Here is a 128,126-nt window from a genome sequence, read left to right on the forward strand (position 1 = left end):
CTCTTTTAGTTTTGAAAAAAGTTTATATAAAGTTGCACCTCTAAAGCCCTAAAAAAGAGAGTATTATGATATTAAAGAACCTTCCAATTGATCATCTCGAGCTCAATATATATGAATATGAATAAAATAAGAATTTTATATCTAAAATAGTGCATCTTATAACAATCTATCGAGACTATCTATTATCAATATTTTTAAAGTATTTACATATATATTTGATCGCTATTCTTTTTGAAATTATAAATTTTATAACTAGGAATAAAAATAGATTTTTAAACCATCTGTAAGTTGTCGACACGAAAACTACATCTTTAAGCAAAGTTTAGAGGTGCACCTTGGTTCTTTAAACAAAGTTTAGAGGTGCACCTTGCTTCTATGAGGGCACCTTATACAAACCTAACCAATTTTTTTCTTTTTTTTTCTTTTTTTTTTCTTCTTGTTTTAACTATTTTTATAATTATTTTCTTTTATTTTATTTTTGAAATAAAACGCTAAGTTGGGCTTTCCTCCCTTTTCCTGCACATCCATCCTTTTTCATCCAACAAAAAGGACAAATTCCGGCTTCCTCTCTGCACTGTATATATATACCTCCAATTGATAAACCCAAAATTCCCATTCCTCCATTACATACATGCGCTTTCTTAGGCCATACTTCTCTCTCCTCAACGAAAATTTACTACACAGAGCCCCTCAAAAACACTGCCACCAAGCTTTCTCTCTCTACAACAAAACCCACATATTTAAAACTTCACATGATCCTTGTCATCTTGTCGAAACTCTGAAATTATGTTCCAGTCTCAGGTCCCCAAAGCAAGCAATTTCTCTCCATGGTCTTGTTATAAAAACTGGGTCTTTTTCAGAAAACTCAGTGGCCAATTCATTGATGGGATGCTACAGTAAATGCGGTCTAATGGACTCTGCTTTCTCTCTCTTCAATTGCATAGAAAACAGGGACTCAGTGTCATGGAACATAGTGATTCAAGGTTGCATCAATCACGATTCTTTCATGAAAGCTGTTTTCATGTTTTCGGTGATGAGAGCCTCTGGTTTGAGCTCCACTGTCCCCACTATGGTGCTTTTATTTCAAGCTTATGGACATTTGGGCGCTATCCAAGAAGCTACGGGTGCTCATTCCCTTATGATTCGAACTGGGTTTTCAGATATTGTATCGATCCAGAATTCTCTGTTAAATGTATATGCAAGAGCTGGGGAGCTTCAACTTGCTCTGCGACTATTCGATGAAATGGATCAAAGAGATGTGATCACATGGAGCATCATTATAAACGGACATGCACGTAACCATCATCCTGGCATTGCCTTATGTTTCTTCAAAGAAATGCATAATTGGGGCGGTATCAAACCCGATGGGCTCACCATTGTAACCGTTCTTCAAGCTTGTGCAGCCATGGAGGACACTTATCCGTTACTGGTTTTACACAGTTATATCATAAAGTTGGGTTTCAGGACTGATGTTTTTGTGAACAATACCCTCATAGACTTATATTCAAGATGTGGGGATACCCAATCAGCAAGAAGAGTCCTGGACTATATGCCAGAAAGGAATAATGTAACATGGAATTCGATTATAACTGGTTTGGTTCAGAATGAACATTATATCGAGGCCTTGCTGTTCTTTAATCATATGCAAAAGGATGGAATTGAAGCTGATGAGGTGACAATGGTGAACTTGCTTCAAGTTATCAAGCGATTTGGAGACTCAAAGAAGTGCAAATCTATACATTCTGTGATAATTCGTAGAGGGCTCGAGGTGAACATGCTTTTATCAAATTCTGTAATGGATGCTTATGCCAAATGTGGATCCTTAGAGCTAGCCTGGAGGCTGTTTACCAAAACTAATGATAGGGATTTGGTCTCATGGAGTACAATAATCGCTAATTTTTCAGATTGTGGGAGGCACAAAGAGGCCCTCTCTCTATTCCGAGAGATGTATATCTCACAAGAGAAGCCCAATTCAGTAACCATGTTAAGCATATTAGACTCTTGTGCTAGCTTAGCCGCACTTCTTGGAGGAAAGTGGGCACATGGGCTAGTTATCAGAAACAGGCTTGAGAGAGAAGTAACAGTATCCACGTCTCTCGTGAATATGTACGCCAAGTGTGGGGACACAGTAATGGCTCGAAGAGTGTTCGATTCCTCCCCAAATAAGAATGTGGTAACTTGGAGTTCCATGATTGGAGCCTATGGAATGAATGGCCATGCAAGAGCTGCTCTTGAGTTATTCAAAGAAATGGAATCATACAATATGAAACCAAATGAAATCACATATCTTTCAGTTTTGTCGGCCTGCAGTCATGGTGGCTTAGTAGAAGAAGGTCGAGCTTGTTTCGAGAGAATGGGTCAAGATCCTCGAGTGAAGCCAAGCGTAGAGCACTATGCTTGCATGGTGGATTTGTTAGGAAGGGCTGGGCACCTTGAAGCTGCCCAAAGGGTTATTGGGAAGATGCACAATGAAATCAAGGCAGGGCCCAGCGCTTGGGGTGCTCTTCTTAGTGCTTGTAGGATTCATGGAAATACCGAATTGGGAGGAGAGGTTGTTCAAAAAGTTATTGAGTTGGAGCCTTCGAGTTCGGGGGGTTACTTGTTGGCTTCAAGCATGTATGCAGCTGCAAATATGTGGTCTGATGTTGCAAAGATGAGGTCGGTGGTGAATGAGAAGGGGCTTAGAGTGATGGGTGGTTATAGCTTGATACAGGTAAATTTACAGAGCCATAGGTTCATTGCATGGGATTGGTCTCATCCACAATCCCAACTTATACATGAAACCTTGGAGCACTTGATGGGTGAGATGAAGTGGGGAGTAGATGTTGAATTCATGTGAATTCATGTTTTGCCATGGATTAGATTCCTAGGTTTCTGATGAAGAGGGAAGAGGATGATGAATTCAAGGAAAAGTATATCGTGCATCCCCAAATAGATGTGTCCACCCTGATTTACTCCATGGATTTTAGGTCCATAAGCCCTCATAAATCATTGAAAATACATTTCCACATTAAGTCCATGAATTTGCTGCTAATAAAATAGTGATCTGATGATTTGCAAAGAGTTGAAAGGAGAAGTCAGAAAAAAAATCAAAATAGACCTTCAAGGTCTAAAATTCATTTTTTTGCCCATATTAACGATCACGGTGGTCGAGATTATCAACTTGTGAAATTTTGGATCCGAGAGTCATCTCCAAGATAGATTTGTGAAGGAGGTTGCCCAAGAATATGGTGCATTGGCTGACGCAGCAAAACCATATCCATTTTGTCATGGATCTGGACACTGAACTCTTGCAATAAGAAAGACAACAGTCGAGGCAAATTCTAACTGAAATTCAAAATGGGCATGTCATGAAACCCTATCCATTTAAAATTTTAAAATGAGGCTGAGATGTGAAAATGTCTTTGTTCATCACTACTTTATTCTTGTTGTGATCGGACATGGATGTGGGTGCTTTATTCCCTGATTATTAACACAATATTGAAAACTTTGTTGAACATATTATTCCCTTAAAATTATATTCAGAAATTTGACCAATACTGTTATGTAAATTATTAAAAAAACTGGGCATCTCAAATTGCAATGATCCTAACATGGTATCAAAGCCAGGCCTCCATTCTCCATTCAATGTCCGTGTATATATACTTTCATGAATTCTAACATGGTATGAGAGCAAGGCCGATCTATCAGTAATGGTTCATTGCTCAATGGGGGTACTACATCTCTCTAGATCGTAATCCATATCATGTTGATTCGTCAACGAGTTGAAGCTAAGGGTTCAATGGCCATCGTTACCTTCATTTTTTTTAAAGACCCTTTCGAAATTTAAAATACAACAGGCAATGAATCTTGTTGCATCAAGGTCACAGTGCAAGGCCGCGATGCATGTTCCGTGAGTTTTTGCTTTCGTCGTGAGTTTTTATTTTGGCCCATGGAGGTTTTGTAAACTGATGCACGGGATTTCTCTTGAATGGTGCAAAAGATTTTTGCAATTTTGAGGCCACGTTTTCTCTTGTATGGTGCAAAAGGTTTTTGCAATTTGGAGGACACAATTTCTATTGAAATAGGTCTTGCAAAAGGATTTGAGAAGGAAACTATTATTGGATCGTGAGGCACCAATTTTGTCGTGAGGCACTGAAGCTGTTGGCGTGTGATGCGAGGGTTCGAATAAGAGGATCGAAACTATGTAGAGAGAGACCTAAGATGATTGAATTATCGAAACTATGAAGAGAGAGACCTAAGATGATCGAATTTCTCGATCCTGGTCGATAGTCATGTTTTTTGTTATGTGATCCTGTTTGATAATCATGTTTTCCATTACGTGATTTTGTTTGATGATCGAATTTCCAGATCTTAGTTGATGATTGAATTCTCGATCTTAGTTGATAATCATGTTTTCCGTTACGTGATCCCTTTTGAAGATGAAGTTTTTCGTTACTCCATCCTGTATGATGATCAAGTTTACTCGATCTTCTCTGCTTTAGATGCCTATGTTTCAATGATTGAGTGTTCTGTTACTCAATTTTGTTGAATGATGATTGAGTTTTCCATTACTTAATCTTGTTTGATGATAGAGTTTTTCATTGCTCTATCTTGTGAGATGATCGAATTTCTTTCCATTATTCGATCATGCATATTGATCGAGTTTTTTGTTACTCGATCCCGGATGTTTCAAAGAAAAGAGAAAGAAAGATCTTCTTCTTTTAGAGAGAGAAAACCTCTAGAAAGAAAATAAGCATCTGAGAGAGAAGATCTTTAGAGAATAAAACCTTAGAGAGAGAAGATCTTTAGAGAATAAAACTTTAGAGAGAGAGTCTCTGGAAAAGTAGAGAGCCCAAGAAATATTGTTTTTTGGAAGACCATTGTAACCCATGAAATTTATTATAGATTTAATAGTTACTCGTTTTTGTAGAGAGCCCAAGAAATGTTGTTTTTTGGAAGACCGTCGTAACCCATGAAATTTATCATAAATTTGATCGTTACTCGTTTTTGTAGAGAGCCCAAGAAATGTTGTTTCTTGGAATACCATCGTAACCCATGAAATTTATCATAGATTTGATCGTTACTCGTTTTTTTTGGCAACTTAGTATTATTCAAATTCCAGTTTGAGCTTTGCATCCATGAACGTAAGGCTTCGACATGAACTACATAAATGTTTCTCCCTCTATTCTTCATTCAATGTCCCTCTATTCTCTATTCATTGTCTGTGCATGTATACTCCCACCAATTTAACACTTCTCCTCCCTCTCCCCCTTTCGGCTCCCAGCAATTTTAACACTTCTCCTCCCTCTCCCCCTTTCGGCTCCCAGCAATTTTAACACTTCTCCTCCCTCTCCCCCTTTTTCCTCTCTCTCCCCTCTTCCCCTTCTTCTCTTTCTTTTCTGTTTTGTTAATGTCTTTGTAGTACTATGTAACAAAGTCTTAGTTAACGCGAAAAAAAACGAATGGGATATTTGCTAGCGCTTTTTGCAGAGGGGCAGCCACCCAAAACGGCACTGTGTTTTATGATAAGAGTAAAATGACTTGGTAAAATCTTTTTGAACATATTGTATAGTTATAAAAGTTTAGTTAACCAAATTTTAAAAAAAAATAAAAAATAAAATAAAATAGATTGGATACTATCTTAAAAGACGTGTTATATATTAATATTGTTTTAAAATATGTGTCCAATCTATATCATCCAAATAAAATAGACGATATAGAGTATTACACCTTTTAAAAATATGAGCACAATTTATTCATGGAAGCCTTTATTCCAAAATATATGCAGTACCCTTATATATATGGAAATAGTTAGCCTATAGGTAAACATTCGGGGTGGCAATGGAACCAGACCCGACCCGAGACATGACCTGACTCGACCTGGGTCTAAAAATTAGACCCGGCAGGTCCAATCCGGGTCTAAATATTGGACACAAACACTATTCGGTTATGGGTCTAGGTCTGGGTCCATGTGGACCCGACCCAAACTGAATAGTATTATTATTTAGATTAAAATATTTTAATAATATTTGATTGATATTTAAATAAATATAACTATATATTTTAGCTATAATATGTAAATAATTACATGAATATATTTAACATATTACTTAAATTTATTTAATTGTTTTTTTGGTCAGGTCCAATTGGGTTCGGTCTGGTCCTAATCCAGGTCCCATTATTTTTTTTGGGTCCGATTCTAGGTCCAGCTGGACCCGACCCAACCCGACCCAACACAACACATTGCCACCCCTGGTAAACATTGTCCTCTATCCTTCATTTTAGATGTTAGGTGTACTTTGTAGCGCGAGAGGGCTGCTTTCTCAAACATATTTCTGCTATCTGCTCCCATATTTTGGGCGGGAGGGTGGACTAATTTTGCCATCTATTTTTTTGGGTGAGAAAATAAAAATTAGAGGCCAGAATAGCAATCCACTTCATAGAATTATAAATTTGTTGACATAAGTAAACTCTTATATACAAATAAAAGAAGAATCTATCAATTCAACCTAAAATTTGAACCATTTAACATTTTATTATGGTGTGAGTTGATCAATTTCAAAACCCATGATGATGCGTCATTTGATGGGCTATTTAGATTTTGATGAAGATTGATGGTCTATTTGAACTTAGATAAAAAATATTGTTGTTAAATAGTTCAACCCTTATATGTGATTTGATTAATCTACCTAAATAAAATTAATGTAGATTGGCATGGTTTAAATCCTAGACTTAATCCACCCAAACAATGTATAAAAAACGTAGATTTAGACTAATTTGGCTCAATTACAGTGGATCCTTTGGTTTTGAAAGGCTCATAAACATATAAAATGTATTTCAGCTCTAACAGGAAATTCAACAAACAATTGACATGCAAACTTTCTTTTAATATATATAAAAAAATAGTCACTATAGGTTACTGTAATTTCTTTAACACTCTTAAAAATGGTGCATTAGGATCACAACTTTGTCATGCATAAAACATCCAAAATAAATTATGAGTGTTGTGAGCCACATCTAAACAACCTAAAGCAATTTCCAACAAGCATATCCAAATCAAAACTCTTCGTAAATATGATGCATGATGTAAAATTGCGTACGTCACGCTACGTAATTTTATATTTTGCATAGGGTAATATGTCAACCTTATGTAAATGATGCCTTATTTTTTTAAAAAAATGATATGTTTTGAAAAATAATTCTTGACCATTGTTGGTGTCCTTTGCGGGGAGTAACGCCTTTTGCATGTCATTAAGCTGGATGCTTGGTGCAAAAGGATGCAAATGTAAACTTGCGTCCCCCCCCTCCCCCCATGCAATACATTTTTTCATTATTTTATTCATTTAATGTGTAGCTATTAATTAGTTTTGTTTATATTAATATTTATAACTATATGTAAATAATTATTTTTAATATATTATATTTATATTATTTATATATGAGAGGGCAATAACTCCGCTATGGTCAGTCCCAAGCCTGGAGAAAAAAAAAGCGTGGTAATATGTGAGCAGCCAACGTAAAACTTTGTCACATCTTTTCATAAATCCTAAATCAATATCATATTTTCATGCTAAGGCGTTCTTTGAAGTCCATATCTTTGTGTAGTAAGAAGAAATATAGTAACTTATTGACTGACTAAATATATAAATCTTAATACAGCATAATGACAGGACAAACCCCAAATAATTGACATGAGGCTCAAATTATGATAATAATGATAATGATTATATATAGGAGAACATTACCCCCTTCTCTAAACTTGGGGATCCTTTATTTTCTTTTACGCATGACTCTCAAATTAGTTTGTGTCCCTTCCATGTGCCCCTTGCCAAAATTTAGTGTCCACCTCTTCAACTCAATACCCTAGAATTAATTGATGCTAGGGCGTAAAACTTTGTCACATCTTTTCATAAATCCTAAATCAATATCATATTTTCATGCTATGGCGTTCTTTGAAGTCCATATCTTTGTGTAGTAAGAAGAAATATAGTAACTTATTGACTGACTAAATATATAACTCTTAATACAGCATAATGACAGGACAAACCCCAAATAATTGACATGCGGCTCAAATTATGATAATAATGATAATGATTATATACGGGAGAACATTACCCCCTTCTCTAAACTTGGGGATCCTTTATTTTCTTTTACGCATGACCCTCAAATTAGTTCGTGTCCCTTGCCAAAATTTAGTGTCCACTTCTTCAACTCAATACCCTAGAATTAATTGATGCACCTTCCATGTGCCCCTTCTAAAATTCAGAGTGCACCTCTTCCATGTGCATTTTTTACCTTTAGGAAAGAAATGAAAGGAGGGAAATGCTCAAAATTTTAGTTGCATCACCATTTTAATGGAATACTACATATTTGAATGAGAGGTTATAAGTTTGTAACACATAAATGTGATGAATTGTATGTGTTGGAAGAAAGTTTTAAGGGGTCACGTCCTTCAAGTTTATTTATTACTTATGAGTAATACCCCATTCCATATGCTCCTATTAGAAATTCATGGTTTTTTTTAAGGTGTTAGCGGGGTAGTGTTGGAATCAGTGTTCAAAAAATCACCTCGGCCAAGGTGTTTGGACGTTGGCCGAGGCAAGTTATTGGCCCGAGTCCGAGTAACTCGGATGAGTTTACGTCACGTTAAAAAAAAGGGAATAACAAAAAAAATAAGTTATATCGATAAGAGAAATGATTCTATAGGACCCTCTCGCACCCATGTGTGTAGGACCCTAAAGGATCACCATTAAATTTGGTACGGATCTCTAAAAAAGTCAAGTCTCACATCCATGTGATAACTTTTTTAAAAATCGGTGTCAAATTTAATAATGATCATTTGGAGTCCTACACACATGGATGAGAGAGGGTCATATAGGATCATTACTCTATCGATAATAAGATACTTATTCTTATCACAAATGCTTAGGTAGCGTAGTGGGAATATGGTATACTACCTCGATGTGTTCAAACGCATTTATCTTTTAATAAAATAAGAAACATCTGTTTTTAATTAAAAAATAGGATCACTCTTATCTTTTAATAAAATAAGAAACATCTATTTTTAAATAAAAAAATAGGATCATGTTTGGCAAGACTCAAACCTTTGACGTGAGGATGCTGAGGCATGCCTAATAGCCAAAAAGCCAATTCGACGCCGTATGATTATAAAAAGGGATATATAAAATCTATATATATAATTGGTACATGATAGCCGGCCTCGCCTACAGGCCAAGTAACTCAGCCAAGTCCGAGTCTTCTCCTCCCCCCCCCCTCCTCCTTGAAATTATTCTTTAAAGGTGATTTACTCTATAGGGAAAATATTTTCGTACCCCTCATTTTTAAGTTTTATGTGTCCATAGACCTAATGTTTCAAAACATATATTGGGTCAAAAAAATTATGTTTTATGTATTTTAACCCCATAAGCTAACTTTATCCCATTTAAACCTATTTTTTTATCTCAAACAAATATAAGAAAAACATATCATTTTTAAACATCATCCTTTCTCTCTCTTCACGTGGTTTTTTCCAAAATCTCTCTCTACCTATTTTCCTACTCTCTCTCCCCCGTGTCTCTCACTTTCAGTCTCCCCCGTTAGAGAGATAAAGAGGGTGAATGTTAGAGAGAGAGAAATTTGGGGGGAACATATCACGTAAAGAGATAAAGGGTTTAGAATAAACATATTTTTTTTATATTTGTTAGGACTAAAAAAATAGTTAAAAGTGAGTAAAATTATTCAAGGAGGGTCAGGAGAAATATTTTAAATTTTTTAATCTATTGAGGTAAGAAAACAAAAAAAATAAAAGATATAAAGATATTTCCCCTATTTTTTTTGTATCCTCTCTAGAGATAGAACCTGATTTATTCTTACGACACACGCCTACTCTTTGACTATGGCTTATGATATATTACAGATAAGAGTGAATCAAATGGCACTCATTAAAACTTGTTGCTCTCTCGATTGATAGAGATTATTCTATGCATAATAAAATCCACATTAATCCGAACTTTTTTGCAGAATATATATATATATATATAAAGCCAAAATTCAGATAGTGCCTAAAAAATTACTTGCAAAGGCATGCCATGATTTACAATATAATAACATGTGAAAGCTCACATCATTGCAACTAATCACTGTAGCCATGCATGAAGTGCAATAATTTTCACGCATGCGGTCTCTCTCTCTCTCATCATCGTCATCTTAAGCCCATGCCCCTTGAGGATTTATGCCTGTGTTCCTCAAGTTGTATTTATTTATTTTTTGTCTGAATTAATTGAGATTCCTTTGGGGGAGATGATAAGTGATTGTTGGAAATGTGGGCCCGAGTTAGAATAATTGTCAAATTAAGGCATAATTAGGCTATATATCATTTAATTAGAATAATTTGCAAATTAAAAAAAAAGAATAATTTGCAAATTGGTGATTATTTATTAAATATAAATTTATCAAAATATATTTATAATTTTAAACTATTTAATGTTTTACCCTTTTTAGGCATCCCAAGTTTCCGACTTATGATCGTGCCTCTTTTGATGGTCTTGTAAAATTAAATTTAAAAATTGCTGAAAAATGAGTAAAATGACTTGAGTGTATTTTGATAAATTTCCTATAAGAGATCAGCTATTTAATATTTTATCCATATTTTTTTAATTAATTTCAAAATACACAACTATAAGTTGAAATAACTGAAAAATGATAACTGTTAAATTGTTAGAAAGTTAATTTTGATATTTTCCCTTTATTTTATTTATTCTCGGTTATATGAGATCGTTATAGCAATTCATACCATATAATGTGACTTAACACGTCATTCTTTTCTGTTTATCCATTTGGATATTTTGTAATGTTTCATTTTCTTTCTTAATTAAAAAAAAAATGAATATCACTCCAAGATCTTCCTTTGGGATTAACCAAGCATTGAACTCCAACTCATCGCCATTTTGAGTCCTAGGACTCATATGTACATGTGAGTCCGCTTTTCAAAGTCCACTTTGGAGATGGATTTTGGACCTGATCATTCCGGCATAAAGAGATCATGAACATATGTAAATAAATAAATTTTAAAAATTAAAAATAACAATTTTTGAAAAAAATTATAAACCATTGATTTTTATCTTTTTTTTAGAGCGACTACCACTTAACATCCATCTTTAATATAAATAATTTATACCTCGGGGGATGCAAATTTAGGTATACTTCCCCACGCATAAAGAACTTTCCTTAAAAAAAGGCTTTTTGAAAAGTAAAAAAAAATACAAGAAAAGAGGCAGACTATGGCCCTCTCACAATGTGATTAAATGCTGCATAATGTTTTTTAACCATAGCATACAATGTAATTAATGCTGCATAATGTTTTTTAACCATACTTTCATGATTGAGAAGGCATGGATGGGGTCCAAAGGAATAAGTCAAACCAGCTCTTTGAGGTCATGCTTAATTTCAGACTTTTTGTGTTCATATTCAATTGGTAGTTGTGCCCATTCTCCAAACCTTTACACTTATTCAATTTTATTGATGTTCATGGGATAGGCTAGGCCAAAGCAATTGGGCTTCACTTCATATATTATTGGGGAGTATAATTATTATAAGGTATCATAAAAATTGCAAAGTGATGATAATGAGCGGAGTCATCACCATCAACGTGTGCCAGGAGGTCCTCTATCAGTATTGTAATCTTAGTGTTGCAAATGTCTCTTGCCCCATGGAATCATATTGAAGGACCAACATGCTATAATCCATGGAATCATATTGAAGGACCAACATGCTATAATCATAGTGAACGTCTCCCTCCCTCTCTCTCTCTCTCTCTCTCTCTCTCCTCTCACTCTCTCTTCGACCCCCTCTCTCTCCTCTCTCTCCTCTCTCTCCTCTCTCTCTCTTCGATCCCCTCTCTCTCTCCTCTCTTTCTCTCACAATGAACATTGGACACTCTCACGATGCATGCACACACGTCCATGTGGCATACCTGTAAGTAAATTTGAGTAAAATATTTGTTGCCTGATCGAGCATTTGCTCTAGCGGGAGCATATGTTAATTTACTCCCTCGAGTAAATTAAATTATTTTGAGATGATCTAGAGGCCAAACTTGGAAAGGAGGAAGGAAAAAAGATAAATAAATATATAACCATATTTCTTTCTAGGTGTTCGGAAATATAATATCCTGAATAAAGGCCCTGGCCAATTTTTTAACACGAACAAAAAGAAATATTATCCAAGTATTTGACGGTTAGATCTAAGTATTTAGAATCTCCAAGTAGGCTTTGTTTTTAGAAAAGTTCCCATCTAATCCAAAATTTAAGATGGAGAAACTTTCTTCTTAAAAAAAATGGTCTTTTACTAAAGAGAATAAGCATACAGTATGTTCCCACAAAATTAATTCACAACTTACAAGCCCTCGTAATCTTTTAGTAATAAGCATAACGCCTTTTCTTTTATAGACAACACGCTCCATGTAAGTGTGTTTTGGTTGCACAATAGTCATTGTAGCCGTTAATTTTTGGCTCCCTACCTTCTTTTGCTTCTCTTTTTCTAGAAAGAAATCAAAGCCACGGTTTGTGCCACTTTCTCTCTTTATATCTCAATTTTTTTTTTAGGTTCGGTCAACTGGAATTTGTATTATCTTTTTTTTAACAGAAAGGATGAAGCTTTCATCCCTTTCTGCAATATTTGAAGACTAGGCTCCCTAACTTGCAATCATTTTCTCATTTCGCGCATGAGACAGAGAAAGTGACCATACATTAGAGTGAGAGATTTTCTTATATCAATCAAGTGATCAATTTCCTCATGATGCACTCTAAATCAAGCTAAGCAGAGGATTAAGTAAGATTGTTAGTGTTCTCAAAGCTAGACCAGCCACCAAACTAGTGAAGGTTTAGTCCGGTCAAACTAGTTCAATTACCAGCCAAACCTGTTGTAAATCGACAATAAGAATATAATATATTAAAAAAAAGGTGACCAACCTTGTTTTGCTAAAATTGTCAGTCAGTACAATCAGTCAAAACCAAATAAACCTTAGTTTTAACCAGTTTTCAACCAACTATAATATTTGAATGATCGGGCCGAGGCGATCTAACTGATTCGAACTGTCCAACCCTCACAACTTTGCAAATTATGATAGTGCCTAGTGTATTCCCTAATGTTGGTTCTACGGATCCCGTTCGTTGGATTAATTAATCTAAGGCATATTTTAAGTATTGCTGGTTACCGTACCTTGAGTATGCCCTCAAGAGAAAATTACAGTGATTGGAATAATGCTCCACTATATTTATACCTATTATTGATGTAAAGATGATGCAATAAAGAGAGTCACATCTCAGTGCGAATAAGCTCAAGTTTATTGGTCGCAATTATCTTTTCGTGCTCAAAATTTGGCTGATGAGGACTTAAATGTAAAATATTAACATTGATATGCACTTCCAATTAAGGATTTAGTGGGTATCATTTGATTATGACAAATTTTTAACTAATAAAAACTAACCAATCATTCTCAATTTTGAGGTTGAAATTGTTTAGTGTATTCCTATGGGACCACTCTGTCTATGGGCAAAAGACCTACACCAGAGAATTTTTTTTTATTTGAAAATTCGGAATCCATTTCGGAAATCACCAGATGAGTATTCTCATTAAAAGAAAGTTGGATTTGAGTTCTCGAACTCTTAGATTTGACTATCCAAAAAATTGATGGTCATTGTGCAATCTTAGAACATTATTGTTTTGTTTTTTTTTTTGACACATGAAATTTTCTTCTTTTTTTGAGGTTGGTTGATGATTTGAGAAAGTTACATTCCAAAAATTTAAAATTCCAATAATACTTCATAGTAGGGTTCTACTGAGTGAGTGAATCTAGGACCATATGATCTTTTGCTTTCCTTTTTTTTTTTTTTTTTGAAAAAAATCTTTTGCTTTCTTAGGAAGCAAATATTCCTCACCCCACTTAGTGCATGGTACTAGGGGGTTATCTACCGCATGTTTTTTGTGATGGATTTACTAACCAATATTTGAAATCCTTACATTCACATTACTCAAAAATATTGCCAACTGAGCTATGATGAAAAGGAACATAAACCATATAAGGAGGTCATAAAAATTATGGACATGGTTACTATGCCGGCATGCTCACAATAACTGCCTACCTGTCAAATTAGTTGGATGTGGTGATTGAATTTCAATCATAACTTAAGTTCAAATGTAAGAATGCCTGCATATAAACCTTTTGTATAATCATTATTGACCATTAAATGTGAAATCTTGTGGTTGAGGATATATGTTTTTGAATGGGAATAAAATCCAAAATATTTTTTTTTTAATGTTGTGACAGACTTCAATATGTCATATTTCACATCCAATGATAAGAGTAATTGTGATTACTTTATACAAAAAATAAATGGTCATATAATATACAACCCCATTATTTATAGATGACCGATCAAAAGCATGCGAATATTGGTCACTACCACCCACCAAACAAATCTGACTAAAGATTGACCCAGGTAGAGAATTTACTAGGAAATGGCACATGCATTGCACATTGTACTCTTCTCAAGAGTTTAGGTTGTAAAATGTGAACTTAAAGAACTGCATTTTATTTGGATTTTTTTCTTTCCTTCAATATCGATTCTATAATTGTTTAATTTCTATTGAAGATTTATTTTTCTTTTTCAGAGTTTTTTGGATAATTTAAATGCTATTATAGAAAATCTTATTATAGATATGCAAGTCTAAGAAGGGTGATGACCTAAAATTTTCTCTTAACCTATCCCAAGCCCAAGTAAAAGAGGTGGTTGTGTTAAGTAGGCAGTCCACGTAAAACTTTGCCAATAATTTTTATGATAGATGACCCCAAATGGTTGGAAAAAGACTATGATGTTGTGATGGATTAGCATATAAATGCCCCTTTTATTTTTGTTAACTCATATTTCTTCTTCATAAAATATTTTATTTCAAAACAATATTTGGATAAAACTAAAAGATTTTTAACTAAAGATGGATATGATTTTTTAAAAAAATCTAAACAAATTTAAGCAAATAGAAATCAAGGATGTAGATTTATATATTTGCGTAGCAAATTTGAACAAATAGAATTTAAGGATGAGAGTTTATATATATATATATATATATATATATATATATATATATATATATATATATATATATATAGCCGCAGCTCTAAACAATCAATTTAGAGCATACTTCAAAAAGTTCACTATAAGAGGTTGTTTTGATGTCCAAATATCCTCAAATTGATCATCTTGACATTAAGATGCGTGGATATGAGAAAAAAAATGGATTTCGCGTTTTGGAAATAATGCATCTTGTAATGCATTTTTTGACAGTCAATTTTAAGGATTTTAAGTTTTCATAAATCTTATTGATCTACTCTGTTTTTAAGCTTTAAATTTGAAAATATATTTTAAGGCTATCACAAATATTACAAATATTGAAATCACATTTCTCAATACTATTTGAAGGTGCGCTCTACTTTAATTATTTAGAGCCTCGACTCTATACAAACTGATCACCAAATGTGTTTAGGACCCAAATGATCACCATTAAATTTGGCACATATATCTAGAAAAGTAAAGTCCCACACATGTGATAACTTTTATAGATATTTGTGTCAAATTTAATATCAAATATATATATAAGATTTTAAAAATCATGAACGTCACAATAATTCTTTTGAATGTCTACCTCTTTCAAAATAATTGATGGAAAACTTTAGCATTCAATTGGTTTCGTATCTCAAAAGTTCAATCCAAAATTCATGCGTAGTTCGGGGGTAGTTGAAATGGTTGAATAAGGTCAACCCTAACCAACAAACAACTTGAGAAGATATTGAAGGGTTGCATCAAGTCATTATTCCAACTTCATGAAGGGGAATTTGTGTAGATATCTCTTGTATTTTATGGAAATTAAATTTTTTCAATATTTTATATTTTACGCTCATGTTATATTTCTTAAAGTATGTATGATATTTTTTTTCTACAAATCCGACTAATCACGAGTCCACTTTATTCATCAATGAATTTAGGATATGAAATGTGACACAGTAAATGCATTTCCCTCTCAGATCCATACATTTGTAGCCCTGAAAATAGTGTAGATTTCATGATCGGCAAATAGCTAAAATGAGTGGGAAAAAAAGGTACAACTCTATTTTTCAGCCCATATTTTTGTGTATTATTTAGATTTATTATTTATAATTATTTTTGTAATTCTCAATTGTGATGGCCAAGATCATCCACTTGTTAAATTTTGGATTTAGCACTTATCTCTAATTTATGAAATGCCGATAAACAAACATATGACTCGAAATTCCTTGCCAATTAAATATGGAAAATTGTTTCATGTGACGTTGATCGCATTTCTACATTTGCGGTCCCGAGTAGCATTTCTACGCTTCGCATTTGCAGTTGACCGCATTTCTACATTAAGAAAACATTTGAGCCGTTAGTTGCAATTGTGTATTTGCATCGATATTTCAAATAACTGTTTTTTATTTCTTGACTGCATATTGTAAAAAGGCAAGCTTTATATGTTTTTCCTACAATATAAAACTTATATACTTCCCTTTATCCAACCGTCATTTTTTAATGGATGGCTTAGATGGCCCCAGTCACAATGTCATATCTCTACACTATTTTATTTTAAATTTATTTTTATAAAATATTTTCACACCAAAATTTTGGCATCCAATCTTCTATTAAACTCGCACACGTAAAAATATATATATAAAAAAAATCAATCAAATACAATGACCAAACAACCTTTGGAAGTTTCAAGAGGTATTTTGGTCATTATATTTTATTGAAAAAATAATAATATTTTTTTAAATGCGCCCTAATAAGAAGAGAGCATGAACCAAATTTCATATTCGTACAATTTATATAAAAAAAAAAAAAAAAAATACCCTAAAACGTCGAATTTTATATCAAACAGTAAATGACTCACTTGAACAAAATTGGATGACTAGATGGTAGGACAAACATAGATCTTATTTGCTGCACTGAAGTATACAACCCGTTCCCATTGTACTAATGCGGTCCGGTCATATGAACAAATTGTTCTTTTCATAATCCTCACCCCTCCAAAAAGGCCCTTCCGAGGTATATGGAAACCTCACTTCTATAGTCATCATCCGTTGAGACTATGAAAGTGACACTTTTCTTTAGTCTTTCACCATTTAAGTTTCTCCACCAAAACTCATAAATGTCTCTTTTTGTTTTGTCACATCAACAATGAAAAAACCCTAAAAACATTTTTTCTCAAAACTAGGACACTGTCATTTAACGTCAACACCAATGTATGTATTTATTGGCAAAATTACAAAACCCCCGACACCACACTCTCTATTTAAGTTATTCCTAACTTAATTTTTTTTCTCATTTTTTTTTTAAAATATATTTTATATGCACATAACCTTAAATTAAATAAAAAATAAAAAAAAATACTTAAACTGCCCTCTTTTACGTTTACCATGCCCATGCCCCTCCCTCTCTATCTCATCAAAATAAGAGCTCCAATACTGTGTAAGTATCGTCCGACGGTATGGCTAGGAGCTCCAACACTATCTAAGTATGGTCCGGTAGTATGGCTACAACACTGTGTAAAGTATGGTCGGTAGTTGCAAAGGACAGTCCACCAGTAGATGTTATTGGATTTCAGGGCTTCGATACTATGTAAAGGGCGGTCCAACAGTAGATATCACTGGATTCCAGGATAAAAGGTGGTCCGGCAGTACTTAGTTTCTGTCTGATAGTTGTGTTAAGGCGGTTCGGTAGTTGCCTTAGGGCGGTCCGGCACTTATGCGCTCCAGCAATGTGCTATTGGATCTAAAACTCAACCTCAAATCTGATTAAAATGATTTTTGTGTACCAGAAGGCATTTCTATCTAAACATTTAACTTTTATCTTTAAGGGTATTTGTATAGAAGGTTTGTTTTGGAAAAAAAATGAGAGATATAGTTAGCTTGGGGGTTCATTGTATAGAAAGTACGGTCTTAAGGGTATTTTATAATTCTCCCTAGTTGTTGTTTGTGTACTAGACTCACCAAAAAGAGCAACACGTGTAGGATACTTTAGAAAACAGCAACGCATGTATGATACTTTAAAAATCCCTTAAATGCTGTTATAAACATGTCACGTCTGAATTGTCAAATTTTAAATTATCATTTCTAATACTCATATTTAATAAGAGACAAATCGAAGTATTCGTGTCCATTAAAAATAGCCATTCTCTCTCCCGCAAATTAAAAATTATAAAAGTGATAAATATACCCCTTTGACGAAGGTTCTATTCCCTCTCAACATCATGTTTGAGCGTGCCAGGGCAATTGAGCCGTATGGACAAGGTTGGATTTTGGGTTCGGTAATTATTATTTGGCTAAAGGGCAAAAGTACATATATATATATATATATACATATTTATTACTATTACTTTTTTTTTTAGATCAATTGGGTTAGATATGGTTTCGGTTCCACACTATATTTTTAGATCAAAGTCTGAGTCCAGTAAATTTGGGTTCTGTCGGGTCCAGGTTCCTCGACTCAACTGGTTGCCACCACTAGGGCAAAGATGTGGAATCGCCTAGACCCGTAGAATAAATAAAGGGGTTTGTCTCATCCAATTTTGATAGATAGTTTTGGTATGTAAACTTTCGGTATGTGAACTTAGAGAGGGTTTACGATTCTCAAAACAGAGAGTGATATTTGGGTTTGGCATAGAGACGGTGATGGGTTTAGGCAAGAGAGGTGTGTTTTTTGCGAAATACTATTATATGGATATGTTTGTGAGACAATTAAAATTGTCATATGCGATAATTCGAAGGAAAAAGGTTATATAAGGTTGCAACTTTAAAATGTAGAATTACACATGCAACTCAAAAATCTATTGGAAAATGTTGTTTTAATGTTGAAAAAAAACCCTGATAGATCATTTCGACATCAATATGTATGAATATGAAAAAAAAAAAAAAAGATTTTGAGTCCAAAACATATTGCTATCGTACAATATATTATCTAGACCGTTCATTTTCAAGATTTTGATATACTTGTAAATCTACTTGATTTTAACCATTATTTGGAGTTTAAACTTTTATAATTAGATATGAAAATAAATTTTGAGGTAATCCTAAGTTTATTTTTCATCAAAATTACGTCTTATGATAAAATTTGAAAATACGCCTTAATTGGATTGTTTAAGGTTGCAACCTTATAAAAACCACACTCTAGTTTAAAAAGTAAATTTTAGACACATCGTATATTTGCATCATTTCAAAAAAGTAAAGTGGGATGTTAGGTGACATCAAATATTTTAATGTGAGATTTTGAAAGAAAAAATATGTACGTAGTTGCAATGTTGAAGTGGAATTTTGGCATGGCTATCAAAATATGATAGAAAAGGAATTGTTAGTGCATCTTGCAACATCTATTTTTATCGAGGACCCGGTTTCTATGCGGTTAAGCCGCATACGTAGAAGTACAGGCCTCTTAAAAAATATATTTTTGAGATGAATTTCAGTACATAATTTTTAAAGACATGTAATATCTAACATGGAGATCATGAATATGAAAAAATAAATAAATAAATTTAAAAAACTAAAAATAATAATGTTAGTGCTAAAACATCTTGAGTGTTGATTTCCATTGTTTTTAGATAGAATACCTACTTGCATCCTTCCTTAAGATGGATGTTTTACACTTTTTGGACTGTATATGTTTCTTGCGGTCCAGCCCGCACGAAACAATTTTCCTTTTATCGATGGTAGAAAATGTGATAGCTGTGTGAAAACATTTCCCTTAAAAACAAATCAAGCGAGTAAAATCGAAGGAGTCTTTAGTTATACTATTACAGTTCATGTCTTGTATATATTTTTCTTTTTGAAAATTTTTCCAATATACGTTAGAACGAGTGGATCCATTAGTTCCACTGATGTCATATGTCATTGCAATATTTTTATTTATTTTCAGGACATTTATGAAAACACACCTTAATTTTCAGCTATTTAATATTTTACTCCCTTTTACTAGTTTTCTGAAATTATGTATTTTGTTATGGGGATTTTGAAATTAAATTAAAATAATTTGGTAAAAGAAAAAATTATATAATGTTCGAAACTTATTTGTAAAAACAAAGTTGCAATAATATATATTGTTCATTTTATTTAGATGGTGTAGGTTCAAAATTATCTTAAAAGACGTTCCTTTTACAACATTGTCTTGAAATACATATTAGATCTACAACCTCCAAATAAAAAAAGCATGTATACCATCATAACCTTACAAATAAGATTGAGAAAAAAGTTTATAAAAGATTGCAACCTTATACTATATTCAATATAAAAGAGTGTTCTCGAGTCGGAAAACCATCCAATTGATCTTCTCTACCTCAAGATGCATGGATGTAAAGAAATAAATAAAGTCATACAAATAGTACATCTTGTAAGAAGTTATCCAGACCATCTATTTTTCAGGATTTTTCAAGTGTTTATAGATCTGCTCGATCTTCATAATTTTTTGAGTTTTAAATAATATAATTAGAGTCGAAAATGGATTTTCAAGCATCATAAAGTTTCCAACACAATAACTACATCTTCTAGAGAAATTTAGACGTGCGCCTTACTTGTATAGAACTCACCCAATGTAAAATGTAAAATGATGGAGTTTTTTCATAAGCCCAAAGCCTTATGCAAAAAAATAATAAAGATAAACATGACTCTAAAAAATATATTTTCACCACAAATGTGAAATTTGTACCTCAAAAAATGGTATAGGCATTGTGGATCTATAAACACTTAAAAAATAATATTTTAGATAATATATTATAATATACATTATATTTAAGATTTAAAATTCTATATTTTTTTTCACAACCACCATAATCAGATAATCGGAATTAAATATTATTCGACAACTATAATTATCGAGTATTGAGGCGAGGCTTTTCATATTAAATAAGGGCGTAGTTTCTATAAGGTTGCAACCTTACACAATCTAATTCAGGCCCACCTCCAAAATTTATCATAACATGTAATTTTGATAAAAAAAATTCTTAGGATTATCTCAAAATCGATTTTCATATCTAATTATAACTCAAAAAATGGTCAAAGTCAAGTACATCTATAAATATATGAAAATTGACAGTCTAGATAATGTATTGAAAAATACACTATTTGTGGGACTCAAAATATTTATTTATTTTCTTCGTACATCTCAATGTCGAGATGATCAATTAGAGGTTTTTTAAACATAAAGACAACATTTTTCAATAGATTTTTGAGATGCATGGGTATAATTCTACATTTTAAGGTTGTAACCTTATGTAAACTTTTTTCATTAAATAATTAAATTGGATTTTCAAATCATCCTTATCATTGAAGGCTGTATAGCTGGTGTGTCTAGTGGATCACAAAAGCAATTTTACAGCATTTGTCGGAGTTTGAATGCCATGATGGCATCGATCAGACTAGCGGTCCTTATGAGTAATATTCAATAAAGTTAATGGCATGCAACTTATACAACGTGGCACTCAACGAGAAAAAGAAATAAACATCCCGAAGTTTCCACCTTAAAATATAGAAGTGTAACTACTTAGAAAGAGTCAAAAGTTTAGGTGCTCCTGAGGGAGCATATCTTCCACACTTGATGAAGTGGTCACCTCTCCAGCTTATCTACTACGGAAGTCTAGTACACGCGATTGCACTTTATTAGATCATTCATATTTAATACAAAAACAGTATCCTTGTATGTAGTAATTAGATAAGTCTGACAACTTTAGATATTTCATAGAATTTGATAAAAAATGTGTAAATTTTTACATTAAATCATGGGTGTGCTTTCTATAAGGTTGTAATTTTAAACAATTCAATTAAGGTGCACGTCCAAATGTTATCATAACATGTAATTTTGTTAGAAAAAATTCTTAGGATTATCTTAAAATTTAATTTCATATCTAATTACAAATTTTAAATTCAAAAAATGGATAAAATCAAGTAGATCTATAACTATATGAAAATCTTGAAAATAGACGGTCTAGATAATGTGTTGCAAGATGTACTATTTATGAGTATCGAAAACTCTGTTTTTTTCATATTCATACATCTCAATGTCGAGATGATCTATTAGAGGGTTTTTAAACATTAAAACAATATATTCCAATAGATTTTTTAGGTGCATGTGTAATTCTACATTTTAAGTTTGCAACCTTATATAAACTTTTTCCTAAATTATGTGTCAGTGTATAACATCTCAACCTTGATAAAATCGTTATACCCGTATAACATACTCAAACTCAAACTCAGAAAAATATTATCAATATTCAAATAAGACCATCAAATTTCTCAATTATCTGAAAATCTGGTGATTCGAGAGTGAATTGCAAAGTGTCATATCAAATAAATCCTCCTAAGGGGGGTCATTTGAACGAGGAAGCAAATACTCAATTTGATCTCGTAGGAGCACATTTGCGCAGTAAAAATAAAAGTCTCGCTCCAAAATCCTGGCGTAGTAGTCAGCGGAAAATGGGGACCATCAACAAGGCCGTTTATGTCCTCCTAACGATTAAGCCTGAATTTCGGAGAGAGACAACTAATTAATTGATATATTTAGAAATTTGTTTACAAGCTTTTAGAGAGAAAAAGAGAGAGTGAGACTGAGGACAATTATACACGGTGCTTTTGGCGATACATACCATTTCTATTTTTGAATGAGGTTGGAATCTTCCCTTTTAAATTTAAAGTATTTTGTTTTTGTAAAAAAAATATTTCCATTATCCAATATTCTCTACCCCACCACAATTTTTTTTTTAAAAAAACCACCACAATAACCAAAAAAAAATTTGTTTTCAATGCAACCATTTGAAGCTTCAATATGAGGAGAAATATTGTTTTGTTTTCAATGCAATCAATTTGGAGCTTCAACATCAGAAAAAAGGACCCGTATCTTTTCTATTATCATCATCATAATTTTTTTTTCTAATTAATTAGGATCAGCCACATGAATCTTCATCGGTCATTTTGCTCCAATAAGAGTCGTATCTTCAATAAAGCCATAAATCCAATCAATTTCTATCAATCCGATACAATCCGATGCTTATAGGCCGATCCCTCCATTATTTTAACGTTTCTGACACCAAAGCCCATTCTTTAGCTGATAATATCACTTTGAGCTCACGCCATACTCAAGGAGAATGTGAACCATACAAATGTTTCAAAATTTTTAAACTCAAGATAGTACATAACTATCAAAATTTTAAAATTATATCCGTATTATTGTCATGTACTAACGAAAACGAAGTGATTCATGGGTCCTACTTTTCTATATCCACTTGAGCTGGGATTTTGTGAGCTGAGGGTCAAAAACCCCTTCTTACAAAATAAGGTCAAATGAACTAGATTAATGCCAGAGGTCATAGTTTTATGTCACTTGCCCAATTTTTTGTTTAAATATGTCTACTGCCTCAAGACAAGATTGAGAATCTTATAGGGCATTCAGTATCCTAAGAGTTCCGAACTAAATGATGAGAGTGCCTCATATAATTAGTTTGGGTTATTAAATGCTGTCAATTGTTCAAAATTTTTATTTTTTGACAAGGATATATTTGTTGATGAGGTATCTGAATAAAATAAAAATTTTGAAATAAATATTATAATATTAATAGAAATATTTTAACCCTACTAGGGCATGTGTTTGTTTCGTGGAAGCTTATGCTTCCACAATTATGGCACTTCCGAGGTTGATTTGCCAGAAGTGTAATTTTTTTTTTTTTTAAAGTGTTAACTATGTGCGATATAATTTCGGTGTATTTGCAATATTGTACATTACATGCGTTTTGTATGATACGCTACTTTTATCCCAACCCAGTCGAGCGGTTACTTCCATAGTGAGTGGAAGAGGGAATAAACATGGCCTTAATGATTTTGTAAGGGATTTACCCTTTAAACGATATTTTTATTTGAACTTTTGAATAGGATAAAATGTAATGTATGAATTGAAGACATATTTCTTAAGATCAGACTACGCATTAGAGTAGTGAAGGGTTTGGTTAAGTCAAAACTAATTCGATTATTTGTTGGACCATATTAAAAAATAAATAAAAAAAAATAATGAATGTTTAAAACAAAATATATTATAAAATAGTTTCTAAAATTTGTTTAACCATTCCAGATGATTACAAAATATATTAGAAAATAGTTTCTAAAATTTGTTTAACCATTCCAGATGATTATATCTACTAAGATTAATGAAACTTAGATTTTGACAAATTACTTGTTTAACCATTCCAGACGATCGCATCTACTAATACGATTATATCTACTAAGATCAATGAAACATAAATTTTGACAAATTTTCAACTAAATAAGTTTTTGTTTTGAACAGGATAAGCCAAAGTACGGTTTAGGTATTCCACGGCTACGTGATTGAAGATGCATGGTCTCAGAGCATTCCTATTTTTGTCGCTACCACAACTGAGCTGAGTTTGGTGACTTTGGTCGCATTAACTTCGCATAAAGAGTCACGCGCTTCCTTCACAGGGCAAAATTCCATTTTCTATTTCAATACAAAAGGAATGAATATTTTCTTCCCACGATATTCCATTTTCCAATGTATTCCAAAATCTCCCCATTACCAATTATCCCTTCACCTGACCTTCAAAAAAAAAAAAAAAAAACCACTTATTACTTTAATTTTTTAAGTTTTTTAGATCGCTAATCCGCTTAATCAGATCGAAAATCCCGAAAGGCAATCCCAATCACCATCACCATCACCAATCTGTTCTGTAAAACTTTGGTTTTGATACAAAAATGTCATGTAGCTAGAGCCCTTTCAAAAGATAAAATAATAATAAATATTCCCATTGTCACAATTTTAAATTTAACTGTGTTTCTATCCCTTAATTTTTTATTTTAAAAAAAAGGAAAAAGAGAAAAGCACCTTCACCAAAAAGATCCACGCGTGTGAATCCCAAAGCCCACACCTGTGAATCTACAGTCACACGTGTAGAGAAAGAGGAAAGAGAGAACGATGGTGGGTGGGTTGGTTAGATTTGGGAAAGGTCCATCATTAACTCCACCCCCGTTCCTCCATAATTAATTTTCTTCAAATTTTTTTCCCTTTTCCCTTTTGTTTTCCTTTTCTCTAACAATTTGTTTTATTTATTTGAACCTACCAATTAATTACAGCAACTAATCTATAATTTGTGTAATATAGATACTTTCCCTTAGATATATTAGCTCCTCATTTCTGCTCTCTCTGTCTCTCTCTCACACGAGAAATGGAGCTTCTGAGTGTGAGAACGCTGATCGTGGAGCTTTTGCTCGGATTAATGTTCCTATGGAGCTTGCAGGCAAGTGCTCGAATGGCATTTATTTATCAGAATCGATTTTGCATTTTTTTTTGTTTTTATTTTCAAGTGTTTCACTTGTATTATACTCTCTCTCTCTCTCCCTCTCTCTCTCGCTCTCGCCGTGGTTGTGTAAGTATGTTACTAGTTTGAGTGCTGTGAAGTTGTGATTTTAATGGCGGAACGAGAGGAATAGGTTTGAATTCTGTTTGTTTTGTTTTTTGTTTTTGGACTAAGTTTCTCTGGAAGTGCTCGTGAGTTGACCTACCTTTTTGGACTTACCGTTTTTGATTGGTTTAAGTTTGATGTAGTCTTTGACCAGGAATGATTCAATCTGTTTGAATTGCGTCAGGAGATGTTTCCTGATGTCTGTTATCTGGGACTTAGGAAGAAGAAATCTCATGCTTAATCCTTTCGCTGTCTTTATGTGTGATGCTTTTTTTTTTTTTGAGGAAATGGTTAACTATGTGTGATGCATTTTTCTCGTGCTACTTTTTTCGGTTTCTAAGAAATTCTGGAATATTAACCGTGACACAGTGACACTTACTGTTGCATTGAAATGATTGAAGCTCGCGAGATCATAAACATTGTTGTGATGATGTTCCCTTTGTATGTTTTTCCTCAAACAAAGAAAAGAGATGTTACCTTTTAATGTTCTCCACTATATGGCGGGAAATATGGTTTAGATGTTCCATTCGTTTATTTATGTTAGGATTATTATGATTTCTCTTGCTATTACCTAAACTAAAAATGGTGGGAAGTGTAGTTTAGGAGTTCTAACTTTTGGTTCTTTTTTTATTGGGGTAGGGTTGATTTCTATTATTATGTGGCCTGAGATTGTCTCAACCGTGGTTTCATCGTAGTATTGCCTTTTACCATATGCAGGTCTTTGTTATTTCTTCAGTGAATGGAGAGAGATCAGATTCACGGTTTCTTTTGACATCCAATTCTTCATCAATGTACGAGCACTTTGTTCTATTGTCTAAAGTTTTAAATAGCTATTGAGCATGTCTTTCGTTCTAGATTGTTAAGTCTCCCGGACTTTACAGATTGTAAACTATTTTTTTGTTGGCATAGTTTTACAGATTTTAATCAATAGTGTGAATCTTATTTTTCTTTTGACTGGAGGAATATGTCTTGTAAAATATTTTTCCTTCTATTGGGCTTTTCATTGTTTTCAGACATGCCAAAGATTATTGTGCCATGTACGGTATCTGTGGGCAGCGCAAAGATGGGAAGGTTTTGAACTGTCCCTATGGTTCTCCTGCAGTGAAGGTACTTTTCCTCATGTTCTAACTAATTTTCTTTTCTTTTTTGTCTATTGAGTGGGTTTTATTCTCTTTTATGTCAAATGGAAATGAAAATTGTATTGCCTGCCATCTATGTAAGTGAGATTCTCAATGGGTTTATACATTTGGTTTAGTATGTTTCCATAATACTGAGAGAAAGATATGCCTGCTTCATTTTCGGCCCAAGAATTACAATGTTCATCAACATTCTGAATCTCTGAATTATGCAAATGGTGAAATAGAATGGAGAGGATGCAATGGCCACATGAAGGCCTTTGAGCGGCAGTACAATGTTGACAGTCTTGATGCATTCTATAACTTTGTTTTCAGAATGTGTCGCCATTTTAGCTCAACATAGTAACTGTGCATTATATGATCTTGAAACCACTGTATGCACAAAGTGATCTATAGTGGGTTTGTTCTAACATAGTCAGTTAATCTTATTTTATTCATTTTGGGAGGAATAGCATACATGCAAATGTACATCGCATCGATACCGTTTGATTTTATTAGTTCCATATGTTTAGTCCAGATTAGAGGGAAATCACTCATGAATTGAATGGGTACTCCTGCTGGAGCCACCCTTATATTGTGTATGAGCCACCCATCCTGCATAAGCATCCGTCTTACATTGCTTGATTCCCACATTTGCCTTTGACCAATGGTTCTTCCTAGTCTATCTCTACATCTGCAAAACATAATAATGTCTGAGTCATGCAACTGATCTGAACTAAAAAGAAGAGTCATATTTCCTCGAAAGAAAATAACATATTTGGGACTGTATACAATAAGGCCATGTACATGTGGTACAAAAGCCCATCATATTTGAAGTCTGATGGGCTGGGGTCTGTACAAAGTCCCAAGAAATTTTTTTGTGGACTTTGAGTGCTATCAGTAATAGGCTGCTAGACATCTGATTTCACGTCTGATACTTTGGGGTGCTTTTACCTTTTTGTATGGAAGGTAATTTGTTCCCAACAAAAATTTCTAAATTGGCAAGAAAAAAAAAGGTTCCTACATGGGGGTTTCACTGTATCAATATTCTCTGAACTTCACTTAGACCTCTGATTCAGTACCTTTGGAACACCCCTAATGCACTATTAGTTTTTTGCTGTGGCTTGTCTCAAACATTCATCAAGCACGTCATCTCAAGGTCCAGGTTCATGCTTTCCTACATGCTTCCTCAGAGACATTCTGAGATTGATTGCAATCAAGACTTTTGTAAATGATTCGCAATTATTTTCTATACTCAGGTTCTTCTTCTTTTTTTTTTTTTTTGTGTTTTTTTCTTTTTTTCTATATGAGCCATTGTGGCTTTATGAGAACTGTTAAGAGTGCAATATGCAATGTTATTTTCTGAACTCAAGTGATACTCGATAAAGGCGTTCCTTGTTTTTTTACGGGCAATCTTAAGCTCATGCATTGGATCCTTGTTCTCAAAGGAGCGAGTGCCACTTCTTTTCTCTGTGAATGCATAAGGTTGCTGTGTTACTTCTTGTTGCTGTTTTTGAAATCATGAGTGCATTTTCTTATTGGGGAATTTGAAGAAATGTCATACTAGTGCTTGATTATTTGTTCCCAGCCAGATGAGTTGTTTTCTTCCAAGATCCAAAGTTTGTGCTCGACTATCACTGGAAATGTTTGCTGCACAGAAGATCAATTTGAGACTTTACGTGGTCAAGTCCAACAAGTATGGCTACCTAATGGATCCGTTTTCTTATGGTTTCAACACTTTCTATGCTTCTCTCTATTTCATTTGTTACTTGATTATGTCAGATGGTCAGAGCATTTTACATCTTTTGATTGCTATTGATTGGACAATTCTATAACAGTGCTTTTTATCAGTTCTTTACCTGAATGCTTTCAGATTATCAGTTCATATTGATAATCTTTCATACAAATGCTATACTCAAATAAGCTTTCATTGCTTAAAAACAATTATGCTCCTGAATCACCATAATCCAATTGAATTTTCAGTGTTTCATATTACTTGCCTCAAGAAAAAAAAACATCACTAAACAAGTTAACTTTACTCATAAAAAAGAAAAGAAAAGAACATCACTAAACAAATGGAAAACGACAAAAATTAGTTGATACTCTAAAACAATCAGAGATGCTCATCTCATGTTTTTCTTGCACTACATCACCTATTTTATAAACATTTTATGGTTCCACTCCACTTTTTGTCTGTTCTGCAAACTATATATGCTAATATTTGAAATTGGATTCTGTTAGCTGTAGAATAATGGTTCTTTTAATGGGGTTTTCTTCATATATTTATCACAGACCAGGATGTGCATTACTGACAAATACTACTGAATTCTACACATTTGATGTCAATACAATATAGTGATTACTAGAAACAAGTAGGGCACATAGTTATTTTTATATCTTATTCTTCGCTTGCTAGTTTTATTCATATTATTCTTCACATTTTCATTCATTTGATGATTTCACATCTACATTATTTTGTGATGATCTATAATTTTATTCAAAGATTACATGATGTTCAAGGTTTCAGACCTGCCTTTATCCCCTTGAGGACACATCTAAGATATCTAGGCTATCTCTAACAATATTTTCAACCCTCATCGCATGTTCTGACTGGTTACACTAAATTGGAAATCTTGGCATGCACCAACATAATCACCATGGACATGGAATATAGTGTATATATATGTCACCCCTTATATATGTAACCCCAGTCACACATATTTTTATTTGCATCATATATTCATATTATGCTTGTGTATATGTTTGTATCCGTGGGTATTTTTAACCTTGGACACATGAGTGGGTTATATAATTTACACAAAGAACAGGAATAAGAAAAGGCGGGCTTGTTTGGGAGCACTTTTTCTTCTGATCATTATCTTTTCCCATGGTAGCCAGGCGTAAACTCTTGGTTTATGTTTGTAGGGCTATTTATGACTAATTCGTCTTTTTAGTGTTCCATCACACTTGGATGTTTTTTCTGTTTCTTTTTGGTTCCTTTCAAAGTTTGCCTGACTCTGCTAATATTCTCTGTGTGAGTGTAAATTTTCTTTGCAGGCAGTTCCTTTTCTAGTCGGCTGCCCAGCATGCCTCAGGAATTTTTTGAATCTGTTTTGTGAGCTTTCTTGTTCACCCAATCAAAGTCTATTCATCAATGTAACTTCTATTTCTAAGGTATGTATAAGATACTGTTTCTATCAAAGCCACCAGCAGCAGCTGTTTGTATAGTTACTCGTCTTGCTTCATATTCAACATTTGCACTGATTTGCTCATATACACTGTGATCTTATTTATGAGCTAGCTGCAAAATTTGGTTGCTGAGTTTTTATGGATTTAATTTTATTCTAATTCATGTGCTGTCCTGCCAATTAAATGGGAATGCATATGAGCTTGGCCTAAATTAGACTTTTGATGCTTGGCCATTCTAGATTTCTCTGATGAAGGAACTCCTTAGCTGTGTTAGCCTTGGTTTTCCCTCTCTATAGTCAAGTCAAATGATATATTGAATCTGAATAGAGCTAGAATTTTTCTTTTATCAAATTTGTTGTATGCCCTATTTTCTGACTTCTGTGACTGTTGTGTACATTGAATGGTTCTCTTCCAAGTCTATAATAGGTGAATTCCCCACGTGTATGTGTACCTATATGGTCCACAGCATATGGAACACGAGAAATAATCAATGAAATATTATGCAATTTTTGAATCGCTTATTTAAACTGACAAAGATTGATTATAAATAATAAACTGTGATAAAAATAGGGAAATTTACAAATAAATCCCCTCATAAGATCTATATTTAGAAAAGGATCACGTATTTTACATTATGCGCAAAGGTTTCACTTTTTTGTTGTTTTGTACTATCCCCAAATTGTTCTTGGTTTGGACACCTAATATCGAACACTCTCCTCTTTATTCTTTTTGTAAGTGAGAGATGTGTTTGGGCATTGGGTATTCGAACTAGGCTAATTCGGGGATAAAAAACGACGAAAAAGCGGGACCTTTACATAAAATGTAAAATAGATATCCTTGTTTGTTAAAATATAGATTTTATTAGGGGATTTACCTATGAGTAAAAAATAAAAAGTTCAATAATCATTTTTAATGGGAAAAAGAAAAAGAGAAATGAAAAATCTAAATATATGTGAACAAACCTTATTTATCAGGACTCTTTTGTGTAATAATTGAATATTTTGTTGATCCCTTATTTTAAGCATTACATACATCATACATTTTTTAAGTAAACCAAAGTATTTGTCTATAGAAAATACTTAGAAAAGTTCTCCTTTGATTTGGAATCACACAACTAGAGCATCTCAAAAGAGGAACAAACAATGCTCCAAATTTCCTAGAGTATTAAAAAAATAGACTGTATCCACCTTTATAGATGTGGATTTTAACTCCCTCAAGATCTGTTTCTAATTGGAAAAAGATGAAGATAAGTTTTCAGTCCTGTATTTTAATTGACATATATATCAATTATTTCTCAAATCTCATATTGTAAATTGGCATAAGCGATTTTATAATGATAAAGCTGTACTTGAAAAAGTTCAAAAAGTTTCAAAGTCCTTTTTGAAAGTAGCTTAAATGTTGAAATAATAATTGTGTACTCAAACAATAAAAAACTTTGGTAGGTGGTATATTTCTTAGACTCAAATATCTAATTTGAAAGTTTCTTATTAAAGAAAACATCCAATCCTTTTCAAATTGGGAAACTAGAAAGAAAGGAAAGTTTAAATCCTTTATTTTAAATTGATGTAATTGTAGATTAGTTTTAGATCTATGTATTAAATTGGCAGGAATTATTTTTGGATATTACAGTTTTGTAAAAATAAGGCATTCCATTGCTCATTTTCAAATCCATTGTTTTAAATTTCATGAAATATTTTTTATGATTGTAAATTCGTTATTAAAAAATATAAAATGTTTGGAAGGCATTACCCTACTTTTCAAAAGAAGGCGTTACACTAATTTTCAAAAATCTCTGTTTTAGATCAATACAAGTATTTTTAAATAAAAAATGGGTAAAAATTTAAGATGATTGGGAAGGTGATGTACTACTCATTTCTAGGAATTCCATGAAGACTTTATCTTAGTCCATATATCTAAGGAAATTAGGACACCATAATTGTAGACAGGAAAATCAATGCCTGTATTGCATCATACAAAACCAAGGGGCCTCATATATGTGTGGAAACATTATTTCTTAGGGGATCTATGGTGGATAGAAAAATCTAAATGCTATTACTAAATGAAAGAATATCAAGGACCATTATTGCATAATGATGACATAAAGGGCAAATACAATAAACAATATATATAGTATAGATAAACATTAAAATGCCAATAAAATTTTTGGTGTATTGCTGCTTGGCGTGATCTTCTTGTGCCTATGTGCTCCCTACTGGTTTTTATATATACGGTGAATGCCATTGAAATTAGCACTTTTTGACGATTGGGACTGGTTCCTGTTGGCATCAATATCATGGTAGTGGGAATTTGTTCATCGCTATCTTGAAAGTTTATTTATTTTTCGTTTATATTTCTTCACTATATTGCTTATTATCAACAGCCCCCTCCCCCCCCCCCCCTTCTTATCTCCTGTTTTTTCTATTCCATTTATTTTGTGTCGATTTGTTTTTTCATATTTAATCCAAAATTTATGAGAAAATTGCTCTAAAAGTTGCATTTACTTAGATGTTCTGTGTACCTATTAACTTACCTTGACTTTCATCCATGCTTTATTGTTTATTGACAACTGTAAGAAAAGGTTAGTTCCTATCCTCTCTTCCAAGAGTGGGTTACATAACATTTTCACATGAAAAGTGCATGGGGCATATCCATGAAGAGTAAACAAGTGATGCATGTTTTCTAATATATAACATAAGATCATACATGCATGGCTAGTTACATGCTTTAATGATAAAAGATTAGTGTGATTCATAGAAACACAATTCCTCAGTAGTCATGACTGGGACGGATTACTTACAAAATTGTGGCTGGATGCACCCTCTTTTACTAGGGCATCCACTACTACAATGGCCTCAAGTCACATATGCTTAAGGAAACTCGCAATGGTCTGCATATCTAAAAAATTTGGTCAAAGATTGGTTCCTTTCTCAAACTTTGGGAGTCCCCTTGTTCTTCAAGTTCCTAGTATGACCTGATTTTTCATTTTCCAGTAAATAAGATAGACTTTTTTGATAGAAAGAGTAAACCGAATGATGTGATTCAGAAAACACAATTCCTGTGTTAGGAACTGCAAGAAATAACCGGTGTCATGGTTAGGACTAAATGCATTGAAAGTTGCACCCAAGCATGCGGAAAACTACAATGGACCAATGAAAGACCTTGAACTAGAGAGAAAAGCTAAAGAATAGGAGTCAGGTGAAATATAAATTAAATAACAATTTATCTGCTACCATTAGAGGATGAGTTCAGTGCCTATTACCTCTCTTAATCTTCTGCAGAAGCCTGGAAATTCAACCTTAAATCATTTTTTGTAGCAGAAATTGTTAAAGGTTTAATGCATCAGAAACAAGGGACACCTTGAACCAGTGAGTGTGATCTACTGCTATTCAACAAAGTAGTAGTTTCACACTGGCTCTGTAATGTAGAACAGAGAGAAAAGAGAGAGAAATAGCTCAAAATCAGGTAAAATTAAGGGATTTCAGCTGTGATTCAAAGGCAATGGGTTAAAGCTAACAAAGGCTAGCTTCAATGGTTTGTATGAGGTTCCAAATACACCCCAAAATGGGAGCTAAGTTCCTGATTCTGGAATTTTATGGCAAAAACATTGATTCCAGCTGGGTCAAAGTCTACCTCTTTTAATAGATTTGGCTTAGCTCCTAGACTGAAGCTCTATTAACTTTCCTAGGAGCATTAATAGACTCTATCCCTTCCCAAGTTACACATAATACCTTTTCCCAAGCCATGCATAATGGAAATTTCTAGGAGTATTAATGGACACTATCCCCATGCACAACATGTCTTTGTAAGCAAATTTTAAATGCAAATTGTGACATTTTCACTCCTGATTTTGCCACGCTCAAAATTTAAATGGAACCCCTTAACTTTTCTGTACATTCCATGAGAAAAATACGCAAGCTACCCCTGCTTACCAAAAAAGCTAAACGGGAAAATGCAGTCTCCACAAAATGTTAACAGAACGTTTGTTTATTTTCTTCATCAATCTCTCTGGGTTAAAGAGAGCTTGTCCTCAAGTTCGAGCTGGCAATGAACTTCTAATGGGCTTTAGGATCAATCTTCGTCCAATCTTCTTTAGAAATCTATGATCTCTCGGCATCGGTTGGGCCCTTCCACTATACCAAATACTGACTGTAATCTCCACGGCGTGTAGGGATGCTGCGGCTGTCCAAGATCCTCTTTACCTTGTCCCCCTTTTGCTTAGGCAGATGTGCTCCCCGGGGGGTTCTCCTCAACCCGTGGAGAATGATTGTGATCAGAGCACATTGAGTAGCCACAAGTATCTTCTTTGGGAGCGACCGATTCCTCTTAATTCTCGCACATATTTGGAGGGTGAAAACCCTAGGAGGGCTTCCAAGAAGAACAAGAAGAGCAAGAAATAGTTTGAATAGTTTTTTTAGTTATTTTTGGGCTATTTCTAATATTTATTTATTTATTTCATTGTTGGACTAGTTAGGGACTTTTCAGACATTTTAATTAAAGTTGGGGAGTTAAATTATACTTAAATTCCCTTTTAGTAGAGTAGGCAAAGTTTAATAGGAGCGAGCTTTCTTTCCTAAAACTCAAAATAGTAGCTCATGTAGCAACAGGACTGAACTCGTTGCGTTGGGGTTGATCTCTTTCCGCCATCAATTGTGGCCTATGGTTGTGTAAGTTAAGACCCTCCACTTGCTCTTATCACGAACTCTTAAGTGGGGTGTGGATGGATGGAGGGGAATCAAGTCACTTTTTTTTAGAGAAAAACAAACTTCTATTTAAAAAGAAAGAAAAGAAGTCTAAGGATTGAGCTTACGTGGGGAGGATGCCTTAGGGTTTTCTCAAAATTGCATGCGTTTGACTGAGGTTTCATTCTGATTTCTTGCTATTTTACTGTTTATCAAGCTCTCTACATCAAACTTGTTAAACTTTGTAAATTTACTACTATGCAATTTAACCACAATATTTATAATTTCACGATATTTATAATTTACAACTATATATGTGAACAACATATAATTATTTGGTTGTAGAGGCACAACAGTTATGGTATTATAAATGAGCTGGGACCAATTGAAATTCAGTACAAAATCATATTTATATTGAGAATTTTATATATAAAAAAATATATTTATATGGGAAATCTTAGAAATAAAGTCTGAAGGAACATGGGCCAAAGAAGAAAATAAGATAATTGTTGTGGCCAAACATTTAGATGCTTGGTGCAATCCAATATATTTCCAGAAATGATAGATTATATATATTTATACTTCGTGTATTGAATCCATCATAATTGTTATAAAGCACCTTCATCCTATGATGACCAATTTCTTGCTATAATGTTTGGAATGTAATTCTAGCTGCTGTGTTAGGAGGGTTTTGCAATACACCTCTCACTTGACAAGGAATGCTTTAAAAAATAATTGCAGATTGCCTGCTTTGTTTTATTTTGGTCTTATGCTACATGTAGTTGTTCCATATGTGGAAGGAACCCTAAATGTATCTTCTTGTTTAGGTTAATAATACTCTAACTGTAGACGGCATTGACTTCTACGTTACTGGTTCCTATGGTGAAGAGTTATATAACTCTTGCAAGGATGTGAAGTTTGGTACAATGAATACGCGAGCAATGGATTTCATTGGTGCTGGGGCAAAATCATATAAAGGTATGGTGCATGTTGATTTTTAACTGGTCATAGTCTAGGTTATTTAGTGGTATGGTGTCAGAATGCTTAATGTAGTACATCCATATGTTTTTGATCTTTGATAATAGGAAAACCAAAGTCGATCTATTCAACTGTGTACACTTGCATTTTTTGATGGTAGGTTTGTTGATAATGATAAACTGAAAGATCTATATTTCTATTCTGAATAAGAAAGATTTGTGCTAATGAGAATTATATCGTACTTTTGTGCATCTGCTATACAGTTGTGGATCCTAGGTTTGCTAAATTAGTTTCTTTATGAACTGTTGTGGAGCACGGCCACATTCTTTGTCCATCCTCTTTTTGTCTTACACTTCTAGCAACATGTTGAAAATTTGAACTGCTACTTTCTCAGATGGCTTTTTTTCATGTCCTTAAACTTTTGGCAATATGTTGAAATGTTGAACTTTTGCTTTCTTGGATGGCTTATTCGCGTGTTCTTGAAATTGTCTCGAAAACTACTTTATGAAAAAAGGTATCCATGTAAGCAACTTTAGCGCATGGACTTGGGTGTTTATTTTTAATGATGTTTAGGAATTAAAGATCCATTAGTGAAACAAATGTTTCCTACCTATAAGTGGAATGCAGGCAGTCATGCACATGGGTATGTGTAAACTTATGAAAAAAAGGAGTTTCCCAGCACACTGAAGAGCTTCTTTGATGCAAATTCCTTCCAAAGAAAAATACTAAGATTTTGATGCAAATAAAAATCGAAGTTTTTTAATTTTGTTATTATATATATATTTTGTTTTTAGAAAAGGTGTTATTTGAGTTTTTTAGTTTTCTTTAGGGTTATTATTATCTTCTCTAGTTGTAGAGATTTAGGGGGTAGAATAGTAAATTCTCTATGGGAGTTGGTTTGGATAGATTTTTATGAAGATATAGTTTCTATTTTTGTGGGGGTTGAGGTTGTTGTCTCTTAATGAGAGAGAGAGAGTGTTTTTGCTTGTTTGTGGATTTTATCTATTTATTTATTTTTCAACTAAGTGTATTTAAACGGAGGATGTCCCTTCTTTGTAAAAGATTATTGGTGATTGAGTAAAGAGTTTGATCTTGTGAAATTTTTTTGGGGTGGACTTCCTTGCAGACTCGAAGATGGTATAATATCTCAAAATCTTTTTATTTTATTTTCATTTTCCTGTTATTTTTACTCTGCATCAGTTGGTATCATAGCAAAAAAAGATCCAGTATTAGAGCCTTGCGATCCATGGTGATCACAAATAACTGATGATCTAGTTATACGGAGCATATAGATTAAATATTTGGGCGATTGAATCAAAAATTTGAGATTCTCGAAGAAGACCTAATAGAACGTATTAGCAAAGTAATAGAACAAGGTTTACGTGATCTATTTAGTAGATTGTAGCATGAGGAAGAAGAATATGAAGAGGTAGACCTTGATGCAAAGACGATGTTGATGGCCCAAACATGCAAGAAATTTCGAAAATCAATTTTGAAGATAAGCTACGTGTGTGGCAGCTTATGAAATACCACCATGTGAGCCCAAAGGAGAAATCAAGATTCAGTTTAGTATTCCAAAACTCGGTGTCTCAGAATTCCACTGCAAATTGTGCTGGCTCAATTTTTTATTTGAAGAAGAAAGAGTATCTAGAAGAATGTTGGGATTGCATCACCAACTTTTGAGAAGGTCTTTAAAATATTTGAGTTCTATAAGCTCGAGGTCAAGCTTCTCTCAACCTGGGGAGAATGATGCAAATAAAAAAGGGGGAAGGGGGGGGGGGGGGGGGGGGGTTAAATTTTTATTTCATATATATATTTTTAAATATTTAAAAAAAGTGTTATTTGAGTTTTTAGTTTTCTTTAAGGTTCTTGTCTTCTTTAGTTGTAGAGATTTAAAGGGTACAATAATAAAACCTGTATGGGAGTTGATTAGGATTGATTATTGTGAGGATATAGTTTCTATTTTGGTGGGAGTTGAGGTTGTTATCTCTTAATGAGATGATACATATCATGAAAGGAGAAAAAAAGAAAGAGACAAGGGAGAGTTGGAAAAGATATCAAATTTCCTTTTTACAATATATGAAGTTAGAGAGAGATAAGGGTGGGTTGAAGAAGTGGTACGTAGAGAAGAGAGAGAGAGGGGGTTATTTTTCGTTTGTGGGTTTTATTTATTTATTTATTTTTTCTACTGAGTGTATTTTAAAGGGAAGATGTCCCTTATTTGTAAAAGATTATTGATGATTGAGTAAAGAGTTTGATTGTGTGAAAAGATCTTAGGGTGGACCCCCTTGTGGACCCAGAGAGAGTATAATCTCTCAAAATCCTTTTTATTTTATTTTTACTCTCTAGGTTATTACTTTCTCCCTACATCAGATTTCTAAAATAGAAACTAATGATTTGATTCGAAATTGAAGGAAGCTAACGAGCTTAGCTTCATTGGCTTTGCAGAATTCACAAGAATTCCAGGAAGCATTGTTTTTAAACAACTCAAATATCCATTCTAAAGCTTTTACATACCCCTATTTATAATAAAACCTTCATTTAGAGCCCAAGAAATCCTAATTTTAATTGAATTAAAAGTCCTAATTATAGCAAAATTCATAATAATATTTTTTCTCTCGATAAAATAAATAATACCGTTTGCACTTTAACTACTTTTCTAAACAACTCCTGAAATCCAAAAGTACAAAAAACCTAGAATCCCTAAAAAAACCAAAAAGCACTAAATAAAAACCATAAAATTAAAAATAAATAAATATCTATCCTTTGAAATATAAAAATTTAAAAATAAAAATAATTTTGTCTTGCATCGGACTCCCTTGGGTGGAGAAAACTCATTCTCGTTTTGAAGTAGGTTAAGATGAAATTTACATTGGTCTCACAATCTTCTTTAACCCAAACATTATGCTTTGAAACCTTGGACCTGTGGATTATTGGCCCAATCAAAACAAAACAATTGTGCATTGAGATTGGGGCTTTAAAATCAACACAAGCACATAAACTCTTTTGAGAACAACTCTAGGATAGGTCACTGTATATCGATAGAGTATGTTCAGCCGCATAAGCTTGCTGAAATTGCCGAAGGTCAGCCCTAGAACAATCAAGGGAACATCTTCGAGATGAGTACCATATTCGATGGCCGAACCAACAAATTCCCTTGGAGTGCTGCATCGTTTTTTCGTCATAGAGAGGTTCAACCACGAATTCTTGTTCATGATCGTGGATCGTATCTCCTACAAGTTATGTTTCTTCATCTGAGCATGATTCAAAGATTGGTGGTGAATCCTAATCTACAACTTGCTGATTTTGGAAACTTACTTGATGGAAATAAGGATTCTCCGTGGTTGGCCTAAATGTCATGAACCAAATTGTAATCACAAGTAGTGAGATTACCTCTCCCTTTGTTATGAGGCAAATTATGCTCATTAAATCATGAATCGATACCTTAAAATTGAAAACCCTAAAGTGATGTCCCCCATATTTAGGTCTTGTAATCACTTTCCTCATCACTCAACGACCCACGTGGAGCATTGCGATGGAAAGGGTTGTACTTTTACTTGACATCTTCTTGGATGGAGAGATCACCTTCTTGCCTTTAAGTGATGCCCATGAATTGTTGTGTAAGCTGCTGAACTTACCTCCTCAGATCTTTAATCTCTTCATCTCTGGCATCGCGAAGGATATCCATCGTATAAAAGAAAATACTAAGATTTCTTAAAAAATATAAAAAATGATGAATTGATTCAAAATTAAAAGAAGCCAACAAGCCTAGTTTATTCCTAATTCTATTTGAATCAAAAGTCCTAATTAAAACAAGATTTGTAATGACATTTATACCTCTGATAAAACAAATAATGCCATAAGCACTCTAACTACTTTTCTAAATAACTCCTAAAATCCAAAAAATGTAAAAGAACTCTAGGATCTCTAAAAAAATTAAAAATCGTAAAAATCATCATCCTTATCATAGCCTTTTCCAATTAATTGGGGTTAGCTATACAAATCTTGGTTCGCCATTTTGCAATATTAAAGGCTATACCCTCAATGAGGCCATAATCCCTATGTCTTTTCAGACTATTTTCAATTACGTCCTTTTGGGCCTACCCTTTGCTCTTTTCAATTCTTCCACTTGAACTAACTTGCAGCTCTGAACAGGTGCTGTATTGGGTCTGCGCCACACATGGCCAGCCCACTTAAGTCTAATCTCTATAATCTTATCACCTGTTGGTGCCACACCTAAATTTTTCCGAATGGATTCATTTTGAATTCTATCCCTTCTTGTCTTGCCACTCATCCATTTCAACATCCTCATCTCCGCTACACTCATTCTATGAACATATTGTTTTTTGTCCACCCAACATTTTGCCCCTTAGAGTAAAGCTGGTCTCACATATGTCCTATAGAACTTGCTTTTCAGCTTCATTGGTATGCGGCGATAACCTAAAATTCCAGTTGCATATCTCCATTTCGCCAACCCAGCTCTAATTCTGTGTGTGACATTTTCCTCAATCTCTCAATATTCCTGGATTGTTGACCCAAGATATCAAGTGCGATCTTTTTGGTACTTTTTGGCCATCAATCTTAACAACTTCCTTGTCTCTACTCCTATTATTACTACATTTGCATTCCATATACTCTGTCTTAGTCTGGCGAATTTTAAAACCTTTAGATTCGAGAGCATCCTTCTAAAGTTCTAGCTTTGTGTTGACACTGTTCGGGTCTCATTGATCAAAACTATGTATTTGCGAATAACATGCACCATGGTACCTCATCTTGAAGGTGCCTGGTTAAGTCGTCCATAACTAAGACAAAGAGGTACATGCTCAATGTTGACCCTTGATGTATACTTATTGTCACTGAAAACTCACTCGTCTCTCGTACACTAGTTAGCACTCCATCGTACATATCTCTCACCAAGTCGATGTAGTGTCTGGAGATTCCTTTCTTTTTAAACACGATGTTAAATCAAATCTCGAGGTACTCTATCATAAGCTTTCTCTAGATCAATAAAGACCACGTGGAGATATTTTTCCTTTTCCCTAAACTTCTCAATTAGTTGTGTAAGTAGGAAAATAGCCTCGGTTGTTGACCTTCATGGCATAAAACCAAATTGGTTTTCAAATACACTTGTTTCATGCCTTAGTTGTTGCTCAATCATTCTCTCGTAGAGTTTCATAGTATGGCTCATAAGCTTGATCCCTCGATATTTTGCACAATTATGTATGTCTCTTTTGTTCTTGTAAATAGGTACTACAATGCTTTTCCTTCATTTGTCTAGCATTTTCTTTGTTATCAGCACCTTGTTGACCAGCTTCGTCAGCTCTTCAATGCCAATCTCCCCGATGCGCTTCCAAATCGGGATACCATCTGGTCCTAAAGCTTTTTCTATTTTCATCCTTTTCAAACTTTTTTCACTTCCAACATACTAATCCTATGGATGTATCTATGTCCTTTTCCCTCATTTATAGCAACGGTTCCTTCTACCTCTATATTTCCATTGTGTTCGTCATTTAATAATTTTTTCAAAATAAACTCTCCACCTTTCGTTGACATCTTCATCCTTCAACAAGGCCCTTTGATCCTCACTCTTAATAAATCTTAAAATTAGATATCGGTCCTTTGGAATTAAACAAAAATTTAAAAAATAATTGTCTTGCATCATTCTCTTAGAAAAACGGAATGAAAAATCTATGGAGGTGGATCCAACCACAAATTGTTTGCCCTATTGAAAACCTAATTACGGTTTGTGGAAGAGGTAGGGCGTCTTTACTCATCGATATTGTCGTCTTTCTCTTGGTTTTCTCCTCTGATAAGTATTTTTGGGTTGCAAGGGTCTTGTCTTATCTGGTGCCATGTAACGAACCTTAAAATAAAGTGAAGGATGAATGATGCTAAGTTTAAGTTAATTTTGTAGAATGATTTCATAAGGATTCTAAGTTCTACACCGTGTGTTATATACTTCTAAGTTTAGTATAACCCTTTTGTATTATGTGCAACAACTCGGTTGCCCAAATGATATATGTTACCACGGAGAAGTAACATATATGAACAAACCATCCATGCGGTGCACTTTTGCTAAGGATAGCATGGGAGGTTTTCAATCACATGTCAGACTTCTTGTCTGAAGATTTCGATCTTGCATTGACACTTCCATCCTTCTGTTCTAGTGAAAGATGACTACTAAATTATAGTATTTGTCATGTATACAGAATCTAAAGATTACAATAACTATGAGGGAGCACATCCCTGTCACAATCCACCAAAAACCAAATCAATGCAAGTATGAACCCGATGGATCTGAAACAGATAGAATCATAGATACTAACTTACAACCTCTCATCGGCACTCTCATCCTTTCGCTCTCCCAAATATTGCATAAGAATAGTCCTTTTGTTTCCTGATTTCAATGTATCATGGTAATTACCTCTAATGTGATCATTGGTGAATTGAATGACAATGAGGCACTAAATGTGGGTTTTTCTTAGGGGTAAAAGCCTTTAATGCAGGAGAGTTCCAGAAGAACTTGTTTGAAATATGAGTGGATTCGCTTCTGTCTTTGTCTGTGTCATCTCTCTGTATTAATCTCTGGCTGTGTTGTGTAGAATTGCCCGTCATTTACCTGTTGACTGAGGAGAACATTGTTGTGGTCACCCTTTCTTGTGAGGGAGCGAGGGCAAGAAAGGGTCGCAGGTCGTATTGCTAGGCATAAAATTGGGGTGAAGTTTTTAAAATATGGAGCAAAGCTTCTAGGATACTTCAGATTGCTAAACATTTTAATACATGTGAATACATTATTATATTAGAAACCCTCATATACTGACGGTTTTTCTTGAACTTTTGAATTCCAAATTTAAGAAATGCTGCATTTGAAATACTTAGTAGTTAGTTTAACTACTAGCATGATTAGATTACTAAATAACTGTTGTGCTTCCTACTTAATTGAATCCAAAAGTTACTGCAATTTCTGTACTTGCATACGAAAGTGGATTAATATATAATTCTATTAAGTTTACCGTTGGATGAGATCTGGGTATTGTCATCTGGGTGACTCACCTATCCACATCACTCATCTCTATACTACCGAGAGGAAAGTTCAAATAATTGGTGCATAGAAGGATGTTGACACACAAATTCAGGAGACATGTAACTGTGAGTGCCAATTTATATTTAGTCGTATGAAATTGTTATGGGGAACCTTGATGAAAAAAGCAGAAGTTGCTATGAGAAAGTCTTATACTGGATAGTCGGTTGTCAATATCTAATATTAATTAGAAAAAAATATCATGACCTGTTGCAGTATTGACTAATTGTGGTTGACTTTTGTTGATCATGACTGCTTTGGAAAAGCCAACCCTGTTGATCCCTTAAGAAACTGTCCTGACTTCATTTTTTTTCGATTACAGAGTATACCAGCATTTTGACTATGGTTTTTGGGTCTATCTTGATTATTGAGTTCTGGGGCATTTTCTGAGGCATCATTGTCAAGTTTTGTTGAGTGATTCACTGCTGTTTAGTTGGCTCTATCTGTATTCTCAAATTACTGAGCCATTATGTGTTTTCAAGAGGGACATTAGGGTGTCCTACTGATGCTTACAGTTTGAACAATTTGAAACCTTTTCTGTAGCTGCTGCTGAATTGTTTAGTTTTCTTAAAATATGCAATTAATTTTCTTCTCAAGATACATGATTCTCTTTTTTTCGATTGTTCATTGTAGATTGGTTTGCTTTTATTGGACATCGGGCTGAAATGGATGTGCCTGGTTCGCCATATGCAATTAATTTCCAATCAAAGATTTCTGAGTCATTTGGGATGGAGCCTATGAACACATCTGTTTATTCATGCGGTGACACTTCTCTGGGCTGTTCTTGTGGTGATTGCCCTTCTTCTCCTTCATGCTCTGGTTCTGCACCCCCTTCTCCACCTAAAAAGCATTCCTGCTCTATTACATTTCCATCTTTTAAGGTAAATAGTAGGTCATTTTTTTTTGGGTTCACTTATAAAGCTTCCACGTGCCTCTTTTAAATAGTGTGAGATGAATGCATAACTTTACTTGAAAACTAACGATTGTTGTCTTGCTGTATCCTGCCTACAGCGATGTTTAGCTTGTGGAAATCTGCTTTGAGATTTATTAATATGATGAGATGCCATCTTTTGATGCTTTCAGGTCAGATGTGTGGATTTCACATTGACAATAATCTATATTGTCTTAATCTCTACATTTTTTGGGTGGGGTATTTTAAGACGAACACGAGTAAGAAGTAGCCATTCACCTCGAATGAGGCCCTTGCTAAATGCTGAGGATGAAAACCAACTGCGTTCTGCTGATAAGCAGGAGAAGGAAATCCGGCCTGCACAGGTGAGTGTAATTATTTCCTTTTGTTGTCACCTGAGAATACAAGTCTGTGATTTCATCCAGTGCTTAATTAGTAAAGGATGGGTGTGGATTGTACTGTATTTTAATGCCATTGGTTTTCAGCGCGGCCACTGGATGCTTCTCCAAAACAGTAGCACACTTTTTGGTTTTAGCATGACCGTTGGTTTTATTTTTTCATCAATACCCTGTCTTGAAATGACTGTTTCCAATGGAATCTTTAAAGAGTTGGAACCTTGCCTATTATCTGCATTTTGAAACTTCCAAGGATTACAACCTCTTGTACTTTAGGAAGTTTGGGATTTTGAGACAACAAACTCTGGATTTCAAACATAAAGCATAGAGTACCATGATCCTCTAAAGATACAGCCTTCCTGCCCACCTGCAAATCCATTTCCACCCTCAAAAAATGGATTTGGATCTCTTAAAATGATGAAAATCTGATTGATCTGGGGCCCACTGAAATGGACGGTCTGAATTAGATGTTGAAAAACTACTCAAGATGGAGCATTTTTAGAGCTCGACATCTATTTTTGTTTCCAGGATCTCATCTTAGAGGTCATGAGAATGGTTCTGCAAAAATTTTGGTTCTCAATCAGTCTTATTGGTCGATTTTGAGGGGGTTCACATGGGCCTTTTGTGTTGCCTGCATTATTGATGTTAATTACTACAGGATGCATTATATCATCTTCCCCTGCATATTGCAGATTATCTTCCCCTGCATTATTGCTATTAATTACTTCAGGAAGCTCTATATTATCTTACTCTGCATAGATTACTTATGTATGACATATGGATGAATGCATGTGTATGTTTGTTATATATATATATATCATTTTGCCCTGCATATTGCATATTATCTTCCCCTGCAGTATGGATATTAATTACTTCAGGAAGTGCTATATTATCTTCCTCTGCTTAGATTACTTATGTATGATATATGGATGTATGCATGTGTATGTTTGTTATCTATATAATATATATACATACATACGTACACACAGATTTTCATATATATGAGAATCTGTGTGTTTATGTTATTTTGTGAGCGTGTGTGCGCGCACGAGTGTGTGCACTTTGGGTGGGTGACTGAATGTTCATGTGCATGTATGTGGTGCCTGCGAGCATGTGTGCTTGCTTATCTGTGTGTGCATGTCTGTGTGTGAGGGAGGCCTGATGGACAAGCACCCGAGCATGTGCATGAGTGTGCGTGCGCTGATTCTTACTGTCATACGGATTTTATGGAAGGATTATGACTTTGGAGTGTTTTCTATTGTTAGATGTCAGATGACGGTCCACAAATGCTTAAGGAGTTGCATCTTCCTCTAATTCAACAATACATTTCTAGTTTCTACAGGTCTTTTCCTTGTGAATAACACATATTTTCTCCAATCCCTCCTTTATGTATTTTCAGTTGTGGATGAATGTTTCTTTTAATGCACAGGAGATATGGAACGTGGGTTGCGAGGAATCCGACTCTTGTTCTTTGTTCTTCGGTGGCTATTGCTCTTCTACTTTCTATTGGTCTTATACGGTTCAAGGTGGAGTCACGGCCTGAGAAGGTATGCTCTACTGATACTGGGAGAAACTTTGTTGGGTTAGAACCTCACATGATAGAGATCCTGATCGCTTGTAATACATGGGGTGTGTTTTTAGTTTCTGATAAGATAGTTAATCTTGTTGTTTGAGTTATTTTTATGCCACTGCTCTTTGATTTCAGCTGTCAGTTGAAGTTTTGAATATCTGGCGAGATATCTACATGCATCTTTCTTGCCTTGGGTGTTTCATGAACTCGAGAGTTCCTGGTCAACTTGATTGTTGCCATTATTATAGGGCTCTTGATTTTAAAATGCTACCTTTTATTCTTGAACATCTTTAGGGTCCTTCGATAACATGATTACAGCAAATGTCTTGTGTTGATGTGTATAATTTTGGGTAATTTACGTAGTACCAAAATGATAAAAATCAATGATAAGCTTTGGCATTACAAAATGAAGTCAAATTTCTTGCTTTGAATGGCTTCTGATCTCTGATCATGGGTTAATTAGCATGAAAAACTGATTACCTACAACAAAATTAATTAAATTGGTGGAAATTTCTCACACTTTTTCACATTTTACACGTAGCATATTGCATGTTGCTTTAATGCTATGAGAATGGCCTGGGGCCTTGGCGGTAGTAATGCCCAGCTCCATGGTGAGGTCTCTGACTCCATTCTCTCCAAAGGGTAGGGGCCCAAATCCCCACTGACTTACCACTTTTTTATTCACCAAAAAAAGTGTTACTTTAATGCTGCTGCTATTAATGCATCATTTGAATGGTTCATAATTTCATATACTTTGTTGCTAATGTTTCTTGAGGGAACATCACATGCTTGAGGCAATATCTCATGATCAAATTGGTACTAGCTCTTTATTGTACTTTTCTCTACGTTATGTCTATGAGGTTCAAGCTTCCTAGGAGTATTGAGTTCCTTTTAATTTAAATCTGTGAAGTATTACTTATATTGAGATAGGTGGTTTGGGTTGACGACTCGTTTTTGCTCTCAGAGTTCATCCATTTAGCATCTAGATTTAACTTATGGGTGTTAATTTCACTTTGGGAGTGGTGCATTGTGCAATGTTGTCAAGTATTGTGGGCATTTGAGCTGAGGGAATTCAATGAATATGAAATGGGATTAGATTTCTTCGTAAGTACAGTTTATGCAGGATATATCGTTCAGAGTTTCCTGCTGTGAGCAGCATAACAATGTCCGAGTATTCACATTAAAATATTCACTGCTATCAATTTATTGGAAGGGAAAAGTTTAGATAAGGATGCAACCTTATAATGTAGAACTACGGATGCACCTCAAAAATCCATCGAAAAAGGTAGTTTTAATGTTGAAAAACCCTTTGATTGATCATCTTGACATCGAGATGTATGACCATGAAAAATAAAAAGATTTTAAGTCTCAGAAATAGGGCATTTTACAACATATTATCTACACCGTCCATTTTCAAGATTTTCATATGTTTATAGATCTACTTTATTTTAATCATTTTTGAAATTTAAAATTTTATAATTAGATATAAAAATAGATTTTGAGATAATCCTAAGAACATTTTACATCAAAATTATATACCATGATAAAATTTGAAGGTGCACCCTACCTCTACAGCTACGGATGCATCCGTATGCCAACTGCACCCTTATTGGAATGAGGATTGTTGAAACACATGTTTTAAAACTCGACCTAGTTGACTTGGTCTAGGCACCCTGCCGAGGCGAATTCTTTATACAAAAATAAAATAAAATAAATAATAGTAATATTTTATTTATTTATTACTAAACCACTAATAAAATTATGTATACATATGTTTATACATATCTATCTCTTCATTTTGTATACATATCTATCTCTTCATTTTTTCATTTTTTAGATTTTTCTGAATTGTTTCAAGTTATATATCAGTTTTCATGTATTTCATTTTATATATACTTTTTCCCATCATACCTATAGTGAATGATGCACAAATACAATCAATTATTTTCTACTGATTTTTAATGATTTTTGGCTATTTTTGTTATATTTTTTAAGGCAAAATTTGAGCCCGTTGTAGGTTCGTTTAGGCCTTTGGACTTGCCCGAGTTACTCGTCATGGGCAGGGGCTGAGTCCGGAGCCCAAGCCGAGTTTTTGCACACTGTTCGAAACTGCCCTATTACTTATTCTTTATCTTTGGCTCTTGTTCTTCCAATTTTAGGTTCAATTACAACTCCACCTTCCCCTGATTCAGCCGCACTGCTCTGCTGGAGATTAGGTTTGGGCTCCAGTGTCATCTATTTTCTGTAACTTTGACCACCATCATCTGCCTTATCATTGACTTCAACCAACATTCAATAGCCTAACGAAAGGGTTTTCATCATAATTACTGCTAGCCTAAATTTGATTGATATGGGCCTTCACATCATTCTTTGCAGTCGAATGTAATGCTTTAGCACTAGGAATTGGACTACATGACCCACCATCCCTTGGGTTGTTCTGCCACCTATGGGGGTGCCCATTTGGCCTTTTATTGTGGTCAAATCCATCATATTAGTTTTACCACTTTTGAGGTCTCTGAGTTTTGCTGGCCATTGTGCAATTGCAGCATAGTGTTGGTGTTCATCATGAACTCTGACTCACGGGTATCCAATTCTTGTTCTCTTAACTTGGTGCCTTCATCTTAGCCATCATTGTGGCCTTTTGCTGATTCTGGCGCTTATTTTAATCACTGACCACCACCTCACTGGTCCATTCTTTTTCTGCCAATCAATCCTAATTCAAACCCTGTTCCAGTATTTTCACAACTTGTGCCTTCCTAAAACTTTCTATAGACCATGTCTGTTAGGCATAAAGAACTTCTATGCCGGTGTGCACCTATTGCGTTTAAGCTTTCCTTTTCTGGGTTAGTAATGGTGTGTCTGCAAGAAGGAGTCTTTTTGCTTCTTGCTTTTCTGAACCTTTTGAGGATAATGTGTGGAACTGTGCTTTAATTTTGTGTATCTTCACATAAAGTCTATGTAAAAGTTACACTGAGTCGAGGTTGATATTTACTTAGATTAGTTTAGCACTCCATTCTATCAATTGTTAAGAAGGTTTGTTAATTGATGATTTGTTACATAAACATGTTCAGAGTTTGGTGGGAACTTGATTCATTATCATTGGTGTTTTGATTCATAAAATGCATTTCGATCATAGTTGTTGAAGGTGGGAGCAGGAGCTGGGGATCGTTGCTTGCTTGGGATTCCCTAGTTTCGGAGTGTCCCATACAATAAATATATAAGAATAGAAAAGTTTTAAAGCTAACAAATTTTTGAATTATACTTTGATGCAAAATTAATATATTTGAAACATGTTTTACCATAATTATAAGTATATTTACTAAAATAAATTTTGAGAGTAGTAACTCATATTTCTTTACTTGAGTTACGTCATACTTATTTACTTGAGTTACGTCATACTTATTTACTTGAGTTACGTCATACATAAGCCCTTCAAAATATTATACTAAAGATATTTATTCGATTTGACATTTAAATATGATAACAAGACATTTTATTTTTGTCAAATCATATACAAGTCGTGCCTTTTTCTTGACATATGACCTTTTTCTTGACATATGCGCTTTGTTTTCAATTTAGAAAAAAGAAAAAACATTTAAAGCATGAGGTGGAGAGCAAATAAATATATATATATGGAGAGAGAAATAGACAGAGATGCGAGAGAGTTTATTATTACTCTGGTTCACGGAAAAGGAGGATGAGGCAAAGCATCATAACGATTTATGATGAACATTGGACTGGCCATTCCCTGTATTAAATGCGATTTTAGGAGCATTGAATTTGAAATTTTTTCTTTTTGATTGATGCAGACGTAAGAATTTCTTTTCTTTTGAATAAAGTCGTGGCTTTTTACACATCGCAAATCTCATTATTTTCCAAAAAAAAAATCTGTTTCTTTTAAAAGTTTATGAAGCATGGATTTTAGTAATTATTTCTTTCTTTTTAATTGATGTACATTTATTGCTTCGTTTTTTTGATGGATTTTCATCTATCTTAGTTTCATTGTTCGTTCAGTCATGGACCCTATCCATATTTCAAAGATATGTCAGGAACAAGCTCATACTTAAGCCAGAGAGTCTGTTGAATTGTGAGATAGTATTATGAGATCTTAAAAAAAGCTCTAACCAAAAGGACGAAAGCTTGGAGAAGCATTTTTGATGTCTCTACATAGAATATATACCTTATTCCGTGCTCACTTCAGTTCAGTAAGGAAAGTGAATAACTCGTTGGGGCAGCAAAAAGTCCTTTGCAATAGTTTGGCCTTGCTTGCCTTAGCTCATGGGAATTTTATTACTTGTATTTAGAACCTTTTCTTAAAAAAAAATTAAAGTGTGTTGACTTGTCTAAAAAAAGGGCTGTAACCCCGTGCTGGTTGCACCTAAGCAGGGTCCCGGGAGGGGTGGGCTGGAAACGGTCCTAACCTTTGGCTTATGCACAAAGTGGCCGCTCTCAGGACTCGAACTTGCGCTCTTGCGTTTGCTACTCGAGCCTTTTACTGTCACACCAGGTGACGCCCCCTTTAGTGTGTTGACTTGTCTACCAATCCCTATTTTGAAATCCCACAAGTGTGGGATTGTATTCCTGGACCAGGATCGCTATCTTTTTTAGGAGATCTTGTAACTAAAATCTGGAAAAAAATTGAAGTGTGTTGACTTGTTTACCCCTATTTTGGAATTGCACTTCCTTTCCTACATGGGATCGCATTTCGACAGCAATCCTGCTCTGGAAGTGTGGGATTGTATTCGTGGACCAGGATCACTATCTTTTTTAGGAGATCTTGTAACTAAAATCTGGATTCCACAACATGGTAACAATTGATGAATAATTGTTATATATGCTTCAATCGAAGTACCAGAGGAGCATACATTAGACGTGCTGACAAACTCTGTAATGTGATGTTTCCTTCCATAAAACGTTGGTCTCTTTTGGAGTCTTAGGGCAATAATTCTATTACATACAAGATCAAACTAGTAGCCATAATCATCAATGTGTCATAGTTGATCCAATTTGGATGAGATCAATAAGTGATGCTGTAATTCTTTCCAACATCAGATTGAGGGGGCGTTTGGTATCTTGGAAACTTGAGGAAAGTCCCCAAATTTCCTCCCATACTGTAGCTTTCTCCATTCCATTTGAGTAAAATTACAATAAAATGGGAAAAGTTGGGCTCCCGACCTTGTCCCTTTCTCCCCACTTTTGGGAAAGCTTGGGAAAAAATTTGCGCGCGCCACCCCCGTCCCCCCAAACAAACAAAAATAAAAGCACAAACACCCTCAAAGACCTCTCTCTCTCTCAACAAAGCCTCCACCCCCTTCTCTCTCCCCCCAAAAGAGCCTACCCCGCTCCTTGCTCTTAAATCTGTCTGTCCTAGAGCCTACTTCTCTCTCCCCCAGAGCCTCTCTCTCTCTCTCCACCCAACCGCCGTTTCCTTCTTTCATAGCCTATGCTTTCTCTCTCTCTCTTTGCCTGGCCCCAAGATCCTACCTTTTGACCCCCCTGAAGCTACTCTCTCTCTCTCTAAAATAGCCTAGCCCTTTCTTTCTCTTTTTGAAAATATAATTTAAACCTCTAATCGATGAGGTATGTAATGAACAATTAAAACATGTAGTTCCTAGCTCCCCAGGTTACCAAATAGAGGAAATGCTAGAACCAGGGAATCCAGACAGGTTACCAAACAAGGTTTCGTAGTTTCCAGGCCACCAATTCTCCTTTTCCCTCTATTTTCAGGTCTCCCATTCTTTGAGAGTTTTTGGGAAAAATTGCGGCTCTAGTTATCAAACGCTTCCTAAATCTTAGGGATTTTAGCTTCTATCGTTGAAGGAATAAAGTGTTGAACTATTATTCTCTATAGATGAACTACAATCCATTCGGAATGGTACTTGTAAAGATTTTGATAAACTAGACATGGTATTTGTATGTTGGTGTTCTAGGCTACTTCGCTATGAAGACCGAACATAATAGCTTCAATAAATTGTTGTGGGGGTCCAGACGAAGGAATATATCCAAACAGAAACAAAACTCCTCCTTTGTGGGCTCTCCCAATCAACTAACTTGTCCAAAGATCTTGAACAACCTTGTCAATAGCATGGAAAGATAACGATATGCTTCAGGTTGGGATTTTGACCACAAAGTGACCTTGTGACAATTTTGGATGAGATTGAGATTGAAGAATATGGGGAAATTGTGTCTTCTGTGGTAGATATAGGCAATGTGAAAATGATGGGGATCTCTATAGATCATGGGGAAAACGTGTTGTTCTAGTGAATTATTTGTAATAAATCCCTTTAAATCTTAAGAGAGCATTGGGTTTTCTGGTGATTGCGGTCCACTGATAATTGCATTTTTCTCTTGTTTAATGTTGCCAAACAGCAGCGGCCCCTTTCCCTTTGTCAATTTTCCTTATTTTCTCATTGATGGTGTTTATAGAAATCATAATGTAACTTAACATAGGCATGTTTTTGGGCAAGTAAGCATTATACATTCTGGAATTTTTACTAATTAGTTTTGTAGTTTATTAAAAAAGACAAATGTTACTCTTTTCCTCTTTTGGTATTTGTAACTGCCCGTTAACACTCAGTTTCATTTACTATGCAGCTTTGGGTGGGTCCTGGGAGTAAGGCTGCAGAAGAAAAACAATTCTTTGACAGCCACTTGGCACCATTTTATAGAATTGAACAGGTACTCTATTATGGTAATGGCTTGTAATGTTCTGGACACTGTTGACATCTGTGGCCACCAATATGTACTATTATGTATGGTTAACAATGTGTTGGAGTCTTGAATTATATAAATCATAGTTAACTACTCTTCGGCTGCAAATTTTGGTTTCTACTACCTATGTGTTTACCATGCCTTATGGTGTGATGGCCTTCACATCCTTTGAAATTTTTTAGTTGATTTAACTATTTAATTAGTAACTTGATCGGTGAGCATTGGAATTTGCATTATTTAGGAGCTTGTTTTTCTGTAGTGACAACTTGTGCTTGCAATGAAGGTTAGAAAGAGACTTGCAAGATGAAGAGGCACAATATAACCTTCTAGCTGCATAGTTTTCTTAGATTGCAATGATTCATACTTTATGGTGCGATACTAAGGACTAGCTAGTAGACATGAGCTGATTCGTGGTTATGGTGGCTGAGTTGGAGAAATATGTGATGTGTTCTTTTATTTGATGTGGGTAACATTATTTAGCAGTTTGGTTTAACTCCTTGTTCCGATCAGGACGGACGGACAAGTGGGTTGGTTCGTTTTGTCCTCCTATCTACGCAATTATCTGTGTTCGTTAGTGATCATGTTGGGCGGATGGTATAATAGTATCGTTTTCTTAGATTGGAATGATTCATACTTTATGGTGCAATACTAAGGACTAGATGGTAGACATCAGCTGATTCATGGTTACGTTGGCTGAGTTGGAGAAATATGTGATATGATCTATTTCTCTTATTTTATGTGGGTTACAATTTTCAGCAACTTGGTTTTACTACCTGTCTCTTATTGTTCAAGATCTGGTGCAAGGTGATACTATTTCTCCTTGGTATTGCTAACAGAGGTATTCTATTTCGCCACGTTTCCAAGATTAGTAATATAGTTTCCCTATGGTCCAAAGAGAGTGTACAATCCAAAGAGAGCGTCCTTTAGCATGTTTTGGGTTCTTGCTTGAGCCTTGTTGTGCAGACCTAGTAGCTTGCAGCTAGGGTTTAGCAAAGAAGAAGATAGGGAAGATACAAAATTAGAGAAAGATGCAAAAACCAGAGATAAAAGAATGAGCATTGGAAGCTCTAGGGTTTTGAATAAAGTTCATAACAAGATGCTTCATTATGCTTGAGAACATCTCTTATATAAAAAAACTCTAAACAAGACTCAATCTTGGCCATCCATCTAATCTAATCATGGCCGTTTATTGTAAAAGATCTTAAGTGAACAAAAAGACTTTAGAAATTACTACTTATGCCCCTAAATAAATAAAATGACTCAAAAACTAAATGAAAGACATAAAAAGACGCATTCAATGACTATTTTGGCCTTTTGTGGTTCCTCTTGTAAATTTTAAGCTTGTCTCTCTTTTCAAGATATTTGAGAGCAGTACTCGGGGGTGCATTAGTAGTTCAATATGCCTCCACCGAGACTATGGGTCCCTTGGCATTTCAGTCGCAGTTAATGGAGAAAAAATATTCCCAGAGCTATATTGGCTTCTAGTCTCACAGTCACTTCCTGATTTTGCAAGTAATACAATTAAAACTAGTTCCCAATATTAAGCCATAAATCTTAGTAGTTTTCTCTTATTTGCATGGGTATGTTTATCGTTAGCAAAAATTTGTCCAAAACTGTTTTGTCAAAATAAAAAGCATACAATATTGGTGCACTGTCTTTTTTGAAAAAAGCTTCCAATGTTTGCCATAAATTTCTCATTGTTATCTTTGTCTCTCTATCAAGGTTCATTTTATACCTTGAGCAGTGACTATGTACTAATTGTGAAATATTTTATTTTATTTACTTAGAGATTAATGTTTTTACCTGTGCTCCAAGTATACATGCACATACAAATCATCATCATCCTCTCTTTATCCCAACTATTTGGGGTCAGCTACACGAATCCTGTTCTGTCATTCCGTTCTATCAAGGTCCATATCTTCAGTCAGAGCGTATGAAACATGTTTTTTCGCTTGATAACTTTCTGGCACTTTTTTAGACTCTTTTTTGGACTCCTTTTTTTGGGTCAAACTAGATGAATGTTGGTTTTTCTGTTTATTGATACATTGCCCTTACCTGTGCTAACTATGGACAAACTCAAAATTTTCAAGTTTCTGAAATGTGAGAATTCCTACGGACTGCCAAAAATTGTTTTAATATGAATGCTTAATTTTTTATGTTGAAGTTGAGATCATTTAAATAAATAGGGAATATTTATCTCAAGAGTTTTAATCGTGCAATGAGCAAAAAGTGTATGTGCAATGAAACATAATCTTTGGATTTAGAAACCTTTTACTTTCATTGGGCATAATGTCTCCCTCAGTGTCACAAGCACATAGACACCATTTCCAACACGTCGTTTCAAAAGATCCTTGCAGGATACAGACATGTCTTTACATTATGGAGCTTTGACATGTCTACGACTCTACATTAGAAGTATTTTTATAGTTATATCTAACCATATATAAGGGAAATTTATCAAATGACACTTAGCATATCAGCTATTTAAAATTTTATCCATTTTCAACTATTCCAACTCTATGATCATGTGTATTTTTTGTGTTCTTTTTAAAACGTTGACATTATTTATTTATAGTAGTAACGCTTTCAAAAGGTCCTCATGAGGAGTGAGCAGAATGCAGCCCTTATGATCATGTGTATTTTGATGGGCTTTTCTAAACAGCATGGGTAAAATGCTGAATAGTTAATCTTTTAGGAGCATTTTGATGAATATCCCTGCATATAATGACTATATAATAAATATCAATTATAAGAAAATCAGGTTTGTCTACTGAAGTTTGTGCATGCATGTCTAAAGTTTTGATGGGTATGTACGGGTTTGGGACACTCTTTTCTGGAATATGGACGAGTGTTTTGCTGGTTAATACATCAAGTCTGTTACATTTAAGTTCTCACATTGGGCAACCCTTCCTTTAAGTGCTGATTGGCATTTTTGATGCATCGTCTTGAGTGTTGGACTCGGATATGCTGAAATGTGGCTGACATGCCTGTCTTTGTTGGGTGGCTCTCGTTTTACTTCACCAAAACTGTGTGTACATTAAACTTAAGGTACTAATATGCACTTCCTATGAGCAGCTCCCCAGTCGACACCACTTTCTACACAATCTAGTGCATGGCATGCCTATCATGTTGCGTTTTATGGGTTTCATTATGGAAGTGTGCTATCTTTTATTGGTGCACTCTGGCTTTCAAATGATGGATAAGTGGCCTGTTACCCTCCTTTGAAATTAGTTTCAACGATTGGGGAACAATGCAAGTATGCATGTTGAGCTTTCTTGCTCTTTTGTCTCTTGCATTCTCTTGAAAAAATTTCTATTTACATGTTCCTTTTTTATCAGTATAGAAGTAGTGGTACCATGTTATATGATTTGGTCTCAGTTTCATCTAGAAGTTTTCTCCATTGACATTCCATTTGGTTGATTTGTTGATATTCTTGATGTTCATTTATTTCTTTTTTCTCATAGGTGTGGTTTTTTTTTTTTTTCAATTTTTTGGGGTTATTTTTTCAATGGAAAATTATGCATTGATGTTGTGTTGATGCTCTATTTGCAGCTTATACTTGCAACTGTGCCAGACCTGGGGCAGGGAAACACGCCCAGTATTGTGACTGAGGAAAACATTCAGTTACTTTTTGAAATACAGAAGAAGGTATGCTTGGTCATTGGTATTTTCCATGGTATATAACATTTGTGGTACACACACTTTTTGATCTAGGCTCTATGATTGTGTTGCCAGTTTCTGGCATATTGTGTGGTTCATAGGCAACTTCTATTTTTGAAATTGCTGCCATTCTCTGGCATAGGCTGAGTTAGGTAAGTCTAATATATTCTTCTTTATGCTTTGAGGTTGATGGAATCCGTGCAAATTATTCTGGATCTCTGATATCTCTTACAGACATTTGCATGAAGCCACTTGGTGCAGATTGTGCCACTCAAAGTGTTCTGCAGGTAAAATGGATCCTGATTTTAAGTACTACCTTTTGATAAGAATGCTCTCACTGGAGTCCGAAGGCTTCCAAGTACATAGTGCAAATCCTTTAATTAGTGATGTTGGATTTATTTTTGGCTCAATACTTATTAAGTTTTAGTTACTCACTTATGTGGCATTCCCTAGTATTTAGAAATAACTAAGATGGCCTTAAGATACATATTAATAATGTATAGGTTGTGCATGCACTTGTGTCATGTTTTCTATTTTATTTCATATTTCCCTGATATTTTGGGCCTAAATCATACTCTTTTTCTTATTTATATTATTTTGTAAACATCCTAATTTTTTGCATTTGTTAGGTACTTTTATGTTTCACTTAACTAGGCATCAACTGGTCAAATTTGAAGCAGAGTACTTCTGCACCTGTTTGTCTTAGTATATCTCCAATTTATAGAACTGCATTGGTAGGAAGGAATTTCATTTTTTTAGGATAATAATTGCCTACAGGAACAATAAAAATTTGAAAGAGGAACAGATTCTTAATGATCAAATAAACCATTTGGTAGGTTGAAAAAGTGCTGGAAAATGAACTTGAGGAAACTTGCAAAGAGATGAGTTGGTTGCTGTTGTAAGATAGGGGCAAATTTAGCTTGAATAAGCATGTGGACAATTCACCTGATCGAGTCATTATAGAGCCTTAGTACTGATGCCTGCAGAGGTGTGGTACTGCACACACATCCTTTCTCCCAGAAATTGAATGGGTCATTTGGTGAAAGTTTTGTTTTAACCATGCTTGTACTTGTTTTTTAATGTTCCTGTGATTCTGAGCAAACCCACAGTATTATGACTGTCGTTTTGTTGCCGTCTAGGCTTTGGTAATGCCGCATATTGCATGATGAAGTGTTGCTTCTGTTTTCATATGCGTATTCATAATATCTAATGGGCTTTCTTGATACAATTTGTCACAAATCCAACAAGACACTTACTCAGCTTATTTGGATATCCTTATCTGGAAAATGAAAGTTCATCATGAATGTATGTGACAAAGTGGAATTGGTGCATTATTCTCTTGCTTGGGACACTGGACATCAGAGATATCTTTTGGCAATGTTATATTTTCACTGGCTATATTATGTTTTCTTTTACACGGTTTGGTCTTTTATCTTGTGCAACATGTTTTAGACGCATCTACTCCCCTTTCTTCATTTTTTTGGGCTACATGGTTAGAGCAATTAACTGCACTGCTTCTTTTTTTTTTCAGTATTTTAAAATGGATCCAGACAACTATGAGAGCTATGGTGGGGTTCAACATGTTGAATATTGCTTTCAGGTAAATTTTTTGAATCTGTTTTTTACTCCAAATTGCTTCTACCTAAATACCGTATTTAGTATGCAAACATTTTACTTCTTACTACTTTTGTTGTTGAGCATACCTTAGATTCTGGTCTGGTTGAATTGTTTCCTTTATCTCTTTTATGTTGAGTGATTGGATTCATATGAAGAAGGCTAATTGAGATTCACAAGGTGCTTAGATGAAAATGTTGCAAACTACAGTGAATCAGAACTAAAATGAATAATTTGGATCCTACTGGAGAAGAGATGATTCCTTGTTACCTTCTGGGGCCCTCAACCAAAAACTTTTCAACTTCATTGACATTTTCCGCAATTGGGAGACCTTGCTAAATCTCCGTGTTCCTAGGATTCCATGGGCCTCTTTGGAAGCTGCCTGATTTTGAGGTTATAAAATTAAACTTTGATGGTTGTTTGCTCGGCAACCCAGGCCCCTCAGGAGGCTACTGTACTTCTTGAAGGACTTTGTAAATTTGCATGGATTGGAGTACTCACCTGCTAGTTGAGGGAGGCTTCAGTAATACTATCACAAGGACTTCTGGTTTAACCCCTTGCCCATGGACATTTGACCAAGTTTTGCGGAGATAGCCCATATTTGCAGCTCTTCTACGATCTCTTGGAGTCATATCCATAGAGAAGCCAATCATGCTGCTGACGCGCTTGCCAGAGCAGGAGCCAATCTCAACATCTCTTTGGGGGCTGCAAGAATGTTTTAAGCTTGCCTCCAACTCTCTCTTTTCTTGCCATTGCTGTAAAGCAATTTTTGTACCCTATGGGGCTGCACCCATTTCCTGGCCCTTCCTGTGTATGTATCTACTCTTTACTTGTACTTTTATACCTATTAATACAAAGTCAACTTACTCAAAAAAAAGAGAGAAGAATGATTTGTTATCACCAGTTATTGAAAAGAAAAGTTATTTCATATTTTTGCATTTCTATTAGTCAACCCGCTTACAATCTTTGGGAATTTTCCGAACGCATCAAATCCTATTCTGCTGTGGTTTTGTGCAAAAGTGTCTACCATTTAGATCCAAGCAAAGCAGAAATGAAAGGCTCAATTGACACAGTTTGTAGTTGAGAAAGATAACATACCATTCATTGTTTGGTGGAAGGAGACTGCCTTGACACAAAGGATAAGTATTTGAGCTTTGTGGAAATTGGTCAGCGTCTTTTGGCTCAAAGTGGGCGTCCACAATATGGAGCCCTCTAGAAATGCCCTTTATCCCATAGCCATCGCGTCAGGAAATGCAACTGGCTCCGCATAACGCAAGGAACCAACTCATCATCTCTAACAAAGCATTCAGGGTTGACTGGCCTAGACTGTCCCTGGCCTGTGATTAAAGTCGCAGCTTTGTGTTTCATACAGCTATTTCTTAGCTAACCTGTTAACTGCTTTGCACAACAGTTAAAGATTATCTGTTTAGTGAAAACCCACACTTAATCATTCCCTGACCTGTGGAAATTCATTAAACAAGAACACATTCACTGGAGATTTCTTTCTATGTGCAGTGGAATTGAGTAATTTTATCTGAAGTATCATTATTCTGTGATTACATTGAGGATCAGAATTCCATGTATTCCTGTACTGATACAAATTATTGTCTTTGACATCAGGCAGTAAATTTCTCGGTCAATGTGACATTTTGACATCTTAAAGAATTGGTTCTTTCTTCCTGAAGACATAGGCGCTTAACTTACCCTAACATTTGCAAATGTCATATATCTAGGCACGGTATTCTTTAATACCTAGTTACATCGAAGTATTGGACTATTCTTGGGGATAACAAGTTTGAAATTCTATGATCTTGATATGCTTTTGCAAGTCATAGTTACTAGACCTAAGAAAACTTTGTGATGACTTTTGACTTTTGTTAATATCTTGTGTCAAATTCTTATCTGTTTGAATAATGTTTGCTTTTACATCTGTTGGATGTTCCTGTTCAGCATTATACATCTGCAGAAACATGTTTGAGTGCATTCCAAGCTCCTGTGGATCCTAGTGTTGCATTAGGGGGCTTCTCGGGGAGCAACTTTTCTCAGGTGCTGTTTGTAAATTTTATCAAGTTGATTTGATCATTTTGAACAGGATGCTTTGCTGAAATTTTTTTCATACTTGGCTGAATGTTTTTTTTTGGGGGCTGATTTTTCTTACGAGTTCTTGTTACGCTTCGTTTTTGGCAGGCTACAGCTTTTGTCATAACTTATCCAGTAAGGAATGCAGTTGATGAGACTGGAAAAGAAAATTGGGAAGCTGTTGCATGGGAAAAGGCTTTCATTAATGTAGCGAAGGTTTGTATTCAATTCTTTGTGTTATGAGTTCCTAGTCTTGTGTAAACGGAATATATGAGGTGCTGGTTGGTCATGCAAATAGTATGGCATATGTCCATTTTACTCCCACAATTTGAATCAGTAATGGCCATTACATTCTTAAATTAGCAAATTGAGTTGTATAATATTTACATGCTCATCTTGGTTGTGTATACTTGGCTCTATTGAGGTGCTATGCTTGGATAATTAAATGCTCATTATTCTATTAAATTTTGAAATTCGTCAAATGGTATTCATCACATGGACCTTCTGTTATGGAGTTTGGGTTCTTGGGTCCATGGTGAAGGCAATGGCATAAGAAAGTAACCCATTGTAAAGAGATGCATGCTAAGCTTTCTATAGAAAAAAGAAGAATAAAAGGAAGCGGGAGCTTTGACGAAGAACTATTAAAATTTAAAGAAGATGAAGTGCTAGGGAGAACAATAAAATCATAAGATGTCATGCGCGCATGTGCCTGCGTGTGGGTGTGTGTTCGTACGTGTGTATGCATTTTTTTTCTTTTTTTTTGTTGTTGTGTTTTTTTGGGTTTTTTTTTTGGGGGGAGGGAACACAGGGGGGGAACACAGGGTGGTATATTGGGATATATTTAGTTTTACAAACTGTAAACTGCATGTCAGAGCAACCATCTGTTGTTGGCAGCTGATGGTTGAGATGGCATTTCTCCACAAAGGTGTACACTGGGTGTAGGAATGGTCATCTGAGCTTTGATGAGGAATGATGACATTTGCCTAAAATGAAGTGCTATGGAGAACAACAATATCATCAAGATGTGTGTTACTGTTTTGGTGGGAGGGATGCAAGGAGCGGTCATGCCCAGGCTTATTTTATGCAGTGGTGTGTGCATATTGCAAATTGTATGCTCCATGCTACAGCAAACATCTGTTGTTGATGACAGATGGTTGAGATGACAGATGGTTGAGATGACAGTTTCTCTGTCTCATTGAGCAGAGGAATGGTCATCTCAGCCATTTGCATTGACAATTATGGTTGCTGTGACATGCAGTTTACTGTTTGTAAATCAAATGTGTGTGTGTGTTTTGCCCTATATTCTTGATTCAGTTATCCTCTTTCCCTTGATGACTTGCTTCCGTTCATATTCTTATTGATGAGACTAAGTTTGAACATTATCCAATGTATTCAACAGGAAGAGCTTAGACCTATGGCTCAATCACGAAACCTTACTCTTTCATTTTCATCTGAGAGTTCTATCCAAAAGGAATTGGAACGAGAAAGTACTGCAGACGTATTGACAATATTAGTGAGTATTTGATGTAGTTTTGTTGTTACTGTTTCATTGCTTTCTAGTTCATTAATGAGCTCCTCTGTATAAATTTATATGCAATAATGCAAGCACTAATGGCCACTTACAATTGCTTTCGCTAAAGCTTGATATATTTGAGCTTCATATGTTTAAGGAATCCTAATATAATTGTTTTCTACTGTTGACCAGATAAGCTATCTCGTGATGTTTGCTTACATATCAGTAACTTTGGGCGATGCACCCCACTTCTCTTCTTTCTATATTTCGTCCAAGGTGAGACTATGCAACCTGTACTCAATTCATATCTGCTCATTTCTTGTCTGTGGACATGGCAGTTTTATTTCTTTCTATTTCTGATGCAATTAAGCTTTCCAGATTAGTTTGCTTCATTCTCCTGTCAGTATATTGTTAAATTGATAGCAATGTTCTCCAAAGTGGATTAAGAAATTTCATTGATGTTTCTGAAATAATTAAGCTTTCCAGATTAGTTTGCTTATTTCTTCTTTCCATATATTGTTAGGCTGGTAGCAATGTTCCGATGTTGACATATTCTCAAAAAAAAAAAAAAATGTTTCAATGTTTAGATTTTAATGCTTGACAGTATTTAAAGCAAGTTTTATTGTAAGATTTTTGAAACCAAGGCTACTAGATTCATTTGAAGTCATTAAGCTGAATTAACTCGAATATTTCTTCAACCTTGATAGTAATTCATTAATGTAATGGTTAAATGTCGGTTTTCTCCGTTTTCTGGAATCTGGAGCCTTCTGCGGTTTTCTTACAAGATATATTAACCTTTTCTATTGTTTTTTTATTATGTCATATTAACTATGTTGACAACCTGGTCTGTAGGTATTGCTTGGTTTATCAGGAGTTGTCCTGGTCATGCTTTCTGTCCTCGGCTCTGTTGGTTTTTTCAGTGCCATTGGAGTAAAATCGACTCTCATCATTATGGAAGTTATTCCTTTTCTTGTTCTAGCGGTAAGCCATTTTATCCACTTCATATTGCCCTTGAGTTCTCTGCTTGATCTTGGTTATTTCTTCTTCTGGATTTTCTTCGGGTGTAGCCTTCAGGTCTTTACAAACAGTAAGTGTGATTTGCAGAAATTTTTAGTATAAGGAAACTAGTCCATCAATGCCAAGTTTCCTTGGTTGGTGATTTTATTTATTTATTTTCATTGTAAATGAATCCATTGATGAAAAATGTGTATGAGATCTACCAACCTATCGAAGGAACAGGAGTTCATCCCTGTTGAGGAAAATGTGGAAAATTTTGAGCTCAAGAGAATGAGGTGGGAAGATTGTCTACTTTATATAGTTTTTCTTTTTCCTTAGACAGCACCTAGGTATCATCATAGGCCAATAAAAGCCCTTTATTTTCTTTGTTTTAGTTTAAAACATTGGTGTAAATTCCAACTTCTATCAATGAATCCTATGCAATGGAACTTCTACCTTAAAGCAATTGTGTTTCAAGGAGATATTAATTCATAGGATTAGGAATAGAACTTTCTCACTCTTTAGATTTTCTTTGTTTTCTCATTTTCAAGTGAAACCAAATATAGAAATAGTTTGTCAGATCCTATTTTTTTTGATTTTTTAATTGAGTATCTTAAATAAATCATTCGAAGTTGAAATAATTGAAAATTTCACTATTCCTGAAATAATTTTGTATTTATCATGTAGGATTTCTAGCTCTCCATTAATGCTTATGTAAAAAAAGGAATTTCTTTTATGCATTTTGGTTCAGGAGAATTTCCTAGATTATGAGATTTCCAGTATTTCAACTTTCAAAGTAAATGTAGAGAATATAAGTATTATAAGGACTTCATATTTGCAGATTATGGAAAATATTTATTAATAATTTATCATCATCAGCATCCAAGCCTTATCCCAAATATTTTTTAATAATTTATGAGAAGTTAAAATATTAGGTTTTCCCATAAAGTAATATTTATTTATGCCAGTATTTTTAGGGTATGAACTTCTTAAGTTGTTATCCATCTTTGTATTAATCATCATCATTTTAGCCTTCGGGGTCGGCTCTATTAAACTAATAATTGCGTTTTCTGTTTGAAACTTCGTTTATCCTAAATTTAAACAAGGAAGTTTATATAGGAGAAAATTTGAAATTTCGATGTAATTTGTTTTTTAAATTGTTAGTTTTACTTCATTAAACAAATGTAAGTTTGCAAGAAGTATATGCCCTGTATAAAAAATGAGCCCTGTTTATTGCGAGTGATAAACAGTATGTGATTGCTAGAGACATGATCGTGGGATTCCGTCCATGTGTGATGGACAGATACCCTAAAGCAATTGCTAGTTATAACAAATTTTTTTTTTCAAGATGTATAGCCTTGGGTATCCCATTCTTATTCGTTTGGGATCTAAAATTTAGAGTCCACATAAACCGATATCCCGTTCTTATTCTTTTGGTATCTAAAATTTAGAGTCCACATAAACCCTCAGGTCCATGTACACCCCATGGGCCCCCCTTGTAATTTGAAAAATAGGATTGACACCCCCTAGCTACCTTTTTCATTGTTCTTTTTACTATTTTATCGATTTTCTCCTTGTAAATGATAAATTCATCCAAGATGGATATTCACCCTTTCCCACGGATTCTCTCTCTATACCCTTCCCACAGTTGCCTCTCTCTAGCCTACTGACAGCTCTCTCTCTCTCTCGCTCTCCCCCCCCCTTCCCACTATGTTAGCCTCTTCTCTCTCTATCTACCTCTTCCTCACTCTGCAACTCTCCCAAACTAGTTCTCTCTCTTTATATATATAGTGTTCTATCTATCTATCTATCTCTCGTGTAGTGTTATCAACAGATGCTTCTTAGTTTTCAATGAAGTAACATGGGCTTAACATGGGTGGTCGAATGAACCTTAACAAAGCAGATACATGCCCACACAATGGTGCTATCTTCTTCAATTTTTTTACTTGTCAAAAAAGGAATATATAAATAAACCTCCCCAAGTTGTCAAGAAACTAGGCCTCAGTAGAGGTTTGGGTGACCCCGAACTTTAGAAACAACTTTCCCAGTGAATTAGTGGCTCGACTGGCATTGGCTCTTGATAAGATTGTTGGGCTTGAATGTAAGTTGTTTTTATCAAAATATTGGTATTAGAAATCTTCCAGCCACTGTACAGGCAAGGTGGTCATCGATTTTGTACAATTTTATTTATTTTTGTTGATTTAAAGGAGTCTGGAGGTGACTCTCTCTCCTACTAACACAACATCATCTTTTGATTGAATCCCAAGTGCTGCACCTTCATTTTCAATGCTTCCATGGCATGTTTGACTTGCTAAAGTCGACCTTCAGGGGAGAAAATGGTCGTCCTTCTAGCACATCTCCTAGACATTTTAGTGTGAAAATGGCGACGGGTCCCTGGGGTTTACATGGGCCCAGGGGTCTATTAGGATCTTGAGTTTTAGTGAAGGCGGGGACTGTCCTTTTCACTTTTCTATTTGAAAGGTGACATGGGATTGTATTTATAATTGGTGTTTGTACAAGAGTGTGTAAGGAAAGTAGATATTAAATCAGCTACAAGGCACGATTAGTTATGGAAATTTAAAATCAACTATACATGAAATCGTGGAAATTTAAAATTTGTCATTATTTCTCAGATATTTAGTGGAGATCTTTTCATTGCTGATTGTTTCGTCTGTGCCCCCACGCTTAATTATCCACATGTATATTTATATTTATGTGCACACAAACATATCTGCGCTCATAGGCATATACATATTTATGTGCTCACAAACATATGTGTGCATAAACACAAAGAAACACATGGAGAAACATGCTTCCTTTTACATTTATATTTGTAGTGTTCTTGTAACTCTCTCATCAGACTTGCGTACTTTCTCTTATTGATAAAATTGATATCTATTCATTTACTAATCAGGTTGGAGTGGATAACATGTGTATCTTAGTACATGCTGTGAAACGCCAATCAATGGAGTTACCTTTGGATGAGCGTGTTAGTAATGCTCTTGTTGAAGTGGGTCCATCTATTACGCTTGCTAGTCTCTCTGAGGTTGTTGCATTTGCTGTTGGTAGCTTCATCCCTATGCCAGCATGTCGAGTGTTTTCGATGTTTGCAGGTTGCAATATTTCATGTGAATTTTCAGCTTGGATAATCAGCCTAGTAGGATTGAGTTTTATCTCTTTATGACTGATAATGGCTTTATGTTTGCAGCATTGGCTGTCCTTTTGGACTTTCTTTTGCAAGTTACAGCTTTTGTTGCATTGATAGTTTTTGATTTCTCAAGAGCTGAGGACCGCAGAATTGATTGCTTCCCGTGTATAAAAGTGTCAACTTCAGAATCTCAGAAAGGTGTTTATGGCTGTTTCATTAATCAAGTGCACATTCATAACAAAGATGCTTTACGTATTTGATTAACATTCTAGTTGATTTTTTTTTTGCTTGTTGCTCATTAAGTACTGTTTTCTCTTTGGAAAACATAGACAATACTCAGAGAGGACCTGGGCTGCTGGTACGCTACATGAAGGTACAGTTTGATGTTTATTTCCTTGTGGGAATGTTTTTAATCTTTTCAATTCATTTCATTTCAAGAGGATGCTAGGATCGTCATTTGATACTTTGTGCAATTTGCTGTACCCCTCGTGGGTAAGCATTAATCTACAACCTAGAGGTTAGATAGGCATTGACTTCATTTCCTTCTCAAAGTGATTAAGGGACTTTAAGTTTTTCCAATAGGATGTGGACCTCACGAGGATCGTTATTTGTCTTTTTTTAACTTTTTACGAATAACTAATCCTTGGCACTCTTTGAGTATTTTGTTTGTTGTGCTTTGTGCATTCGCCTTTTTCCCCTGGTGGGTAAGCATTAACCTGAAACCTAAATGTCGAGATTGGGTGTCTTGTCCCATTGGACTTTAAGGCATTCCTTTTGTATCTACATTTCGGCGGTTGGATTGAATTTTACAGAGTACTAAAGAGCTATCATATTGTATTCACTTATGACTATGATCATGACCATGATAGTTGCATGGAACTCTACCCAAACTCTACTTTGTAATGCAAAAATATAAAACAGACCTTTTCTGACCCAATTGTTCTGATGTGCCATATTATGCGGAATAGCTAAGCAAAAACAAAGGGCAGAAAAAAAAAAAAAAAAAAAAAAAACCGTTAAAGAAGCTGTGTTACCAAGATGCCATACTTAGAGAAGATGAAATTATTAACATAAGCTTAACTCGTATAAATTGCACCTGTGATCAGTGCCTGAAACACCTTCTGGATGATTACATCAGTGATTACAAATTCGCAATGCATATACATGACTAATGAATTATTTGGCACTTGTAGTTTTATTGATAGGTATATGCACAATTTGTGGTCAGGCATGTACAAATTATAATGTTAAATCCGATGCAGTGGGATTGAGTTGGGATCTGGTGAGGTCATTTGTTTCAGGGGTATGGAGTTGTGGCTGATTGTTCAGACTTCAGAATTAAAATAACACTTGTTACCCTACATACCATTTAACAATATTTTACACCTTGAGTGTGGTTAGCAATCAATGATTTGAATGTCTTTAATCGTGTCCTTTAAGCCAATCCTTGTCTCAGGGTGGCTTTTTACTCTTAATAAGTAATAGTTGCAGGGTGGTCTTAGCAGATCATATTGAAACTTTCTACCTCAATACTACTCAGATACTCCTGCCTCTAGCCTGAACCTGGTTTGTAAGGTTGCTCTATTTATGTGAAAATGACTTTCTTCTAAAGGAAACTCTTGAAACAATAAAATGGTATATGATTTGGTTGCAATCTGGTGAGCTTTTTAAATGCTAGGGTTACTTCTTGGTAGATGAGAGCTAAATTTACCTTGAACTATGTCCATTATATGTGTGTTCCATTTCGGCAAGTTTATTTTGTTTCAGACTAAGTGCAACACTGTTGATCTATGATAGGACAGAAAATGATTAATAACAGTTGGCAGTACTTTCCCTTTAGTCTTATACCACAGTTTGAGTTTCCTATTGAAGTTCTTTTAGGGTACTAGAAAACTCCTTGTTTGGAACTAGGGTAGGTACCTAAAAATCAGAATAACTATCTTGAATAATGATTCCACTGTGATCATTATGTTCAAAGGCTGTGCCAGTTATTTTGTAAATTTGCATAAAGCACAATTTGTTCTCTCAAATAGTTAACTGACTTTTTCTATGAATAGTCAGTCAAGAAATAAATTAAGTTCATCCGTACAATTTTACCCATATTTACAATGTCATTCTTTAGGTACGGAATGTGGAACGACTTATTTTATATTGTCAATATAAACAGATAGAGTATGTAGTTAGTTGATGATGGAGTCAAGTATTCTCTAATCTTATCAGTGTTGGTTTCAAATTAGATTTGAAGTCTGCATAATCTTGAACATGGCATACCATGATAGTCACTCTGAAGTAGTTATTTATAACTTCTTTTAATAGCAAGATCATTTTAGAAATCAAATTTGTTCATATTGGACATGTAAAAAGTTGCTTATCATGCAATCCATTATTAAAAGCATTCATGATAGATGCCTATGGATTACAGTTTAGAGTGTCATAATTTTAAGTATGTCTGGTTATTGGTTCTGTAACTTCTGTTGCTCCCATGGGGGGTGGGGAAAATAACATTAAGTGGAATGAGTTTTAACACTTGAAGGGTTCTTGGAAATTATCCTGGAAATTAATTTCTACCTAAGTTCTACCTTGGAAATTATCCTGGAAATTAATTTCTACCTAAGTTCTACCTTGGAAATTATCTTTGCCATTATCTTGGAAATTAATTTCTACATAAGTTCTACCTTGGAAATTATCTTTGCCATTATCTTGGAAATTAATTTCATGGGTTGTCTTGGAAATTATGTTTCATTAACTTTGGTAGTTACCTTGGAAATCAAGTAGCATAGACCTTGGCTTTGATTGATTATCATTGCTATTCTACTTTTCCTTTGTTCTGTGCACTTATTTCTGTACACGTATTTGTGGGTACAGGTCAAATGTGCAAAAATATTTGTTTGTTTTTTATTTTGAATCTTTCAGTATTTCAACAAATATTCTTATGTTTAATGTTCTCCTGTCAACTTGCAGGAAATTCATGCACCTGTTCTCAGTCATTTGGGAGTGAAAATTGGAGTTGTTGCTATCTTTGTTGGTTTTGCTTTTGTTAGCATTGTAAGTCATTCTTGACTGAACTACATCCAACTAATTATTTTCCTTTGAAGTTCATTGCATTGTTGATTTTAGGGGAATGATATTTGCACCTATGTTTTTACTTTCTGCCCTCTTATATATGCTGAAAATTCCATAGCTATTTTTGTTTGATTCGAATTCATAATTGTTTGAATTGTGTAATCTCCAACTACAGATATTGGTAACCGACTCAAAGCAATTTGATTATAATTCAATTCGTGACGATTGTGGATGGAAAGTTCATATTACTTGACTAAACTACATTCAACTAATTATTTTCCTTTGAAGTTCATTACATTGTTGATTTTAGGGGAATGATATTTGCACCTATTTTTTTACTTTCTGCCCTCTTGTATATGCTGAAAATTTTAGCTGTTATATTGCCACCCAAATTTTGGATGCGAATATCTGATTCATGGGTGCAGAGAGCCAAAACATAGTTTCTGATGTATTTCTATAGTAGTTCTGACATCTGATATAGGATTCTTTTATTGTGACGCTTTGTCATTCTGCTTTGTTGCTGAATTGTGTACGTAGCCAAAATTGGCATTTATCACATGCAGTGGATGGTGCAATTGTAACATGATAGAAAGTACAAGTATTGCTGTATTACCTTATTGTTCTTTTCATGGTCGTTGCGACTGTAATAGTTTTTGCTATCTGCACCATGGCACCTGGGTCATAGACTCTAAATTATGGTCAGGTTGTATTTTTCACATTCCCACCTTTTTCTATTTAGGAAAAACATGGGCCTAGATAGTAAGGAGCCAAAGATATGGGGAAAATTGCAATCCCTTGAGTTCCTTTGTGATAACAACCAAATACTTTTTCATTGTGTTGTTGCAAAATGGATAGTTTTAGTTCTCGTGATCGTGTGTCCACCTGGCCATAGTAGGGTCCTTATCACACATTAGATAGCATATTTAAATAGTACTGCTGGAGAATTCATTTATTAGTTTGTTATTGCTGTTTCTACTGTATTAGTGAAGATTTATTAAAGTGTCATGTAAGCTCTGGTAATTGTTTCAAGAGTGGTAACCAGAATTTATTTCATATATTTTAATATGATTTGTTAGGTTACTGAACTTAATTAGAAGCCAAATGCTATATGACCAAAATGCCCGTATTCTATCTTTTTTATTGCATATCACATCCCAATTTGAGTACATCCCAATTTGAGTTATATGTAACTTAAAATTTTACTAGGCATCAGCATTTGTTAGAGTTTCTCAAAACTGATACAAGGGTCTCCAGCAAAGGTGTTCATTTTGGGAGGTTTTACTGTAGTTCAACCTTACTGCACAGTTGGTTCTAATAGCTTGCCCCACTAAAGGTTGATCTGCATGCTTTAGATATTTCCTCCCTTTGGGGGATAAACCATGAAACATCGGTGTACATGTGGCCCTTTTTCTATTATTTTACTTGAGTTGTTTTTTCAGTTTTTAGCATGGGGTTGTAGAAGGTCATGCTTATAGATAATTTGATTTTCTCAAATATCCGTAAATGCCATCTTTCCTGTGCTCCTGCTAAGCAACTGAAGACTCCAGTTTTGGCCTTTTCACCGAAGCAAAGTGAAGAACCTTCAGATATTTTGCTGTTTATCCAACTTCTTCGGCTGAAAGTACTTTTTTATTTTTTTGCATTTTTCTTTAATTTTTTATTTTTAATGGATACGTGAAATCTTTTCCCTAATTCGCAGAAGCTCCAAAGTTTCTCTTTTCTGTGACTAAACTGCTCAACACCATTAACTAGATTAATGTTGTGCATCACTGCTACATTTCAAAGTAACCTTAAGAAATATTAATGTGACTGACGTGCCTTCTTCAACAGATCGATGAGCTAATCTCAAAGTCTTACTTTAAACATACATAGCAGTTTGCTAGAGTTTCCTATATTGCTCTTGTTAATCTCTGTTTCCTCTTCTAGTTGAGATACACATTCATTTACTGCTTTTTCCATGTGGCTGGCATTAATATCCTTTGTAAATGTTTCCATGATGCCTTGTGTCTTTTTATGCTTGCTAGGATATTCTCACTGGGTTATCAGGGCTTTGTCTCTGACATGTTTGTCATATTAAATATTAAAACATTGACGGGAATTCTATTGGTGTCTGACTGATCTATTCCTTGTAAACATTTGTAGGCACTATCTACAAGGATTCAGCCTGGTTTGGAGCAACAGATAGTACTCCCACGTGATTCATATCTTCAGGTTGGATTGCTGCAGAATTACAGGCAGCATTCATTACTGTTAATTAGCATTTCAATTTAGCAAAATGTGTTAATATTCGAACCTCTCCTTGGTTAATAATGTATACTATCTGGATGAACTATATATTGTGCAGGGATATTTCAATAATATCTCAGCATACCTTCAAGTTGGACCACCATTATATTTTGTTGTGAAGGACTTCAATTACAGGTACTTAACCATGATCTTTTAATCATAGTATCACTCTTCTATCTTGATGTTATTACAGCTCTCAATCCTTATATTGGAAAAATTTGTTTTTTATATCATCTCATACTTTCTTTTACATTTTCATATACCTGTTCAGCAGTCATACATTGTGCAGATTACTGTTTTGTTATCTTATTTGTCCAAGTTACAATTAGAACATATAGGCTTTTTTATGTAAAGTTTCTCTTACTCAAGGTATTGGGACATCTCATACTCTCTTTTACATTTTCATATACCTGTTAAGCAGTCATGCATTGTACAGATTACTGTTTTGTTATCTAATTAGTCCAAGTTACAATTAGAACATATAGGCTTTTTTAAGTAAAGTTTCTCTTACTACAAGGTATTGGGACATCTGATACTCTCTTTTACATTGTCATATACCTGTTCAACAGTCATACATGTTGCAGATTACTGTTTTGTTATCTTATTAGTCCAAGTTACAATTAGAACATATAGATTTTTTAAAGTAAAGTTTCTCTTACCACAAGGTATTGGGATACAAATAGAGGATTTTTTATTTTGTTAATGTAGAGTTCGTTAGCCTTTTTTTTCTTTCTTTTTTTCCGTTTCTTTTTATTTTTCTTAGCTTAGTGGTAGGATTCAAACTTGGCACATAGCATTTGCAATGCTCAACACATTAACCAGTTAAGCCCTAGACTGAATCTGAGAGTTTATTGGCTTTATTTTCTATAACAAGTCAGCTGTTTCAAGAAAGAGCCAAGAACAATTGGGTTCAATATGTATGAAATTTTTGGTCTAATAAAGGGGAGGACTTTAAACTTTCCCTTAACTCATTCTAGGCTCGGGTAAAGGAGGTGGGTTGCATTAGGTAGGCAGCCAGCGTAAAACTTTGCCACATCTTATCATGAGAGCCGACCCCAAATCATTGGGATGAGGCTTGGACGATGATGAGGATATATCAAAATTTTCATACATGTGCACATTGTCTGGCTAATCATACATTGTCGCCACAAAGTTCACAATATGTAAGTTTTCGGGTGGGAACCACGACTTATTAGTGTACATAGCATCTATAAGAGAAAACTGATGTATCATAAAATGGTTGTTTGCTTATGTGGTTGTTTTGAATTGTTAAAAATTTGGCATACTTCGTTAAAAGTAAACAAATAACCTTTTTGTGTGTGTTCCTCATGCATTTACGATGGTTATCTATTTGTCTTTGCTTGTGAGGATTAATGTTATCTAGATGTCCATATTAGCTATTTATGATGAGTTGGATTTCTTAAACTTGCGGCTTGTTGCTCTTGTTTGCAATTTTTGGGTTAGCTTATTTGTGTTGACTATTTAATTTCTAAGTATGAAAGCCAATTCACTAAAACCTGTCGATTAAGCACCATTCATTCTTTTTTATTTGTAAAGACAGTAAGTGCGTATTAAACTGCTTAGTTTCTTGTTTCTTCCTCATAGGGGAAGTCTATCTTCTTTACAGCTTAGGATGAGGAATAAAGGTTCTTAATCTTTTTGATTCTAAAATGTTGCATAGTTATTGAATTGTTGTTCAATAGAATTGATTTTCACTTTTTTACTTGCTTGGCTGTTTTAGTCTGGAATCAAGACACACAAACAAATTGTGCTCCATTAGTCATTGTGATTCCAATTCCTTACTAAATGAGGTAACTTTACCAGCTCTTCATTAAATATTATCTCCATAGTTTTCATTGATGAACATACTATTGGGAAGGTGGACAGGTTACGGTAACCTTGCCTTGATTGAGTTACTCTTGCGGATATTAAAATATTGTTCATAATATGGCTGTAATCTGTTAAACTGTTGCTTGCTCTTGGGTTACAAAGACAATGCTTTCTTTCATTTAAAGATTTCATGCAGAATCAATTAAATGAATGTCTCCTGTAAAATTTCATCAGTGTTAATGGCGAAGTATTTGCATAAAATGTAGACCAAGTTTTCCATGGCTGTACTCGATGATGCAATTGCTTTTTATGGTGTTGATTGGAGTACTAATTTTTTCGACATTAGTTGCATTTTCTGTACTATTAATCTGCCATTTTATCTATAGTGTATAATAACATTTTTATGGATGCGTCTTGGTTCAAAACAATAAGAGTATAGCTGTGAAATGACCTTGTGGAGAGAATAATATAGTATAGTTATGCTAAAGGGCCGAAGTATTTGGTCTTGTATTGTAAGCTGGCTAAATTATCTTACCATATTATTGTGCTGTGGTGCATATGCAGGATTTTTTGGTGCCCCCATGAGATCCAATTAACTGTCCAATATTCCTTTCAGATGCCAGTCCATGGTACTTTTTAATGCGTCCCCATAATATAGAGTCTCAGTTTCATTAACTTGGGGAGTCAGAGGAAAGGATCGTGCACTATGCCATGAAGTGGGTCTTGTCTGTTGTGGAATTTGTGATATAGAATTATAGAACCCATCCGTATGGTTTGGAGGATTGTTTGCTAGTCAGCCAGGGAGTCCTTGCTGCCTAGGTTCCCTCGGTTGCCATGAGTTCAAAAGATTGTACGCACTATGACAGCTAGGTTATTGAGGCTTCTGCCTGGATGGATATTAAGGTCGCCAAGGGGTGCCTAGAGTTAAAAGTGTGGAAACAAGGAAAAAGAAGGCGACAGTCTAGAGAAGAGGGGATTTGGAGATAGAAGGGTTAGGGAGATAAAGTGAGAAAGAGAGTGGTGTTGAGGAGAAAAGAGAGAAGGGGCTATGCCATTGGAGTTACTTAACCCACATACTGTTCTTATTCTTGTTTATAATGATAATTATAAGAAAAACATAAAAATGCCCTTAAGTATAGGACGAATAAGATCTTAAACACTTAAATACTAAAGGAATAGCGATAGACTTTAACATTTACAACTCTCCCCCTCAAACTGGTGCATAGATATCAATAAATACCGAACTTGCTTAAGATCACTTGCAAACGAGGTTTCCCAACAGCTTTGAAAAGAATATGTACTCGATCTTTTACCATATGGAAGGCCTATTTCTTTGATTTACCCAAAAAAAAAAAGGCCCATTTCTTTGGTTGCAACTCTTTCTCTAAGGAAAAAACAATTTACCTCTATGTGCATGGTTCAATCATGCTGGACTGGACATTTACAACTCTCCCCCTCAAACTGGTGCATAGATATCAATAAATGCCCAATTTGCTTAAGATTACTTGCAATCGAGGTTTCCCAGCAGCTTTGGAAAGAAAATGTACTTGATCTTTTACCATCTGGAAAGCCTATTTCTTTGGTTGTAAGTCTTTCTCTAGGGAAAAAACAATCTATCTCTATGTGCATGGTTCAATCATGCTGGACTAGGTTGTGTATCATATTGATGGCTGTCTTGTTATCACAATACAAGGACATTGAATTCACAGAAAGCCAAATTCTCCTAAGAGAATTTTTAGCCAAAGTAATTCACATGCACCATGATCCATGGATTTGTACTCTGCTTCTGCTAACTCCTCCAAGTTACACGATTACCTTCGACTAGATTAGAGTAGCTTGATGTAAATCTCCAATCAACAATAGAACCAGCCCAATCTATCTCTGTATACGCTTCAATTCGCAAGTGCCCATGATTAATAAATACCTGCCCTGTAACTAGTGTTGCTTTAAGGTATCTAATGACTCTATCAGCAGCCTCAAGATGAATAGTTTGTGGAGCATGCATGAACTGACTAAATATGCTTTACAACATATGTGATGTCTGGATGTGTAAGTGAGATATATCGATCTACTTGGTAATCTTTGTAACATACCCACGTCTTTCAGAGCTTCACCCCTTTGGTTGTCAAGCTTGTGGTTTTGCTTCATATGGTACAAACAGGTTTAGTCCCTAGATTTCTCGTTTCGTTAAGAAGATCTATCACATACTTCCTTTTGAGAGACAAAGATTCCTCTCTCAAACTTAGCCACTTTATCCAGTGAATTGCGAATCCCATCTGGGTCCATCTTCGTGAACTCTGTTACACCTTCCAGTTCTTTATGAGGATGAGATGTGAAGTAGACGAGCTTTCTGCATGATTAGGTTAATTCAGTGTCTTAGTCTCTGTAGTTTCCACTTTAGTATTTCTTATAGCTTTTGTTCTAGGTACATCGTAGTCGACATGCAAATGCACAGAAACGGGCCATCCTTGTATTTCAGCTTCATGGAAGATCAGAGAAGGAGCTATTCAAAGTTGGGGAAGGCATAACAAAACATACAATGCTTGCTCCTTGCCCAATGTACTTCCTTGCCTCCACCACTCACTCTGCTGTATTTTCCAAGCTTAATATAAATTAACTCCATCATTGAGTGCCCTAGTCCACCATCCCTATGCTCCACAATCATTTTAAGGGAGCCATTGTGTCATTGATTTCCACTTTCTTTGCATTGGGAACCTCCTTCATAACAATGGGTATTTTGTTCATATCTCCTGACCCTTTAAGTTTACTTTGTAATTTCCATTGTGTAATTATTAAGTATCGTTAAGAACCACATCGTCCAAAACCTCCTTGACCAAAACATCTGCCATGACACAGCTGTAGATGTCTTCTGTCTTTTCTTCTTGGATTGTGAGGTTGCATTCATTACCAGAAGCCCTTATACATGAGGTTGTTACCCATCCTTTTCAACCCTTCTTATTAGCTCTGGATGGTTTCTGTTTCGCTCACTTCAAACCTTTTTTAATTTTTAATTTTTTCTGTTTTGAGTGTTAATTATGTCACTTCAAGCCATGTTTTATATCCCCCAGAGACCATCCTCTTCATTGTGTAAAATGTAGCTTTGGATACACATAATTATAGAAAATTCCAGTCCATTGCACACAATATCTAGTAATGTACTTGGTGTATGGAGTCATAGACTTGCTGCATTACAGGATTTTTCTAAATGTTGATGGCCTCTCAGAAAATTGGCCTGGGCAATAGACAGACTGCAATCACCTTATTGACAGTCCATTGCACCATCCAGTCTCCCCACAATGCTTATGGGGCATGCTTTTTAGGGCACCAAACCATGCTTTACAGGACTAAGTCTTTTATGCCCTCTGCTCCTTAAGTCAAGAAATGAGGAAGTTTTACCACCCAAATTCTGATTTTGCTTCATCCAATCTGAAAACCCTTTTAATCCCTCAGGCAAAGATGGCCAAGAGCCTTTAGAATTTGATACTATCCATTACTGGCCTTCTGTTTCCTTCAATTAATATGAGCCGGATATATCCAGTAAGTTGATGTATTTGAGAAATCTCCACCATTTTTGTTTCATGTATATCCAGCTTGCATGCTGAAATAGTTTGACAATCTTTTGATAGATGGGAGATATATAGTTATTTGCTTCCAAAACCACAGGTTGAATGTTAATCTTAGAAGTTGCTTTATATCTGAAGTATGAATTTCTGTAAAACATATGAATTTATCAATTAACTGCTAAGGAATGATTTTGTTTCATTTTAATGTTTTTAGTTATTCTAACTTGAAGTCCATTCTGATTACATTACTGAGTGGATAAATTGTCAGCTTTCATGACAAATGTCTTTTTCTTTTTTGTAGATCGCTAGGGCATCATTGATTCCAGGATCTAGCTATATTGCTAAACCTGCTGCATCATGGCTTGATGATTTCTTGGTGTGGATTTCTCCTGAGGCCTTTGGGTGCTGTCGCAAGTTTACAAATGGGACCTATTGCCCTCCTGATGATCAGGTTAAACCACAAATGATTGTTATTTAATTTTCATTGTGGTTATATTTTGAAATGTATGTTCCATGGTTCCTAGTTAAGCAATAGTCTCAAACATCCGAGGCAAAAATTTTCCACATATAATATAAGCTGGACCCAAATAGTTGGGATAAGACTCAAATGATGATAATATCATGATGATGTTGATGATGATGACGATGACATTACTTTATAATTTATAGAACTTACTATTAAGACACTGTAAGAATGTCTTGTCCTACTTTGGTTACTTTAGTTTTTAGTGGCATGTAAATTTTCCTGATTGGATAGAATGGATCAGGATATTTATTGTTGTCAGTTGCTAAAGGATCATCAAATTGATAGGATGCCTGTTCATTGGTCTGATGTTGTTCATGTGATCAGCTCATAATGTTGATGAAGGCAAAAATTTGCCAAAAATTTGAAAGAAATGGCATAAAGAGAAAACAAGATAGAAAGTTTATTGCTGCAATGTACCTATTAGGGAAGTCACAAAATAGTACGAATAAGAATGATGTACCTGAAGAGAGAAATCTTATAATTTTCTGACAATCTTAGACATGTAAAAGCTTGTTTGAACATTGAGGGTTTGCCTTGAGTAAGCACATACTACCCTTTGTCATGTTCATAACAGACTAATGAAGATCATCACAAGCATATGAATCTCTTATATCCATAGGCAACAACTAGAGCCTTGTAGCACTTAGAAATCCACTCTAATTTGTGCTTAATTCTAGAAATCAATTTACAGCCAATCAACTTCTCAACGAGGCTAGAGAATGACCATTTCCAATAAGATTTATGGCAAATTTGAATGGACCATTAAACATCACCGATGGTATTTTTCTAACACACTAGTGCAAGAACTACTTAGCAACACATTTTCCTATGGCCCTAGAGGGGGGGGGCGGTTTGGAAGTAATTCAGTGGGGAAGGGGTGCCTTACCCATGGTAGGAATGAAACTCAAAAGATCACGTTGTGGTGCCACACATATGCCTAAGTCCACTTCAAACCTCACTTATCAACAAAACATACATGTTTTGCTTCATTTGGTAATAATTCTAGAGCTATATGCACCTACTCGGTCCATTAAAACCGGCCGTTGGAGCAAATGATAGATTATGAAAATGACACAGGTATCCTCATTTAAGCAGTCTTAAGAACCATTACTATGTAGAAGAGAAGAGAAAATGACACCAATGGTGACATCTCATGAAAAACAGCACTTAACAAAACCTAAACCCTTTCTATATAAATCAGGAAAGCTCAGAAAAGACTTGCAACATACTACCTAAAACAAAAAGTACTGCCCTAACGCAAAGAACTTTTGAAAATGAGTATGGAAGGATGGTGCAGTTTATCTTTGTTCTTTTTCTTTTTTCTTTATTTTTGTGTGAGGGAGGAATGTTCCTAGGGCATTTCCTTTTTATAAATCAATATTTGAGAAAATAAAGAAATGACATGGAAAAAGGAAACAGTATGGAGCACTCATTAGGTCAAAACAAAAAGAGAAGGGGTTGGATAAATATAGTGAAAGACACCACGGACCCTATTTTTAGTTCACAGATAATACATGTACATGTTTTCAAAAATAGTAAAAAGAGTGGCAAACACCCGTTTTCTCACCACACACATCCAAAACCAAGAAAAACTTCCCTCATATGTCTCCTCAAATAGTGAAAAATGTGGCAAAGACCACATGTTTCCAAAAATAGTAAAGAGAGGGGCAAACACTCATTTTCTCACCACACACATCCAAAACCAAGAAAAATTTCCCTCATATGTCTCCTCAAATAGTGAAAAATGTGGCAAAGACCCTTTCTTAGATTTTCTAGGCTATAATGTCTCTTTTAATTTCATAATTCCTACAGACTTGATGCGGCAAGGATCCGTTTAAACAAAAAAGATCAACACAAAATAAATAAATAAATATTCAGAACTTTTGGAATCATTTTTTCCCCTTCCCTAAACATTCTAATAGCAATAAATCAGAGTTCTAGAGATTGAATTGAGCTAAAGCGAGAATGCAAGGTTAGCTCTAGTCGAAGAACAGTCTATTATACTATCCCTGGGGTCGGTTTGTCGCCAGACACCACAGGTCAAGGGAAGCAGTCAAGAAGTGAAGAGGAGGAAGGCTTTGACGTAGCAAATAATCATTCGCAAAGAATCTTCTTCTATGTTAATGGGTGGCTCTAGTGCAGAAAGAAAGAAACACAGTTACTTCATCTGTCAGACAAACAAGACGACATGAGGAGGGAAGTATGCAGTTTTCCAAACAAACATAGGCACAAGTTGTAACAGAGAAAAGGGAGATTATTCTCAATTAAAGTATGAACCTCAAATGTAAATAGCAAAAATTGACCATGTCGACCAGGTAATTTATGATGTGAGCATGTGACATAGCAAACCACATGAGAAGCACACATGCCCATGTAGGGGAGGATGTGGAAGTGCTTGAATTTAAAGCAAATGCCAAGCTAACCTTTATGTCACAATGGGCAGCACGGATGACCATGCATTGGAGAATAAAGGGTAGTACATATACTTCTGTTGATCTTCCTTGGGTCATATGGAACCCTTACTAATCTAATTGAAACTCTTTGTTTCTTTCTCATCCTGTACCTTCTTAAAGATTTTTATGGTTTCTCTTCAAGCCTTTGTGATGGTTCATGGTAAATTTCATTAACATGTACAATATGCCCTTAAAAGGATGAAAAAAAACTGTGGACATGGTTAGGAACGGATTTGGGAAACAAGGGTGGAGATTGTGGATACCCTCTCTTTTGCTAGGGAATTGGCCCTGTTTGGATTCACACCAAAAGGCTTCTCAAGCTTGTTCTACGAAAGATCAATTTGCACTTACCCAGACCAATTTCCGGCAGGGAGCTTGAGATTGTTGTAGCATTTCTCATCCCTTCTTTTCCATGTATTGCTTTAGTTTTACACAGGCAGTATTTGCATTCTTTCATGGAGTTGCCCACTAGTCTTATGAAGTTATTAGGTTGTCATCTATCCAATTGATTATGTGTTCTAGTATAAAATAGTCAGGAGTGTTTGCTTGGGACTTAAAATGGGGTTCATTGTATAAGGATCACATTGGATTTCCTACATCCTCAGTTGATATGATTTTAATTAAGTTGCTTTCTCGTTTAGTGCTCTTGGAAATCCTTTAAGCCAAGTAATTATCACTCCTTATGCAATGGGTTACTAGCTCTGAAATGAACCAAGTTTTAATTGCAATTGTTTACATGTAACTCCTTTAATTATCATTTATTTCTATTGAAAATTCTATATTTGAAGTTGACATCTTAATTTCTTTTCTTCAGCCCCCTTGCTGTCCGCCTGGTGAAGATTCTTGTGGCATCAGTAAGATATGCAAAGATTGCACCACGGTATTTCTCCTGCCATGCATATATTACTATTTGTATGTACAAAGCTATGAGGAATTTGATTTTAATGTCTATGACAGCAACATGTTAGTTGTTGCTTTGCATCAACATGATATAGCTCGTGAAAGTTGCTCCTCTGATTTAGATATGCCTTTTCGAATACTAACTTTTCCATGGGCACCCATAGTGCTTTCATAGCTTGGACTTGATCAATGGCCGTCCATCAACAAAACAGTTCATGGATAAGCTTCCGTGGTTTTTGAATGCATTGCCCTCTGCTGATTGTGCTAAAGGTGGCCACGGGGCTTACGCCAATAGTGTGGACCTCAAAGGTCAGTTTGTTATGCCAAACTTTGAGAGAGATTTCCTTTCCTTATTTTGCAGGTTTTGTTATTTCTGAAGATTATGTGCCCTTTGTCTGTTTGTTTATTTTTACATCATAAGCTCATCTTTTTTTTATTTGTTACTTTTGGTTTATCAGGTTATGAGAATGGTATCGTCCATGCTTCTGAATTCCGTACATATCATACACCTGTAAATAAACAAGTAAGTTTCGGTATTAATTGAGTAATTGACATTTTATCCCAAAATGTTAGTCAAGATTCAATTAGATGTCCAACATTCATCTATATGTCATGCATTATACAACAGATAGACTATGTGAATTCGATGCGGGCTGCACGGGAGTTCAGTTCTAGAGTTTCCAAGTCTTTAAAGGTAATTTGAAATGGCATCATTAAGCAATACCATATTTTTTATTTGTTGCCATCCTTCTATTAAGTATGACATTTATGGATGTTATCACACAAGCTAATTGCCAAAATTGCCTAATATGATCGTTAGCTGTGAACTGTGCTACCATATTGTCTGACTTGATTAAATCTACTCAAGTAATGGGCATCCTCTTTCAAGAAGAAGTATTAGAGGAATGATTATTTTTTGGAGCGTTATTTTCCTAAAGCTTTGTGGGAACTGTAGTGGGATTTGGAACTCCTTTAAGGGATATTAGGGAATTGCGGAGTTAGGTGTTAGTTTTCCAGCAGGATCCTCTGAAAACCTATTAGAGCCAGCATCAGAGAAGATTTGTGGTAGATGAAAGCTGGCATGACACTAGAATGGAAATGAAGATCTAGAATGGGTGGTGAGTAGTGAGAGGACTTCTTGAGGCTAAAGATGGAGTTTGAGAGGGAAAACTTACAAGGGGTTAAAACTTCTCTCTCCTTAGTGCAACTGCTCTCTCTCTCCTGGGGGTTTTGGCTAAGTCCCTCTCTCCAAATTTTTGGGCGGGTTTCTTTCTCTCTATATCAAATTTAAGGATGGGCTGCTTTCTTTCACTCAAGGGGAAATTTGAGTTGGTTCTCTCTATGTTTCTGAGGTATAAATGGGTATAAAAAAATGGAAGACCATCCTCTCCATCTCTGTCTAAGGTAGAAATTGGTATAAAAAATGGAAGACCATCCTCTCTGTCTCTCTCTCTCTGTTTGTCTCTCTCTCTCTTTCTACAAAGTACACACACACACACACACACACAAACACCCCTCACTCACACACAATCACTCCAAATTCTCTATCCTCCTCTCCTCTGTCCATCATACATGCACCCTGTCTACCTTGAAAATATCTTTTTGATCTATTATGTACTGGGTTATTCTAGGCTACACCACTGTAAAGGTGAACTTTGAATTTCCTACTCCAAAACTTTTTGACCACAAAATGTCGTTACAGATCTGAAAATTACATTAGCAATAACTTGTTTGAAAATTTTAAAAAAGTGCATATTTTCAATTTTAAATTGCTTTGTGTAGTGCCCTACACCCACTAAAGAAATCTGCATGGTTGTCATACCTATTATGGAGACCTACATGTGGTAACAATGTGTATAATATTCTAATATATTTGGGTGATTTTCCTAATGTAACAGTTATCTTATTTGGGTGATTTTCCTGCTATAATAGTTATTATATTTGAGTGATTTCCTGGTGTTACAGTTATGCATAAGGGTTGTATCTCCTATGCATTTTGACCTACTTATATTGTAACTCGCTTAGGATCTATGTGTATAAATAGGGCACATTGCCCCATGATTTTTATAGAGTGAAAAAGGCATCTATATGTGCTTTATCTTGTGCTTGAATATTACTCTCTCTCTGCTCTCTCAATCTTAACATGGTATCAGAGCATGGTTTGAAACCCTAGGTATCAAGTACATGTAGCAACCGTAAGATCATGATTTTTTTGCTTTTGGGCCTGAAGCTATGGTTCAGCAACCCCATATTTCTAGCAAGATTATCTTGCTTTCCTTTACCTATAAGTTAAGTTTTTATTCCAAACTCTTTTCATTTCCAGCAACCTCATATTTCCAACAAAATCATCTTGCTTTTCTTTAATCAATAAGTAAGATTTATTCTAAAATATTTCCATTTCCAGCATAGAACCCTAGACTGTTTTTGCACGTCACACAAAAAGCACATTAATATGTTCCATACCTTTCTTGCCCAAACAAACTAGAAAAAGAGGATCTTTGCAAACTTTGAAATTAAGGAATTAGTACCTTGAAAAAAATTGGGGTTTTGAGTTCGAGAGAGAAGAAAAATGTCAGAAATCTAGCACAATATTTCTTTAGGAAGCAATCAATCTAACCACCCAGGATTGATGATCACTACTATTAAGTTAAATAGGAAAAAACTATTTAGAATGATGCCAATATGCCAAAATGTTCATAGGAAGCCATAGAAAATTGGTTTATATTACAAGAAAAATGAAAGAGTCTCCTACAAATGATCCATCCCATAATGAATGGGAAAGAAAGAACTTGACATTAATGGCATGACTTCTACATTCCATGCAGCCAAGTATCAGCAGGGGAATGTTTTTTCTTAAGACTACAAAGGATGTATGGGAGGTACTAGCCAAGACATACTCGCAACAAGATGATGTGGCTAGGATTTACCAAATGCATCGCGAGATAGTGAATTTGCATCAAGGGGAAATGATTGTGGAAGAGTACTTTGGGATGCTAAGGCATAAGTGGAGAACTAGACCACTATCGGCCTATTAATCCTACTGTTGATGACGTTAAAAAACAGGCCAAGCAATGAAGAATCTTTTTGTTCTTAGCAAGCCTACATATTAACTTTGAACTTCAGAGACTATACGTTCTACGAAAAGACAAATTGCTGATGCTTGAAATGATTCTATAATTGCACAAGTGGGGAGGCCAGTATAAAGGCTATTTCAGAGGGACAAAACTCAAGCATCCATATGATCAGCCTTTGCAAAAATCTTTAAGCAAGGAAAAGTAGGTATGGGGGGACCCAATCGTTTCCTAGTTTCTCCCATCATAAAGGGAAAACTCAAATGCTCCCACTGTGGGAAGAGGAGAAACACCCGAGAGCACTGTTGGGACTTGCAATAACACTTAAGTCCGAAACCAAGGAATGCACGTGCCCATACTGTATTGAGTGAGGGGGAGGAAACCTCAGCCACACAACCCAATCTATCCGATTGAAGAGATCAGACCATTAAATATTTACCGCACCGGTTGACCGCTCTCAAGGCGTCACTTAGCTCTAATACACTGGTAGAGCAGCTAGGTATATTTGCAACTGCGAATAGTGCCTCCAACTCCACCTCTTCTATATCCAGGATCATTGATCATATGATTGGTTCTTGACCTTTTCTCCTTACTTCTAATGAAGTTAAACTGCTGATGGATCCATGACCAGTGCCTTTGGAAGTGGAACATAAAACTTTCATCATCCTTGTCCTTCCCTCTGTAATACATTTGCATTCTTTTCCTTTTAATCTTCACCGATAGTAGCATGACAAGACAACTACATTGGAGTATCACATTCTATCCCTCACATTGTGTTTTTCATGACCTAAAAATGAGGAATATGATTGGTGGTGGCCGTGACGACAATGGACTATAACTGTTCAATGCAAGATGCATTTCTACTGCTTTCAAGTCTAAGTCTGGAAGTCATGAGCAAGTACTCTTGTGGTACACCCGCTTAAGTCACATCTCTAAAATCCTTGAAAAATTTATTGTTTCCAGATGACTTTGTTTCTTTGAATGTTTGTCAGTTAGAATGTGAGACCTGCCAGTTGTCTAAACATTACCACCTTTTCTTCTAGTGAAATTGAAAGTTCTAAGCCATTCCATCTTGTTCATTATGATGTTTGGGGGCCTACTCCAGTTATTTGTATTTTTGCATATCAGTATTTAATCTCATTCATCGATCATCACTCTTGTTATACTTGTACTTATCTGATGAAAAGTAGAGATGAAGCACCATTAGTTAAAATATTTCATAAAATGGTTCAAACCCAGTTTGAGACCCAAATAAAAATTTTCTCTTGAGCACGGTATGAAAACTTAGACATCATGGTTTGGCAGAACAAAAAACCATGACACTTGTTAGAAATGGTGAGAGGCATCTTTGTAGGAATGACGGTTCATTGGGATCAAGCAATTTTTACTGCTACCTATACAATCGATAGAATGCTTAGACTTGTTCTTAATAGTGCTTATCCTTTGAAACTTCTCCACCATGCAATCCTCTGTCTTCTCTTCCATCAAAAAGCTTTGGTTGTGTCTGCTTTATGCATACTGCAGACCCTGGGGCCAGCTAGGAATAAATTAGGACCTCAAGCTACTTGATGTGTGTTCCTAGGATAATAGAATCCTCATAAATGATACAAGTGCTACCGTCCGAAAACTAAAAGGAAGTATGTCTCAAAAGGATGTTACTTTCTTTGAAAATGTTTCTTGTCTTTCCTCCCAAAAAGATTCAATATCCACTATGCCAGCAGACAATCCTATTCCTCTTCGGTTTATTATAGTTAGAATAATCCAACCAAGAAATATGTGGAATCTATTGAGAAACAACTGAATGTGAACACCTGAAAAAAGAACAAGGGAAAGTCCGATGTAAACGATCAACCCCAACTTGTTGACTCGTCAGGTACTTCTTCTCCTTCTACCCATAGTTACCGGAATCTCTCCTCCGACCTCGCGTTTCTGGTTCCGAAATCCGATTCCGCGTTTCCTTTGAGGAATCTCTACGGAAACCGTTCTTTGGAACCAAGGAAACTCGATTCTTTTATTTCGGAATCTCGATTCGAGACATCTTTGGATACCATTTTTTGGAACCAAGAAAACACGATTCCTTAATTTCAAAATCTTGATTCAGCACATCTTTAGAAACCATTTATCAAAAACAAAGAAACTTGATTCTTTAATTTCGGAATCTCGATACAACACATCTTTAGAAACTTGAACCCATTAATTGTGGATAGACATTCCCAAATATATCGAATCTGGATTCCAACAAGGATTAAATCTTGATTCCACGTCATTTGGAGTAGAAATCTTCCTTCGAATGCTTCTAGAGGTTGCAGGATTTCATTATTTTACTTGTGCCACCCTGGATCACCTTTACTTTAAATTTAAAATGTAACTGGTAAATAGAACACATACAATTAAAAGTAAAACCATGGCGTAGACATAATACTATTTTGTCTTTATATTAATGAACTCAAAATCACAATTTAGAAATACTTGTCTTTTGTATATAATGACCATAAGTTCAATAGTCAACATCCAATATAGGTTCTAAAGTTGATGAGGCTCAAGATGTGTTGTCGCTTCTTTCTCCATAAAAATGAAATCTCGATTCATGGTAGGGGTCATCAAATGCATTCCATAGTCCATATCATTGTAAATCTCGATCCCAAACTGGTATGGATCTCTGATCCATGTACTTCAGAAACTTGATTCCAAATATGTTAGAATCACGACTCGAAATATCAACTTGTCTCTGTTCCACATATGTCAGAAACTCGATTCCATAGGTGTCGAAAACTCGATTCCGCATATTAAGGAATCTTGACTCCTGGAGTGTCGATTCCAGGGGAATGGGAATCTCGATTCCAAGGAGGATGGAATCTTGATTCCATATGTGGATGAAACTTGGATCTATTGAAGTCAAAACACGATTCTCAAAAACTAGAAATCTCGTTCTTTGCGATTCCTATTGTACGGACAACGATTCCTAAGATAGGAAACTTCGATCTGGTCGCAATTTCGTGATTCCGGTACCTAAAACGATTCGGGTTCCCAAGCGTTTCCAACAACTATGCTTCTACCCCTATACCTTCTCAGCTTAATTTACCCGTTGCTATAAGAAGAGAAGACAATACTTGTACTTCTCTTCTAATTGATAAGTTTATTTCTTATGCTTCAATTTCACCTTCCTTTCGCGCATACCTTTGCTCTACTTCCTCTTTTCCTATTCCCACCAAAGTTGTGGATGCATTGGCTTATCCACAATGGAAAGTAGCTGTGATTGAGGAAATTACGGCCTTGGAGAAGCACCCTTAAAATGTAATTGATCGGAAAGATGGACAACATGCAGTAGGATGCAAGTGGATGTAGTCCTTGAAGCACAAACTAATTGGTTCGATTGAGAGATACAAAAGCTCGTTTGGTGGCCGAGGGTTTTGTATTAGTTATATGGGGTTGAATATATGGAGACTTTTTCTCCTATAGCAAAATTGAATTTAGTATAGGTACATTTATCTCTTGTAATAAACAGGAAATGGCCACTTCACCAATTAGATGCGAAGAATGCCATTGTTCATGGAGATCTGCAAGTGGAAGTGTACATGGCATCGGGTTTTAGCCTCAGGGGGAGAAAGGGAAGGTCTGCAAGTTTAGGAAAGCTATACGTGAACAGAAATAGTCACCTCAAGCTAGATTTGAAATATTCAGTATGGCAATATGTCAGTTCGGATTTCAGAGAGGTGTTTCTGATCATTTTGTATTTAGTAGAAGAGATTCATGTTCTACCACAATAGTAATAGTGTATCCGGATGATATAGTGCTCACCAGGGTTGTTTAGACATCAAGGATCATGATCCATTGAAATACTTCATTGGAATAAAGGTGGCTAGGTCTAAACAGGGAATTATTTTATCTCAAAGGAAGTAGACTATTGATCTCCTCAATGACACACAAATGCTTGGAGCCAAACCAATGGAATCTTCCATATAGGTTAATCACAAATTACATGATCAATAGTCAAAGCCTGTAAGTAACCTTGGTGTATATCAAAGATTAGTGGGTGGACTTATTTTTTTGATTGTCACATGGCTAGACATTGCACATCTTTGACCGTGGCAAAGTCAATTTATGCATGCACCATACTCTTATCACTTGGAGGTCGTTTAACCCATTTTGTGATATTTAAAATCTACTCCAGGGAGATGGCTACTTTATACCAGTCATGGTCACTTTGATGTACAGGGTTTCTGTGATGTGGATTAGGCTGGGTGTTCTCTTGATCAATGATACACCAATGGCTACTTTATGATAGTGGGTGGTAGTTTTGTCACTTGTAAGAGTAAGAAGGAGAGTGTTGTAGCTTGATCTTCAATAAAAGCCGAGTTTTTGTAATGGCAAGTGCTACATGTGAAATAATTTTGCTCCCTTCTCTTCTTCAAGAGATGGGTGCCAATCGTTAGCTTCTACTTTGCATTGTGATAATGAAGTGGCAATTTATATGGCCTTGAATCTTGTATTTCATGAGAAAACCAAGCATATTGAGGTCGGTTGTTGTTTCGTCCGAGAAAATGTCACTTTATAGATAGTATCTATTCCATTTGTTCACTCAAAGAATCAATTGGTGGACATACTTACCAAGGCCCCTCTTATCGAGTTCGACTAAAGGATACTTTGGGCATGCTGGGCATCTATGATATATATGCTCCAACTAGAGGGGGAGTTTAGTGATTGTTATTGGCGCCACACCCATTAAGGAAACCTACATGGGCCTCATGCCCATTAGGGAAACCTACATGTGGGGATAATGTGTATAACATTCTAGCATACTTGGATGATTTCCTACTGTAACAACTATCATATTTAGGTGATTTTCCAGCTGTAACAATTCCTATGTATGGGTGATTTCTTGTTGGGATAGTTATGCATAGCTGTAACTCCTATATTTGGATGATTTCCTGTAGTAACAAGTATCATATTTGGGTGATTTTCCTGCTCTAACAATTCCCGCATTTTGGTGATTTCTTGTTGTAATAGTTATGCATAGCTGTAACTCCTATGCATGTCAAACAACCTATAGTGTAACTCTCATAGGGATCTATGTGTATATATGGGGCACATTGCCCCTTGATTTGTATAGAGTGAAAAAGATCTATTATATATTTCCTTTATTTTGTGCTTGAGTATTACTTTCTCTCTCTTCTCTCTCAATCGTAGCATTTCTTCTACTATTGCACTTTTAAAATTCCAAGATGATTAAAAAAGCCAAGCAATCTTTTCAAATTTGAACTTGACTTTTGGAGGGAGTTGAATGACAAAAGTATCCTTCCAAAAATACATGGACTATTTCTAGTGAAAGTCTTTTTCAAACATATAAGGAATTTTATGGTAAAACATTGACAGTAAAAAATTTCAAGTTCACCGTTAGAGTGGTGTACACTAGATTAACCCTTGTGCATTTTACTCTTTTGTACATGGTGGACCAGAGTCACTAAACAGCATCTAATTTTCTTGTGCACACACACATGCATAGACAGAAACATAGCTTCTTTCTCTAGGTTGGTACTTGGGCATAAATATAAGATACATTACATCTTTTTTTTTCATTTTGATTTGAGTTGTTATGGCTGATTAACTTAAATCTATTTTTCCAAACTTAAATATTCTCTCTTTTTCTTGTCCAAAATAAATATTTGGAAATTCCAAGTTAGCTAGTTGACTTAATGATTGATATTGAGTATTTTTAACCTAATTAAGAGGATTGAAGAAGTGAGAACTGGAGGGATATCATAGTGATTTGAGGTGGTATTCAGCATTTCCCTTGTGGGTGTGAATAGGAGGGGAGGGGATTGCCATTGGCTCATTAACATCAAGTGAAAACGTTGTGAATTCCAAACAAGTCAGAATCAAAGGTGAGAGCTGGGTCTATGCTATAAAGAGGGGAGGATCGATGCAGGATGGAATGCTCTCAGCAAAAAAATATAAAGACAAGATTAGATGCAAAAGAAATTTCTATAAATTACTTAAATATTCAGCTGACTCCCTCCACATTCATGGGGGTCCCATACCCCAATGAATAAGCAGAAAGGTGGGAAGAGATTGTGAAGGGAAATAGCTACCACTTTCCATAGAGGTCCAATTGTTCCTAAGAAACAAGTGACTGAATGGTAAAGGGCTCTGTAGGTGGAAAATCTTTGCTCATATGTTAGAGACATGAGGTGGGCTTTTTGACCAATTCATAGGTATTTCTTGTATTGGGATTAGATATATGTTCTTGTAGGAGCATTAGGGAAAACAATCTGATCTTTCGGTGAATGTTTGTAGGTTTCTTTCATTTTCTCGTCGTATGGGTCATAATTCTTGCAAATACATCTGATTGAATTATTTCATAATTGTGAATACATTTTGTGTTTATTGATGATTTTGCATTTGTTGTTTCCTATTTGACTTTATCTTTTTTACTGTCTTGTTGATTACTTGGCATCAACTCTTAATATTATATGTGAAACATTTTTTATCGCTTATAAGAAATTGCAACTGTAGTCTGATTACCATCTTTTGTAATGCAGATCGAAATTTTCCCATATTCGGTGTTCTATATTTTCTTTGAACAATACTTGGACATATGGCGGACAGCCCTTATAAACCTTGCCCTTGCTCTTGGTTAGTATTTATGATACGATATGTATCATGCCTATGAATATTTGATTTTACTTGCTAAGAATAGTCAATGTTTGACCTTTAAGACATTGATCAGATTATACGATTTCTCTATCACTGATTTTCCATAAAAAATGTCATGCTTTTAGCATTCAGAGCACATTGTTTGGTGTGGTGTTTCTTTTAGTTTCATGTGCTTGATAAGCATGAGTATTTTGTTGCATTATGTAGTAAAAGATGTAACATAATCTATTTTCCTATTAGTTAGGCAAACTATGGGAATTTCGTTAATGTGGAACAAATTGATATAAATCACCCTTGATTTGAAACTAATGCTGACGATGTTGTTCGAAAAGTTGCAAATACCTTCTGGTAGATTGTAAACATTATGCTTATCTGTGTTTACAATGAAATTTTTCTCTATACGTGTGTTGAGCAGTGGAAGACGAAGCCCAGGACTTCAAAACCCTGGCAAAATCTACACAATCTACAATTCTCTCTCTTTCTCTATTGTGAAGACAGAGAAGGGCTCTCTCTCTCTCCCTTTCTCTCTCTCTCTCCATGTTGCTAGAGATAAAGCAAAGGGGCCATAAGACTCTGAGAACTGATGTTCATTCTTCCTCTCAATTATCGTGAAGAGTGTGAAGTGTGTCCCTGTCTCTCATGTCTGTCAGAGATGCCATGGTTGAGTCATTAGTTGATGCGATGGCTTCACTGGTTGAGTCCAAGTTGTCAAATATCCATCATCACTGCAACTTTTAATTCCAGAAGGTCCCATTCTACTATACTAACGTCTTGATGTGCAAGGTGCATTTGATCCCTGAAGCTGTTTTTCTGTTCATTTCATCAAAACTTTACATCACACTCCACCCAGATGATGAGTTGAACATTCCATTATAATAACGTGTCATCATTTTATAAATTGAATATTCATCTAAATGCAGCTTTCTTCTGATTTGCATTTAAGCTTATTGTTCATTATAGATACGGTGAAGGGAATCTACTTTTGATTTGCAAGGTGAGATGATTTTGTTTTGCGTCGACCTCTGAGCTTTGTGATCCTAAAATTGTGCTTGTAATGTTTCAGGTGCCGTTTTTCTTGTATGCCTAGTTATCACTTGCAGGTTTGCATCTTGCTTTCTGATTCTGTGTTTCTGCCTTCTTATTTTTACTTCTAGGACATTAAATGATAAGGAATGTCAAAAGATGTTATGATGTAGGATGCACTTTTGTCATCTTAGTAACATTGTCTCATTTAACCAAAAAAAAGAATGATAGTCTCTTTTTAAGATGATTGAATATCTTACATGGTTTCCATTATTTGATGCAGTTTGTGGACTTCAGTAATAATTCTAGCAGTGCTTGCAATGATTGTATTGGATATCATGGTAAGATTTTTCCTTGGGAATTTCTTTCGTTATTACAGTACAAATTTTATCACCATGCTTACCCCCCATAAGAAACATTGTACTAATTGTTCTTTTAAGTTTGTATTTTCATATTTGCTGAGGTCTTTTAATGAAAACAGCCTCAAGTTTTCATATAAAAGGGTAAAAAGTGAGGTCCAGATGATACGAAACACACCCTAAACTCGAAACCTCATGCATTGATCAACATTTCAGGGCAAAGGGACATGAATCATGTCATGATGCCCTGATTATCAATGTGAGGTCCGGCTGTCTTGGAGTCTATGAGGCCCATGGTTCTGTGAAACTACTTGGAACTAAGGATCTATGGATTAAAATATTCACCTCTCTTATCCAGAACTAAGTCAATTTATAACCTAAACACCGTTAGATAGTCGCAATGAGAATCTTCAGTATTCTACAATTCTCTTATCCCCCAAAACTCTTTGGTATCTTACGAGATCTGTTTTTTGTGATTTTTTCAGAGTATCGTCACATTTTCCAGGTGTCTGAGAGACTACAATAAGCTCAACCCATTGCTAGTTTTGGTTATTTTAAGTTTCCATAGGTTTCCCATAACTGTTGGGGCTGACCATTGTTAACTTGCAACTAAATTACAGCATATGCAATCTCACTAAAAATTAGACAATAAATGAAATTGTTCATTATTTCAATGAAGACCTTGAAAACAACCGGTCTGGCAGTGTGGACCAATAAACTCTAGAATCACTAGGCTTTCTTGCCCAACTTGTATTTCTTTGTTTCTACTAGATGATCCATACTACAATCTCACATAATGAAAATATTGGCCACCTCGGAGCATGCTAAACAATATATAGGGTGATATTCATATTTACTAAGGATCATTTTCATTTCTTAAGAATCTCATGGTTATGTTATACATCAAAGTGGGATGAGAGGAAACCTAAATGCCCATTTGAAATTTCTGGATGTCCCATGTAAACCCACAAAAGTACTCAAGACATAAAAATTCCTCGTAAAAGCATGCAACTGGGAAACGCAAAGGAGCACACTTCAAAAAATATATGTATTATGAATTATCATAGGAATACTTACCTGGGGCATAAAGGTTGCACACTTCCCAAAAGGAAAACCAAAGGAAAACCTTAGTTGGGAGTATGTAGCCCTGCCTTGTTAAAGATCCCCTTTATAGAAAGCACTTAAACCTAGTTCAGTTCATGTTAAGGGTATACTCGTTCAGCTTGTGTGGTTATGTTCTTCTACATACTATTAAAACTTACTAGAAGATACCCAACACCCCTTGTCATACTTATTTATTGTGATTTGTGAATCAAAATTGTATTCTTTGTTTTACGAGTGCGAACTGGCCAGACGTAATAAACATACTTCTTTCATTAAGAGTAGTGATCATTGTGACAACTGGAAAATGCATGGTCCGTCCTCAATCTTCTTCATTTATTATTAAAACTGTTTCAAGTCTTGTTACACTATAATTGCTGAGTGTCTTTATCTTTAGATACTCCTAGATGGGGTACTTCTTAAATGGACTTGTCAGCACTTGTTTGGACAATTAGATGGAGTTCATTGGCATTTTCATAGATAAACATGTTAATTTCTGCCTCTCTGAGAGACATGACACATTAACAACCCTCAACCAGATAGTGTCTGTCCCCCACCCTTGAAAATACTAGGCCTCACTCTTGCATCAAAAAGCGGAATCCAGAGAACAGTTATAATCATCAACCTCGGCGGAATGCCCCACTTTGTTGACTGCTCCCATTTATGAGAAGCTCAAGGGTCCCTTTATTGAGGATGCTAAATCACAATCATCTCCCAATTCTTTGACTTCTTGAGATGTTTGCTGTGCACAAATTTGGATGACCTGATACTGTCAAAGGTCAGGTCCTCCAGAGTTATTGATGGATGGTTGTGACTCCCATTTTGGTATGCCTCTGTCCTGGAGCATTGGGCACTTCAAACATACTCTTTGGGTGCCCAAAGGCCATTGCAGCACCCTTGCCTTTCCACTCAGTCGCGACCCTGATATGGTGGCAGAAATACTTATTATCCTGATCCCATTCACTGTGCAAGAAAGACTGACCCCTGACGAATGTAGTTGCAGTACACTATTAGATCAGAGATACCTTATTGCTGTTGAAGGCTTTTTCCATATGGGAGATGATTTTCGACTTTAAGAGATAGAAAGAACTAGCCGCGCAAGAGGCAATGCCAATATGATGTCGGGCGCTATGGGGGAGATGATTTTGGCATTTGGCTTCCTTAGTCAACTCAGAGGAGATAGAATTGATAGCACAAGAGGCAATGTCAATATGATCTTCGTGTTATGGTTGGCTCGAGGTATCGCAGAAGCCTTCAAAGCAAATGCACCAAAAAGGGGTAAGAGAGTGGTGGAAAAGGTGCAAAGGCAAAGAATAGAGGTAGCCGAGAGCTCGAGAACCTCACCTTCAACATCTATTGTGATAGATCTGCCCCAATGTACCACTACTATTGCCACTGGGTGGGAAAAACGAGGATAGTAGCTTGGAAAATCAGAGAATTGGGAGATAAGAAGAAGAACAGCTCTGTACACTTCTTGTCAAAGAACTGAGACTGGATGTCCTAACTATCTCTGAAACGAAGATGGGGCCCTAGTGCAGTCAGTTTGATAATGATCGAGTGACATTGCTTCTTCGGTCTGAATCAAGGGATCCGTTAGATATAATGCAAAATGGATCTTGTTCTATAGTTGATCAGAGATTTCTATATGAAAAATGCAAATCTGAGTTTGAAGAAGGGGTCCTATAGCCATTAGAAATCTTTGGGGAAGGGATCCTGGGAAATGGTGCGCCTTTTCTCTAAAGGGATGTCAGGTGGGATTTTGGTCCTTTGGAACCCTGAACGATTACAATCGAGGATTTTAGAAAGAGAGCCACTCAGTATCTATTGTCTTTAGAAACAGTTCTGATGGATTTCAATGGTTATTTTTGTAGTATTACTAAATAGGCTGAACCTTAGAGAAGGCTCCTACGCAGAGTTGGAAGTCACAACAGACGGACACCGCCTCCCATGATGTCTAGGAGGTGATTTAATGTCCTCGTTGGCCCTGAGAACAATAGAAGATGGCAAATTAGAAAGAGCATGGATAGGTTTACAAAGGAAAAAATGGATGGAGATTTTACTCTGAAAGGAGCAAAGTATGCCTGGTCTGACCACTCTGCCTCCCCTATCCTTATGAGACTACATTGCATCTTGACTTTTCTTGACTGGAACGCTAATACCCAGCATTCATATCCTCGGGCCAACCAACTGCTTATCATCTGCCCATTTGGCTGGATACTTAAGCGTCCATTATATCTAATGTGGATGGAGGACAAGCAGTTACCAAAGCCAATCTATGAATGGTGGCCAGCATTCCATGTGCAAGGCTGGGCTGGATTTCAGGCTCGGTAGAAAATTGCAGCTACTCAAGTCCTGAGGTTAAGGTCAAGAGCTAAGAGTCTTTTGTTCATTTTGGAGGATAAAAGCTGCGTTACTCTCACAAGTTGTGGAGTTAGATCACGGAGGAAAATAGGAACTTAGCAGCTGCTGAGTTACAAGGCCTCACCTTGGCTGAGACAAACTACCAGAACATACTAAAGCGTGAAGTGATGTATTGCTATAAGCAACACTGAGTCAAATGGCTCAAGTTGGGTGACCTAAATACTGCTTTATTTTTTCTTGCATTGGAAACTTTAGGAGGAAATCCAATTCGATCATGGGTATCAAGGTGAAAAGGCAAAGTTCTTGATGATGAGGAAGGGGTTTTAAGTGCAATCACTGATTTTTCAAGGTAGACAAATCCTTGAGGAGGCTCAAGTGGCCATGAATGCGTTGGCCACCGACATAAGTCCAAATCCAAGGGCTTGATATGTAAACTTGATTGGTCATCTCTTTGGAGCAGTTTTCTATTTTAATCAATGGTGCTCCTCATGGCTACATCTGTTGGGGTTTTGTGGTCATTTAAAGACCCTATGAGAGCATGTACTAAAAACATTATAGGGAAATGTTGGCTCCAGTGAGAGTGTGGTCCCCTTTGGACTATGAAGCATTGCCAGTGCCATGACTCATCTGAGCTTTGAATGGCTATGGCTCATAGGTGATGTCTAAAGCCTGTAGTCCTGGGCATTGTGTAAGCACAAATGATGAGGGTTTTGATGTGGGGTTATCACTTGATGAGGTCGGAGTTGTGCCCAGGATAGTTTGGCCAGGGGACTCGATGAGACCCCTGTGTGTGATGGATGGTCGGATAGGATAAGGGCCTAAATCCTCATCATTACCATCACACGGCATGTACACTAGATAGCTAGCCGGGAAGCGGCCCTTTTGAATAAGGGTGTATAATATGTATATGTGCGGAACAGATGATTTCCTGCAACACTTGACTGTGTTGGAAGGACCCATACAACATAATGCTGAAATGGGGCCTGAACTTGTCCTCAGGGAGGCACTTGTAATCCATAGACTAGGATCTCCTTCACTTATTGGCTGGCTTTGATAATCCAATTATGAACCCCTGTGAAAGGTTGTGGGTCATTGAAACTATTGGGCCAGTTTGAGAAGGTGCAGTGAGATACGATCTCTAGAAAGGATGAAGTCCTTAGTATATTTGTTGTAATCATAATTCTATGCATCCTATTCCCATCAAATATCTTTGAATATGTTTTAATTATTTTTGGATAATTAAAAATAATTTTTGGACCTCTCTGGGTATTTTATTTTATTGAAATAGATTTTTAAATAGAGAAAAATCAATTTCTGGATTTATTTTAATCAGATAGAAAAATAAATTATTTAATAACAATATAAAATTTATTTGATTATCTGAAAATTAATTTTAATATATTGGGGGCCCATTTGATTTTATTGGGCCCACTAATTAGTTGGGTGTGGGACCCACATGGCCACCCATGGGGTGGGGCGTCCCACCTCTTATTCTTTCCTAAATTGGTTGATCCTAATTAAGCCACATGTTGATTTGAGAATTTTAGGAAAGTGTGGTGTAGAGATTTTAATTGATTTCAAAAAGGAAAAGTGTAAGAATTAATTGATATTGATTTAATACTTTCTCAACATAATATTTGATAGAAATAGAGTTATGGAAACTGAGGGATAATGGTTCCACCTCATTCTTTTATTCATGATGGTTGATCTAAAGAATGAATGGATGAGATCTCTTTACCCCACAGGTCTCCAAGATCAAAGATCAAGATTATATCTTATAATGATGGAAAAACCTTAAACCTAGAAACCCTAGCTTTTATTCTATATAAACTAGCTATGGGGAGCACATTCTTTACACACTTGATATCTCAATCTCTCTCTCTCTCTCTGAGCTTAAGGGGTGGCACGACCCCTCTCTAATCTCTCTCCATTTTTCTCTCTAAATTAGAGTTTAGGAAGCGTAAGAAACCCAAAGATGTGGCATGCCCAAGCCACAACACCCTACCTTTTAGTTTGCCCATATGCTCATGTGTTGAGCTTTGGTCTAGGTTATCCCATGTCATGCTCTCTGTTGGTTTTGCCTAGGCTTCTCAAGTTGTGAGACAAGTTCTTAAACCTAGATCCCTTGCGATATTGGTGGAGGAGACCTGGTGTGGGGTGTGCTAAGTCCTTGGGGGTAACCTGAGGCCAGATACATGGTAATTTCCTGGTTCATGCTCTTTTGATTCAATTGTATCTTTTATGTAATTTTGAGATCTATGTTAAGAATATAATTTCGTTTTAATGGCAAGCAAGTGATAGTCCTTGGGATTTGTTTGTTTCATATATTGTATTCGAACACTTGTGAGTGATTCGGGTGACAATATAAAAGAAAAGATAGGAAAATTTTAATCGGTATTGACTTCCCCGGTTACATAGTCTACATTTCAACATCCTAGCTCAAGAGGCTTAAGGAAAGGGGTTCCTTTGTCTCCCTTTTTATTTTCTGTAGTTGTGAAAGCATTAACTAAGGGCAAGTCTACTCCCAAGGAATACTCTCTAATATGCCTAGCGCCAGAAGAGGTTTATGTATCTCTCATCTGTGATATGTAGATGATACATTGATTTTCTGCCAACGGATCATTGCACAATCTGATTGCTTATGACTGGTCTTTGAAGTTCTTTCTGGTCTTCGAGTTAGTTTTCAGAAAACAAGGCTCCTAGACATTGGAGTTCAGGAGCAGACGAGCAGTAACATGCTCGCCTCACACATTGGTTGTGAAACTGATCGTCTGCCATCAAAGCATCTTGCTTGTTCTTATGTGCTGATATCCCTTAAAAGGAGCAATGATATGGGGTCCTTGAGAGGATGCAATGCAGGATTGCTAGTTGTAAGCGAAGACACCTCCCACTTGGGGGCAGAATCACTTTGAATAAGGCTGCACTAAACAATATTCCAGTGTATGCTCGGTCTCTCTTCAAATTACCACCCGATGTTCGGCAAAAATCAAACTGGTCTTTGGAAATCATCCAATGGGGATCACAAATCTTGTCAAGTGGGATAAGGTATGCCAACTGGTCAAAGCAGGGGGTCTGGGAATCCGAAAGTTGAGAGGCCAATATATCTATTTTGTGCAAATGGCGGTGGAGGCTTGTTGAAACCCAGATGCAGCAATATGTTTGGAAGCAGGTACTTAGAAGCAAATACCAATTAGATTCCTTCTCGGGGCCCCTGAGCAGCAACTTTCACACTCTTGGGTTTCAGGTTTTATGGAAGGGTGTGGATCCGACGGGGGTTAATTTCAAATTTTCAATCAAGAAAAGAAGTGGAATAAGGTCTGATTTTGGAAGGTCATTTGGACAAGAGAAACTAGATAACTAATACATTTTCTGTCTCTTTTCTCTTTGGCTGTTGACCTGGCGATAATCTCCTTTTATGAGCATTTGACTGGGGAATTGGTCTGGTGCCCAACGTTTCTGCGAAACGTAAGTAGTGAAGACCCGGACGCCCTTCAAGAGCCATGGCACCACTCAATGAGGTTTTCATGCTGAATTATGGAGAAGCTTTCATGATTTGGCTCCCAATCCTCAGGTGATTTTACTGTTAAGGCTTTCTACAAAATGCTGATCGACCTTCATGTGCCCAGGTTGGTGGCTAGCATGCCATGGACTGTCGCTATCCTGTCTAGAGTCTGGGATTTTTGGTGGCTTGCCATTCATGACAAGGTCCTTGGCATTGACCAACTCATGAATCGGGAGGTCGTGTTATGAAATATATGCATACTGTGTAGTTCTGTCACTAAATCAGTCAACAATGTGTTCTTGCATTGCATTGCGAGCCTGTTCGGCAGGTCTTGGCTCACTTCTTGGGACCATTTGATGTTCCATGGGCGCTCCCAGTTTTTGTGGAAGCTTTCTCTAGCCCTGGTTTAATATGCCCCTTCGGTGAAGAGGCAACCTCCTGTGGTGCATGTTCATTATAGCCATTCTTTGGGGCTTTCAGATGGAACACAATTGATGAATCCTTGAGGATCACTGTTTGATTGTGAATGCCTTGATTGGTATCAACCAATGTCATCAGTCAGCATAGTAGTGTTTTAGTGTCTTTTAATAGTCGATCCTCTTGACCAATTTGAAGATGGTTGCTAACAGTAAAACCCCTTGATCTAGGTTTCACCCTTCTAATTGGAATCCTCCAGCTCAGGTTGTTGTGAAATTGAACTTCGTTGAGAGTTCGTTAAGTAATCCGGACCGGCTGGATTTGGGGATGTATTTAGAGACTATAAAGATCTTGTTCTACAAGGCTACAAATGCTGCACCATAGGTGCTTCTCAATGGATTAGCCAATTAGGATATACAATCCTGGTTGGAGGTTGCTGCAGATTGAAGGTGACATTACAAATACGATTCAATGATTCAATAGGCTTCCTTGCAAGCAAGTTTCACTTGGCACCTCAAACAACATTCTTGCCAAAGTTTTGTATAGACTACAAGGAGTTTCTTCATCCTTTATTCATATATGGCTGGAAGCAAATCAGCTAGTGGACTCTCTCACTTGGGAAGGAGCGACTAGATATTTTACTTTGGTGGTCGCTAACTTATTGCATACTGCACACAATTTGTAATGATGATAATGTACAGATTTTTATAATGAAATTGTAGAGTCCTTTGAAACACTACAGTTTTGTCAAGATTGCATTCGTTTACGAAAGCTAACTTCAAAGAAAAATTAAAAGATTTGGAATAATTTGGAAATTTGAATGCTCTGTAGGACATCTTTTTGGTCATATGAGTTTACTTTCTAAAGTTCTATATCTCACCTTGAATTTATTGATTCATTGTTTTCATCTGGAACGAGTTTGAAAATCATTGAAGACTTCATTTATGCATTATTTTATGTGTTACATAGGCTCCATAGGGCAACTCAATGTGCTTGACCTATGATTCAAAAGAATCTTTGTATTCGATGTTGAGGTGTACTTCTTTATACTTCTTTACCATGTTGGCGACTTTAGCCTACTGAATATAAAGATACCCAGAGTTATTATCCATGAATTTCGCGTCCCTTCATTTTAGCTCATTTGTTAATATATAGGTTGTTAATGTTTCCATGTGATCACTATTCTATAATATGGACTTTACAGGGTGTAATGGCACTCTTGGATATTCAACTCAATGCAGTTTCTGTGGTAAACCTTGTAATGTCGATCGGGATTGCTGTGGAGTTCTGTGTCCATATAACACATGCATTTTTGGTTAGTATGTTTCTTGATGATTGGCCTTCTTTGCAATTTTTTTTTTTTTTTAATACTCCTATTGCCACTGGAAATTATTACAAGTACTTGTCGATTATTGATAGCAACATTTGACATCCTTTAAATATGTTGTGAACTAATTCATCCAATTCCGTGATGATGATGTTGTCGAGTGTCTTTTGTAATGTGATAATAAATGTTGAGTAGCTGATCCTTTGTCATGAGTATTTTCCTCCTCCCGTGTGGATGCCCTAGGAAGGCAGTCCAAGTCTCCCCAGTTTTGTCCTGTGACAAGCATATTGAGAACATAATTTGCCCAAAGATGCATCTATCTTTAAACTCTTGCTTTCGATAATAATAATAATAATAATAATAATAATAATAATAGTAAAATCTACGATAAGTTCCCAATTCTTCATTGTACCTCAAGTTAAATTAGAATCGTACAATGGTAAATGACAGATGTATCGTGGATATAATTGGGTTTATATTTAACCATGGCCTTTTATTTGTTGGATTCCCCATAGAATCTACTTCTGCCACTGATATTACATACGTTTTATTTAATCATAACCTTGCGTGAATGGTTTTAAGTATGCATGTTGTTCAACAACCTTGCAGCGGGTAAGGAGTAATTCTATGATCAGAGCAGTGAAGCTAGTTACCTGAACATGAATTTATGATTCTCTGAAGAGTTTCTTATGATCCTAACGCCTATATCACATTGAGACCATGCATGTCCATATAAATAAAACCGATATCGCATCCATTACACTACATGGTTTAAAGCTTAAGCAAAAGATTCAGGACTTGCCTGAATCGACTGTGCTGCATGTCATATATATATATGGAGTAACAATTGCAAAACGATGAAAATTCCATTTTTATTTTTAATTTTTCTTTTTCACTTTGAAGTTTAAAGGCTAGCCATGTTGACTCAGCACCAGTATAGCAATATTTTGATTGCATACATCGAGCAACCTCAATAATATAAGAGGCCTTAAAAGGGCAATCCTTCCAGATTCTGATTTGCTGCAAAGATTGGGATGCGACTAGCTTTCTCAAGTCAAGTGGTCCATTGGAGTTAAAAAAATTATTTGAGTTAAACAAAGGAAGATGAGTCATTTAATACCTCAGCTTAAGAACTTGGAATGTTGACTGATTACTGTCAGGTGGGAACTGGTTCTACAAGTACATGCAGCAACAAAAGGGATACATAGTGTGAAATATCCAAACATTTTGTGTATAAACTCGATTAATTTCTATATCATATTTCTACTGATGTCAGGAATTACCTTGGGAACCATAGACAGTACAAACGTATCCAGCCAAAAGAAACGAGTTTGCATCTTAATGACTTTCTAGAATAAGGGGCTGATGTGAAATATATTTAAAAGAAAGTTTGTATGCATAGATCAAACATGCATGCATTGTGTTTTTATCGATGAATGTATGGTATTGTTTTCATATGCACCTACAAAATTTAGTTGGAAAATTTAATTGGCACACTTTCATTGGAGGCATAGGGAACACCTATCGCAATGAGAGAAGATACAGAGAACTTAGATACGAGTAGTAGATTACTTAGCTTTGTTCTCTGAGGAGGAGCTGTAAATAGAGGTAATTGTTAAGTAGAGGCAGTGAAAAAGTTCATGTGTTGATTCGTTCCATTTTATTAATTGATTTACTTCAATTACTGGTAAAATATTATTACATCCATGTTATAGATTTTGATGTTTAACGGGGTTTTATCTCGTCATTCATGGATTTATGCTCTCTCTCTCTCTCTCTCCCCGTATATAAAATCTATTCTACCCACTATGGAAATGGTGAGCAATGCAGAATTACATTTTGGCCTCTTGGTAGCAACTTGGAACTCTTAATAACGAATAACACGTATTGGATTTCTGCAGCAAAGCGATGGTGACAGAACACATCGGATGAAAGAGGCTCTAGGCACAATGGGGGCATCTGTTTTCAGGTATCAGGGTTTTTCCTATATAGTAATGCTTAGGAAAAGAGTATAATAAATCCAATGTATGATTATACTGTCAGAGGAAATATGATTTTATCTCGTTATTCCGTATGGACAAATCAGCTTTCTGCATGATGCGACTTACTCCAGGGATCATTTTTAGTACACAGTGGTATTTTGTGCATGACAAGTGCATCAAGTATAGACGGATCCACTAATTAATCTGAAAAATTCTTAGAAATCTCACTTCTTATAGAGTTTGTTATTTATAAGTCTACCTCTTGTTCATTGGCCTATTGCAGTGGGATTACCCTCACAAAGCTGGTTGGAGTGATCGTTCTGCGTTTTGCCCGATCCGAAGTGTTTGTGGTCTCTCTCTCTCTCTCTCTCTCTCTCTCTCTCTCTCTCTCTCATGCCTTATAAATTTCTTTTGAGTTTTTGACGACTGGTATTGCAGGTTTCTCATGCCTAATAATTTTCTTCTGAGTTTTTGACGACTGGTATTGCAGGTTTATTACTTTCAAATGTTTCTAGCTCTAGTCGTCATTGGTTTCTTGCATGGATTGGTCTTTCTGCCTGTAAGATTCAGATCATCCAACATAAAATTCATTCCTAATTTTAAGATTTTTTAGCATTCGTGAAAATATGCCTTGACAATATATGTTGGGGGTGCAGGTGGTGTTGAGTTTATGCGGTCCACCATCAAGGTGCAAGTTCATTGAGCCCAGGCGACAAGATGCTCCCAGTCCTTCCACATAGAAAGTGTACCATTCTCTTAGAATGTTGCTCATCTCAAGGAAATTCTCAGTGAAACTAGATAATCTTTGTCCTGTAATTTAAATAACATTAGGAATAAATGAAAAGGAACTGTATTCATGTTCATGTTCATTCAGTGTTGGTTTCCCCTGGTGCTTTTAATTTCAGGAATTATATACCATAATCCGATGGAATAGGGTATATGGTACTCCTAAGGGACATTCACCTTCCATTCCCTGTGATGACAGTGATTGTCCCCGTGGTTCCTATGATCATTTATCTGGACTGTCCATCACCAGGATGGGTGGTCCATGAGTACATATCAAAATATTCCATTGGATTGTGATATACTTAGCCTCTATCCTTTCTTATATTGCAATTTGGTGAGTAACGCATATCTCCAATACTTCAGATTCTAGATGCCATATTTCGGTTATCACCAATCTTTGGTTCTGTGCTGTATTAACCTAGCTTCCATATTTGGGTTTTATCCAGTAACAATTTAGTGGTCCCCCAAGCCCAAGGTTAGGGATTGAAACCAATTATTTGATTAATAAAGTAAATAAAAATTATAAGATACTCCTATTCTTGTCTGCTTGCAGGGGCCATTCCAGCTCATTAAACCATTAATCCATGGTGGTTGCAGGTGTGCTTTCTTGATTACTTTATGGTCAATAGTTTACATACGAGGGTTTTTTTAATGTCAGAATTTACAGTAGTTTAATGTTGTCTAGAATTGTCTCAACTAAATACATGGCTTAGGGCTTTTGTTTGCACCCAAATATTCCACTTTACACTTGTTTGGTTGGTGGTGGGGAACCTCCTCCACGATGCTTTGGATGCATTTGTCTTGGGAATAGTTTATTTGTCGAGGGGTTGGCACGGTTTTGTTTCTGTTTTGTTCCGGTTTTTTTTTTTTTTTTCTTTTGGACATTTGTATAATCTTATAGTTGAGGGTTCATGTTATATTGCAATTCGAGACCGAAATAATGCAAAAAAGTTATATTGAGATTCCAACCCAAAAATAGTTGCGGCTTCGTGTTTACCATCGAGCTTGTTTGCTGTGAAGTGTAACCAGCCAAATGATGCAGGAAAAAAAAAAGGTGGAAATTAAATCTGTATATAGTTTTAAAAAACTTCGAACAATTAAAATTAACAAAAACAGAAAGAAATATGTAGGTGTAAATTAAGCGAATATAAATGTAAATTAAGTCGAAAGAAGTTTCATAAAATAAAATTTATTTTAATAAAATATGATCTATTAACAACATAAGCGTCTTATAATGTGATGTTTTATTTTTTACTTTCTTATAATCTTATCAAACTCTAGATCATCTTGAGATCCGCATACACAATTTAAGATTTTAAAAATACCTTTAAACAAAATTAAAAATTTCAAAGTACCAATGCGAACTGGAGCCATGAGAACCACCTATGTATAATATCTGTGAACGATAATCATGAATAGTAACTAGGGAACAATAAAAAGAGAACAACAAAAATTAAGTATTAGAGACTAATCTCACATTATAATTTTTAAAAATTTAACCGAAATAAAGATATAAAATGAACAACCACATTCTTGAAAAAAAAAAACTAAAATTCAATTTTTGAATCTCTCAGCTCTCGATCTCCATTATTCTTCCCGTTTTGAGAGAATTCAGCCATCAAATTTTGAAATGGGTTAATGCGAATACTTTTTTAAGCACAAGTTCTTTCTTAACCCGAAAATTGTGCATTGATGTTGGGGCTTGATTATGCGTTATAAGCTTGATCAAAATAGCTTTGAAACTATTCTCAAACAAGTTGTGTTTGTTGCAGCCAACTATGATAACATGCAATTGTGGGGTAAAATCTTCAAATTGGGTGCAGTAAGAGTCAGCTAGTGAGAAAAGAAAGTTTTTTATGGTCACTACCCCAATTGCCTCCTCTTTTACTTCGCCACTATTCCTATCATTGCTATCTCATGCATCTTGTTCTTCATCATAGACAGGATCTCCATATTCATCTTCATCCATTGGTTCACCAAAAATAGGACTGCCAATGGTCACTTGGCACTTTATCAAAAGTAAGATCATTATCAAAGATGCAAGCTCTATGAAAGACTGGGCCATCCGTTGATTCAAAGAATATTGAATCTAGTTGAAAACTAGATTTGTTGTTCAATGCCCTAGCGCATCAAGACATCTACTTAACTTGACTCAGATTTGTCTTTCAATGCCCTAACGCATCAAGACATCTACATAACTTGACTCATCATCAGTTCGCTTCCACTCAAAACTCAACTCTAATTATCGCTCAATCTCCATAAAAATCGTCACGATTTGGATTTATCCATTTAAATTCTTATTTGTTTAGAGCACGTTGTACTAGTATCGCTTACACAAGAGCTTTTTAACATTCTCCATCAAGTTGTTGATTTCCTTATACATTCGGATCAACGCAACATCCTTGCAGCTAAGACCTCCATGATTAGGCATTAAAATCTGTAACCACTTTATGAACCGAGCTCTGATATCAATTTGATATGGAAAGTTTCAGAAATACCCATGTGCTTAAAATCCATGAACAATGCTCTGAATAGTATATGTGAACAACACCCATAATAATTAGTAAATAGTTAAAAAATAAAAAAAATAAAAAATGAAAACTAAGTGCTAGAGATTAACCCCATATTATAATTTCTAAAAAATAACCCTAATTAAAATATAAAATGTACATCCACACCCATGAAAATAAAAAAAATAAAATTAAAATTTTAAATCACCAAAATCTTGATCTCCATCAAAGATTTTGGAGGTCCACCAGTGTATAAATATTAAAATAGTTTAGAACAAGAAAACCATTATTTGTGGTAGAAAGAAGTTACAATCACAATTTCCAGATGGATTTTAGATCGAGCGCTCGGGATGTGCTATTGACCGCGCTCCAAGTTTAAATAAAATTTCTTGTTATGTGATAGGCCTTATGCTGAACAACTAATGGCGATTTTGAGGTTATTAAGACTTCTTTGCGCCAAACTTGTATTGTACAATCTCTTAAATAATATATGTATTGTACATAATATATAGTTTAGATAAGTATACGAAGCCATTTTGTAAAAGGGTTGTTAGGCTACTCCTACATATACTCAATGTACTACTTAGATGCCCTCGATTTGTGAACAAAATTTTTTGAGCAATTGCATTTTTTATCATTAGGAGTTTTATCATTAGGAGGGGTAGGGTATATTTTTTAAAAAAACTATTAATATTCTATTATTAATGGTTAAAAAAGAATTAATGTTTTATTTGGGTGATGTCACACATCACATTAGTTAATAAATGTTTTTGTTTCTATTTAGAATTTTTACTTTACCTTTGACTTAGTTATGTAAAATACCCTTAGACCAAAGTTATTACATTATAGGATAAAGGTATAAGTGTCTAAAACTATTGAGCACATTAAATAGATACACCATATATACAAGTAGCCTAACAAAACTCCAAAGCTAGGAATGAAATGCGGGGGAAAGTTAAGGAATAATAAAAATCAGAAGAAAAATAAAAGGGAAAAAGTTAAATATAAGATTGAGGCCCACAACAATCAAATTAAAATGCACCTCACAAATTTAATAAAGAGGTTTTGATGTTGAAAAACCCTCAAATCCAAGATTTAAAAATTAGCAATCTAGATCGGAATTGGCCTATCCAGATTAGGAATCGGTCGGACCATCCAGATTTTGAAAAATATTAGGATATGGTTGGGTCCCCCTACGGGCCGGCCGATTCTCTGACAGAATTGGCCAGATATATCAGGAGAACCAATGACTCAAACCTAAACAGGTTGCACAATTTACTATGGTTTAAAAAATAGATCGGTGACCCTGATCGACCATCCCAAAAACCACTTTGGATTGGTAGGTCAATGATCTAGGTAGAAGAATGGGCCGGTTTTGGCCTAAATTTTTTTAAAAAAAAATACTAGAATTTTTTTAAAATCTACCTTTTTAGATATCTAAAAAATAGCAGTAATTACATTATAGTTTTCCATTATTATGTCAAAAATATGAAAATACTGAGAGCATGGTTCATATTTGAGTATTTGTTGCCTATTAAATTCATTTTATAATCAAAACAAATTTAAAATGCAACTCATGGTAATAAAATGGATCTCTTTAACTCAATTTAATTTTTAATTTTGTATCAACTTATGAGTTTTGAGTTTTGAAAGAGATATCTTATTCATCCTTTTAATTTTGAAAAATTTTTATTTACTTTTTTTTTTTTACTATTGTTTTATTCGCTCTTAGTTTTTGTGTATTTGATGTTGTTTGTGATGTGATAAGAAAGATATTGATGTTTTGTGGTGGTTATATGACATTTTAATTTTGAAGTAATGATATGGTGGCAAAAGATTGAGTTTATAATTGTTTGGTTTTAAAGGAAAAATAAGAAAATCTAGGTGATTGTCTCTTTATTTTATATACAATGACAATTGTGGTTTTATTGTCCAAATTTCCCAAACCTTGACAAAACTGAGGGGAGGAAGGGAGAGAGAGAGAGTGACGAAGGATTTCAAGATCGTCAAGTATTTATAAATATGCTCGATCTATATTATTTTATTATTTTATAATTTTAATTTTAATGATTAAGATTTAAAATAAATTTTCAAGTCATCTTAAAATTTTTCAATAGCAGAACTATATCTATAAGTAAAATTTAGAGATGCACCTTATTTCTGCGGACTCCTTAAAAAGAAGTAAAAAAATTACACCTTAAAAAAACCTCTCCTTTATACCATGGGTTACAATAAGCAAAAGTTTTTTTTTTTTGCCTAAGTAAAAGAAGTAATTCTAAATAATATTATATTAAGTCATCGATTTTATGCCTTAACATATTTCTTTTGAATATTATGCAATTTGTTCACAATGCTTCGTGATAACTTCTGCCATTTTTTCACAATGCTTCGTGATAACTTCTGCATTTGTATTTCTTCTATCAATGGAAAAATGTGGATGACAGATGACTTGAGCTTACCCTTTTTGAAATTTCCATAACGTCTCATGAACACGGTAGAAAGCATTGGAGATAATTCTCCAGTGCTTTACATTGGAGATAATTACCGTTCGAAAAAAAAAAAAAGCAATAGAGATAATTTTTTTTGTCAAGATAATTCTCCAATGCTCCCTTTTTGAAATTGCCTGTTGCTTAATCCCACAACGGGCAAGAGTAAGAAGGTGGGATGGGGCTATAAATAAACCTTGCAGTATACTTTTAGAATCATGGGGAAAAAATATTTTGTATTCTTTTAAGATTAAGAGCTTTTTAATTGTAAAATATTCGTCAGTATTTCTTAATTTCAAAATATTGCTATGTTTCAGTTGCGTGGAATTGTTAATTACTGAATTTGCTACGTGAATTTATTTTTTTTCAACCAAACCAAGTGATTTAATACTTCCACATGAGTATACTATCTACATACTCCTTAGGTAAAACCCAATATAAGAGTTATTTTAAGACTACAAGTTTTGGAGATGTAACATCTTCAAAAACATAGACTTAACTTCAGTAAAAAAAAAATTATGAAATAAACAATCTATGTACTAGAAAAAAAAAATGTCTCAAAACTGAACAAAGACCTTCCATTTTTTTAAAAGGTGAGACCTTAGTGTAAAAAACTCAAAATTTAATTTTTTTACCTTTTTAAAATAATCATCAAGTGATTCTTACGTGGTTCCCAAATTTTCAGATTGAAATAGTCCTCCCAAGTAAGTATTTTGACAGATTGAAATTGTCCTCCCCCATCTGCTACTTTTATATAACGTCATGGGTATAGGTTATTATGATAATACCTGTTATTCCTGTTAAATGCAACGTTATTCCTGTTATATCATCTGTAGAAATGCATAAATCAAAGTGTTACCTCAGAAAAGTGTAGCATACACACCAACGATGTGATACATGTTACACAATGGGACATCCATTGTTCTTGGTCACAGAGAGTGGAGATAAACCGTAAGTGAATGAATATATGTTATTAGGGATTCAACTTGAATCTCTGCCTTCCATCTCTGGGAAAAGGCAATGGAGTAGATTTCTTTGTTTTAATCCCAGTGTTGTTGCGGTAGATTTCTTTGTTTTAATCCCAGTGTTGTTGCGGTATAAATTGGGAACATTTTTCAGAGAAACAAATTGCTCGCATATTAAATATATATCAACAGCTTTTTTAAACATGATGGTCTAGATAGGGAATCGTCGATTTATACAAGGAATCCATCCAGATCGACCCGATTTCTTGTCGGAACCAAGAATTGGTACGGTTCTTATGAACTTGCATGTTTTTGTTAGGAACTGAGTGATTCTGTCAGGGAGCTAAATAATATGAACTGGCCAAATCGCCTAGTGTCCACGGACACTATATTATTTTATTTTATTTTTAATTTTTCATATATTTTTAATTTTTTATGAACCGATTCTCACATGGGAGAACTCGTCCGAATTACCGATCTAGATTGGATTTATTGATGCAAATTGGATTTTCAAAAAGCTAGTTCACCTGACCAATCCAGATTTTCAAACATCGGTTTAAAGTTTAAACCAAGGTTCATAGTCTGGGAGACGCCACTTATCTCAGTAAGACTTGCCCTCCATTACGTTATTCTAGGTTATAGTGTACGGTGACAGGAAAGTATAGTTTATTTGAAGAAAATGATGGTGTGCTCTAGCTGGATCACCAAAATTGGTGCTCTACCCCCCAAAAATCATATGTCAGTTAAATTTTTTAAAAATCCTTTAATATCAGTTGATTTTAAGATTGGAGCTCCAAAGAACTTCTAGATCTACTCGGTCTATCGCGAGCTGGAATAGACAGCCTAGATTTGATATTGGACAGCAGTAATTTGAGGCATTTATAGGCTCCAACTTTGGTAACCTTGCCACAACACTCATTTTTCTTTTTTTTTCTTTTTATTTTCCCGAGTTTCATCAAAACATTGAAGATCGTAACGTTCCTGTTGAAGAGGGAACACCAAAACAAAGTACCACAAGTGGGTTATAATTTCATCAAGTAATTCCTCAACTATTTTATTAAAGATAACCCTAAATGTTCATATATTGGATTTCTATTGCGAATAGACTAGGTTTTTTTGGTATTTTTTCTTCCCTAAGCAATTCAAATTGATTAGCATAAATACCCTGAGACTCCAAAACTATATATTCTTTTCATTGAAATATATTGTTTTGGGTTTGGAACCTAGAGCAAATAAGGGTATCCACGTTATTCGGCATAGATTATATTGGCCAAATCAAATGAAAAAACTACAATTGCTTTTTTAATAAGGAGATGCTGACGTAAGCCTACAAGCTCATAGCTGCATATGAGCTTAATAGTCAAGATTCAATTTGACACGATTTAACAGTCACAACCTCATTTCGTATTTTAATTTTAATTTTTTTCTACAAAATCAGATAAAATTTTAGACGTCTATTCTTCTCATCAAAGCACACCTAATAAAAATATTAAAAAATAATTCACAATATATAAATTGATCAAAATACCCCTATAAAGTTTTGAAGTATTTTAATCAATTTATTTTTTACAAATTATTTTTAAATAACTCATACCCAAAATTTCATGTGATTTAAATTTATAAAAAAAAAAAAATCAAAATTCAAATATGAAATGCAATTGTGAACATTGGATCAACCCAAATAAAATCAAAATCTAAACCGTTGAACTCATATATAATTGTAAACTAGTGGGCCTACGCCAATATTTTTTTTTTAATAAAACATCTTAGCCAATATGATAATCCAAAACAAGATGATAGTTTATCACCACTTGTGTTCGGGACTTATGGCCTCAATTATCCAAATGTTCCTCCTTGTCTAGGACTTAGACTTTGAACATAAGACATTTTGGTAGGTACTTGAGTTATGAATGTGCTGACTTTATAGATAAATCAGTTGATTTGACCAACTTCATAATTTTTTGAAGTGCTTTGATGATTTTAATGACTTTTTTCCTATAAACAGTACTCTTGAAGCTCAGATTCTCGAAACAAAAAGGCCCATGCAATTAGGATGCGGAGCAAAAGTCCCACTTTGAAAGGAATACTGAACATTTCCATAACCTCCATAGCCGAATATTTTTACATTTTAAGCATATCTAGTAAAACCTCTGCATCAACAACCGATAATCCCTATACATGGGCATAGAGATATTCACACAATTCAGGGCTGTTGGCCTTTGCTTACCCCATCTTTTACCGGTTTCCCGAGCTAAATGATACAAACTTTCTTTTTCCCCAAACTTTGCTAAAATACAACATGGGCCTTGTGACACATTCACGAAGGCCCGCTGCTCCCCCAAGGGCTCGCCACATTGGAAGCAATATCATGGACGGAGAGCCTGATTGCTTTACCAGACAATGACTTGTATACCTCGATGCACTCTTGCAAGTCGTCATCGCAAGTTAACAAAACCCACTCCAAGTCATCGTCCAAATACTTGAGATCAACCATACACCATTTTTCTATCATAAAACGCCTATGGATCTCCTCTTGTAGGTCTTGGAATGTCCAATTTGGTGATATCCTGAACCTCACGTTCTCATTCCTATACATTACCTTCACTTTGATTGAGCCACTCTCCCCCACTAAGCTGCCGCTTCTAGGCAATGGAGATGGGAAAGACTTGTGTTCACTGAGGCTTTTGTGGCTTTGCGATCTCACAAGTGGGCTTTCAGAGTTTGGCTCTTTTGGGTTGGTCATGGCATGCACAGCCGCTTCACTGTTTGTTCTCTTCAGGATACCATGCTCAGTATCTTCTGTGGAAGCGTCCCCACTAGTGACCACATGGTTATCTTGGGTGGCTTGGTTTCGAGCATCGGTGGAGCAGCAATGGCTTGAGCTTGAGCTCTGGCTACAAGAGGAGGATGGTGATTTGCATGTGGTGGCATTGTTGCTGAACATAGCTTCAGTGTTTGCATTGCATGATGGCTCCTGGATACTGGCATGCTTGGGTGTATTCAAGATGGTGCTAGATGATGGTTTTTCTGACATCAAATCTGATCGATATGGCCTTGGAAAGTTTGCATAAAAGGAGCTGATGTCGAATGTTCCTTCTGCACCCTGAACTGAGTCCATCACCACCTTTAGTTTCTGTATCGAGTGATCAACCTTTTTGATCTTTCGGGATGGCCATCGAGTGATCCCGTGTTGCCTGCATATTCTTTTTAGAGTGGTTGGACACACTGCAAGAAATGGTATATGAGTCACACACCTTCGGCTTTATTTTCATGCATGCATGACAAGCAGATGGGAGCTGTGCCATGCACGTGGAGATGCACATGTGCAAATGCAAGTCTATGTATGTGGGGCACATGGGCACATGTTGGTCATGTACAATGATTGGCATTGAGTATCAATATCTATGCAGTTTATCTTGTATATGGAGCCACATGTAAATGAGCATAAGCATGTCTGCCTGTGTTCGTGTAGAGAAAGCGTACAACGAGAGAAAAAAGAGTAATCTGTGCTAAGCAAATGTCCAAAATTTATCTACGTTTAGATAAACAAGTGAAAAATGGGGCATTTGCATGCTAAAAAGTGTAGTTCCAGTAATCTCCTTTATCCCCACAAAGAAATTCCTCTTATGTCCAATTGAGGTCTGTGGTTATCACTCTAGAGAACAATGACCATTAACAAGTTCAAAGTGAATATATATTACTATATTACTACGCACTCATAATTCTAGACCAGTTAAAACCAGTGTTACTTCGACACTCCATGAGGGCCTAAGTATCGCGTGTCGACATGACCAGACATTATACCCGTTGGATGACATCAGCAGTTCTGAGTACGGTGTCAGTACACCTTTTTTTTTAAAGTGTCTTCTATCTATGTCACTTATATCGGAATGGCCAAGTGGTAGCATAACCATATAAGATATAACATGGAGGGGTTGTGGGTTCAAGCTCCACAGGCCAAATTCAACATTTTTACTTTTATTTTATTTTTTTAAGCACCAAAAATCCCTTTCAAACGGCTGCAAGAAGGGTTGATCTCATGACCGCTTGATAAGGTGAGGTTTCCACGGCATAGACGCTCATCACGTTGTGTAAGTTTTTGATGAATTATTATATATGTACTTTAAGAGTAATATATTGTACAGATGCGTCTTAAGACTATTTTTCCTTATGTAATAGACAGTTTGGACATGGATAGACACCGACACACGTGTCGATGTCTATGTAATTAATTAAAATTCGGTCTACAAAGAGGATGATTACGACTCCATCTTTCTAGAGAATACAATTCCTAAAAGTTTCAGTTACGGCTGAATCAGGTCTAAATTTCAAGAGTTTCCCTTAATTGCATGGTTCCTAACTTCCTATAAATGAGGACCCAAGAAAAATAACATCAACCTAGTTGTAACAATTTCATAGAAGAGTGGTGCCACTCTCCTGATAATGATGAACAAAATAGTTTTGTCAGATGCATCTACAACTTCCATTGATGCATTCAAGCATGAATAATCTGCCTCAAAATGCACTCAATTTGGACTACACATCCACCATGATTGAAAAAGTCAAAATCACTGCAATTCTGATAAGAGATTCCAGGATTTTAATCGTATACCCCAGGAGAAAATCATGAAGTGAAATCAATTGCAAGCCTTCAATGCTTATGTGGGGGAAATAAATATGCGATAATGGACCAAACATATAGTATTAGACACTTTTCAGCCATGATATTGTTACTTTTCTCCATGATAACAGCATTTCCAACAGACACAATCTCAATGTTTGACTGATTGACTTGTGTTTTAGTTCAGCAAAGTTTGTCATAGCTGGGGAGTGACAACCCTTTTTATTTGAGACGTGTTAAAGGGAAAGGTGTCAAAATCCTTAAGAATGACAAGGTTTGCCACTAAATGAGTATATCAAGGCCAGGAATTTAGGTTGAATGTCTCCTTGAGCAATATTTATGCATGTTCTATTCGAATTACATATTTTCAACAACCCAATACCAAGACCAGGAATTTCGGTTGAATGTCTCTTTGATCAATATTTATGCATGTCTGAATTCCATTTGAACTACATATCACAAAGCTTCTTACAAAAAGGACACAACAGTTTCTCAACATCAGTTCTTAGTTTTCAAATAGTCACTCTCTCTCACGCACGCACGCACGCACACACACACACACACACACACACACACACATATATATATGCATGAGCTGTTCATCGCTATCTTACAGTTTGGAACAAAGATGCGAACTGTGGAAAGGGTCCGTCTCCACTCTCCTTTATCCTCCAACCCACTTCTAGAGAGACCTATTTACTACGGCTAAGGAAAGGTATCTTAGATCGCAAAGCTATACTTCTAGTTTGGAACAAAGTTGCGAACAGTGGAAAGCGCCCGTCTCCACTTCCTTTTATCCTCCAACCCACTTCTAGAGAGGCCTATTTACTACGGCTAAGGAAAGGTATCTCGGATCGTTAAGCTATCTATCTATATATATATATATATATATATATATATATGGAAGATGCTAAGGTCAGCCTACTAGCTGATGGAATAATATAAGCCCAACGGCTCAAATTGAATCTGAGCCGATCTGACGATTAGGGCTGTATTTCGATAATATAATTTTAATATTTTTTATATAAATCCAAATAACATGAAATTTGGAGCATCAACTCTTCTCATCAAGGCGCACCTAATAAAAATATTAAAAATATATTTCGCATTAAATAAATTGATCAAAATACCCTTGAAAAGTTTCAAGGGTATTTTGATCAATTTATTTTATGCGAATTATTTTTTTGATATTTTTATTAGATTCCACTATTTTTAAAGAATACATGCTCCAAATTTCATGTTATTTAGATTTGTAGAAAACAATTAAAATTCAATAATAAAATACAACTGTGACCATTGGATCGGCCCAGATTCAATATATATATATATATATATCATAATCTTGTACGAAGAATATTTGATGATAGATTGCACATTCACATTGCACAGAGGATGTTTTCATACTATGCATTGAATTTCTACTCACATTGAGCGAAGTTCCACTCCTGTTTACTTGTAGGGTATTATGGATTTTTGTATATATTTTGAGTTACACCTTCATTATGAGTACAATATTGACACTCTCTAGTTCTAGTCAATGAACTTCATTCTTGCGTCTATTGTAGATGTATCCCTAATCAGTGCTGCACTTTAATAATGCTGACTACCCTAGCAAACAAATCTAGCAATGCTTTCTATCAAAATAAGGCATAGCAATTTTGGTTCCAAACACACAATATGAATAGGATGGCATTTTCAATTCATTTCATTTCTCTTCTTCGGGTTTGAAAACTCATGCACCAAAACGATTGAAAACATTATTATCATCAAAAGCCTTTTTCCAATTATTTGATGTCAGCTACATGAATCCTGATCTTCTATTTTGCTTTATCAAGAGCCATACCATCAGTGAGACCATAAGTCCCCATATTTTTTTCCTACTACTTCCAACCATATCCTTAAAAACAAAAGAAAGAAACCAAAAACTTATATCACCAATGTAAAACCAATAAGAGATATGCACATGATTAGGGACTTAATCTAGGCCCACAACTAGAAGAGTGCAATTACATTCATCTGTCTGTAAGAACCGAGAACAAAGCCCACTTTTATACTTAAATGACTTGTGGCCTTGCTCTTCAGAATTGTCAACATGCGTCATCCATCATACAACTTTTCCTAGACAGAAACAAAACCGTACTCTATACCCATGTGTGTAAAGTACACAGGTCCTAAAACCAAATATTCTGATAAAGATCACCATTGCAACACAAACAACACCACCTTTTTAGTTGATATAGCTGGGAATCACCTTAGTCAATTGAATAAGTATTGCATATGGGTATTGGAAATGCAGAATCCAGCCTCAGATTAATTTTGCAACCTTCTAGCTATAACTAGTGCACCCAATCTAGGTGCACAACTAGAAGAACACAGTTACATTCACTTGTCTATAAGAACTAAGAACAAAGCCACTTTTATATTAGCATGACTTGTGGCCTTGCTTTTCAAAATTTTCAATATGTGTTATCCGTCATACACCTTTTTCCTATCCAATAACAAACCCCTACTCTATTTCCATGCTATGTATAGTACACAGATCCGAAGAACAAATATTCTGATAAAGGTTACCATCACAGCACAAAAAACATCACCCTGTTAGCTAATATAGCTGGAATCAACTTGGTAAATTGCATAAGTTACATATGTGTACGGGTATCGGAAATGCAAAATCCAGCCTCAAATTGATTTTACAACCTTCTAGAATGATGTGGAAGTATTTTCTTTTTATTCATGAATGAAACTAAAAGTAAGACTGCAGACATCGACCTTTTGAAGACAAAACATATCATTAATGATAACTACGACAACTGATTCAAAAATAGCCTGTCTAACTCAGAAATCCCCCAAGTCGGACCAGATTGTGCGCTGGAGATTCCAGGACAGAAAACCCCGGAATTGCCCAAGTCTCCAGGCTCTTTTTTTTTTTTTGGGTATAGCCTGATTCAACACATGAGTTGCCTGAGTCGGACTGGAGGAATTGGAATCGAAAACCTGCCATGTTGGCCCCCATTCCAATTTTTGAAATACTGCTGAGAGCACTACTCCTACATGGTGCTTACGACAAAGTTCTACTGAGGTACCAAGTGTTACCAAATTGTTGTACACGTGACTACTAACCTTTCTCAACAGTAAAAAGGTAAATGGACAATGATATGGAGATTGATGGTCTTATCCTGGTGGTTAGAGCAGTGAAAGCTGCAGGAGAATATCAAGGTTTGAATCCTAGTATTCTAGTGCAATCCCTTCACGGCCGCCATAAGTCCCCCCCTGGAATCTCCGTATTATGACAGAAAACTGCCTTTACCACCTGGATGCCGCCCTTCGAGTATTAAGCATGTCTACTGAGAGGCCAACTCGGTGGCCGATCACTAGGCCAAGAATGCTACAAGTCTCTCTGAGGCCACGGTTTAGCATGCCCGGCCACCCGATTTTATTTCTTCTCTAATTTCTTCTAATATGGCCAGGACTTCTCATGAAAGAACTGTACCATAAACTCTTTATCCTTTTGTACCATTTTTCTTATTAATGAAAAACGGGTAGGGGCCCAAATCCCCACTAACTTACCCAAAACAAACAAAAGGTTTGAATCCTAGTTACTTACCTACCCAAGAAAATGGACAATAAAACGGCTGAATGGCAAGTGAATTGACCAATATAATGCATTTGAAGGCATGTAGTATAGAGTCCGAACAATCAGCTAAGTTATTGGAACTTGGAAACTAGGGGGCAAAGTTGGCATCGAAGTATCCTAGTTTAAATCCACGAGTCAGAACTGACTGCATCACACATCGTCCACAGGAAGATCCAACAAAATACGTTTCTGGATAGGAAAGAGGAACCAGCAAAGAAAACAAGGACAAAAAATCCCGCACGAAACAAGCACTGAGATGTTCAGGACCGAAATTTCACCACAAAAACTTAGAAATTTTAAATACTATATAACCTCCTCCAGACCTGAACATTTCTTTAACATGCAGTGCATGGAAAGAAAAAATAAAGTCCAGCCTAAGAAACATAAATGGAAGCTTTAATGTAGAAGACCAGAGGGTCAATCAAATAGCAACATTCCACATGGTCCAAGGTCATGAAAAGGGTGATTTATATAGATAATCAAAGAGAGCAAATTACCATCCAAACAAGTAAAATATGCATGACTACCTTCTGTCGAAATAATTTGAGTCAATCTAATGATTATTTCCTAATGCCAAAGAAAGACAACAGTCATGGAGTTCAAATATGAGAAGAAAATTGTGGGTTAAAGGAAGTTATGGGAGAAAGTTCATGTTATACGTATGCCAAAGATCTGAAGGGCAAAGTTACTCATTCACTACAGTAACTAGCATGTGAATGTATCGCCCAAATGATGGTACCAAGAGGGCAAACCACAAAAATTTGCTGTTTGATTTTCTGAAGTCATTGACAGGTGCAGACACTTACCACCAATGCTTTTCGCAGCATCTTTCAAGCTCCCAGCAAAATACTGTCTAAGAACTTGCAAGCTGATATTCTTCTCTGTTTTCGCCCTCCTCTTTTCAGGCCCCTTTCCAGCATTTGAAAAATCCAACTCACCAACAAAAGACTGGCCTCTATCCGCACTATTGTTCGCTGAATCTTGATGCTGCTCCACTTTAAAAAAACGTCCCCCTTCATGACACGAGACCCGAGGGCTACCCCAATGACAAGATTGTGCAACCATAATATCTCTCCCCTCTTGAAATCCCGAAGGCATGGAAGACAAAAACACCCCGGTTTTCTCTCTCCAAGAAGCTCCAACCCCAGAGCTCGATTTGTTCAAATCCCCAGATGGGTTCTCTACATCTGCTTTTCTAGATTTAGATGCCATCTTATCTGAACAAAACACATCATTAACCTGGGTCATCATTTCATCCTCAAGCTCCTTATCTGTGACAACCCGCAAACTCCGGCAAACTTGTTGTATGGTAACAGACAATGAATTAAGCATCATCTTTTGCTCCTCATTGTCTCGACAATCTACAGGTAAAAAGAACTCCATAACATAGTCAGCAGCTCCAGTATATGTGCTCTTCAAGCGAATGGCGACTGCAGCTCCCAAACCAAAGACCCTAGCATAGTGCACAAGAGGGAAATCCATCTTACTAAAGGAAGTTACATCTGGCGAGAAGCATGGTTGGTTAGTGGCAAATGCTTTTCCGGCCACTCCTTGGCCTTTAAATAAATGGTGTTCAGAGCATGCTTCTTGGAAACCCGTCATCTCAGAATCACGAACATAACATGCACCATCAGCTGTGGACACACAATCCTTGTAGCTCTCATCAGTGTGCCTGCTTCCTTTCTTTCCATGTTGAATGCAAGGAACCCAAGTCTGAGCTAATGGTAATCTATGGGTCTCACATACAGCTTTTAGAACGTCGAGGATCTCGGGAAATGCGGATTGGAAACCATCGTTTCGGACCTAACAATATGACCCAAATCATCTCATGAAAATTTAGTGCATCAAAAGCCAAGAAAAAGTTCTTAATATGATCAAGGTTGACAGGCATGTTGAGTGCTACCTTTACATATGGGGGAGTCAGAACCTCGGAGCTCCTGAGATCAACAGCCTGCAACATATTCAAGACTGATTCAGAAAAATGAATCTCACCTCTTTACTAATATATGTCAGCTTCTAATTGTTAATATTTATACAGAGATTTTAAACAGTCATAATTTTGACCAGTTCTCTTGAAACATACCCAAAAATTAATGGGACATTGTATTGGTGAGAAAACCATTTTCGATCTTAGGATACCTTGACCTCACAAAATTTTCAGGTACTTTAAGCCTATAATTGCTAATAATGGATAACCTAGTTTGTTCCTTTGCAATGAGTTGTGGAAGTCAATTTATCTGCTCGAAAAGTGCTCGGTGTTCACTATTTAGCCATTCTCTTTCAATTACAACATGCTAATAGCCATGGAATTAACTTCAATACTAAAACAATCCCATTATCGCATTAGGTTTTGCAGTCTACAACTACATACCAATAGTAATAAGAGAGACGCCAAAAACTACTCTGCAATTATGATGTTAACTCCATTGCGCTCATGAAATCTACTCTTCAAGTTCAACAGTCCAAAACAAAGGAAATTACAAAGAAATAAATACCGGCTGACACAAATCAGCTGTTTTCCTTTTCTTTTTTGCAATTAGACAACTCATCCAGTTTAATAGTCCAAAGCAGTGGAAGTTATTAAGAGAGCAACACAGTAATACCTGAAGAGCTCTGCAAATCTTGTCGAGCTCTGGCGCATAATTGATCTTCTGGTCAGTCATGATGACCTCTACAACACCAAGGCAAGCCCGACTACCCTTCTCAAAAACAGGGAGAGCGAGCGTGCCTCGAACATCAAATTCCTGAGCATAATTGACACGAGGGTACTCATTGCTGCTGTAATACTGCACATTTGGAGTCCACTCCGGTAATTTCCCTGAGAAGACCCTACCCGGTAATCCTAGAACTCCTCCTGAACCCTCCCCCGCTGAGAAAAAGTAGTTCATGGAAACAGTCCTGTATCTAGTAAGAGTTTGGCTACGGGGATCAAGAATAAAGGGTTGTTCGCAAGTGGTCAAGACATGGCTATCCCCCTTTTTCACAGGAACCCATATCTGAACAAGAACGTCGCCATTGCTGGTGCTCTCCTTTATGATTTGAATGGCCTGCATCAACCTATCATTCACTGGAGAAACTAAATTTGGGTTCACCCATCTTTTCATAATCGAACCGGTGGTGGAGTTTGGTGGCCATTGAGAATCAGGAAAGCCGAGTTTTGAGATCGAATTATGATTCATAGATTGCGTTTCAAGATTTTCAGAAGGGTTTTCCATTGGGTTTTCAAAAATCACAGCTTGTTCTTGATAATCTTGGTCTGTGTTTTGAGGGTTCTGGGTATTGATATAAACAGGAGAGACAAAGTACGAGGGATCAAGGAGGGAGGAAGAAGTAGAGGGACCTGGTTGAGAGAGATCCGAACAGTCCACAGCATCGAGCCAGCTTCCACCATCGAGAGCCTCATCGATGAAATCGAAATCCATGGCTTCGGATAGAGAACCAAAGAGCGACTCTTGAGGATTGACAGCTTCTTGCATTGATGGGTCTTCTTCTTCAGAAAGCCAAGTTCCTCTTCTCACTAGAGAGAACGAAGAGAGAGAAAATCCATCAAACACTGAGTGGCAAGAAAGAAAGAAAGAGAGAATCCATCAAAAACTGAGTGGAAAGAAATCTCGGCAGGAAAACCAATTGCAGGGTAATCCTCCAGAAAAACCCCACTAAAGAACTCAATCAAAAGGCCCACTTGCACAAGAGAATAATTAAAAAAAAACCCATCAAGAATCCCTTAGAGCTCTAAAATAAAAGAGACCCATTTGCTAGACTGAGAAACCACTCAAGAACACCCCCAAAAAAACCCACTTTTATTGCAGCAGAAATCCATAAAACAGGCCTCAAAAAGCCATGGAAAAGGACTTTTACAAGGACCCAGAAAAATCAAAAGAACCCATCATGTGTTTTATAGCTCTACTGTGGATTATTTCAAGGAGGAAGAAGCTCTTAGGATTTGTCCTAGAGTGAGAAAAGGCTCTATGTCCCTAATTCTTGGGATTCCCAAACATGTACCAGAGAAGGACATAAATTAAGTCAAAAGAGATAGAGCAGCACTTGTCTGAGATTCCCACACAGCTAGAAATGGAAAGGATGAGATTAAGAAGAGAGAGAAACAAGAGAGAGAAAGTTGTCCGAGATTCCCACACAGCTAGAAATGGAAAGGATGAGATTAAGAAGAGAGAGAAACAAGAGAGGGACTGTGGGTGAGTGAAGAGAGAGAAACAAGAGAGGGACTGTGGGTGAGTGAAGAGAGAGAAACAAGAGAGAGCCCTGTGGGTTGGTCACCATGGCGAAGATTCTCTTCACCCACAGGCTTTCATTCAATTACTGAATCTTTCCCAGATTCCAAGTCAATCGTAAATGAGGTTGAGACTACAAACTCGTTTCTCTCTCTCTCTAAAAGCCTTTTCTCTGTCCATGCATCATCCACCATCCTTCTCTCTCTAAAACACATGTCTCTGGGCTATTGGGGCTCTCTAATTTTGAGCTGTTCTTATCTCTCAAATGCATTTTCTCTCTCTAACGCACATATCTTTGCATTTCCAAATTTTATTTGAGACAGACAAGGTCCTGGGTGAAGTACAGGAATAACGAAATCTAGAGAGAGCAACTACGCCACGGGTTTTGGGAAACATTAAGATCCTAACATTCATGAACTTGACTCCCAATTTCCACTTATACATATAAAAGTTGTTTCACGCGTGCTGGACTGCATTTCTACATAAGCGGTCCAAAAAGTGTAAAGCATCCATCTTAAAAATGAATGCAAGTAGGTATTTCATAAAAATGTTTTTTTATTAAAATTAATATCTTTATTTTTTAAAATTCATTTATTTTTTCATATTCATGATCTCCATGTTAGAAATTACTTGTCTTTAAAAATTAAGTCTTAAATTCTATCTCAAAAATAAATTTATTAAGAGGCCTGCATTTTTACGTATGCGAGCTTGGCCGCATAGAAGCCGGGTCCATATATATACACATATATGTTTTTTTTTTTTTTCTTAACTATGAAATCCTATATTTGGTTAGGGGTAGCAATAGACCTGGCCAGACCCGATACCCGACAAGTAGACCCAACCTCAGCTCTGGGTCCAAAACCTGATCTTAAATACTATTTGAGGCTGGGTCCGGGTCCAGCTGGGTATATGTTATGTGGGTATTCATAAATGTTACCAATACCATTGTTTCTCAATAATTTGTAATTTTAATATAAAACAATAAAGAATGAGGGTATTCATAAATGTTGGGCAATACTGTAAATGTTGCCAATAATATGGGTATGTATGATGATAAAAAAAAGATAAAAAGAAAAAGAAAATAACAAGTTCATAGACATATGGTGGCAATGGACCCAACCAGACCTAGGACCTGACGGGTCCGACTATGGGTCCAAAACCTGGACCCGAATACTATTTGGGTCTGGGTCCGGATCCGACCCGTTGCCACCCCTCTATTTGGTAAACTTTATATTTGGTAAACTTCAAAGTTTTCGAACACATGGTATTTTAGTTTTGAGACCATGTCAAAATATTTTTATTTTATTTTCTTATAATTTTTTTATTATCGACAATTCTCAACTACAAGCACATAAAACAATATATTAAAAATAAATAAAAAGAAAAATAACCTGAATACCCTTAATATTAATATTAAGGGGATTTTGGTTATTTTCATTGAAGTAGTTTTTTTATAGGAAAAATTATAACAAAAAAAACCCAAGACTACATTTTCTATGCAACTTACACCCAACCTAATTTTTTTTCTCATTTTTTTTTTTTTTTCTCAAAATACACTTTCTACGCAAATACCCAAACATAAAAAAAATGCTTAAACTACCCTCCCTTACTTTTACTTTACCTACACCTCTATCCTACCAAAATATAGTTTTGGCACTTTATAAATGCGTCTGGCAGTACAACATTATGTAAAGGGCGGTCCAGCACTTGCAAATAGTGGTCCGACAGTGTCTAGCAGTTTCGCGGTCCGACGTTACTAGATTCTAGGGCTCCAACACTATGTAAGCGGTCGGTCCTTAGTTTTGGTTTGGTAGTTGTTTTATAGCGGTCCCACACTTAAAGTTTATGTAAAGGGCAGTCTTGCAATGCGATGGAGCACTCCGGCCATGTGCTATTGGAGTCCAAAAGTCAACGTCACATCATGCTAAAATGATTTTTGTATACGGAAGGGCATCTAAAAAATAAATTTTTTTTCTTGGGGAGTATTTACATAGAAAGTATGTTTTGGCAAAAAAATGAGAGAAAAAATTACATTGGAGGTAAGTTGTATAGAAAGTATGGTCTTGGTTTTTTTTTATTTGTAATTTTCCCTTTTTTTCTATTTTTGTTGATGATCGCCAATGCAAGAAATTCAACCTCAAATTGTCACCTCGTTGACTTTTAAAAAACAAAAGTGAAAAATGAGCATGGGACACTTCCTATCATAAGTGTGTACTTCCAAGTGCTTAGCCCTTCCCACTTATGAAGATCTACTGTAGCACTTGTGAAGTTCCGCCTTCTAGGGTTAGATTTTCCCGTTGTCAAACACACCCTTTAATATGTCATTAACCGCATAATCTTTTGGGAAATTTGTCAAAATATATTTAAGATAGTAACTATTTAACATTTTACTTTATGTTTTGATTTAATTTCAAAATTCCCATCAAATACACCTTATGTCATGTATTGGATGTGAAAATATTTGAGACATGGAAAAACGGCGTACGTCGTGGTGGTAGCATCCCACATCTTAGTTACTGCATTGTCGTTTTTATTCCCACTGTTAACACTACCCTACTAATACTTTCAAAAAGCTAATTCTTAGTCGACTTCAAAAAACGGGTAGGGGTGTCAAAAAGCTAATTCTTAGTCTACTTCAAAAAACGGGTAGGGGTGTAAAGTGATTTTATTATTTTTCAGTCTCAACCTGTGTTTTAAAAAACGCCGAGTCGAACCGGACTCGCCCGGTTCGACTCGAAAATCGTGAAAAGAGGACCGAATCGCCTAAAAAATCGGAAATCGTCCGGTTCTAGAGAGAACTGGACGATTCTGTACAGCGAATCGCCGATTCACTGTACGGAATCGGCGAGTCCGAACAGTGAATCGGCGAGCCGTACGGTTTTTTTTTTTTTTTTTTTTTTTGTAATCCATGATCGAATTTTTTGGTTTTTTGTAACCCATAATAGAATTTTTTGTAATCCATGATCGAAATGTTTGTTTTCTTTTCTTGTAATCCATGATCGATTTTTTTGTTTTTTTGTAACCCATGATAGAATTTTTTGTAATCCATGATCGAATGTTTTGTAATACATGATTGAAATGTTTGTTTTTTTTTTGTAATCCATGATCGAAATGTTTGTTTTTTTTTTTGTAATCCATGATTGAATTTTTTGTTTTTTGCTTTTTTTGTAACCCATGATAGAGTTTTTTGTAATCCATGATTGAATTTTTTGTAATCCATGATCGAACTGTTTTTTTCTTTTTTTGTAATCCACGATTGAATTTTTTGTTTTTTTTTGTTTGTTTTTTTTTGTAATCCATGATCGAATTTTATGTAATCCATGATCGAATTTTATGTAATCCATGATTGAATTTTTTGAAAATTTGTGATTTTTTTTTTTAATCCATGATCGAATTTTTTTTTGTAATCAATGATAGAATTTTTTGAAAATTTGTGATTTTTTTTTTAATCCATGATCGATTTTTTTGAAAATTTGTTATTTTTTTTTTAATCCATATTATTCAAAGAGAAAATGAGAGAGATGATGATTCTGAGGCCGCCCTATCCCAGCCATATTATTCACATATCGAGTTCCAACAGCAACAGTGTAGGGATGAGCACGAAATACTGTAAATTAAATGCTGAATGGCAGTTCATGCAGGGAAAGAACATATCAATATTCGCATATTCATTCAAAAACATGAAAATTCTTAATGGAGTACCCTCATTTTTTATTGAATTCCTAAAAAACAATATTTATAATGAATTTTAATAATTTTTTCGAATTTTTTTTAAGCTTTATTATGACCGATTCACCCGATTCCCGATCCGAATCGCCGATTCGCCGATCCAGATCGGTTTTTTGGAAACCCGATCCGGATCACCGATCCGTTTTTTAAACCATTGGTCTCAACGCTTTATATAGAAATGTCGTTATTTTTTTTACTGCAAGGCTCATGGTTAACATGGTAGAGTGGACATTTTTATCCCAAGTCATGATGCGTTGAAGGGAGTGGTAAAGTCTACTGGCACTCAAACAGTGCGTATGTGCACGTAATATGCAAATAATTCAGGGTGCAGTTGGCAAACGGATGCATCCGTATATGTAGAGGTAAGGTGCACTTTCAAATGTTGATGTAAAATGTTTTTAGAATTATTTTAAAATTTAATTTTATATTTAACTATAAAATTTTAAATTTAAAAAATGGTTAAAATCAAGTCGATCTATAAACATATGAAAATCTTAAAATTGACAGTGTAGATAATATGTTGTAAAATGCACTATTTTTGAAAGTTAAAATCTTTTTATTTTTTATGGCAATACATCTCGATGTCGAGATGATCAATCAAAGAGTTTTTCAACATTAAAACTACCTTTTCTGATGGATTTTTGAGGTGCATCAATAGTTCTACATTATAAGGTTGTATCCTTAAATAAACTTTTTCGAATAATTACTTGTATAATATTAAAATAGCTATTAATATAAAAAACATAAAACTTACCCATGAGATTTGATCCCAGTCTCCTTCATAAAGGGACACGGCTTTTCCCAATACAATGACAAGTTTATGTAAAGAAATGACTAAAAATTACTATATAACCTTATCTTTAATTATAAAATTTTTGTATAACCTTATTTTAAATTCTAATTTTTTTTTTTGAATATGTCCTGTACTAGACCCTACTAAGAGTTTGACGGGTGCAACATTGCCCAATCCTAGGGCACTCTAACATGGGACACATTGATTCTTGTTTTCTTGACATTGCTTCTCGAAATCCTGCAGTAAAGTATCATTTAAATCCTCATTGTCTCCTTTTTTTTTTATAAGGAAAAAGTTTGTATAAGGTTGCAACCTTCAAAATGTAGAACTACGGATGCACCTCAAATATCCATTAGAAAAGGTTGTTTAAATGTTGAAAAACCCTGTGATTGATCATCTCGACATCGAGATTTATGACTATGAAAAATAAAAAGATTTTGAGTCCCAGAAATAATGCATCTTACAATATATGTTTATAGATCTACTTGATTTTAATTATTTTTTAAATTTAAAATTTTATAATTAGATATAAAAATAGATTTTGAAATAATCCTAAAAACATTTTACATCAAAATTATAAATTTGAAGGTGCACCTTAATTGGATTGTTTAGGGTTGCAACCTTATGGAAACCACACCCTTTTATAAATGATGTACAAATGTTTTGTATAAAAAAGACCAAACCTGATCGTGCTAGGTTAAGGACTGGCCATGGTTGGTCCAGGCCTAACTTGTGACACTAGTAACAAGCCTTGGGCTAGCCCATGCTTGAGTTCAAGGCCATGGACCGGGCCCAACCCTGATGGTGACTAGGTGGTCCAAGTTTGACCTTGTGGTAAAATTAATTCAATCAATTAAAAATAAAAATAAAAAAAATACTTTTCCCTAAGGAAATGATGTCAACTTGGATTTAGCATTAAGAATATAAATAATCTCTTAATTTCTATTTTAAAATTTTCTACAATTTCATAATTTTATGGCTTCAAAGGAATAATTCCTTTTGAATTTATTTATATTTTTATTGTCTTAAAATTTGAAATAAAATTTGTTTAACATAAACAAAAGATATTTGAGAAAATAATTTTACATCACATAATAGGCTGAACAAATAAGATGAACTTTTAATTTCCATTAAAAATTAATAATTTATCGAAATAAACATTATATGGCATTTAAAAGTTTCTTTAATTCACAAATTTTATAGATTAAATGTAATTTACACATACTTAAAATAAAAAATTGAATTGTGCATTATTCCTTTTTTGTAATGCAGTTAAAGCATATCTATGCTATTTGATTATTAATAAATTTAGTAACTTCTGTCAAAAAACAAGAAAACAAAAAAAAATCTATGCTACACTACATGTCATAAAATTCTTGAGATGCATCTCTATGTGGCTATGCCGCTGTCGTACAAACAATCAATCATGGCTGTTCGATGTATAAATAAGGTTTTCTCTTCCACCAATCGCTACATAGTAGGAAAGTTTCCTCCTAAATTTTTAAGCAATTAGGTCACTTGGCAAATTAATATAGGATAGTTAATCTTTTTTACTTCTTTGGATTTTTCTTATAGTTCTTATTTTAAAAGAGTGAGATGTGACAATCTACCATCTTTCAACTATTATATATCACCTTTTCAGTTTTGTCTCTTGGCAATGGGGAACTACTTAAAAAAAATCAGTCCTTCACAGTAATGAAGCTAACTCAAAAAAGACAATTATTTGAATATATATATGTATATATAGTAATGATCCTATGAGACCCTCCCATATTTATGTGTGTAAGACTCTAAAGGATCACTATTAAATTTGACACAAATCTCTAAAAAACTTATCACATGGGTGTGAGATTTGACTTTTTTAGATATCTGTGTCAAATTTAATGGTGATCATTTGGAGTCTTACACACATGGGTGTGAGAGAGTCTCATAGAATCATTTGGGGTCCTACACAAATGGGTGTGAGAGGGTCTCATAAGATCATTACTCATATATATATATATATATATATATATATATATATATATATATATATATATATATATATATATATATATATATATATATAAACTCCTTCCAACACCTATAGGCGAAAATGAACAGTAATTTTGCATACCCTCATCATCATCCAAACTTCAACTTCATTGCACGGTCACAGTTGTCTAGTAGTGTTTTATTTTTTTATTTTTTTTTCTTACAAATCTAAATTACTTGAAATTTGGAGCGTGTGTACATCTTAGTGAGGCATACCTAATAAAAATATGAAAAAAATAATTCACAAAATATAAATTGATCAAAATACTTCCGAAAATTTATGAAAGTATTTTAGTCAATTTATATTTATGAATTATTATTTTTTTCATATTTTTATTAGGTGCATATCACTGAGATGTATACATGTTTTAAATTTCAAATAATTTAGATTTGTAGAAAAAAATGAAAAATAAAACACTACCGGACAACTGTGACCGTGTGATGAAGTTTGGATGGTGATTAGAGTAGACAAAATCACTATTTATTTTCGCCTATAGGCGTTGGAAAGAGTTTTCCTATATATATATATATATATATATATATATATATATATATATATATATATATATATATATATATATATATATAAAGTTGAATGATCAAATTATTTATTTATCTACCTCACCTAAAAAAATAAGAAATATGACACATCTAATTTTATTTTTTAATAGATATTTCATTGTAGAAAAATTAATTTAATATAGCCTATATTTCTATGTCAATCCATATAAAATACAAAATACACATAGGCTGGGCTGGGCCATTGACTGTGGCCCAAGCCCATTTATG

General features: G+C 35.4%; 3 protein-coding genes across 6 annotated transcripts; 2 read left to right on the forward strand and 1 right to left on the reverse strand.

Moving 5' to 3' along the window:
* Positions 1-423: 423 nt before the first annotated feature.
* LOC18445552 (Tetratricopeptide repeat (TPR)-like superfamily protein) lies at positions 424-3,528 on the forward strand. Its single transcript, XM_006855689.3, has one exon. It carries the CDS (start codon positions 632-634, stop codon positions 2,837-2,839), a length of 2,208 nt encoding a protein of 735 aa, XP_006855751.2. The 5' UTR covers positions 424-631; the 3' UTR covers positions 2,840-3,528.
* A 21,719-nt stretch (positions 3,529-25,247) lies between these two features.
* On the forward strand, positions 25,248-102,419 carry LOC18445553 (uncharacterized). 4 transcript variants are annotated; one of them, XM_088847507.1, is made up of 39 exons: positions 25,248-25,329; positions 26,212-26,285; positions 26,508-26,601; positions 28,198-28,305; positions 29,667-29,783; positions 35,305-35,455; positions 43,170-43,417; positions 43,620-43,811; positions 45,107-45,183; positions 45,271-45,388; positions 52,006-52,089; positions 55,675-55,934; positions 56,017-56,069; positions 57,314-57,382; positions 59,347-59,442; positions 59,584-59,691; positions 60,875-60,988; positions 61,181-61,264; positions 61,841-61,969; positions 64,899-65,097; positions 65,193-65,330; positions 65,462-65,505; positions 68,094-68,177; positions 70,338-70,406; positions 70,540-70,616; positions 72,223-72,292; positions 76,176-76,325; positions 79,668-79,733; positions 79,918-80,062; positions 80,212-80,276; positions 80,382-80,447; positions 89,364-89,457; positions 90,542-90,578; positions 90,785-90,842; positions 99,446-99,556; positions 101,470-101,537; positions 101,834-101,900; positions 102,041-102,109; positions 102,207-102,419. In XM_088847507.1, exons 13-39 carry the CDS (start codon positions 56,025-56,027, stop codon positions 102,288-102,290), a joined length of 2,406 nt encoding a protein of 801 aa, XP_088703633.1. In that variant the 5' UTR covers positions 25,248-25,329; positions 26,212-26,285; positions 26,508-26,601; positions 28,198-28,305; positions 29,667-29,783; positions 35,305-35,455; positions 43,170-43,417; positions 43,620-43,811; positions 45,107-45,183; positions 45,271-45,388; positions 52,006-52,089; positions 55,675-55,934; positions 56,017-56,024; the 3' UTR covers positions 102,291-102,419. The 4 variants fall into 4 exon arrangements, with proteins under 4 accessions (XP_088703633.1, XP_011627546.3, XP_088703634.1 ...); XM_011629244.3 differs by having other exon boundaries at positions 55,675-55,770; positions 55,968-56,069; XM_088847508.1 differs by having other exon boundaries at positions 55,675-55,770.
* A 7,951-nt stretch (positions 102,420-110,370) lies between these two features.
* LOC18424659 (protein NLP5-like) lies at positions 110,371-121,225 on the reverse strand. Its single transcript, XM_088847510.1, has 4 exons — positions 119,156-121,225; positions 118,456-118,503; positions 117,359-118,355; positions 110,371-111,522 (listed from the first exon to the last, which is right to left on the reverse strand). The coding sequence occupies exons 1-4, from the start codon at positions 120,026-120,028 to the stop codon at positions 110,615-110,617; spliced, it is 2,826 nt and encodes a 941-aa protein (XP_088703636.1). The 5' UTR covers positions 120,029-121,225; the 3' UTR covers positions 110,371-110,614.
* Between the last annotated feature and the right edge of the window lie 6,901 nt (positions 121,226-128,126).

This window comes from Amborella trichopoda, chromosome 9, assembly GCF_054954075.1.
Source record: "Amborella trichopoda isolate Santa Cruz 75 chromosome 9, AtrichopodaSantaCruz75HAP2 v2.0, whole genome shotgun sequence".
Lineage (NCBI taxonomy): Eukaryota > Viridiplantae > Streptophyta > Magnoliopsida > Amborellales > Amborellaceae > Amborella > Amborella trichopoda.

What these genes read in the sequence shown, in the direction of transcription:
- LOC18445552 (XM_006855689.3), top strand. Translation starts at nt 632, where the DNA reads ATGCGCTTTCTTAGGCCATACTTCTCTCTCCTCAACGAAAATTTACTA.
- LOC18445553 (XM_011629244.3), top strand. Translation starts at nt 25,258, where the DNA reads ATGGAGCTTCTGAGTGTGAGAACGCTGATCGTGGAGCTTTTGCTCGGA. An exon ending in AGGAAATCCGGCCTGCACAG is followed by an intron (nt 43,812 to 45,106) that starts GTGAGTGTAATT and finishes TTCTATTGTTAG; the next exon opens with ATGTCAGATGACGGTCCACA. An exon ending in CATTTTATAGAATTGAACAG is followed by an intron (nt 52,090 to 55,674) that starts GTACTCTATTAT and finishes CTCTATTTGCAG; the next exon opens with CTTATACTTGCAACTGTGCC.
- LOC18424659 (XM_088847510.1), bottom strand. Translation starts at nt 120,028, where the DNA reads ATGCAAGAAGCTGTCAATCCTCAAGAGTCGCTCTTTGGTTCTCTATCC. An exon ending in AGATTTGCAGAGCTCTTCAG is followed by an intron (nt 118,504 to 119,155) that starts GTATTACTGTGT and finishes AATATGTTGCAG; the next exon opens with GCTGTTGATCTCAGGAGCTC. An exon ending in TGCTGCGAAAAGCATTGGTG is followed by an intron (nt 111,523 to 117,358) that starts GTAAGTGTCTGC and finishes CATTTCTTGCAG; the next exon opens with TGTGTCCAACCACTCTAAAA.